The 121896-nt window shown below is 39.9% G+C and overlaps 7 protein-coding genes across 8 annotated transcripts; 4 read left to right on the top strand and 3 right to left on the bottom strand.

The window, feature by feature from the left end:
- The first annotated feature begins 802 nt into the window (after positions 1-802).
- LOC138613139 (Fanconi anemia group A protein-like) lies at positions 803-22757 on the top strand. Its single transcript, XM_069686742.1, has 42 exons — positions 803-863; positions 1313-1425; positions 1725-1821; positions 1928-2079; positions 4205-4300; positions 4491-4564; positions 5478-5587; positions 5938-6048; positions 6239-6302; positions 7309-7421; positions 7605-7681; positions 8152-8293; positions 8383-8516; positions 9728-9838; positions 10072-10167; positions 10304-10366; positions 10972-11054; positions 11178-11238; positions 11335-11384; positions 11894-11964; positions 13431-13529; positions 14162-14295; positions 14423-14493; positions 14661-14760; positions 14884-15071; positions 15196-15292; positions 15407-15610; positions 15736-15809; positions 15889-16016; positions 16919-16998; positions 17241-17416; positions 17520-17625; positions 17764-17823; positions 17945-18049; positions 18337-18452; positions 18645-18804; positions 19885-19947; positions 20900-20993; positions 21148-21223; positions 21927-22077; positions 22177-22275; positions 22369-22757. Exons 1-42 carry the CDS (start codon positions 803-805, stop codon positions 22465-22467), a joined length of 4359 nt encoding a protein of 1452 aa, XP_069542843.1. The 3' UTR covers positions 22468-22757.
- Positions 22758-24077: 1320 nt separating this feature from the next.
- znf276 (zinc finger protein 276) lies at positions 24078-30240 on the bottom strand. The gene is made up of 12 exons (XM_069686992.1): positions 30151-30240; positions 28745-29052; positions 27174-27489; positions 27041-27087; positions 26541-26954; positions 26184-26265; positions 25936-26019; positions 25717-25836; positions 25551-25626; positions 25289-25406; positions 24597-24696; positions 24078-24396 (listed from the first exon to the last, which is right to left on the bottom strand). Exons 2-12 carry the CDS (start codon positions 28995-28997, stop codon positions 24123-24125), a joined length of 1884 nt encoding a protein of 627 aa, XP_069543093.1. The 5' UTR covers positions 28998-29052; positions 30151-30240; the 3' UTR covers positions 24078-24122.
- Positions 30241-37227: 6987 nt separating this feature from the next.
- Positions 37228-38251, top strand: LOC138613503 (C-C motif chemokine 22-like). Its single transcript, XM_069687193.1, is given in 4 exon segments — positions 37228-37413; positions 37416-37500; positions 37587-37710; positions 37918-38251. Coding segments are annotated over 4 exon segments (378 nt in total). The 5' UTR covers positions 37228-37353; the 3' UTR covers positions 38027-38251.
- A 1033-nt stretch (positions 38252-39284) lies between these two features.
- vps9d1 (VPS9 domain containing 1) lies at positions 39285-70906 on the top strand. The gene is made up of 17 exons (XM_069687231.1): positions 39285-39441; positions 41710-41782; positions 42892-43086; positions 43248-43413; positions 45003-45114; positions 48439-48501; positions 49022-49074; positions 49718-49805; positions 49878-49963; positions 51062-51210; positions 52334-52696; positions 52792-52921; positions 54802-55007; positions 56895-56979; positions 61904-62008; positions 66046-66162; positions 69098-70906. The coding sequence occupies exons 1-16, from the start codon at positions 39349-39351 to the stop codon at positions 66155-66157; spliced, it is 2079 nt and encodes a 692-aa protein (XP_069543332.1). The 5' UTR covers positions 39285-39348; the 3' UTR covers positions 66158-66162; positions 69098-70906.
- A 5578-nt stretch (positions 70907-76484) lies between these two features.
- On the bottom strand, positions 76485-85168 carry LOC138612800 (peroxisomal trans-2-enoyl-CoA reductase). The gene is made up of 6 exons (XM_069686249.1): positions 85027-85168; positions 83161-83268; positions 81337-81476; positions 81031-81127; positions 79520-79644; positions 76485-78145 (listed from the first exon to the last, which is right to left on the bottom strand). Exons 1-6 carry the CDS (start codon positions 85109-85111, stop codon positions 77969-77971), a joined length of 732 nt encoding a protein of 243 aa, XP_069542350.1. The 5' UTR covers positions 85112-85168; the 3' UTR covers positions 76485-77968.
- An 833-nt stretch (positions 85169-86001) lies between these two features.
- spata2l (spermatogenesis associated 2-like) lies at positions 86002-91614 on the top strand. Of its 2 annotated transcripts, none has more exons than XM_069686246.1 (4): positions 86002-86105; positions 88387-88753; positions 88847-89140; positions 89250-91614. In XM_069686246.1, the coding sequence occupies exons 2-4, from the start codon at positions 88391-88393 to the stop codon at positions 90237-90239; spliced, it is 1647 nt and encodes a 548-aa protein (XP_069542347.1). In that variant the 5' UTR covers positions 86002-86105; positions 88387-88390; the 3' UTR covers positions 90240-91614. The 2 variants fall into 2 exon arrangements, with proteins under 2 accessions (XP_069542347.1, XP_069542346.1); XM_069686245.1 differs by lacking the exon at positions 86002-86105 and adding an exon at positions 86459-86517.
- Positions 90834-93711, bottom strand: pdf (peptide deformylase, mitochondrial). Its single transcript, XM_069686248.1, has 3 exons — positions 93415-93711; positions 92384-93044; positions 90834-92135 (listed from the first exon to the last, which is right to left on the bottom strand). Exons 2-3 carry the CDS (start codon positions 93009-93011, stop codon positions 91978-91980), a joined length of 786 nt encoding a protein of 261 aa, XP_069542349.1. The 5' UTR covers positions 93012-93044; positions 93415-93711; the 3' UTR covers positions 90834-91977.
- Between the last annotated feature and the right edge of the window lie 28185 nt (positions 93712-121896).

The following is a 121896-nucleotide window of genomic DNA, read 5'->3' as shown; positions in this document are numbered from 1 at the left end:
GATAAAAGACAACTTTTGATTATTGATGATTTTTAAGTTCACTGGGAACATTTCAGGCATACAACATCTCCAAAGCTCAGAAGCTGAGTGTACAAAATCTTTTCAGTTATTTGACATATAAGGGAATAGTACATAGCGGAAGAATATATTTAAAGAATGTATCGTTGTGATTATTCATGTGCTCCAACGACTAAAGGCTAACTTCACGAATAAAGGTTGTGCGAGCATCAAAGACTTGTAAATGACTGCTGCATACTAACAGTCAGTCAATGCTGATGGTAAACACCTGAAGGCGAAGATCCTGTGTGCTAACAAAAGGAGAGAAAGACAGATGCCCTTTCCAACATACCCGTTTATCCTGCTTGTCTGAGGAAATTGATCTGCTACTTATTTCCATGACTAACTCTGTTAAGTTAATGTTGTGTCACAAAGGCATAGATGCATGGGTTTTTATGTTACACAGTTATCCAAGACAGAAACTGATCATCTGCATTTGAAGTTTTTAAACAAGCATCTACAAAAACCCCAACTGACGAGGCCTTTAAAACTCCGTGATACTTTCTGTTTGTCCCACAACCTAATGGCCTATTTTGATTGGCTGCAGACGGTCCAATCAGAAAGAAGAGCGCGAGGGGAAACATGGAGGATGAACTGAGCCAAAACAGTGCTGCTCTTGGCTGAAAAAATGCGAATGCAGTGATTAACACAATATATTTAAAAGAGAAACGTAAAAGTTTTAATTGAAATAGTCTAAAACGTCGCATTTTTCCTGAAGCGTTTTCAAACATTCAAACGAAGCGAAATGTCACTGACTGCAACGTGTGACTCGGTCTCTCAGAAAAGGACTCTGTCGAGCCTTATCGGTGAGTTGACAGCCGAGTTTAAGTTATTGAGATGAAGCATGAATAGTCTTAGATAATGATTGCCTCCAGCATTCACTCCAATAATAGACTCAAGAGAAAAGAGGCACACCCAATGTCCTTGTATATGGCACTACGATTATGTTCGTATTGTCTGCAGACAGTCTACAGTCTGACTGACGTTTGTAGCGTAACTGATGGATTGTGACGTATAATTAACTATGTCCGGCCATTAATGAAGATATGATTACCAACTTTACCAAGCTGCAGTAGTGTGATGTGAAACTTTAAAGAGAGACATTTCTGTTAACGCGTCTTTTCAATTAAAGTAAGAAGTATTTGTATCATGGTTTAAGTTGGACATTATTTTTATTTATATTTATATTTTACAATAATGTCACTGCAGCTTTGTCCATATGAATGACAAATGTTTTCCTTCTTTGTATTCCCAGCTGGTCGTGTGGTGAAGAGGCCGAAGCAGGATGATGGTCAGCGGCTGCAGGAGGCAGCAATCCAGCTGTTGGAGCAGCAACAGAGCCTCAGCAGTCTGCTCAGGGAGGTCGGGGTGAGTGAGTGCACAAAGCACAAACAATGAACCATGATAATAGTAATAATAATAATAGTTATATTTTATACTACTCTGTGGCTCTAAATAAAAAGGAAATGTGTAATGCTATAGTAGAAAGAATGGATGTATGCAGCTCTTATGGCCATTTTACAGCATGTAAACTATGAGATTAAGTGAAACAGGTATGAGGACCAGTAGAATGGCTTCCAAAGAAATCTGCCTCACATTCAGATTTACTCAGGAGTTGTAGTATGTTATTAATTAATCTTTACTTTATCTTTTAATATTGTTTGTAGAATCCAGATCTGTGCAACATTTTACAATCTCAGAATGGAAAGCAGAGACAGGAAGAGTCAGAAGGCACCTCAGCTGCCATCACAGGTTCACTGCTGGGTAAGTGTTTGATACGATGTCTCAACCGTACATCATGACATCATGTTACTTTGACTTGGAAGTACGTGCTAATTACTACAGCACTCATTGTGTGTGCTATGTACAGTGAGTGAGCTGAGGCGTAAGGCCTCGCAGCTGGGTGTCCCGGTGGCGGTGCTGTCAGTGAAGATGGTGCTGGAGAGGCTGATGGAGATCACTGGAAACGAGGAAGTGAAAGAGGAGGACAAGAGGAGAGAGCTGCTCTGTTCCTCTCAGCGAGTGAGTATCTGAAAGGTTGATTTTGTGATATATTTCTTTGTGGCAATGCCCTCATGCAAATGTAAAAATAACTCACAAGAAACAAGTCATTTATTAAGTACATTGTGTTAATTGATTTAGGTTGTCCAGGGTAATCTCTACAACTGGATATGCGCATATAAAACAAGATTACAGTCCATGTGGAGAGCAAAATAGGTGAGACACATTGGCCGAAATGAAGTCCTGGAACCCATCGGCTGTCATCAAACATCAGTTAAGCTTTTTTAAAATCTGATAAAAACAGATAAGAGTGCAGATAACAAGCCGATCCTATATGTCGTCTCTCAAGTTCAACTCCATTTTCAAGCTGTTGTCAAATGACAGCTGATGTATTCTGAAAAAGTTGCAGTTGTCATAGTTGGACTATAAACAAGTTTGCTTGTATCACAAGTCTTCTTTTGAATTAGGCACTATCTATTCTCCCACGATGTAATAAACTAAGGAGATAGAGAAGTTGTGGCTTGTGAAGTGACTGCCTCAGAAAGGGAGAAACAAAAAGTATTACAATGTTACAATTTCATTTAGCAGACGCTTTTGTTCAAAGCTACGTACATCTGAGAGTTAAGACAACACAAACAACGATCAAGACAGGAGGGAACAAAGTCAGTAAGTGCCAACAAACAGCTTCAAGTGCAACCGGACACTGGTGCCGCAGGAAGTGCGCAGGGCGTTTTTTTTTGTTTTATGATCATCAACAAGGTCAATATAGTCATCATCATCATCATGAATATCATAATCAACATCAGCAACTTCCTTAATGTCATCATCATCAATAGCATCAACATACTGCTCTCGCTCTATGTTCTTGCCTGTCTTCTCTAATGCAGTGTGATTTTATGTTGTCATGTTTTTAACAATTAACGCTGCTTGTCTGCTTATGCCATGTCTTTTGTAATGTGACCTTATGTGTCATGTTTTAACTGCTAGTGCTGACTGTCTGTTTAATATTGTCCTGTATTTATTGTTGTTTATAAGTCCCACTTGACTCACATGATGCTGCCTTACTCTCCCGAGCTTTTTTAGCCTGTTCAACTTTACCTCAGGCCGATGGACAGCAGTTGAAAAAATAGCCTTTTGGCTAACACTGGCACTTTTACAATGATGTTGATTAATGTGCATTGTTCCTGAGAATAAACAAATAAATACAAATAAAAAATATAATTAAGTGCAGAGGTGTTCATGAAAGAGCTGGGTCTTTAGCTTCTTAAAGGTGAAAAGGGACTCTGCAGACCGAATGGAGCTTGGTAACTCGTTCCACCACCGGGGGCTACTGAGGAGAAGAGTCTAGTTAGCGACTTTGGCCCTGTTGTGATGGGAGAACCAGGCGCCTTTCATTGGCAGAGCGTAGTAGGCGGGAGGGAGTGTAGGCCTGGATGAGGACGTTCACGTGGGCAGGAGCCGTTTTGTTGCTGTTTGTAAGCGAGCAACAGGCTTCGAATTTGATGAGACTGGCAACTGAGAGCCAGTGGAGGGATATATAAAACAAATATATAGTCATATAATAGTATTGAATGAATTACAGATCAATTACTACCCACCATGTACCTGGACGGAATAACAATGATTTCAAAACTTTATTATCTCATCCCACTGGGTGTTACCTCAAAATTTCGACTAATTTGAAGATTCATGAGCTTTTTATATTTCTTCTGATCAGAACTTGAGCTCTGTGGACTCCATTATAAGATAAATGGCTAATATAAATATAGATTTTTACAACGAAAGTGACATGGTTGTTAGTATAAAGTTTCATTTACACCTTTAGTATACTATCCATTGTGTTATTTACTGTGTGTGCTCCTTTGTTGCCATGGTAGTGTCAAACGCACAGTGAGGTAGCGTTTCTGCTTCTGCTTCTCTACTGTTAGAACAGTCCTGCCTGCTGATAGCAGTTGCTGCCCCACATCTGTGCAGCAGATCTGTTGGCAGTTTGTTTCGTCTGTGGTTTAACATTGTTGAACTACAGTTATGCTGCACAAGTCTCCACCCTTAGCTTGTCTTTCATTACTGCGGGATTCTAGTTCACACACACTGCATGTCAAATATAAAATCCCCTCACTATAAGTATAAATTCTGTCCTCTCCAGACCCAGCTGTGTGTCCTGCTGGAGGCCTGTAAAGAACTGCTGTCACAGGGAGCCCTCTGCCCCAAACTCCTCTGGCAGGAGTACAGAAGAGCTCAGGTGTTTACTTCTCATATTTTTTTAATTCTGATGCTTATGAGTCAATGGAAAAACACAGTGGAAAATTATTTTGAAATATGAAGGAGAGTTTTCACATGCTGTTTTTATTTCTTTACTGATCTAAACTGCCTCAGTAAGAAGCTTGGCTTTCTCACATAGTAATGACATATTTAATGGTGTGTTTTTGCAGAGGCTTCCGAACCTGGAGGTGGTATACCAACTTCATGTTTACAACGTCTTTACTCTGAAGTTCATTCTAGAGAGGTAAGAAATAGTTTTCCATGTTAGCAGTAGTTTTGGGCAAATTGTGTTTGTTTCTCTTGTTGGGCATCCAGTTCAGTCAGCTGCTGTGAAGCTAGTATAGAGCACATATGGATGAATATCATGCGGCTGTTAAATGTGTGAGATAACCAAACAAAAGAGACCATATCACCACTTCAGAGTAGTTTTTCTTCTGCAAACACTTAATAAGCAGGATTTCATTTTACTAGACACAGAATATATAGTTGTGAAATTTAAACAGATCTACAGACTTTATGTTGAAAGTTAGATAATGCTCAAATTATTGCTTTTTCACAAATTTTCAAAAATCTCTAAGTGGGAAGGTTCACAAATAAAATTTGATTCAAGCATGTAATATTTAATAAGTTAATAAGTTCCTAATTATTATTAGAATATATATCACATGATCAAATATAAGCTCACTTCCTGGTTTTCTAATTGAAATGTGGGAAGCTGCAAAAAAGGAGAGAAAAATTGAAGAAAAAATTAAGAATAACTTTGTGGTTAATTAAAGGATAAGAAAACAAAAGAAAACAAAGTACTTGAATGGCTTATTAATATCATTCAATACAACAAATTAAGAACTTTTCTGAACTCGCAACAAAAGACACACTCACACTTGACTGTTTTGTTTAGGGATACTTGAGAGGGTTATTGAAAAAAACATTGGCATCTGCAAAATTGTTGTATTAAACATCGGTATTGGCCCTGATTTTGTTGTTACAGCGCCCCTCTGTGGACGTAATAAGAGTCCGTAAATTGTACACTGAGTTCAGTTCACAGATCAAATGTAAACGCACAACAAAGAAGGACATGATAAAAGAAAAGCATGGGTCCCGCTTGAACTTTAACCTTTCACTCAGTTCTGCCCTCTTGTTTCTATTTCTCCTTTCAGTGATGAAGGAGTGAGGCTGTGGTTGGGGTCCCAGTTGAAGTCTCTGTGCAGCTGTACACTTCCTCAGGAAGAAGAGGAGACCAGACAGGTTCAACAGAAAGTTTTGTCGAGTAAGGACACAGTTCACTGTTGCTTGACTAGTTGTACTTCATGGAAACGTGTGCTCAATCATTTATCAAGAAGTGGTCTATTACAAAACTGTTTATGTACTAGACCCGACACACAGCTGCTTTAGATTTGGTAGACCTGATCCTGATCAAAATGAGAATAGGAGTGATTACGGATCCATCTCAGATTGAGCCTTTAGGAGGTGAAGGATCCATTTGATACTGTTCAACCAATTCAGTTCACATCAAACCTTTGTTTTCCTACAAAAGCCAGACGTCAACTAATACACTACATTTACTATATTGTTGCTGCTTCTATGGCTGCTTCCGACCAAAGATCTTCTGTATTTCAGCTGTGGTTGGAGTCTTGGTGGGAACTGCCTTTGAGCAGACTAATGATGCAGCGGCTGCAGACCGGAGGACCTCCCTGCTCTGCTGCTCTGTGCTGGACGACATGCTCTTCTGTGAGTCTACGTGGCCCTGTCCCACCAAGCCCGCCCTGTGTTCATGAAATATTTATGAAACCACTTTTATTCACACCTCAGGAACCTGAAAGCTATTTTCTACCTCCTTAACTTTAAGTATTATTTTAGTGCTTTCCTTTTTTTGTCTTGCTGTTTAACATTTCATTGTTTTTGTGTCTGTCCTCTCCAGGGCTTCTAGACACTGCTGGAGAGAGTCTGAATCTTCAGTCTGCAGGACCTGGACCTGAGCGATGGTTATTTGGTTTTTTAATTTATAAATCTTAATGTTGTGGAAGTCAAGGTCTCTGTCTTTAAAAAAAAGACCTGTGCACACTGACAGCACGAAACAGACATATTGCGATTTAAAGAGGCAACATTTGATTCTGTTTATTTCTAGGTTCATCTAAAACTTTTACTTCTAAAACTATTTTGTTGAAAGCTAGTTAGTATAAAGAACATTACTTTCCTGCTTTTTGGTCCCATCTTGAGTAAAAAAAAGACGATAAAACAGGAATGCTTCAGGGCGAGGCTCGTTGCGTTTGACATGTTGCAACAATTGCTATAAAGGAGGAGCAATATGTCTCTCTCTCTTCCAAATATGATCAGTGTGGTTAAAACAAAACCAAGATCATGTCTGTCAAAATGACAGACCCAAGGCTTCTAAACTAAAGGTGTCTCTTACCAGGTTCTCTGTGCAGGCTTGTTGCCAGTCTGCTACTCTCACCAGCACCAGAGCACTTTAGTCCAACAGGACGGCAGCTGACTGAATGATGATTTTTTTTTCTTTTTTCACACTGGAGTGTAAAAATTCCTGGTGCTTGTCTGGTCCTGAAATGCTGAAGCGGAGCACCTGGCACCTGCGATCAGACCGTGTTTGCTTAAATCAATATAACACTTACTGTAACTACCTGCAGGCTTCACACTGAGTCACAGCCACCTGTCTCTGTCAGCAGCAGTAACGTGTTCATTTCAAAATGTAGGTAGTCGAATAAAGATGCCACTCATACAGAAACTCTGTGCACGAGTCTCACATATATAAATATAAAGCACTGGCTGTGGAAATAATTGAAGACTCTGTGGTCACAGCATGAAAGTAAATGATGCTCTTCCTACAAAAATACATTTTTATCCCTAAAATTTTATACAAAGGTTTCAACATTTTTGGATTCTAGATTATGTATTTTATCTAATGTAAACAGCACTGAGAGCATGTATGATATAAACGTCTCTGTTTCCTCCTCTGTCCTGTGTTTTGTGCAGGATTCAGATATTTGATGCTTCAATGTGTGGCGTGTCAGCATCAGTGGATTCCCTGCAGCGTTTCTTCACACACTCCCTCACACACACTCTGACCTACAAGCCTCGACTAACAGGTAAAAGACAAGTTATACGCTACTTAAAACACTAATCTACTACACTAATATGTAAGAACTTAAACTGGGGTCAGACATTTCTAGTTTGGGAAAACTTATAAATAAGTATCCTTATATACAATACATGTTTCCTTTCTATTGATAATGTGTATAAAGTGTAATAACTGTAACATTTGTCCTCAGTGTCTGATGCCATCACTCAGCAGAATGAGTGGACCTTTGCAAAAGTCAGCCGGTTGTTGACCTCTCTTTTCCGTAAGGTAAATATGTCTTATAGTCAAATTTCCAAAGATTAAAATGACTTTTTACATTCTTAAGACGGTTTATGCACCTTGGAACCCAAAAGTCAAAGATCAAGGGTCAAGAAACTTTTGTACGTCTCCCTTTTGTTTTAATGAGAGCTTGCACTTGAGCTGGTTTTGTTTGTTTGTGCAAAACCCAATGATGTGTTAACCAAGCACGATCTGACCAAATTACCCAAATTTATATAACCCAAAATAAAGACATTTATCATGTGGTTTTGAATCACCTAATGTGTCGGGTGTATCGCTTCAGCCAATAACAAAGTTGTACAAGTATTGATTTATCTGTAATGATGTTCTTAGCAGCAACAACTAGCTTGTCGTCAGTCTGACAGGCAGCTGCTGTGTTCTGATTCTTGTTTGTTTAGATCACACTTAATATTTGGTCTCCTGTAAACATCTGTATTGATGCTGTTTTTCCCTAACAGTTGGCTGTGATCTTCAGTGTGGAGCAGTTGTTGAGTCGCCTGCAGCAGGTTTTGGAAACCCACGAGGTTAACTGGAAACACGTCCTGTGCTTCCTGTCCACTCTGCTGGTTTATAACCCCTGTGCCCAGTCTAGCTTGAGAGGTACTCACATGTACATGTTTTATTGGATCAATTGTCCCAGGTATAAATCCAAACTCTCCTAACAGGCTTGTCATATCTGCCTCTGTCAGAGCTGCTGTCCAGACTGCTGACCGCTGCATTTGAAGGCTACGACTTGGAGAACATGATAACTGCCTTCCTTTTGGCCCGACAGGGAGCGCTGGAGGGGCCCGGCATATTCTCCTCCTACAGCGACTGGTTCAAGGTTTACTACTGTCTTTTAAACACCAGCTAATAGTTTGCCGATATGTTTGGATTATTGCTGCTGAAATTAAAGGATTATTCAGGTTTTTAAACCTAAATCCTATTTTTACATATTTTGGGATCTAAAGGACTTTATAGGTACAGGGGGAAATGCGACTTATCAAAGTATGCCCACTGAAAGTGATTTTTGCCACTAACGGGGTCGCATTGTAATTCTTAGTACTTGACCACATTACAGAAAGGATCCCTGCAGAGAGATACTTTTTTTTAAAGAGTAAGATGCCTTTTTGAAAACAGAAACAGCCTTTACATCGCTCTCCTTTAAGATTGGTAGTAGAGTAGATTGGTTAATCACACAATCAACCATTACAGGCTGGTTCTTGGCTGTGGGTTAAAGCAATCTACTGGAGCAATTTTTCTACCTATTAGTCATAGACCAAAAGAAAAAGTCAAATACAGGGGCCAATGTTTTTAATCACCTTGGTGAAAAAGATGAATCATTGCCTAGACCTGTGGTTCTCTACTGCCTCAGGACCCACCACCACCCCTACATGACAAACTAAGAAATATGTAATTTTTCAACCACTCAAATTTCTTCAGTAAAAAATGGTGCAGTTTTGACCTGAGACGAAACAAAACATCACAACATGTCAACATCACAGAACACAACAGTATAATAGTCAACCAATATGACCAGCGTGTGGCAGGGTAGTATAAGAGGAAAATATTCCCTCTTCAAATCATTCAATTTACAGCCTTTTTTCAACACAAATAAACTGAAAAGTGCAACATAAATGCAACTACTGTCGGGCTCATCAAGTTTCAAGAATGTAAATGTAACTGTATGCTGGGATTACACAATCAGTGGATACATGGAGTGTGAATTAGATACAATACAATGCACACAAAAAAAACACTTCTTCTCCAGGCCTTCTTGTGGACACCCTGTGTAAGGTTGAATAACTGTGCACTTTAATAATAATGATTCTGCATCATTTACTCTGTGTCAGAGGTGAGCGGCACTGGCTGCCATTTGACGTAGTTAATTTTTGAAGACAATTTCAATAGATCACGATCCCTACATATATTTTCTTATTTCTGTTGTTGCAGTGTTTTCTTGTCACAAATGACGCTCCAGAGATCTGAGTGCTTCTTGTTGCTCCATAAGTTAATTGTTTTTACTGCTAGCATGATGCTTTTCTACCTTTTCAGATGTCATTCGGTGGAGGCAGTGGCCATCATGCAGTCAGTAAGAAATCTCTGGTGTTTCTGCTGAAGTTCCTTTCAGACTTGGTGCCCTTTGAGCCCCCACAGTACCTCAAGGTGACTCTCTGCATTTGTATCAGACACATTTTACACAATTTTACAGGTTTTAAAGATAAGCCTTTAATAGTCACTAAATGAAAATTAGAAACTTAAGTAGAAAAAAGAGACAGGATTCAGAAGTAGGCATGTTGAAATGTCGATGATTATATAAAAAACTGCACCAAAAGTGTTATGAAGTTATAATCAGCAGCTGTGATTTCTAACACCTTCCTGTCACACTCACCGGATAGATTCACATCCTTCACCCTCCATATGTACCTGTGAAACACCGCAGCCTACTGATGGAGTACGTCTCCCTGGCGAAGACCAGACTGGCCGACCTCAAGGTAAGAGCAGGTTAAAAGGTCCTACATGAAGGCATATATCCTCAATCCATTATTCCTACATCATTACTGCATGCTGTATTTATTATCATTTTTCATATTGAAACAGTAAACCTGGGAATGTCTTGTACCCATGCAGGAATCAGTGGAGGAGATGGGTTTATATGAAGATGTTTCTGGTGCAGGTGAAGCGTCAGTGCAGGTAACAGTGACACCCAGTGGTTTATTTGTGTTATGACACCTTTTGAACATTTGTTAGTGCTTCATCATTTCTAGTTTATGCATGTACAAATCAGCTGTGGGCGTCCTTGCAAGTAGAAGAAGAAGATATCATATTTTATTAATGGGGTAGTTCAGTTTTTCCACTCAGTTATTATTTTATACAAATTAAATACACACATGCTCAAACAGGACCTTTACACACACATCAATTAATGAACGATTTGTCAGAGTGAGGGTGGCGCAACATAGTCGAGATAGAAGAGAGAGGGAGCTCTGCTAAAGGTAATCGTGGTAATGCCCAGGAGGTGTTCGGGTACCATCCAGCTGCCAGTGTGCACTCCATACTGACTGATCCATGCTGACTAGAACAGGCCAACCTTTTTCCCAAGCCAAGTCTACAGCTACTGCCACTATCTTTACATTTTTCTGTTCTGGCTCCAATAGTGTTCCTGAAGTTGCAACACCACTAAAGGTTTTAATTAAGCAAAATGGGAAAAATGTTTTTACTCGAACAAACCCACTGTATGTTTTAGACACTATAATTAACAGTATAACAGTATGATGTTTGTGTGTTTGCTGCTTCAGTGCCCGGCTGCCCAGGATGTAGAGAAGGCAGTGTCTCTGTTTGAGAGCACCGGAAAAATCTCTGCCACGGTCATGGAGGCCAGGTAATAATTCAGCAGCAGATTTCAGAGTACATCAAAGTATATCAGGGTCCTTTTAAAAATCAAAAAATTCAAATTTAACGACCAGCTAAAGGACAGATTATTGACCCCTCTGTCCTCTCACAGTATTTTCCGTAGGCCTTATTTCCTGACAAGATTCCTCCCTGCGCTGCTGACACCGAGAGTGGTGAGACACTTTTCTATAATACTTAATTTGATGCACACATTCTCAGCTGTTGATCTTCACAATACATGCAGAAGTTCACCTTTCTTTCACTTCCAGCTTCCGGTGAAAGCTGACGCTCGGATGAGCTTCATAGAAGCTCTGAAAAAGTGAGTTATTATCAGAAGGTTAAAGTGTTACCAAGTCTCTTTACATCATATGTATAGAAACAAGTTCTAAATACTGTATTTAAAGTAATCATCTCGAAGATTTTCATTTAAGACACTATCTATCGCCGAATGAGGTAACACAATGGTGATTGAGCCTATGGCCCACTGATGAAAGCCTTTGCATTTGCAGTATATAGTATTTTTATGGACAGGGTGTCTGTGGCGACATTCATGGCAAAAATCACAAGCAGCACACAGAAGCGATGAAAATCAAGAGTTGCAACCATAACAAAGGGAGCCAACCGTAGACCTCTGGTTAAATTGGGACGTATGCGCCCTTAAATTCTTTTTATCGCCCTTTAAATGTATTTACATTCCAATTTTGGTTGTGGGTGTGGGTCTGATAAGATCAGATTGTAAATGTTACACTTAACCAATAAAATAGTAACGTATGATTAACTTAATATTTTTACTCTTATGTGTTTTTAATGTTTCTTCTCTGTGTTCAGAGCAGATAAGATCCCTGCTCCACAGTATGCATCTTATGTGGAGGCGTGCCAGAAACAGAGGCAGCAGGACAGTGAGTATTTCTTTTAACTTACACACAGGATAACCATCATATATTTATTTTTGTTGTTGTTTCTTTTTCAAGTACACACTTTCCTCTAATTGTATAACTGGTGAATCAAACACATGCAAAACAGTACATTTGAAACATTTATTTATTGAATGTTTATTTGTATAAGGACAAGTATGAAGCATGTAAACCGCTGCCATGCACTGCAGCTTTCGTAGCCTAAGCTGTTTTTGCTATGCCAGTCCCTATATGAGCACACAAACAAATACCTGAAACGATCTGTTTTATATCGGCCTGGCTGTAGTAAAGAAGGTACTGAAAATATGAAAATGAATGACAGGTTCATCTGAATTAACCCAGAGTGGCACAGCACGCTAATATTATACTGTATATGGCTGCATTGAGAGGCCTGCTAATCTGCGATGTGCAATAACAAAAAAATCTCATCTGCTTTCTTTAACATATGTATCACTCACTTTAAATGTTTGCCCTGGAAAATGTAAACAAAGGCAACATGGAGTTAATCGCTTCGTCTGACACCTATCTCCCGCCAGCAGTTCCAGGCATTAAAAATTACTATATAGAAATAATATATAAATAACCAGCAAAAAACTCCTCACAGGGGCTTTAATGTGTCAGTGAGAAAATTCAAGGTGCAAAAAAAATGAAATGAAAGATGGTTGAATTTAGCTTCTTTAGATTCAGGCTCCTGGTATTGTTAAATTGTTATGAAGATATTTAATAGTTATGGGTACATTTATTATTTATAAATTATTATTATTTATCACTAACCAATGACCGTATATGTAGATGGACGACGCTTCTCCATCTGCTCTCATTGTACAAAATTGAAGCAAAAATAGCCCCTGTGATAGGCGCTGCCATCTTGTGATGTGACGTCATTTGGAGCCAGAGTCTGCGCAGTAGAGATCAGTGAGTTGTGCTGCAGTAGCCACTTCCACTAACCAAAACACACACTTAACTTTAAAAAATGGTTGATGTTGGCGTATTTAACCAGTGAAAAACTCCTCACAGGAGCTGTAATGGTGTGAGATAAACAACAACAAATACTGAGGCTTGAATATTAGCTATAAATTAGTCTTTCTTCTGTTGACCTTTGTGTTTGTAACGCCTCTTTCTTTTTACCGCATGGTCTTTGTCAACCACATTTTTACTGTGTATATGGCCATTTGTCCGAAAAGTCAAAACTAACAATATATCAAACATGATCAAAGTGCCACTGATGCACCATGGGGATGTGGTAAATGCAAGCAAAAGAAGTCTGTTGTACATTCAAATCTGTGCGTTTCTTGTGGTTTATATTCCCAAAAAACAAGCAAGCAAACAAAGAACAAAGACATCATGGCTGCTGCTGCCTATCTTGCACTGGTAGAAAACCATACCAACATATTGAGTCACAGATTTGTTGCATTTCAACTGTTTTGTGTTCTGACATGTTTTGTTTTCAGATAGTGCGGTTTGTTTGGACTCTCATGATGATCCTCTGGAGGTCCTGAAGATTCAGCTGCAGGAGTTCACACAGCTGGTAGTTAAAGGAGATGATGGAGGTAGGCAGATATCAAGACAGTAGATACAAACAACACACACACTCACATGCTTGATATTCTGTCGTCAGGGAAGACATTTCATGATTTGATGTTGATGACACTCAACATCGCACGGGTTAGGGTTACTATTTATATCAGCGAGGTGTGGTCGTGCGTCATCCTGTCCTAAAGGCCTGCAGTAACTTTATAGGCCAGCAGATGTCACTGTTTTTGCTGAACTTGATTGTAAACTTATTACAAATACATAAGAACGCCCAAAGCTTTATAAGTCTTCACCCTGCCAATACTTCTGGAGACCAAAAACAGCTAAAAGAAAATCTGAGACACAGACACAACCTCCATTGAATGATAATGCTGCACAATTACAGCTGCATGTGTATTTAAGCTAATTTTTGGTCAAAGTTCACCATAGATGTGAGCAAAGAGAGTGTTTCCTATGTCTAGTTGTTGGTGCTCTTGAAGATTACGCCGGCTATTTACATACAGCGGATCAAACTAATCTGTGGAAGTTTTGTATCTTCAGTTTCTTCTACAGTCTGTTCAGTCATGTAGCACATCTACAGAAACCTCAGAAAAAGCAACTCTGCATTGCAACACCTTTTCCACACTTCATGTTCTTCATTTATCCTCAGAGATATCCGCTCAGCTGTCCAGGATCTCGCACACTCTGAGTGTCATCTTTCCTGGCCGTCCCGATGAGTCGATCGAGCAGACGGTCATTGATCTTCACATAAACACTCCTCTGTCTCCTGAGCTCCACGTTAAAGTATGCACTGATGGAATTAGCTGTCTTAGGTTTCTTATGTTATACTGCCTGTTTTACTATTTTATTTGTCTCTAAGTTCATCAGTTATAATGTGCATTCTTTATGAGTCTGTCCCTCACATCTTCAGGTCGTGAACAAGCTCCTGAGAAACTTCTGCCAGTGCATGTTAAACACTTCAAGAGCAAAGCCTCCGAATAAGTGAGTCCACAGCTGTACATAACTAAGCTTCCCTGTCTTTAGCTACTGTAGGTTATATGGTAGATACCCAGTGCCCAGGTTTGTGCACAAGTCTGTGAACATGATACAGATTCAGTGTGTGTCATGAGATCACCTCTGTCTTTTTGCTGATACTCTTCTCTCTGTAGACAGAGCCTGTGGGCCTCCAGGTTTGTCAGCGTGCTGCTCAGTAACTCGCAGCTCCTCTCCAGCCTCTTACACAGACTCTGGGACCTATTTCATAACCAGGTACACCTGTCTTTCAACTGGTATCTGTAACGCTCTCTGTTTCATCCCTGGATTGCTTTTGTTATAATTTTCAGACTTCAAACAGCTACACAATCTTACCAGCTTTTCTCTTCTGTCAAAAAGGGGTCGTCGCTGAGCGCAGCACACTTACTCGGTCTAGCAGCACTAGTGGTTCATCTGCACGCCTCCATGTCCCACAGTCCTCTGGTTCAGCTGGTCCCGCCCATCCTGCCTAAGCCAGTACCTGTTGGAGAAGCTCTGAGCTCTGCGCTGGTCTGCAGCACACACGCTAACATGCTCTTCTGTGTCAGGTGAGGTTACAAACCACTCATTACATACAATGTCTGTTAAATTTATGTCATGAAGTTGGACTGCCTTGTGTTGGCATCAGGCCTGGTTGCTACATTGACTCACAGTCTTCTTGTTGCTGTCCAGGTTGTGTGTTGCAGCTGTGTGTTATGGGATCTGCAGAGGAGACGCGCTGCCTCAGCAAGAACAGCAGGAATACATCCCCAACAGCCTCTATAAGAAGGTATCTTCATATATTACTGTATATTAGGGGTGTAAAAAATATTCACTTGAGTTTCCCAATATCAATATCGGCCAGTCATATGTAAACTTTACATATAACTGTGTTTCTTTTTAGCTTCTGTACCTCATCCCAAGACTTTTGCCTGAAGTCAGAGGAACACCCATCACTGCTGGAGCTCCAGTGAGTGAGCACCGGGAGGAGGACCTGCTCGGCCTGTGGAGCAGTGCCACAACCACCAACAGCACCTGGAGGAAGACTGCCTGGCAGCTGTGGAGGCACCCTGCTTTCTGTCAGCTAGAACACATACCAAAGTATCAGGTAGATGCAGTTGCAAGTGCAGAAAATTATGTTTAGTTAACAATCGAGACAAATCAGTAGCTTTGTTACCTTCATTAGTATGTTGAATGAAACACATTGATGGATTGATCTTATTGTTTCTCAAGTTGTTGTTCTCAGAGTGGCTGGCAAACGAGCTCCAAGTACAAAGAAGTGAAGACGCTCTGTCAGACCCAGAACGGTGAGGCAGAAATCACACTTTCATGTTTCATGTCATTAGACAGACTTCAAACGATAACTCTTTGTGTTTGTGTATAAAGTCAGGAATACCAGCAGTGGGTCTGCTTGGAGCACTACCTGCCCCGTCCGGAGGAGCAGGGAGGCTGTGGAGGAGACATGAAGAACCTCTGCTCTCATCTGCTAAATGCCATCATGGACCAGCAGCACTTTAGGTGGGTGTATATGTTCATGAAAAAAACTGAATGTGATATATAATTAGTTCTCGAATTGCACATAAATAAATGACATTAAGTTGTAATAGATTTCTTTCTGTGGTGAAGCTGAATGCAGATTGTTTTTTATACAAGTCTAAGTGTCAAAGAAACCCTCCAAAAAGGAAACAACAACAACAAAAAGCTTTTTTGTAGAGAGGTCAGATTGAAAGACACCTAACGCATATGAAGCATACTGTTAAGTTTACAAGGTGAACTTTACAGTGATCATCAGGTTACTTAAAAAGTCTGCTCAAGTCAAAGTGCATTGGCTCAATCTCAAACTGAGAATTCTGGTGTTTCTAAATTAGGCATTTAAGCCCTGTAGGCCCTACTGGACTTAAATGCCTAATAGACAATGTTTTGGAAGTCCTCCAGCAGATGACTCCAGTATGCAGGCATGAAACAGGCTGCAATGCCTGCAACATAATCTTTGGGGGAAAATGTGCCCAAAGTATGTCCACTAAATGGTAACTTAAGCTTTTTCTAGTCTTCCGGTCACTCATAGCGTTTTTACACTACATGTTATTCAGTCTTTCACACACACAATCATGCACTGATGGCAGAGGCTGTTATGCAAAGTGCCAGTCTGCCCACCAGGATCTAAAAAAACACATTCACACTCACTCTGATGGCTATGCCCTCAGCAGCTCAGATCCATAAAAATACAAAAACTCATTTATCGACGCAGCAGTACACAAGCAACTCCTGAGTCCGGTGACTGTGAAGAGAGCGATGTGAAAGCTCTGTCTGGTTTAAATAAAAGCATTTTAACTATAGTAAGGAAATAAAAAAGCTTTAGCTTTATCTGTAGTGAAAGACTTCACTTCATAACTTCGTTATGCATTTTTTGTCCACAGCAACCAGAGCCAGGAAAAACTAGATCACAGAGTGTCAGAAACAGGAACCTGTCTGCCAGACATCCTGTCTAGATTACAGGTGTGTTACACTGCATATGTACTGTGTGTGTGTGTGTGTGTGTGTGTGTGTGTGTGTGTGTGTGTGTGTGTGTGTGTGTGTGTGTGTGTGTGTGTGTGTGTGTGTGTGTGTGTGTGTGTGTGTGTGTGTGTGTGTGACTTCATTTCGGCTAACACAAGTAAATACTGTGATGTTGTGGTCTTAAACGTGTGTGTGTGTGTGTGTGTGTGTGTGTGTGTGTGTGTGTGTGTGTGTGTGTGTAGGAGCTTGTCTATGAGATGGAAGTTACCGACCTCTCTGGCAGTCGTAGAGGAAGAGCTGATGTGTGTGACTTCCTGTTTGAGTTGGTGGGTCAGAGATGTTCCTCCCCAGGAACCTCCGCTTCACTGAGCGTCAGCACCAAGCTCGGTCTGCAACAAACACTGAACACATGGAACAGGTACACACACACACACACACATACATATATGTACATATATATCATGCAGATCATCTCTATCATTTATTGTATAGGCCCTGAAAACTGTCTGTGTTTGTTGCAGAGTGCTGCTGGCTCTTCCAGCTGTGTTAGTGGTTCAAGTAAAGACTGAAGGAGGGAGGACGACTCTGGACTGTAACAAGCTGATAGAACATGTCAACCAGCATCAGGTGTGCTGCTGATGTTTTTATCAATGTGGATTTTAAAACATTCAACCCCAATTCTGATCAGCTTTGCAAACATTGTGTGTGAGAAATATCTTTTTTAGAACAATTTAGAGTGCTCACATTCTTCTGTTCATGCCACAGAGGCAGGTTTGTTCTCCAGCCGGCTTGCTGTCCTTCCATCTGACATCACACCTCCTGAGAGTGAGAATCTCTTTATCAAATCCAAACATAGATCAAATCATAGATGCACTTCTTGCAAAAAGATTTGTTTTCTCTATGGAAAAATCAAAGAGTGAGTGTCCTGTCTGTGTTTCTTCTACAGGGTGTGTTATGTGCCAGTGTACGCTGTGAACACTCAAGGGAGGAAGTCAACAAAGTCTGGTCCCGGATCAGTCTACACTGTCCTCTGCTCCTGGTCTCCGCAGTGGTACTGTTTGTTCTTCATACCAATACTGAACTCATTTCCTGTCCTACAGTCCTACGAACAGTGTCCAATTTACATGTTTGTTGTGAAAAAGGTAAATCTAAAATAAGTAAAAAGATGTAACTAGTAAAATTAAAGGTCATTTTAGGGATGTACGACATATTGTCCAATAAAGGTTTTAAATGTATATATTGGCATTAGCCCCAAAAGGACATTTCTCCAGATATGACAAGCTGATAAGAGTAGGAAATTCATGATACAGTACTAATACAGACTTTGTGTGTGTGTAGCACTGGTGGGATCGTCTGTCTCCAGTGCTGTTGTCCTCTTGGCGTCGTCTGTATGATGGAGAGCCTTTCCCTGAGCAGCTGCAGCTCCTCACTCACTGTCACAAATGGGCCTCCAGGTACCAAACCTCATTCTTACAATTCATCATTTCTGAAACAGGCATCAAACTCATTCATGCCACAGTTAAAACCAGTTACTGTGAGTGTAAGGGATATAAAGAACTGGCAAATTGCTTCCTGTGTCAACTCTTTGTGGTGTTTTTAATCAGTTGGTTCCCTTAACATGATTTATAATTGTGTGTGGTGTTCAGTTTCGAGACGGGCCTGTCCTTGTCACCAGTACCTCAAGCTGCAGCTCTTCTGCTGGCTGCCAGCCTGCGCTGTGTTTGGCGAGGCTGTGGTAGTGACATGCAGGGCTTCAGTGCTGCTCTGAATACACTGCGATCACAGAGGGGCACACAGAACCAACAGGTGAGAATAAAGAACCACGTCTCCACCTAAAGTCGGCTAAAACAAACCACTGTGTGTTTATTTTAAAAGTTGCAGTTGGTATAAGGCTAACAAAAGGAACATTGTTTAATTCATACAGGTAATCGCACCCACTTATGGTGGTGTAGTGATCTCATAGCGATCTCTCATCAATACTACATCTTTACCGCAATAGACAGATACTATTGGCTCACTTCTCACACACCTGAACACAACACACCTGTATTCATCTCTATTCCATAAACAGTAGTAAATAAAAAAAATAAAAAAAAACATGATAATGATAATCAGTGGTGAATTAATTAAATGAATTCACTACAGTACAGTGCTTGACTCCATGCTACTGTCTACCTTTACTCCACCACCTTTAGCTGTAAACTTTGGTTAATTTATAAAAGGAACATTTTTGCACACAAAATATATGAAGAGATGTTTTTTTTTCTAAATAACTTCTAAACTACTCAATAGTACATACAAGTACAATTTCAGCATTTAGTTGATTTGATTGATTGATAGAAAATTAATTGACAACTATATTTATAGTCACTTAAGTCAGTGAGCATTTAAGCAAACTTTTTATGGTTCCAGCTTCTCAGCTGTAGGTTTGCTGCTTTCCCTTTAAATATATATATTAATATATATATCAATGTATGTTCAATAATTCAGAGGACGCCTGTTTAGATTATTGGTTAGAGAAAACAAGCCGAGTGAAGGTTTCAATTTGGGATCTGACTTTGTCTGTCAACCAAAAGACTCATTAGTGCTTCTGTTGTCTAAAGAATTGCACATTTCAGAGGAGTATATTGTTTTTCCAAACAATAATGTTTTCTTGTATTTGAACTTGCACACCATTTTATGTCTCAACATTTAATGTCTAAGGTTCTCAGTTTTACTTGCCTGATCTTGTTCTTTGTAGTTATTGTTTGACAATTGCTTGCAGAAATTAATTGCCAACAACTTTGTCACTGTTATTGTTTTGCAACATGATTTAATAAACGTTTCCACCTTTATGTTTTCCACTTTTCATGTATTTACCTGCCGCTGTGTTATTTGTTCTTCCAGGTGCTGGTTTTTCTGTTTTTCCTGTGTGTGAACGACTATCTGTCAGCCCTCCTGTATCCTCAGGTAACTGACTCAGATGATATCCTCCAACAGGTTATGTTCAGGTTTACCTTAGATGTAGTAAAAGAATTGGAATAGAGAAGTCCGTCTTTAAGTAATAAGCAGCATGTGCACTCACATATGACCTTTTTGGTTATGCAGCACTCCTTTGTTGCACACAGGCCATGTAGAGAACTACAGTTGTTTAGAATAACTACATAGCACAGGAAGGAGCACAAGTTTGGCAACATTTAATATCAAAGTAATTGAGATTTAGGAATTGAAGCGTATGCCACTGCACTTTTATTTCTCTCTTAATCAGAGTGTTAGTAATGTCCTTGTTTTTGAAGGAATAGCTTGAATCTGTAAAATGTGCTTGTTAGCTTTCTTGCTTATAGTTGAATGAGAAGTCACTCTCACATCTGTCTTATACATGTAAAGTCCTAACAAACAGGGACGGTTAGCTTCGCTATGCTATACATGCTCATTTGCGATATTTGAAGGTGCTTGTCCTGGCTGTTCCTTTTGGACATAGTCTAGTTATTTGCTTCGTCTGTTTCCAGTTTTTATGCTTCGCTAACAAGACTTATATTTAGTGCCCTGGCATGAGGAGTGGTATCACTCTTCTCAACAAAGTGAAAAAGCATATTTTCCAAAACATTGAACTATTATGGTACATTCATTTAAGCAATTCACACTTCTTTTAGTTCTTTTAGTTTTAGTGTCAAACAGAACACATAAACAATATGACCAAGCCCAAGACATGTGTTTTGGCAGCTGTAAAATGATGATCCGTTGAGGGTTTTTTGAGAGTGGAAGAAGAATAAAGACGGTAATAAAAGTGTGTTCTCCTGCTTCATTGGCCTCAGAATCTTCTGTATGGCACTGTATCCTTTAAACACACTCTTTTTCAGCTGATTCTACTCCAGCATGAGGGAGTCTCTGTGTAATGATCTGTCTGTGATTATTTCTGCAGGAGAAGAGCCCTCAGAGAGCCAGGACTTTATGCACAGATCTTCTGCGTGTGTTGGTGGACTCTGCAGACTGGCTGCTCATCTTCAAATTAAACAGTAATTCCACCTCTAATGCTCAAAACTCAGCTGGTTTTATACATCAGTCTTTTTGCCTTGTAGTAATTATTTGGATATGTTAGTGGCACTGTCATGTCTTGCGTATATGTTTGCATTATCAAATCATTCGGCTAAATTGTTTTCCCAGCTCCAGATCAAGGTGTTTACCAATTGGTTACCATGGTGACATCAGATGAGTTTAGCCGATTGATGCCTTGGGCCTTCTACAGGTTTGTTTGTTTTTAAGAACTTTATATTTCCACCTATAGAGTCACTTTGGATACTGCCTGTCGTTAAACTCACAAGGTCATCTGTGAGCCAATAGACTTTCAAAAACCAAAACGAACAATAGGAATAGGAAATTATGAAAGTGCCTGATGTTTGCAAAAAAACACAAAGGAATTGAACTGGATGAAATAATTTATAACTAGAAAGTGCAAAGTAGACCTACATATGTATGTGATTCAGTCCTTAAAATAGTCCTTTGTACATTTGTATTGCAGTTACACAGTGTATTTATGGAGTTCCTGTCTAGACCTTTTTATGTATATTTTTGGAGTCGACTGAAAAAAAGTTACATGCTCTTCTCTTCTTTTCTCTTCTCTTCCCTTTTCGTCATGAAATCATGCAGAACACAGGAGTTATTGTGTGTTACCTAAGTATTGCATCAGATACTAAATAACCTTTTAAAAAACTGTCACACAAACAAGGAGATCATTTCCATAATGTTAATACACTTACACTTAGAATAACTTTTAATAGATGTACTTTGATCGGGCGCTTTTGCCCCCAATCATTATATTGTAGCCATCGCAGCAGTGTCAAGGCTGATGGTTGAGGCGATCTACTGATGCAAATTCCTATATGTTTTGAACCTTCTAGTCAAGGTTAAAAATAACTGTACATTTTCTTAAATGTGTCTGTGTGTTTTAGCCTGCTGCTCCAGCAGAGTGCTGAGCTGCAACAGAGAGCTGTGTGCTGTCCAGGGTTCCTCCATACTGCCGTCCTCTGCTACATCAGTCTGCTGCAGCTTTTCCTGGAAGGAAACACACTCACAACAAACACTGAACCCTCTGATCATCAGGTGACTGAGCCCCAGATGCTGGTTAATATCAGTGCATTGATGTTGTCAATTATACCTGTGACATTATTCTGAAATAAAATCTATTGATTTATTTGTCAGGTGGAGCCCTCTCAGATTCTGAGGCAGGCCAAGCAGTTTGTCCTGAGAGTGATCTCACAGACGTCTGGGACTGGTCTGTCCTCCAGCCAGCTCAGACAGGTAACCAACACACGCACACATCGTACACATCTGTATTGTGCCTCCTGATAAGGTTTTCTATTAACAACACCTCACTAAAACTCTTCTGTCCAGCTGGAGTCTCTGTGTGCAGACCTGGACCCAGAGGTGGCAGCAGCCCTCTCTGTGCAGCTCGAGCCTCACAGCCACAGCCCAGAGATGGACTTTCTCTGAAGAGCTGCGGACTGATGTTCTTTATCTGTTCTAATGTTGTTAAACTTTACACCAAAGAGAAGCATGTTCCTGTTGTTATACCTGCAAACGGTTCAGATTTAACAGGTAAAGTGTAAAAAACTGTTGATACCCAGCTTTGTAAAAAACTTCTACATTTTATTTACATAATGCACAGAGGACTTTATTACACACATGTACATCTGAAGCCCTTTTTGCTGTTTACAACACAGAGATTTACTCTTAAAAAGAGAACTTAGCATTGTAATAACTTAATAAAAAAACAGTGACTAATAAAACTGGACTGAATGTTCTTGGAGATTATTCTGCACTGCGAGGAGGTAACACAGCACATAGAAGGTCATTCCATTATTACAATATTGCTTTAAAGGACCGACATGAATGTAGTTTCTGCTGCTGGTTGCTACTTTGTTATTCAGCTAACTGAAAATAGTGTTACTATCCATTTAGTCCACAGGCAGTTTAAATTAATCTTTACATCAGGTCTGTAACAGAGGCACCTGAAGTGGTTGTCTTTTCAAGTCTTTCATGAAATCAATCCATTTCTATTCTTTGTATAGTTGCCATGTTTTTTTTTTCAGAAATAGCGAAGGAGCCCAAAGAGCACGAGGTTGTAAGAGACATGTTTGTAAATGTAACATGTGAAGGAAGGTTTCCTGCTAACCTAAAAACAAGCAAGCTTTTGGAATGAAAAGAGAATTCTTAAAATACATTAAAAGGTGAAATCTGGTTGTTTTTAACCTGGGCCCTACTTACCGTCATGTTTTTGGGTCTATATAGCTCATAGGTACAAAATGTTTTAAAATGGTGCAGTAGATTTCCTCAACTGGCAGCCACGGAGAAGCCTTTAATATTTGCGACATATTTCTTGGGGGCAAATGTGCTGGATCAAGAAAGTCCACTAAAAGCCCTTGTTTTTGCCCCTAAAAGTCTAACAGTACTGAAATGATCTCTACAAAGATTGACCTTTTTGTTTGAGTAAGATGCTTTCTTTTAAAGTAAAAGCAGCCACAGCTCCCTTTCTAGCCACCAGACTCCATTGACAAAACAGTAATTTTACGTTTTAGAACACAGGAGTTACTGGTCTTCTGCTGCCTTGGTCAGTAAGTTTGTTTGTGTTATTGTGCGACTTTGGTGTTGTAAATGGTTAGTTCAGATCCAACAAACACAACACAACACAATAAAAAAAAACATACTAACTGAAAAAAGGCAGACCAGCAACTCCCATGTTGTAGATATAATGGCTGTTTTTGGCTTCGAAAAAGGATCTTACTATTTAACCAAAAGGTAATTTTGATCCCAAAATGTATTTAAAAATGATTTAAAAATACCAGATTAACCTTTAAGTCCATTATCGAATTATCAGAGTGGTTAATATCCCCTTATTGAAAATATAGGTTGAAACAAACTTGAAGATGAAGTTTGACTTTGACATTAAGACGCAAGCAGAGCTAAAATTGCTACTTTAATAGAGAACTGAGCCAGGTCTATATTGGCCGGTGGGGCTAAAAGCCCAACAGCAGGTCCCATTTCAGTCCATGAGTTGAATTTAAAAGATGGAAACTATCGTACAGGTCGTCAGAACTGGTCCCTCTCCCACAGTTTATGCAGCAGATCTGGATGGCGACTCTCTAGCGTCATCTGTCTTGATCTTGCTGAACCACCTCCCCAGTCAGAGTGATGGTGTGCAGGTCGGAGTAGAGCGGCTGCTGCTGCTGGCTGCTGCCCCTCTGAGTCTCGGCCTGTGTCAGCGGGTGGACCATAGACATGTGTACGTTGAGGTTGTGGGCCTTCTCGAAGCGTTTTCCACACATCAGACAGGCAAACTCCAGGTCAGCCTCCGCCTTGTGTTTGGTCATGTGGTATTTTAGTGACGCACGCTGGCGACACTGGAAGCCACAAACCTCACATCTAGAGGGGGAAAATCATAAGCCCAACAGCATTTATTGTGAGTCTCCTGTCTTTGCTTGATTTAAAAACTTAAGAACTCATTTTTATTTCTGAATAAATGAAGTGCAGTGTCAAAATCTTCATTTTATACCAAGCTCTTTATACTGCTGCTCATTGGCTACAGAAGCTTTAAATCATCACATTACATCATCAGTACTCACTGGAGTGGCTTGGCCCCCGAGTGTCTCATCTGATGAACAGAAAGGTGTTTCCTCTGTTTGAAGGTTTGGCCGCACTGGTCACAAATGTAGTTCCTCTCCTCTGGAAACACAGATGAAAGACTGGGCCAAATTATACAGCTCCTAAAACTAACAGAGCCGATACAGGGGTTACAATACAATACAATGCAATATATTGTGATTTTTTTTTACAGGTATTTTGGCAAGAATTATTAAGAAATAAATGTATTATGAAAACATCCCCATATGCATTAAAACTGAATTTAAAAAGTCCCTGTAACCTCCAACATCATAGCTGTAATTTTTGGGCACTCTGAGCAAAGGAATTAACATTTCTTTAAGCCTATTATAATTTTAAAAAATGTATTTCTTACATGTAAACGAGTAAATACTCAATCATTATCAAAAAACAAAAAATTGCTATAATCAATTGTATTAATATTTTTTCTTACCCCCCTAAAAACTTAAGCCTATCTCACGGAACTGATGATATAGTCTGTCTTACATTGCACACAAAATTGAAGACCAATTTTAGGCTTCTACGATTCAAATTATAGTAGACACACAGGGATCACCTATATGATCAGTGAAGCCAAGACAAATCTTTGCGGTACAGGCCCTGGGTATAAAAAACGCATGTTTAAAACAGACAAAAGTCTGTGTGTTGAGCTCACCTGTGTGTATAAGCTTGACATGTCGCTGCAGGTAACGGTCGATCATGAAAACCTTGTTGCAGCCTGGATGAGGGCAGGGTCGCTCCCTCATCTCCTCATGATGCTCCTTTATGTGCTTCTACAAACCAAATGGATGACAAAACAAGTCATGTATAAAGCTCAAGGCAGAGCATCAGCAAAGGAAGGAAGTCTGGCATAGGAATGGACCTGCACTATGTGCAAAGCTTGGTTTATTTGAAACGGCGTCAGAGTGAATTCTAACCTTCAAACCATCAGGAGCTCTGTAGACAGCTGTACAGCCCTGATAAGGACACTTGTAGATGTTGGGCAGCTCCTCTCTAAGAATAAAAACACAATAGTATATGTAGTTATATTTTAGTTAATGCACAAATGTATAATATCCAACAACCTCAAATATCCATACGTACCCTTTAGGTTTGAACTTGTTCTTCCAGCCAGGTTTGGGTCCTGGTTTCTTTTTGATTTTGGGCTCCTCCAAGACTTTTGGGCTTCTTTTTCTCTTGCTGGGGAGGGTCACCCTGCGAGGTCTGGGAGGGGGAGAAGACGGTTGTCAGAAATCCTTTTCACTCAACCTCTGCTGATTTGGAAGAAACAGCAACTTTTTGCTAAAGAATATCTGCACCTACCTTTTGTCTGTGTATGGATCGAACAACTCATCCTCTGATAACCCTCTTCTTGTGCTCTCCTCGAGCTCATCCTCTGAGATCACCCTGGACACACACACACAGTTACAGATCTACATATTATGGCCTTTTATCTCCATCTATCTCTTTAAAGGCAGAGACACACTTAAAAAAATACAGGCGATGAGGTTTTCTGGCACAAATTGGTGTTGCTACAACAGGAAGAGAGACAGATAAGACGTGTAACCCACCTGTCAGACAGATCACTGTCAGCAGCTCTATCCTCCAGCGGGCCCGGGGTAGGATACAGCGGCCCCACTGTACCTGCAAAATCTAATAGAGGGAAACCACAACTGTGAGAGTCAAGGATTCATATAGACAAACAGTTACAAACATGCATAGTGATAAGCTCCTAATCATCCTAGGTTTGTCTTCTGCATCATATGTTCTGTAAAAAATTCACATATTGGGGCCTATTTGCCCTGACACTACATTTCAAGAATACAATACTAGACCAAAAGGATCTTAAAACACCAACGCAGATCATCTTCAAGGAGAAAAGAGCAGTACTTGCTGCCTCACACCCTCTGGGGATCTCTGAGTCTCACCTTCAGTGTTGCTGGTCCAGTCAGCGAGCATCGAGCTCTGAGTCTGTGCGGGGACTGCATACAAACTGTGTTGAGCCAGACTGTCCACTGGGATCCTCCCATTCCTGCTGGCTTGTTCCTCGTTATCTTCCTCCTCCTGTACCTGATTCTCTTCCTCTGACATCACTCCATCAGTCCCTAAAGCTTCAGCGCTAAAGTTCAGCGTGTACCCTGGGTTGTTAGAGGTTGTGCACTGAGTGTCCATGATGTATCTGTGACCATCAACGCAACCCCACACAGCTTTCACGGAGCCCCAGCACTGCCCCTCCAGCACCTCCTTCAGGTCGGGGCAGAAGTGGCAGCCCTCTCCGTGTTGGTGAGCCCAGGACACCAGACTGTGGAGGCACTTTGGGTCTGAACTAAAGGACGGTGGTGCTGAAAGAAAGCAGCAGAATTTACAACTAGAGTAATGCAACAACTTATGTTTCAGCTAAGCAAAAGAAAAATTAATATTTTTTTACTTGTTGAGACGTGGTTCACTGAAGACTCTGGACACTTTGCATTCTTCCTAGAAAAGAAAGACAGTTGCTTGTAATTGTTGATAATAAAAAAAAAACCTACAATGAACACACACCTATTCAAAGGTACACTCACTGGCTTTTCAGATCCTCTTTCCCAACCGGCGGGAGGTTGACTCGCTGCAGAAACCTGATCAGGATGCTGTGGCACTTGTAGAACTTGGCGTGGCATTTCTTGCAGATAAACTCTGATAACCGGGGGTCGCGGTCCAACTGGACACCGACCAATCGCTGGAAGTCTGTGTGGAATAAAAGGGGCGACTGAGCCGTGGAGTCTGACTCATCGTCAACAATATCAATGGAGTCCTGAGGCCACTTGTTGAAGGCGTGCCGCAGGCTGCGTGGAGAGAACTTCCCGTGGCAGAGCCGACAGATAGCAGCTGGCAGTCGACCTGCTGGGAGAAACAACAGGTCAGTGCTTTTCCTTAAATTGACATTTTGACAGGTCAACATCTTATTTATGACTTATTAAAATGTTAGTTTAGGATATCTGTAAAACAATTTTGTTATTAAATATAAACAAGTCAAGTCAAGGTTATTTTGTATTTCAGATATCAAAGATTAATTATCGATATGTCCGATAAGTCAACAAACCATTTTATTTAAGTAACCCAAATATACCATATTCACTTTGGATATGTACAAACATCATCGAAGGATATGTACAATCAACAATTCAATTAGCAGAAATTCCTTTCTTGATATCTAAAATTTTATTCTGATCCCTTATAAAAGGAATGAAATGAATAATTTTCACCAGCTAATTATATTGCATTGCAAATATCTGCAATGAAAGCTTAGATATCTAAAATTAAATTCCAAATAGTTCTTATTCCAAGCCAACAGATCAATAATTTAATTTGTCAGAATTTAATTTTAGATATCTAGAATTCCGTTTATGATTTCTGCACATAAGGACAATTTTAGATATCTTAATCAAGTGAGAATTGAGTTGCAGATATTATTTATTACAACTGCAAATATCAAAGTTACATTATGCATATGTCAGCTTGGAATAATAGCACATCAAAATGGAATTATAGACATCTGCAACTTAGTTCAGGTTAAAGTTTACTAGCTAAAGTAAAGTTACAAAAAAACTGGAATGAATATTTCTAGAAAGACATTTTTATAGGTTATCAATAATTATCATTTTGACTAGCGAGAAATGCTATATAATTATTAGACCAAATAATATTATGGATATGTTGGGTTGGAAAGCAGAAGAATATTCAAAAAGCAATTGATGTTATCTACAACTGTTATTACCAATACCTAGCTTATTAAAAGGTAAAAGGGTTTCCCAGAAGTCATGACCCAAAACTGGCAACTGGAGGCTATTTCTGATGCGTGTGATGTGAGTTATTTTATCTTATTTGAATCTTTTAGTATTACAAAAATGGTATCTACTGTAGTTATTCTGTTTAGTGAAGTTTTTTTATTTTGCTATATGACACACTGAAGGCTGCATGTTTGTATAGAAGGTGTTGAGATTTGAATTGAGCACGAACAGAATTAATCTGTGGAAGGAGGAGGAAACTGTAGCAAATGCAACCACAAAATGACTTAATGATTTAATGAGGTTTGGTGTGATGCTGTATATCCTTACAAGAAAAGAAACAGTAGGGCTGATACGGAGCCACTCACCTGAGGTTCTGGACTTGCTCTCTGGATGTGTGTGTGTGTCGTCAGCTGTTGTCACACTGAGGTCTGAGTTAGCAGTGTGGTCTAGTGCAGTTTTATCATCGTTCAAACTATCCTTGCTTACAGGAACAGACTTTCGAGGTCTCCCTCTGTTTCCGGACGGCTTTTTGTCCTCATTCACATTCACTGTCATCTGTGTCCCGCTGGTCTCTCCTGAAGTCTCTGATGACCTTGGACGTCTGCTTTTCTTCTTCATTGTTTATTCTTAACTTGGACTTGGTCCCGAAGATGGAGCCCTGCTGCCTGTGCCACTGTAAAGATTTATAATGTTAGTTCTAATATGTTACTCCTAATATTATCTATATTTACTAGGCAAGTTATCTTTTTATCTTAAAACTGTTGTTCATGTTTTGTTGGTTATTATTTCTAAAAATATTTTTATTTACTTTTGTTAGATTAAGCTCACTTGCTAATTATAAATTATAAATTAATTAATTAACCAATGCAGGAGGTATTATGAGTTTCTGTTGCTTACCATGAACAAATGATCAAGTCATTTTGACTTCATGTAATTGGTTCATCTGTAGCAGATCACCACCTAAGGAATTTAATCAATAGTTTGTTCATAAATTAATTAATACGGGATTAAATTACTGCTATTACAGTTACATACAACTTTGTTCCAAAACTGTTTCCCCAAGCTCTCTCAGAGCAGAACAGTACCTGTTTCAAAACAAATATGAAGCTATGTTTTCTGGTTGTCAGATACATGAATGTAGGTTATATTATAAACTATACAAAGTATAGTATCGTGCATATACTGCAATGGAGCTGAAATCATGTATGAAGTAAATATTAATTAACATTTTTGAGCTCATGATCTATTAAGTGTCATGTACTCAATAACTCATAGTGACTTGATAATTTATTACTGGTTAGCAACAGAAATGTATAGCATCCTGCATTATTCTATGCATTTATTTATCATGAGCCATGCATTGGTTAAGTATTATTTAAATATATTATTAGCCTTAGTTTCATGAACAGTGCAGTGCGTAACAAAGACAAACAATTGGTTGCTGGAGTAACAGTCAAAAACCTTGCAGAGTTATGTCCTATTCAAAGCCCATTAAATAAGCTAAATATCACCACATTAACGTTGTCCTCCATATTTACACATATTAAACCCTGATTTCTGTTTATTTCTGGTAAAACCAACAGACAGAAACGTCTGACATATCGTAATTTCAACATAGCGACATTTTTCAGTTATCCAGCAGGTGTTGATTCCAACCAACAAGCTAACGTTAGCTTGTTAGCCTGAGTGAGAATGCAACGTTTGCTAGCTAATGTGTCCAGATGTGTTAATGCATTATGACATTAAACATTATGACTAATGCGTTGCCTACCGTGAGTGAATATAAGTCCTAGCACTTGAAGCACATTTTGTTTCTGACATAAACTGTTTTCAGGAGCCAGGAAGACAGCTTTGTGGGTTCAACAACGCTCCTCCCAGATGTAAACATTAGAACCCGGAAGTGTTAACAAGAAGAAATCCAGGAGAAAATATGATATAGCGCCATCTTCCGTGCATAGAAAATAACTTTTATTGAATTAAGCATCTTTTGATGCAACTACCAAAACAGTTTATGTTATTAATTGTAATCTAATCAATACACAATGGACTGTGCACTGTGGAAATACAATACAATGAAATATAATAATTATAATTATCAAATTTTGTGATTAGAAAGAACAATGTTAATCCCCTGCATGATGACAAATTCTGATCCTCTCTCTCTCTCTCACACACACACACACACACACACACACACACACACACACACACACAAAATGAATATTTTTTTGCCTCTATAGTGTACTTCTCTATTCATGACAACACAGGGGATACATTTTAATATAATTAATTTGTATAAATTATATGATGATGATTAAGTTATGGATACATCGGGTTGTGGTCACGTTGAGTGACAGGTGGGACCTGCCAGTTGTCTGCTCGTTGTGTTGTAGGTTGTACTTTTCTTGCTTACAATCATAATACAACAATGAAAGTATCACTTTTTTGATACTTTTTGTTGCTAATACTTATCGGACCATAATAACATGAAGACTTTTAGAATCAAGTATTTTTTACACTTATACTTTTACACTGACTTATTTTTCTCACTTGTACAAGAGACTTTGAAGGAGGCCCAGTGTATAATGTCTGATCTTCGTCATCCTGTGTCTAAAGAGTTCATGTTGCCTGCCTCTGGCTGCAGAAACAGTTAGAACCCTGGTAATGTTATCACATTATCACTATGGATTGCGTTTATTGTTTATTAAGATATCTTTGAAGATCACTCTTTTTGACTCAGGACTAGCACAATGCTGCTTCATACCCACAGTAACGTGTAGGTAGAAAACAACAACGAATTTTTATTCTATTTTATGATGGCCTTTCTGATACACATGACATTGTTAATTGAACTGTATTGCCTTTAAGCCTGAGCTGTTGACCCGTCCTTCTGCTTTAACCAGCGGCATAACTACCATGGATGCAGGTAATGCAACTACACGCACCCCTGCGGCAGAGGAGGGCCCGGAACCGGATGGACGTTACATCTGATAGTGATATTGTGAGATTGAGCAAGCAGCTGGTAAGCAGCGCATAGGCATAGGCATAGTCTGATGATCTATGCATTAATCATGATTTATTCTCTTGTCGTGATGAAAAAAAAACGTGAGGACAGTACCGCTGAGCTTTCAAGTGATGTCTGAGATGCTGAAGTTGTAAACACACAGAAACAGGTATATTAACATTCATGATGTATGTTTACGACATTCTTTCTTCTTCAATTTTATTCAAACAAAATTTTATGTAAGAATGAGGCCGTTATTGTAACTGAGCAATCTGTATATAAAAGTGGAGGAGAGGCATAGGAGAGGCATGTCGCAAATTGACGAGCAGGCAGAACATCATGATGCATTGTGACTGACAGGGCCCGTTTTTAGCCACTGGTGTTAGCCCAGCTCTCAATGCTGTACAGAATAATACAATTTATTACAGTCTCTCTTTTGGAAGATTTTACTCAATCCCAAATCACCAACCAGCTGAAACCAACAAACTACAAACAGAAACTAATCTCGTATAGACCAATGGTAAACAGACTGTTTCACCATTCAAAGTTAAGACTACAGCTAAGAGACAATTAGCAATATAGGCAGAAAACAGAGATACAATTAACAAGCTCACTTTTGTTTCATTTAAATCTGATGTATAAAAAAGGAATGGTGTGGGTTTTCAACAAGTTATGCACTGTACTGTTCCTTAACAGGAAGCATTGACTCATTATTGTCCAAAGATAGTCACCAGACGGTAGTGTTCTCACCCACTGTATTAAAGGGTCCATTTCTCTCTTTTTTTTCCTTTCAGTCAAAATCCTTTCCATTACATTACAAACAGGATGGCCTGTGTTTTTTCATCATTTCTTTGTAATTGCTTTTATATATATATATATATTATATATACTGTTATATATATGTATGTATATATATATTTATATATACTGTTTGTAGGAGCCATGTAAGTCTTTCTTTTTGTTCCCTCTCTCCCTCACCACTGTTGGAATTCATGCCGCATGGGTAAGGGTAGAAATGAATGAATGAATTCACCGGCTCACCTGTTTGTCAGTAGGGAGAGGGGCTGAGTGGGGAGGATGCATTTTTGTTGACCACCTTAATGACCGTATTTTTTGATATTATGAGCTGTAATTCCAGTTTGCTGTTTTTACTCTTTTTGTTTAATAAATAATTAAAAGGATTTTGGACTCAAGCTGGATCATTGCGCGTCAAACAGATCACTCTCACACTCCTTCACTTAGCCTCTTGCGGTCTTTGGAGTCAAGTAGATCGCAACACTGTTGATAAACAGTATTTTACTTGGATACCAGACTTTCTTTACATTCTCACTCATAACGTCAAGATATAGGACCTTAACATCAGTAGGAACCCAACAAATTTGGGGTGCATGAATGTCAAGTGCTCAACAGTAAACCTCATTCCACCTGTGATATTTCAATGTTAACCCATTTCACTTGTATGTATCCAGTATTATTCCCTTTCTGCTTCTGAAAACTTTGTTATAGTTTGGAGATCATTTTGTAGCTGTTCAGTTTTATACACTTTAGTAAGAATATCTATCACTGCATCGCCCTCCTCAGATCATTGTGAATTCATCTTTTCTTCATTGTAATCTCTAATTTGTAAGACAATTTGTTAAAATTCCTTCTAAACCTTTGATTTATTTCCTTTTTAGTTGTTAGAATTGACTTCTTAAAGTTGTGGAATAGCTTTGAAATTTACAGGCAGAATTGTTAACTATCAGATGGACTGCTGTGAATTTTGGTTCAGCCATTTGGGGTCCTTGAAGGATGAACTGTGGTGACTTTGGCCTTAGCTGCACTTTTTGTTTAATTCTTATTAGCAATCGAGAAGATGATGACCACAATAAACATTACACCTGGTTACTATCAGCATGTTAGCTTGGTGATGTAGCACATTTTAAGCACCTGTTTATGTAAGACGTTTGTCCATTGCAGTCTGTTCGTCCTGTTTGGTAGCAGATCCAAACCAAACAGTGATGCCATATAGAGCATAGCTCCGCCTACCTTCTCTGGCAGACCAACCACTGCTGGGTAATGGAAAATGCGTCACTAACTGGCAGCTGCTTGTGTTTTTTTTCCACGAAAGTCACACCAGACACCCAGTCTGTAATACTGCAAATGCAAAGGCTTTCATCAGTGGGCCATATAGGCTCAATCACCATTGTGTTACCTCATTCGGCAATAGATAGTGATTTAACAGACATTTATTTAAATGAAAATCTTTGAGATTATATCTTTAAGGTTTCTTATGAGATATGTTCTAATTCAATAAAGACAAATCCAAACTACATTCTCGGCTTGGTGCGAGTGTGTCTGAAAAAAGCCCATTGGCTTCCCTCCCTCGATAATTTAGTGTTGCTTCCATGAGTTAAGTTAAAAAAAGAAGTACATGAGGTGCTATTGTAATTTTCTCATATAAAATCTCAGTTACCAGGTAGAAAATTCTGGTCCTTTTACCACTCTGTGACACTGACTCTTTATGATCTTTATGCATTGTGTTTATCCTTGGGAACTAAGGTTGAACAACAGATCAGTAAAAAGTTCAATGCATTACATTGGCAGCCTATGGATGGATATTTGCAAATCAACCAGAGATTCTAATCATGAGGAACTTTACGTGGTCACAAAATGCATGTAAATAGGTCACAGATGCTCGGCTGAGCCTATGTTTGTGCACGATTCTGAAAACAGCTGATAAGATCTTGGGAAACCTTTCGCTGTCTCCATCACTTCAGTCTTCACCACACTTCACACATTTACATGCAGGGGAGAACTGACTCATGGTAAACTAGTGATGTAGCTTTCTGTGGAGGAGAAACAAAAGGGGTTTTCTTTTGATTCCAAAAATACTCAAGCAAAATAGACATTGCAAACAAAAACGCCAACTAAAAAGTGAGAAATGACACCTTCACAGCCACATAAAAACATATCAACCCAAACACAGACAGTATACTGTTATCATTTTTGGCGCGTGGAAACTTAACACTTACACATAAAATAACTAATTGAAAGGTATTTTAACTGTAAGAGTAAAGATAATCAAAGCATTAAGTTAAACTCTTTGCAAGACATTAAAACAATTGTAAGACATTATGAGATATACATTTATTCGCTTCCAACTTACGTGAGCACACTAACACCACGTTCTTATTTGTAAATATAGCAGCTACTTAGCATAGCTTATCAGAAAGACACTAATCCATCTGACAGTTTCTTAAATTAGATTCTTTATTGTCCTTTCCAGGAAATGTGTTGCCACAATCTGTACGGTGCCTCTTGGATACATAGATTACATAGATACCACGTATATAACATAACGATATGACATATACACCTAACAGCACTTTCAATCCCTTCAGTTACCAGGTGGTATTATGATGCTATGGTGGAGGGAACAAAGCTCCTGCCATAGCGTGCCCTTTTATGGCCAGAGTCCTGTATCTGTGACCTGAAGGAAGCAGTGTGAAGGATGAACTGAGGGGGTGTCATGTGCAATGATATGTGCTCTGTGTGTGATGGCTTTACCAGGAACCTTAACTTCCTCTTAAATCTACAAATAGACGAGTTGACTCTTGGGTATTTTTAGGGTTACACACATACAATGTGTTATTTAATGAGCTTCAGACGGGCTAATGAGATTATTTATCTAATTCTAAGTATCTATCTAATTTATCTCTAATGGCCTCTTGAGGCTAAGAGTCAATCCCCAAAGAGTCCCATGTAAAAATGTCTCTATAGCAGAAATATAAATGTTAACAGCCTGCCAAAAAACGTTTCTTGTAGAAAACTGTATATGGGAGTGAATTTTTACATCACTCAACTGTTTGGATTATATTAAGGCTTAGAGCAGAGCTATTCAACTTCAACAGCAAGTGGGCCACATAGGATAATCACAAGGATTTGCAGGCCACACAGAAAATTTTGTCAATAAATGGCTTCAAATAGCTCCTGCATTTACAGTATAATGTTTATAGATTTCAATAATATTGGAATTAACTAGTCATGCAATATTCCTTTTTGATTTATATATACATAAACAATAAATATCTTGGTTTATTACTTGTTAGGGCAGACAAAGAAGATAAATTGTTTTCCAAAATTAACTTTTGGTCCATTTAGAGACGTTATAAAGCTGCCTGTTTGCTAAAAGTTGGCTCATGTGACTTTTTCTGTAAAAAAACTAAAATGGGTCGGCAAAAATACTTGGCAGCCGTTAAAGTGCTAATCTCAAAGATCTCAGTTTTTTCTCTTTGGCAGCACCCATGGCAATAAACGATACTTGCGGGAGCACACTTCCCAGATATCCAGACAGTGTTGCATGTGTGATGTCCACGGTTGGCTCCAGTTGTAACCTGTTGATTTTCCTCACTCACGGTCGCTTTCCTTTTTAAACGATTGCCTTCATCTGAGCGTTTTTTCTTTGTTTGTTCAGCCGTAGTAGATTACTGTTAACTCGCAACACTTGCAGAGAGCGGAAAAGCAGCCGCTTAGCTCCGCCTACCCTCTCTGGCAGACCAACCACTGCTGGGTGATGGAAACACGTCACTAACTGGGCGCTGCTTGTGATTTTTTCCCGTGAATGTCGCCACAGACACCCAGTCCATAATAATACTATATACTGCAAATGCAAAGACTTTCATCAGTGGGCCATAGGCTCAATCACCATTGTGTTACCTCATTCGGCAATAGATAGTGACTTAACAGACATTTATTTTAATTGAAAATATTTGAGATAGTTACTTTAATATACCTGGGTGGACCATCTGGGTTAAGACTGAATGGGAAACACTGGATGCTCATCATCTTAGTTATATTTATCATATTACAGACACCAGCTGGATGTGTAGGCGGCTTCTTGCAGGCCAGAGAAAAATTAAAAAGGACCGAATCTGGCCCGCGGGCCAGAAGTCGCATAGACCTCTCTTAGAGTTTTGTATGATAAAGGCTGTGGCTGATTCAGGTGTGACAGGTGGGTGCTGCTTGTTGTTCCCGCCGCTATTTCAGTTACTGATGTTGGTGGTGTCTTACTAACAGTGTCCTAGAAGCTAAAAAATCCATCCATCCATTATCTATACCGCTTATCCTGTTCAGGGTCACGGAGGGGCTGGAGCCTATTTTATCTGTCATTGGGCAGGAGGCGGGGTTACAACTGGCAGTCAATGAAGCTTAAAAAAATGTAAAAATATTTTATCTTTATGTTTGCACTAAGTAGCAGGTATCTGTGTCTGAGCTGACGCTATCTGGCTTGTTATCCTGTTCAGTGTTTGTCATAAACTGATGTAATATTGGCGGCTCATGCATGAGATTGTTGTTTGGCTCTCCCTTTAGAAAAGACAACAGGCCGTAGTGGTCAGAAGACAGCTTGCTCTCCCAGGTGAGATGTGTGGGAGCAGACGGCGAGTTCGTTATGTTCAACAAGCCCTTTCATAGTCTAATGATTAAACAACTCCTGTCACATTAAATCCTTTCCATAAAGTGTCTTAAAATAAGTTTTTATAAGATTGTTCGCTTTGAATTTAGACTTATTTTATGACAAAACCTAGAACAAAGTGTCCATTACAGCTGAATCAATGAACAAAAACACCTGAGTATCATCTGCTGAAAATGTAATATTGTCTGTACTATTACAAACATATAATGTATGTGAAGAACTTTAACATTCTCTAACACTCATGATAAACTTTCCACAGACTCAAAATGAGATGCAGATCTGATAAGGACTGAACATGACTCTTCTGCTTTCAGTGGTGAGTGAGGTGATTTTAGCAATTGCAAGAAAACTAGTTCTGCCTTCATCGTAACTTCCTTCCTCAGCACTAGTAGACACCTGTAGACTTTTTGCAGTGGAAAGCTTAGGGGGGGAAATTCTGCTCTGCGATGTCTCATATTGGACTAATTTGGAAAAAGCTGACATCACTTCCACAAAGGACCCTGGATTTATAAAGGATGCCGTTTTCAGAGTGGATCACAGCAAAGAAAGAAGAAGAAGAACATCATCATCATCATATCATCCTTTCGCTGATACCATCATGAAGACTCTTTGTTTCTCTCTGGGGCTGCTGCTCATCGTCTGCTGTTGCGATGGCGCCATACGTGAGTGATCTCTTTTTGTGCCTCATCATTTTCAGTTTGTCACAGACATGCTTGTATTGACTTGATCCATTTTTCTGTCCCCACAGCTAATGCTCTGCGCAACATAACACCTAGAAACTGCTGCTTCAACTTTTACAAGGGCAGTTTACCATTAAATGTTGTGTCTGACATAATCAAGACCCACAGCTCCTGTCAATACAAGGCTTTCATGTAAGTTTGAGCTCTGTTGTTTTGTCTCATAATGCTTAATGAAGAAATAGAAAGTTGGATGGCTTGTGTTTAAGTTTTATTCTTAGAAAGCATTTATTCCTCTTTATACTGAGCTACATGTGAGATTATACTGCAGTTAAAGCAATGCAGTCCAAAAAATTATGTTTCTATTACAAGTGTTGATTTTATTTATCATCTGTTTCGCAGCGTTCGGACTATCAGAGGAAATAAGATCTGCTACAGTCAGACTTTTCCGTGGGCTAAGAATGTCTTCAATAAGCTCCACAAGACTGAGGACAGCATCCAGTCATCCTGAAGATGATATTTAATACTGTCATCAATCAATGCCTGGATTTGCAGGCCTGGAATGTGAAAATATTTTAAACAACATTTTGTATTTTTTTTTTAATTGTATAGATTTATTGAGCTGTATTACTGGCTATGCACATTTTCTAAGTATAGAAAGTATTGTTAAGACAACAAATTTACATATATGAGATGTTTATATGGGTCATCTCATGCATTATGTTGACAATTACAAAATGACAATAAAAAAAATATCTAACATCACCATCCTTGTCCGTTGAAATTCTTTTCCTTTCTGTCACCTAAATTCATGTCCGTGCGTAATGATCGTCCTATCTGTGTTATGAGATGACATACAGTTAATGCATTGACCACTTATGGTACTATAATATTTGCTTTAATAATTACTGTCACCGTCATGCGTTGTCATTTCCGTCAAGAAAAACAGAGGGTTGAGGTGGGTGTTGCGCTTCATTGCACAGTAATGCTACTATGAGATTTACATACTAGAACTGAAAACTGACTGTAGATGATGTGTACTGTAGTTTTGTGTTAGTGTAGACCGCTCTGACTCATCCTGAGGACGGCTGTTTTGTTACAGTTACATTTCTATTTACCTGTGTGTTTGCACTTTAAAGCTTCATGCTTCATGCTGACCATCTCCTCTCCTTTCACTAAAACAAACATAACACACAAGGAGGTTTATAGCTGGAAACATCAGAAACCAGGTAAAAGGTTTTAAACATTACACATTTTTATGATAACACTCAAAACATGTATACTTTCTTTTCCATGAGAGAGTTTCCACTTATTTTTTTTAAGTTCAAGCAACTTAAAAAGTTTCATCCAATGCATTCTTTTTATCATCAATTTACCAAGAAGCTAACTTGCTTCCTGATAGATTTGCTCCCCGAATGGCACTTGAAAAAGAGCATATAACATCAACATAATGCAGCTAGGGAAACAGAAAGAGTTTTAAAACATGGAAGAAAAGCAGAAATTATTTGGAAAAATATGTATAAATTGTGCTAGCCTACACAAGTTTTGAGAAACTTAAAATATTTTGGACCCCAGACTGGTTCGAAGAAAACTGATTGCTTCTGATGTAAGAGGTGAGAGATAAATATTAATTTATCTGAATACTTGGAAAATAAAGAATGAAAATATAAAACAAATTGGAAAACGTAGATACTTCATTGTCTTGACTCTGCCGGCCCTGACCAGTAGGAGGCAGTATAACACATTTAAAAGTCAGCCAGCACTGACTGACCACGAAGAAGAAAAAAGACAGGCAGAAAAGCAAAAGAAGAAGAAAAGACGATCTGACTAACCATGGCTACTGTTGACAGTGGGGTGAAGCCCCTTCAAAATGCCATGAAAATGGCCAAAGTTGCAATACAGCTGGATGGAGGGAACAAACATAAGGTAGGGTCACACACCGCTTGTCTGTAACGATGACACGAAGGTTTTAAGCCCACAGGAAACTGACTGTGGTGATGTAAACAGACGGAAGGGGGCGGGAGCTGTCAGAGGGTTAGCTAGTTTGTTTACCTGTCACTTCAGGATGTCCTATTTAATGGTCGGTCCGTAAACACACCTACTGTGATCAGCGACACGTCAATAAAAGGCTGGACACTCAATATGAACTTTATATTGTATTTGACATTAAAATTGTATTTGACTTAGGCCTAATACATTTTTATTCACTTGCTACTGACTATTCTTGTAGTTAGTATCGTAATTTAAATGGTACACTTAAGTTAGTTTGCATTCCAAAAGCACCTGCGCCGTGCTACATTTTTTTAATCCTGTCTAAGCAATAACACAAACTATAGCCTACTTTTGCATCAGACTGTCATAATAGTGTTATAATACTGTTAAATTCGGCTTGTAAAACTCCATCACGCAATAAACGACTTGAAAAATTCGGCAAGGCAAGTTTTTTTATCACATTTCAGCAACAAGACACTTCAAAAGTGCTTTACACAAGACGACAAAAGCAAAAAAAACACGTTATAAAACAAGACATTAAAAAGCAAAGCGAAGATATAATATAAGCAGCGGGGGAAAAAAAGATAAAAGTTCAGGTCACTACAACAGTATATGCTTACTTTATCTTCCAAACCCTGAAAAGGTGCTCCCAGAACAACCTTATGTCCTCTAAGGGTTCCAAACCCTTGGAGTTGTTTCAGTCACACAATTTTTGTTTCTTAATCGCTGAATCCAAACAACTCTTTTGCTCTTTTGCCCAAGTCTTTCTCTTTAATTACAACTCGTAAGTTCAAATTTTTCCTTCATTTTTTAGAATTCCCAGAATTTATATGGGTCCCAGACCCTGGAGTCCCAGACTCCTAGTGTTGCATTATTTGACCTTTATATATTGAAGCTAAAATGGTTAAGTAATAGATTAAAATATAAGATCAATTAAAAGTAAATAAATATCAATTAAATTAAAATAAATGATTTACAAAATACAAAATAAAAGTTACAGTGCAGATATAAGTAATACAAATAGTTATTAGAATATATTTATTAAAATAATTTAATAAAAAGCAGCTGTGAAAAGGTGAGTCTTCAGCCTTGATGTAAAAGAAGTGAGTGTTTCAGTGGACCTGCAATTTTCTGGGAGTTCCAAATATTCGGAGCATAAAAACAGAACACTGCTTCTCCATGTTTGGTTCTGACTCTGGGGACAGAAAGCAGACCTGTCCCGGACAACCTGAGTGGTCGGGATGGTTCGTACTGTGTCAGTAGATCACAAATGTATTTTGGCCCTAGACCATTTAGCACTTTGTAAACCAACACTGCATTACACAGCAGCTTTTTCCTAACAGTAACATTATACTACCATTACGCTGCACATTAACATGTAGTTATTTGCAGAGTTCGACCAATAGGCTACATCAACTAAGTACGAGTAGCCTTGTGACTTCTAGGGAAGGTTTAGATATTGTTTATTTATTAAAAAATATTACTATTAAGTCCTTAATCAACAAATGGAATCTCACAGAAACAGTAAAAGTAATCAACATACTAAAGCAAAGACTGTCCATTAGACCCACTTATCCTCTTATCTGTCCAAGGTTGTGAAGGGATGTAGCCTATCCCATTATAAGAGGCAGTGTACAGCCTGGACAGGTCACCAGTCTCTTATTGAGTTCAAGCAATGGCTTAGTTTAAAAAAAAAGTCAGCTCTCCTTGGGCAAGAAAAAAAAAAGCTAAGCCATGACTGGTATGTGAAGATAATGAGTAATCAGTACATTTTGCTTTGGTGTTGAATCAATTCGTAAAATGTGGGAAATGATTGTTAGAATGGCCAGATATAATCATCACAGTTTGCAACAAGCACAAAATAACACAACACAGTAAATGGTTATAGAGAAATTTTGAATTACATAATACTATCATACTGATAAAGTCGGGTGCTGTGTGGTTTATGTTTTTTCTTTTTGCTTATATGTCGAAAAGTCACATAACATTACCCAGGACTATGTCTCGATTGATAAATATTTTGTATGCAAATATCTGCTTGTTCTCTATTTCTGATTTCCCCCTTTGGTTGTTAAGAAAACATTTATTCTATTTTTAGAACTAGACTTGTCACTATGTTTTTATTGGATTATGGTTATTTTGTTTACTGTATACTATAATGATGATTATAATTAAAAGATATTAATTGTGTCGTTTCTGCAGGAAGCTTACTGTGAATACCTCCGGACTATCAACTACATCTCACATGCACTCTTGGAGGAGGCAGGGACACAAAGTAAGATCTGAGTCTTGAAATGTTCAAGTGATGATAAACTGAACTTTATAACATCTCTCACCTGTGAAAAATGCTTGCTGTTGTTGCCCCTCTTCTCTGTGACTCTAAGGCGCAGCTGCAAAATCTTTTGTTGTTCTGGCAGCAGCGCCGTCATTTGACAGCAGCTTTTGCATAGTGCATCCCAGTATATGTAGGTACTGCTGGCACAGCTGATCAGGAAAACACATTTTCTTGTTAAATATATGGTGGAAAAATAGTGTAAATGTCCATTTAGAATGCATTAAGAATCCTCAGCCCTCTACCAACCTCTAGTGCTAACTAATGGGAGCTACAACATGATGAGAAATCAAACAGGCTTCTATATTTTTATTTCCACCTTTGAGTCATGTGAAATGATCACTGGATCTCAATCTGCTAAATCACAGTATTGTCTTTGATTAAGTTAAATTGATTTTCCTCAAGTAGCTCAAAGTGTTTGAGGTACTGTGACTTGATAACACATGATAACACTGCTTACCGTGTCAATTTAACCTACATTTACAAAGAAATCAATGTTATTGAGTTTTACTTGTTACTAAATAATTGCTTAATGTTTTTAAAGTCAAATCAGTGTAAATCTATGTTTGAACAGAGAGGAAATGTGCAGGATTAGGAAGGATAACTAAATATTTAATTTCCCTTATTTACATAGTAATCACAATAAATATGATTTCTAGATAGGAAGTAAATCAATCACTGTTAGCTAATCAGACAGACCTAATATGACAGTCCTTCCATTTTATCCTCTATGGAGATTGTAATGTCCAGTTTTTGTATGTAGACATTTTGATATACTGTTACGATATGTTCAAAGTATTTAGCAAGTGGTGCTGTTAAAACATGACCAGAATAAAACCTCTGAGATGTGAACATGTGGCGGTCACAGTGTAGTTAATCGTTCTTAACAGAGCTGAACTAATCAGCTTAAATACAGCAGTTGATTGTTTAAGCTAAATTGAATCAGATATGTGATGACCTTATAGTGGACCTGCTTTAGATAATCATGCAGGAGTTTCTTTTAAAAACGCTGCTCATGCCTCTGTGTCTTCTTTTCTCTGTCCCGGCCTCAGAGGAGAGCGAGATGGTGGTGGTGGAGGTGGAGCGGATGTTGAGACTGGCTGAGCAATGTTTGGAGCGAGCCAAGTCATTTATAGGGAAGAGCGCGGATCCCCCTGACCTGTCTGACTCCGTCTCTACTTCTTATTTCTGTCCGGCTGACCTATCAGATCCCTGTCAGACTGCTGCCACCGCTCCTGTAAACACTGGTGAATACATCCTCCTCAATCAGAGACATCTCATTTAATCACTGCTAACCTGGAGCCTGCCCCAGGGGTCACAAATCAAAACTAACCAATGTAAAGCCACATGGTTCTGTCCTGTAAGCCAATCACCTTTTCTTGTCTCTGTTTCACCTTTGCTCTTACAGTCCCTCCATGTGATTCTCCCGTTGACGCAGGACGAAAAGCAACCAGCCCTACAAAGACAGGTCACCGCAGGGTTATGTCAGATGGTGGAGGGGAACTCTCCCCTTTTCTGCCTCCGGAAATCTTCCAGCGATTACAAACGGTGGAGTCACAGGATACAAGCAAGAAGTAAGGGGCCAGTTTTTATCAGGACAGCAAATATTGCTCCATTTAATGACAGATATCCTCTGAAGTGGACAACACAGCTCGGATAACAGAGATTTCTAAGAACCAGCTTCTTATAGTTTCCAGTTAGATCAAAATGTTTTCATCTGAACCAGGTCAAACAAAGTCTTCCTCTTTCATGTCTTCAATGCAGTTATCTAAATTTTAGACATGTGGTTGCAAATACAATTTAAAGGATTGACTCCTCAACTCAAGTTCCCAGTGATTTAAAAAGGTTTAAAAAAGTTCCCTCTCACTCAGTGCTCTTTGTGTCTATGGATAATATTTATCAGTCCTAAGAGAATAATGACAAATATTTACTCAAAAAAAAAGTCCCAGAATCTTGTTGACGCTTACATAAACTTTTCTTTAAATTCTTTATTTTGAGACAGCCGGTTACGTTACAAAACATGCATCAGGACATAAAACCAGTTTATTTCCTTTGCCTTCCTCAGATTTTTCCAAAATGTAAGAACTTAATTAGCGTAAAATTTAGCGAATAAGACGCACTTTTAATACATTTTTTTCCATCAAAAAGTGGGCTGCTTCCTTGACCAGGATGGCCAATATAGCAGTATAAAAGGCAGAGAGAGGCATGTTATTGTGTAACGGTATTTTACTCAGACGATGGTGATATGATAAAAGCTTTCGTCACGGACATGCGCGGTCATAATCGCCAGTGCAGCCGCCATCCTCACTACAATTAACGTTGCCGTAGGCTGAGCTCAACTACCGTACCGGTAGCTGGCAGAATTACAAACTCAACATAGCGAAACCAGATGTTAGGCTGTAATTTATGTGTGTTTTGAATGTGTTTCAAATGAAAAGAAATAACTTGCATACATGTTTTTATTAATAAATAGATGTAGATTGTATAGATGTAGAAAACCTCTGGGGATTATACGGTAATTGTGGGAGAATGAAAGTGTACCATAATTAAAAAGTGTGTTTTCTAAAATATATCGATATTACATGTTTAAGTGTATATTTGAGCAAATTTCAGCCGTATGGGCCTCACATATTTGACCTATGTGGTCCACAATTTGATTTAACGAACAATCCTTTTTGAAGAGGCAAAGAAATCATTCTAAATGTTCTTCACAATATAAAAAACGTATGTGGAGTATGTTTCTAAGAATTGTTGCAGGGGCAGGTCACTCTAGTTGCTTGTTATACTTCTTGTTTGTTTTAGTTGCCCTAAAGGGTCTCATCACTGAACACACCCTAAATATATGCCAGTGATTGGCTTGTTGAGATCTACACATTCGGCAGCAAAATTGGCTTTTTAATTAAGAGGAATCCCATCATACTTGCGAGTTCATGCATTTCTGCCTGAATTTACACGAATCCATCCAGCCTTCACTTGCTATTGAAAAATTACCCTCTCTCTCCCATTTTTCTTTTATGTTTTCTGTAGTTATTTGATTTATTTTTGCTCTTATGAGCCTTCATGAGAATGTCAGCCATGTTCATTTTAAAGATTTCATTGTGTCTCAACTGCTATAGTGATGACTGTTGTGTCATGCTGACAAGTGTGTGTGTTTGCGATCCAGGGAGTTGACACCCATTGAAGAAGCATCACGTTTGAACCAGAAGTTGAAAGCCAACTATGAAGCTCGTCTCGCACGGCTCACACCTGGCCAGGCCTATCAGAAGACATCTTTGGTACGTGTGTTTGCACACATTATTGTTTTGACACTGGAACAGTGGACAAACTAGAAACTAGAAACAAGAAACTAGACTCTCTAAACTGGAGTCCCTTTCCACCTTTAAGGGTAAAACGCTTAAGACCCAGCTCTTTCATGAACATCTCTGGACTTAATCATATTGATGATATTGGTGATGATGACATTGAGGATGTTGTTGATGTTGATTACGATATTCATAATGACGATGATGACTATATTGACCTTGCTGATTTTGCTGATGATTATTATAAAAACAAAAAAGATAGCAATAAAAAACAAAACAAAACAAAACAAAAAATAACGCCCTGTGCACTGCCTGTCTGCACCTGTGTCCGATCGCACTTGAAGCTGTTTGTTGGCACTTACTGACTTCGTTCCCTACTGTCTTGATTGTTGCTTGTGTTGTATTAAATCTCAGATGTACATCACTTTGGACAAAAGCATCTGCTAAATGAAATGGTAACATTGTAACACTGTAACAAACTAAAAGATGAGTTAATTACACAATGTTTTATGTACAGTACCATGTACAAGTTTGTTTTTGCTTACTCCTTTATGTTTCTCTCAGGCATAACCTTCTCCTATCTCTGTCCTCACCTGAAAAACAAATAAGCTAAGTGCAAACACTAAGTCATTTTATGGGTCCTGTGCTGTGCACAGTACGCCCAAACCTCCCACCTGAGATGCAAGTAGAGGAGGCAAGGAAGAGACATGATGCGAGAGGAGTCGAAATAAGATGCATTTAACAAAAATTGAGAAGTTAGAAAAACCCTCAGTCCAAGTCGGTGAAAAATAAGTCGGTGAAAAATAAGACATTTTATCGAAAACATTTTCGTTTGAAAACCTTTTCTAAATTTCCAAACTAAAATTGAGAGAGCAAGCACTGTACTCTTATTTATATGTTTTTCAATTACAGAAGAAATTTGTAAGTGTATTGTATTATTTCCAGGTGTGTATTTTGCTTTTGGGTTGAAATGAGACTTTGCTTTATTTGCCCATGTACTTCCTGGTTAATATTAGGGATAATGTTTATTTGAAAAAGGGTCAGACAAAGAAAGACTGTTTGATCCCAGGCTCCTCCAGCTCTGTATGTCAAGTGTCCTTTTGCAATATACTTAACCGCAAAATGGCACTTAATTAGTTTGATGAATGAATAAGTGTGTGGAAGGGTGATGCTGACGCATAGTTTAACCCACCTTGACTGGTGAGAAGACTAAAAACAAGCAGACTAGAAACATAAAAGTCTTGTACGGTCTTTGGGATGTTAAATTCTCACTTGGAAAGGGAGTACAAGTGAGAAAGCGAGGGTTGGTGCATCTGTAATTCACAGATTACACAAGATGGAGAAAGGGAAATTATATAAAAGTAGGCGTGAGAGAGTAAATTAAGTGAGATGTACCCTCTTTGGATAGTGTTTTTGTAGAATTAACTTGTCCTTGTGTCTGTTTTTTGGAGGAAATCAGATATAAGCCATTGTAAATCCAGATAATAAGTTTTGCCCATTGGAATAGCAACAGCTTGTGTGGTTTTATTTTGAGTTTCGGGTACTTCCGGGCTTGTATCGCCGTTAGCTTGCTCGACCTTGACGTTATGTCCGTTGGAATTGTAGAGGGTTTTGAACAGGTTAAGCGACATCTTTTATGCTTTTATTTTGAATTTCGCATGGTACTTCCGGTATGGTATCTCCGTTAGCTTGCCGCAGCTTGATGTAGTTGAGTACCTGAGTCAAGGGGGAGTGGGTTGTTTGGATATCGCTCTACAGCTTGGGTTATTTAGGGCTACTACGTCTCAGTTAAAAAGTAAAACTTTCTCCAGTCCTCGTACTTATCTCTCTAATAAAAACTGTCTCCAGACAGGAGAAAATATGGTAAGCGGGCGACATTAAATTTGATATCTAACGTTTAACATTTTCTTAATTTCATCGATCAATAAGCTAACTTATTTCATCCCGATATCAACTCTTATGTGCTGTTAGAGTTCATTTTTGACTCATGTACTCATTATTCAGATACGGAAAATGTTTCGGCGTCAGGAGCTCCGTGCTTACTGGAGAAAACTGAAGGAGTTTTTAAAGGTAAAGCTTTATTAGCTTGCTAATTAACGTTACGTCACTTTTAAACAGTTCACAAATTCAAATGTAGTCTTTTCCAGTTTTTACTCTGCTGAGCAGTAAACGCCAGGACCCGTCCTTCATCATTGATTGTATGCTCTTATATAAATAATATTACTTGTCAAGACTTCTCCAGAGTTTGGATTAATGTCTGTTTTAGATCGTTGTGTGGTCACCAAGGAGTGAACAGTATGCTGACTGCAAGTTTGGAAACGTCTTTGGTGATGCAAACTACTCTAGATACCATTATGGACTTAATACTGTCTCTTGGTCGTTGTTGTAATGGTTGTTACGGAATTGGAAGACTTTTGGTCTTCTGTTGTGCACCTATCCTTGTTCTAGTGCAGGTTGTAACAGGGTGGTAGGTTCCTTTTCAGTAAGTGAAAGTCTAATACCTGTATGTTCAAACCTGTGCCCTGTTTTAACTTATTTTTGTATTTAATTTAAAAAACTGCAAGTGCTCCAGTAGATTACTTCAGACGGTAGTCTCAAAACTGTCTGTAATATATAATAATAATAGATATTATTTATTTAATTTATGTATATGCTTCTTGTATGTCCACTACAAGTGCTTGTTTTTGCCACTGACAGACTCAGGTTGTTAGTCTAAGTGTCTGACAACATTACAGAAAGCATCCCTACATAGATAGACCCTATTTGAAGAGATTAAGAGACCCTTTTCTTTGAATCCAAAAACAGCAGTCACAAAGCCACCAGACGACAAAAACATTTAACCTCGTTGAATCCAGGAACTGCTGCTCTACTGCTGCCTTACTGGGTTAGTATGCATGTGTCATGGGCGTAGTTTAATGGACTACTTTTGCCCTAAGGATAATGTTGCAGCCAGCACAACCATCTTGTGGCTGATGGCTGAGGTAAACTACTGGAGCAATTGCAACATTTTTTGAACCAATAGGTAATTTAGACCCCAAAATATTGGTTGGTTCGGGACTTATTAGCTTCACATTTCTAACTTTATTTTTTAACCTCAGAATGTTCGTGGTAACGGCCTGACGTCTTGTTTCTCCTGGTAATATCTAAAATCAGCCTTAAGTTAATTTCCACCTTCCTGTTTGACTAAGTGAATTGTATTTTTCCTCTACAGATACAATCGCTTTACGTTGTATTCTTCCTTGCCCACATTTGATTTCATGAATGTAAGTTAATTTCCTCTCCTCTTTTCCAATGCAGACGCTCTCTCTCCAGCGGCAGATGATGGAGAACCTCATCATAGCCAAAGCCAGACAGGATGCTGTATCCTTGTGTTGCCAGCTTGTGTTCTGTTTTCACTGTTATATAGAGATGTCCGTCTTTTTTGCACAAGGCTAGCTTCATTTTTAGCTTGACCCAGCTTTCCAAATCCCTTGATTAGGAGAGTAGAGCTTTGTGTGCAATGAATAGATGCCAAAAATGATGCTCAGAACTGTAACTTTGAGGCTCTCTGAATCACCTTTGTTAAACAGTCCTGCTGAATCCAACAGGGGCACTGTGGCTCTACAGCCTGCTTTTAAAGGAGCGTATACAATTTTTTACATATCCCTATATCCATGTAAATACCTTTGACCATTGTAAATATTTATATCACAGAATATGACAGAATCTAATCTAATTGTCCAAACTTAACAAATTTTTAATGAAATGTTCACGTTAGCTGCTTTCTCATGTCCTTTAAAAGCCAGAGATAAGATGATCTTCATTTAAAGTCAAAGACATCATCACTACCAGCTGTTCCATGTGATTCAAAAAGTTTCCTTAATGTTTGTTGAAACATTAGCTCCAGCGTAAGATGGAGGAGAGAAGACTAAGATTGCAGGAAGAGGCAAACAGGTACACCATGATTCTCTACAAAAACACTCAATTGGGTTAAAACTTTGTTCTGTTTTTAGCTGCTGCCTTCTTTCTTTAACCACCTAAAAATAGATGTGTGCTGTTTAGCTCCCTTTGAACAGAAATCCAGCTCTTACTTTGCCGCTAACACATCAATCCAAGCTGAAATGAGGCCTGCTTAGCTGACATGTATATTTAAAACAAATGCTTTAAACTGTACATGCAGATTTTAAAAGGAATTATTATACTTATTTTCTTCTATTTAGTTTACTTATTGGTAAATGTAGCCTCTTTCAGGTTAGGTCCTACCAGCATCTTCTAAACTTTGAGCTGAATTGACGTGCCCATGTCCTCTTTGTGCTCCAAAGGGCATTTTTAAGGCTCAGTTAAGAAACTGGTATTATCTATTGGTGTTGTTATGTAAGCTTATAGCACTTAGTTAATTCTTTGAAAGGATTTCATTTCTTTTTGGAGATCATTTAGAGCCAACCAGTTATCAAAACTCTTTCTGTCACTCTGCCTATTTTACACAGGATTCCTACAAAAGCACAGAGAGAGGGAAAAGTCAGTTTGAACTTATTTCTATCTACTGGGGTAGACAAAATATCAGTAACTGTTTCTGCCTGTGTTTTTGTCATTACAGGAGATTTGCAGCGCCTGGTGCAATGACTGCAGAGGAGCAAGAGCAACGTATTCTCTATACCAATGTACTGGAATATGAGCAAGACCATGTAAGTATATGAATACATTAACTAGTAAATATGTTTCCAAATAAGTTATAAATACATATTTGTCTCTTTTAGGACTGGCCCAAACTGTGGAAAGCCAACATGAGGAAGAATCCAAACGATGTCACACTAGTGTCAGGTCTAGTCTCCTACCTGCTCAGGTAACTGACTTCAACGTGAGCAGCTAAGGTGATAGTTCTGCTCTAGGCTACACATCGACCTTTTCTTATTCAAGCAATGTTTTAAATCGAAAAACTATCTCCATCCAAAAGAGCATTTAAGTTTCAGAACTAATCTTCACCCATACTAAAAGGGCTCAAAACACATATCATATGATCATTAGCGTACACTGGACATACATGGGCTGGTGTTAATCCATCCGTGGCTGATAACACTGCACAACATGGGAATCGCTGCAACAATCGTTTGCTTCCTGCACTTGTAGAAAATAGGAAGTAGTAGGATTATAAAAGGCAGATTTTAACTGTAAAACAGCAGCAATCAATCAAGGAAGCGCATGTGGTAATTGAACCCATGTTATGCAATTGCACCATCAAAACAGAGCAGATATCAGCATGTGTGTGCTTTTTTAAATTAGCTTTAGGTTTATGAGGGCAGTCCAAAAACACTGGAGAACACTAATGCACTAAGAAAAAACAATCAGGTCCAATTTGTAACAAATTAGTCGCCAATTAGTCTTCTACAAAGACAAAATGATAATGGGTTAAGGTTACCCAATTGTATTATTTGCAATCATCAACTGAGTTGTCCCAGAAACCAGACTAAAACCTCAGGTTACTCACTTACTTACACTTTAACATTCACCAATTTTTTTATTTTGAAACTAACCTGAATTGAATCTTTTGTTGTACCATTTGTTCAAAAGGTCGACTCAGGTTTGCTTGTATTGCATCAGTCCTGTCAATACATGATGGTGTGTTCCCCATTTGTTGTCTCTAGAGATAGGCCCAGTATTACTCAGGATTGTTACTATACAACTTAAGTCTAGTTTTTATATAACAAAGACAGAGAGATAATGAGTTTTGTATACTTACAAATGGATGTTACACACTGCAGTTTCCTTCTGGAGTGAAGTGTATATTTTATGTATATTTGAAGTGTATATACTAAAGATTCCAGTTGACATGTTCACTTATTTATCCACAGGATGCTGTCAAATACCTGTCATCGCACTATTATAATTGTATCATTCAGTATTATCAGATCAGATTAGAATTGACTTACATTTGTGTTCTCAGCCGCTCTGATCACCCAGTGGTGAAGCTGCTGAGGAAACACCAGTACCGGGTTTACAACAGGCTCTACCCCATCGTCAGCAAAGGCCTGCCCCAGAGTCCGAGCCTGCAGCTGAGGCCTTCTCGCAGCACTCACAACTTACTTCATCCAGGTGGGCCTGAGTTGGGTATTTGTGAGGCGGGTTGACCAGGAAATTAACTGGGATTACTTTTATCTTGTTGTTTTTGTCTGTTCTGTCTATTTTTTGTTTTGTGAGAGCTAGCTTGATCCTTAATTGAGTATGAGAATCAAAGTGGTGTCAATGAAAGCCAGCCAGTACATCAGCAACCTAAATATAATAACTGCATTGACTAAGTGGGAAACAGTATTGATAAATCTCTGTCCCTCATTTTTGTAAAAAATAATGATATAAGTGGGTGTATAGCATATCAAATTCAGCTCTATGAAAGCCTTTATATGAAATATGATATTAAGTGGGCCGTAGTTCCTTCCCTGCTTTTTCCCAAAGTCGCCTATCATTCATGCAGTAGTTATCCTGGAACCAGCAGGTCAGGTCATTAACTTCCTTAAGTTAAGCCTTTTCATTTTTCATTATTGTCTAAGAAAAAAAGCTGTGTAGTCGGCAAGCTTGATGACGTTGTTGAACTCCAAAGTGGCCACACAGTCATGTGTGTACAGGGAGAACAGCAAGGGCCTGAAAACGCAGCCCTGTGGTGCTCCAGTGTTAAGGATGAGGCTGGAAGATCGTATCCACCTACCCTTTCCACCTGGTGTCAGCCCGTCAGGAAGTCAAGGATCCACATGACATTAAACGGTTTACATTCAGGTCTGTGAGCTTTGTGAAGGGGACTGTGACACTGACCCGGTGGCAGCATTACAGGCATAAAAGATAACCACATAGAAATAATAAATTTACTTCCTGATTCTTGTTTGCTTTTGTAGGTCATTTAGACACATCAGTATTAGTTTCATTACCAGTTAAAAACTCCACACAGTAGGTTGAAGACGCATCAGCACTTGACATTTTGGGTGGGAACTTGTTTGGGAACCATAAATGACTAAAACTTTGATGTTGAGACACTTGTAAACACTGTAACAACTTGTGCACTGTAAACATTAAAACTTTGACATGCTGGTGGTGCTAAATAAGAAGCCCAGAATCACTAAAGTAATTGGAATGGGATGGGAAATGTCATGGCAATCACCATCACTAATGGATGCCAAATTAGCATTAACAAATTGTTTTTTAATTAAAAATGTTATTGTTCATTCAGAGACACAGAGGAAGCCAGCCAAGACTGTGGGCAGGAGCGTTGTTGGCCAGAGCTTAAGCACTGGCTCTTCCCCCTCACTCTCTCACGACCTCCACACCAACTATGACGAGGAGGAAGGGGAGGAGCCTCACACTCTGGTGACAGTGGACCGGGAGAACTCATTTGAAGATCTGGAACAGTTCCTGACCCATTTGGACTGGGCCGCGCCCCCTGGCAGTACAGATGACACTGGCTCAGAGTTAGAGCTGACCAGTGATCCCTCTATGCAGTCTGAGCAGGAGGAGGGAAACATCCAGGAGCTGGAGATGAGAGCGCTGACAGAACACCTGAAGGCTGTTGTTAAAGACATTCACATTGCAATTGGTAAGCTTCACGATAGAGGATGGATGTGTGTGTGTGTTTGCATGCTTACAAAGTGATTGGATATTGACTGTAAGGAGTGTTTCTTTATGTTTCAGATCAGCTACTGTCACTATGTTTGCTGTCATTTGAGTGCCTAAACACCGCCAACTCTAAAGACCTGTGTCTCGCGAGCATAGAGGAAGCCTTCTTCACCCCCCTGTGGAGTGCCCTGCTGGCCCTTTTCAGGTAGTACAGCCTAAATTCTTTAACAGTTAAAGTTTCCTAGGACTTTGAAAAAGCAGATATGAAGTGCTTCTGTTAGATGAAGAGCTTGATTGGCTCATGAAGTTATTTACTGCTGTAAAAGCACTGTTTATTATTGATCAATGGCGATGTACCTTTTCCCTTATTTTCTGACACCTTTTTTGTGCAATGTTTACAGGCAGGTGATACACAGACTCTTCATCCCCTAGCGATCAGTTTGCTGTGTACTCTATTTTAAAGGGTGCTCTTGTTATTGAATCAAGCCTCAAAAGAGTTAAACTAATTAAACTAACCTTTGCTCTAACCAAAGAGATTTTTTTGTCTCTATCAATTTATACACTTAGATTTTTTGCTCACTGTTAACATTACTGCTGCCTGTATTCTTATATTAATGGGGTAGGCATATAGATTATTGTTTAAGCTTAAACCAAACATTACCAAGTATTTTAAGTGCCTATTTGTTTGTTCAAGCAGTAAACTATTTCATACTTTGAAATCGCGACCATTTCACCAAACGAAACCAAACTAATAAAACAACATTTATACAAATACATTTTATTTTGGATCCAGAGAGTACACTGTGTTCCATACGTCTTCTGACACAAACATATGGATTGGCCCTTTTTAGAAGTAAGAAACTGATCAGTCTATGTGGGTTGTGTTCAAATATATTAAAAGTTTGTTAGTTGTTATTTATTCAGACTTTTATAAATTGCATCACTAAAATAGGCACAGTAAAACTGGAGGAGGTCAGAAGGGGTTCAGCCATTTACTACTGTTAAAGTTTATTATTATGCCGCATTTAAAGTAAATATTTTGGCCTGACAGGTACGCTGAAAAGACAGTGTGTGTGTGGGTCTCCGTCTCTCAGTGACCAGCATGTGGCAGTGCTGCTCTTAGTATGTCACACTCTTCCCAGCCTCCGTTGCTAGTGTAATTCACATTGCACTTAAATAGTTTTCAGTGTTAGCAGTTGTGTTGCAAAGTTAATGGTATGATTATTACTGATACCTAAATGTCCGTGTACCTTTTTCATGTTATTGTGGAAGATGTTGCAATGCCATCTGCAAATGTTTTTCTGCTATTTTTCATATCCATTTATGTAAGGCGATTGCTTCGTTTGAGCGTTTAGACATATACCAATAATAGTTACTAGAACTGATTTGACTTGTGAGGTGGTTTTGTTTTGTCTCAGCTGGAAGTGGCCTATCTCAAGTTGAATTGATGGCAAATAAAGTCACATCAGGGATAATGACAGACTGAGTGTAATCCAGTGTAGTTAAAAAACACTCAATGTTATTTAAATAGTTGCAGATTGGTGAAAAGAGCCATTTATCTTTCCTCTAGTTCTTTAGGCCAGAATCGTGTTTTTAAGATGTATCGCAGTTCCATACACGTCTCCCACTCAGCTTTGTGCCTCTGTTTGAGATGCTGGAGTAATTAAGCTGTGCTGCTGCTCTCAGCTGCCTCTGACTTTAAACAAACTGTTCAGCGCACAATGGTTCACTCAAGGTCAAATGGTGCAAAATGTAACCACTGTGGAAAACCTCCACACCGTTATTAGCGCTACAGCATGCCCCCATGTTTATAAGTGTCTAAAGATTCAGTAGCTCTCTAAATTACTATGGCATGTGGGAGCTGAGGCAAGCATTGGTGTTGCCCATTTTGCCCAAATTTAACTGAAAATGTATTTTTACCTTGTTTTAAACTAATAAATTCAAATTGATTGTTTAAAGATGTATTGCTGAGCAGAAACATAACTGGGGAAACCAGTAACAGAAGGAGAATAAAATGTATCAAGAACACTGACTGACAAACATGTGAAAAAACATTTCTGGTGTGCCTCTGTCTTTGTTTCTCAGGAAGGTCCACAGGGAAAGGGAGCAGGCCTTTGAGACAAGTATGAAGCTGTACGGGGATGCCTCACCTGCAGATGTTGGTGTTCCCTTGAAACTATTCCCTCAAGATCCCGGCACACTGCAGGGTTCCTACCCCTACGAGTCTGCTGTTCAGGAGCTCAAGCTTCTCATTACAGACGGCTGTCCACAAAGGAAGTTAGAATGTATTGGTGAGTCAAGTTGTGTGTTTTTCTTTTTCTTTAGGGTACTTGCAGGTCATTAAAGTGGAGGTAAAATAAAAAATGTCATTTTAATCCTTTTAGATCACATCCCTGGAAATATTGTGCATCTATTTGACAATATAGGCCAAAAAAAATATAGAAAATCAATTTCTTCGTATTCTTATATCAAAATCTGATCATTTTTTCTTCCAGTAAATTCCACGCGTGCTTACGTAAGTTAGCACCAAACAATTTAAACCAATCAAGAACGCTCGGTCAGTTAGCTAGCTACTGCGCTGTGGAGAACGTCTGTCTACGCCCACTTCTCAGCGATCAAATCAAATCCCTTTAATTATATGTCCCGCCTGCACGTCCTGTTTCACTCGGAAATACGTCACGATATGGAAGCTAGATACTCTCGAAATGCCGTTTCTGCTCGACTTTAAAAGTAAGTAAATTTGGTGTCCTCAAGAAAAGGACTTATTGAAACGCTTTATTTCACATAAGTTTGTGCGTTATAAAATGTTTTAGGATCTAATTGCAGGCCATCAGGAGACATTACACTTTTAAAAACTAAAAGTGTGATTATTCCAACTGTGGATTGTTTACCCAGGAGGCTGTTCACTCCTTTATGTTGAGTTTCTGTCAAGTGGCCAAGCGTCAATTGCAGCAAAAAATAATTACTAAAGTTGATGTTAATGATAAATGCTTTTGCCATCATATTTCCATACTACATAACGTACATGTCGGTTGCAGCGTTTGAGCACTCAGTCTAGGAGTTATGGTTTATAAGAAGCCTAGCTAAAAGACTTACCTGTAGCTCAGCGCAGAGTCCTGCTCTTAGGTTTCATATTAGTCAAACTAGCTACAGTCCTTTACAATTTGTATACACTTATACAAAATCTTAAAAGTTGAAGCATAGTAGTTTGTTTGAAAAATAACCTCTGATAATCCTGTCTGTTTTCTTCTGTTTGTTTCTTCTTCTTCTTTTTGCAGCATTGCTTTGTTGCAGACTTGTAGAGCTCTCTTTCTGTATCTGTTTAAAGTGATCAGCCACAACTTTAAAGACACCTACCTTATATGGTGTAGGACTCCCTCATACCCTCGTAACAGCTCTGACCCCTTTGAGGCATGGACTCCACTGAGTCCACTGAAGGAAAGTATCCTGTTGTATCTGGCCCCAAGACAATAGCAGCAGATCCACTTAAGCCCTGTTAGTTGCGCCGCGGGGCCTCCATGAATCGGAATTGTTGTTCCAGCTCATCCCACAAATTCTCGATTAGATTGAGGTAAGGGGAATTGGGAGGCCAAGTCAACAACTTGAACCTCTGGTCATGTTCCTCAAACCTTTCCTGTGGCAGGGCATGTTATCATGCAGAAAGAGGCAACTGAAATACCTTTCTGTCATAGCCAGCATTTACAATTTCATTTGAACAAACGGCTAGCCTGGTGTTGTCATCGACAGAAGCACTAACTTTCTCAACACTCCGGACTCTTCAGATCTCCTCAGATTTTCAAGATTAAAGTTTCATCACTAGATACAGTCCTAAAATGATTTATATTAATTTTTTCATTCATTATATGAGTCCTATATACTTATGTGCAAAACAAGTACCCATGCCATCCCCTATTACTTACCACTGCACACTGAAAGTCCTGTTGTTGAGATGCTCTGACCGTTTCATATAGCCAAAAATGTGGTCAAAAAAACATCAAAGTCGCTCGGATACTCACACTTGCCTACTTTTCTTACTTTCTATAGTTCTATACTACTTGTAACCAGAGGAGTAATTTTATTCTCTTCATCAATCGGTGGTTTTAATGTTGTGGCTGATAAGTGTGTATTGATGGTGGTCCAAGGCATGGTTAATATTTATTGATCCTGCTTTCTTACAGTAAGGACGTTACGGCTGATCTGTGCCTGCGCGGAGGATTACAGGTGTCTTCATGAGGTGGACTCTACACCCAAAACTGCTGCCATGTGAGTAAATAATCAGCTGCAACAACTGCATACCCCACTTTATACTGGGATTTTTACTGCAAATCTGATGCCTCTTAACATTAAAAATAAATCACTTTAGGGCTAGGCAATATGGCTAAAAAATCAGAACACAATATAGTTTGATAATTATGTCTGTTTGAGGAGTATCCTGGTAATATAAAAGGCCTCAAAGGGCTCATTAGTTAGTCTGTGAAATATAGTTTATAAACATGTGCTAAAGTTGTCTATCACGTATGTGTCAATCCAATATTTTTTAGGTTGTGTTCTATTAGTTTAACATAGTTTAACAAGTTTAACATACTATTAAATGTCAAGATAATTTAAACCGGTCAAGATCACTGTTTCTCCAATGCCCTTTGTGAGCTAACAACATTAGCCCAGCATGTGCTGAGGATTTCATTAGTGTTCATCGTTAAAAAGGTTTTTATCTGAAGCCAAATCATTTGCAGAGGTTTCTTCCAAAACAAAACCATCAAACTTGGTTATTAAAACCAGTAAAGATACAAAACAAAGCAGTTTCGGGTTAAAAAACATCTTCTCTCCAAAGCTTTTCTACAGACACACAATGTCCTAATGTTATTATGGTGATAGCAAGAGTTCACTTTCATCATCTCTTTCGTGCCCCTCTGTTCCACTTGTTTTTTTCTTCATTTATAGCTCAAAACAATGCTTTGCAGAGGGAAGTGGATGTGTACTCCAGCGGGCACTTAACATGGAATGCAAGCTAAAAACTGCAGACTTGCTGTTGTCGCTTTTTCTGATGTGTGTGATAGGCTATTTGATCCATTCAGAGTGAGCAAAAAGTTTATCGTTGCTATTAATTCTATGGTGAACCCCCAATTAGTATAATTTTATCGCCCAGCCCTAATTATACTTGAAAATAAGAGCACTCTCCCCATATATTCTTTTGATGCTTTTGATAGAGAGTGAAAGACTGTCCTAACGTCCAGTAGAAAAGCCCAAACATCATTTAAGGACTCTCTGCTGTGGTAGCAGCCCTGTCAGGTCTCATCAGTCCTCAGATGAGCCTGGCTCAGCAGGGGCTCCCCTAGGTCTATTGCCCCCTGTTGAGTGCCTCTTCCTGGCTCGGCCTGAAAGTGGGTCGTTCTGTCTGGTTTTGGAACAAACCCAGGGTCCAACAAGAGGCTTCGGGAAGAGATGAAAAGAGATTGAGGTTTGTGGAATCCGTGATGATGCACAGAGAGTCAGACAAAAGCTCAGTGGGTTGTTGTAGCACCCATAATTGAGAACATGAAGTGCACTGTGGACCCAATTTAAATTGTTCTGTGTTGACAAGGTTTGACTGAAGCACAAATACATGGATGTTTAGGAAGCTGTTTATCTTCTCGTTGTGGCTTCACATTATTAACTGAGCCCCGTTCCAACAGAGAAAGCAGTGATGCGCTTATAATCAAACTTGTCACTCCCTAGTGTAACTCCCATCTGTAAGTTAATGGACTGAGAATATTTTGCATCAATATTGTACAAGCAGCGACTGAGACTTCAAGTGAATACAGTCAACAATCTCAGAGCCAATTTTTTTCCCCATGGTGTGTGGGGATCTCAGTCCTGTAATAGGAGCTTTTCCAAGGTTGTTTGGAGAGCCGGTCTTGGGTAAAGGCTTTTTAATAGGGCTTAAACAGTCAACATGAAGAACCCTTGGATATACATTTTTATGGATTTTTATTTGTGCATATTCACATCATTAATGCTTGTTAGAATCTTCTGTTAAGTGTGTAGTGCAACCCACTAACATCCAGTATAAGGGGGGAAATGGCCTGAAAATCATGTCCCTTTCTCTGAAGACTAATTTGTTATACTGTCTGTTTTTAGTTCTTGTTTCTTCTTCTCTTTTTGTTAGATCCACTAATGTATTTTTTTTAATGGCGGTGACTGTCCCCTGCTCCATATCTGTCTCTTTGTATTGATGTGTGTGTGTAGTGATCAGAGATGGCAGAGTGGAGGATTTGACCAGGCACAGCACATTTCAAAGCTTTTCCCAAAAAGTTTTGATGTTGAAGGATTTTCTGTGTACTTTCCGTATGCTAAATAAACAACGTGCTAACAAAATGTAGTTCCAACAAATCCAAACTGAATCATTCAGTGAGGAAATGTTTGGTTACCTGGAAACAGGAGAAACATGGCCATTGTTTAGATTATAGACCAACAATACAATCCTATGTGACATCTCAGTATATAATCTGTTATCATGTTTGCAGTTTGGCCCAAATATAAAATATTATGAATCAAAACCAGCATGTCAGAGGAACAAATGTTTGTCAAAGTCAAACCCTGGCACTACTAGCTGAACTTTTGTCTCTAAAGTTGATACACTCTCCTTGAGGAGAGTTAATGTGTACTGTGTATTTTCCTGCCTTTAATCTGTCAGTGTTAACATTTTTTCCACCCTGATTGCAGCTCTGTCCAGGCCCATGTGTGACTGCTTTTCTAAAGTCTAAAAACAGGTCTTTCCAGGCCTTTTCTTGCGTGTGTCTGTGACACAAAGTGTTTTTCATTAAGGCTTGACTCAGATCAATCTTTATAAACAGATGAGATTGTACATGAAAACAGAGGTGAAGGACAAGATTTAGGTGTTGGAAATCTTTCTGGTTTCCGTTTGTTGTCCAAGTAGAAATGTCCATCGGCGCCTCTGTAGGCATTGAAAATGTTACGTATGGAGAGTACAAGAGGCAGAATGTATCAAGTGTAATGCAGTCATGTACCCCCGGTAATGTTGATAGTTGTGAGGGCACTGGCGATCATGGCACCGCATGTCTGTGATGAAGCTTTAGCTAGATTAAAGCGCCATCGCACCACCTACATTTTAGATGAAAAAAAAACGTATTAAAAGTGCTGCTTTCCTTCACAGTCATATGTATCACTCACTTTAAATTTTTGCCCTAGAAAATGTAAACAAAGACAGCTGACACCTACCCCCCACCAGCAGTTTTGTGCATTTAAAACTTGGGCTGTAAACAATACATCGGATGCCCCCCAAAATTGGCTGTTGCTCCCAGATACTGTATCATTGGAAGGGGATTTATAGAAGAGCCAGAGCAAATATTTTCACCCTACATGGTCTAATCAGATAAACATTGGTATCAGCATAGAGCTCCAAAAAGACTTAAGAGACCGCTCCAAATTTTCCTTAAATCAGCATTTCCCTATAAATGTCACGGCAAGCCGAATCCAGATGTGAACCCCATTGAAAACCCCCTGAATGTGATCAAGAGGAAGATGGAGGTCACAAGCCATCGAACAAAGCCAAGCTAAAGTGGCATAACGTCACCCAACAGCAATGTGAAAGACTGGTGGAGGGCATGCCAAGATGCGTGAAAGCTGTATTTAAACACCAGGTTATTCCACCAAATATAGATTTATGAACTCTTGCAAAGGTAAAACATTAGTCTTCTGTTGTTTAAACATCAACTTTTTTTTTTCTTTTTCTTTTTTTTGCATCTTTTTGTTATTTTAACCAGTCATCATTTTCTGCAAATAGAAGAGCAAATGAGACTGGTAGAAATAATTCAAAAATGGGTTCACCATGTAGCAGAGCGCTCTCTGACTTCATAGTTTCCAATACTGTCAGCACTTTCTGCAGCACATGTAGCAGAACATCGACGCTGAACAGATGGTTGTCAGCACTAGAAGTGTCTGACAATGTGTTGTAAAGCTATCTAGTCTGTATTAAAGTGATTTGTGATAGAAAGCAGAAACTATCTATTTTGATTTCAGCTCAAAAATGTACTTTAAATTGCCACCATATTGGTAATCTTTTTACTTAAAAATCTGTGGCCGATCAGCCTAAAAACTGCCATATTGGGTGAGCTCTAATCATAACGAATCAAGATGTTCTGATGACAGACAAGCTCATTCGCTCTCAGCTGGAATTAATGCATTTTATATTTAGGTTGCATATTTAACTCTCCTCATTGTTTTCGGACTCTATTCTTTCTTCCCACTTTCACTTTCCCCTCACACAGTATCTAATGTCCAATCTCACACAATCAGACACACTTTATTGTACTTGCTGCCCTCCTTAATTCACTCAACAGCATTTCCATTTTCCTCAGTTCTTTGTCCTTGACCAACTGGGAGCTCATTTGTTCTCTCGTGTGCTTTTGTCCACATTCCTTTCTTTTCTCTTTTCTATTGTGCTGCTAAATTGGTCACCTCTCATCCCTCGTATCCTGTTAATTAAGAATTGTTTCCTCTCTGACCATTTATGCTGTTTTTTACTTGTTTAACTCCCCACGTGAGTGAAAGCATTGCTTAACCAACAATAAAGCATCTTTTCTCTCTGAAATCCGCATTTGTGCATGTGGGAAGAGTGCATTGTATCCTTGGAATGCAGAGACACCAGTTTCCGTGTGAGAGGATCGATGTGTGTGTTTACAGTAGTGAACTCAGGAGATTATAATTCAGGCTTGCAATTGTGCATGTGAGGTCCAGCTCTCAGTGGTTACATGAGCCTGTCCAAATCTTCCAGAACCTGCAAGGGCAGGATATCCAGTTGCATGTGGCTGGGTCAGTCACGGGCCAGCTACCTACCTTCTCACGCAAACTAGCAAGTAAGCAGTTAGCCCTGCGTGTGAGTCCTGATAAACAAATGGTCACTGTCTGCACACAGGGAGAATGCTATCAGACTGTCATCATCTCCCAGGCTGCAATTTGTCCTCCCAACAGATCTCAGGGAGAGGGAAAAAAAGCGTTATCATTTCCCTCCCTGAACACGTATCCCATTAAGAGCTACATTTGATTTAGTTTCCATTCAGTCCCCTGGAGAGCACATGCCATAGCACTCTGTATATGTCACTGTATTTTTTCCTTTCTTTTCTATTTGTTTACTTCAGTTTTTCCTCTTACTTGATCTCACTGCCTTCTTCCTCCTCTCGTCTGACAGCGGTGCGGACGACCTGTTGCCAATCCTGTCTTTCGTGGCTCTGCGATGCCAGTGTCCTCAGCTGGTGTCTGAATGTGCTGCTTTGGAAGAGTTCATTCATGAAGGGTGAGTCACCATGATGGAAAAAGCTCAATAACCAGCTCCTTTGTTTGCACCAAAAATATAAAAAATATGTCTTGAGTTTAGTCATAGCGTAGAAGGAATGTTTTTCTGCACAATAGCCTTCCCCAATGTTAAAGAAGTTTACAAAAGCATGCCTAAAGTCAAACTGATACAAGTTCCAGCCAGCTTGCACAGTACTCAACACAGCAACTACTTTGATTCATTACAAGGTTTCAGAACTTCTTGTAGCACGGTCACGAAAGAAAAAGACGATTGATATTAATAAGGTTTTACCTGGTTAAATGTAGGATATTAATATATATTGCCAGAAACCTGGCAGTGTATCACACTGGTCATCACGGTCTATCTATTTCTTTATATCTGTCTTTATCACCTAATAAAAGTATCCGTCTGTCTGTATGCCTATCACTTTCTATATCTGTCTCTCTATATCTACGCATCTATGCGTATTTATCTCCATATCTATCTTTATTTTTCTATGTCTTTATATCTACATTAAACACTTTCTCTATCTCTATCCCTGCATCTTCCCCTCTCTTATCTTTATCTTCTTCATTATATCTATATTTCTTGAAATCTATCACTATCCCTCTGTATCTATAGAAAGCTACTATCCCTATTCATCTATCTATCTCTATATGTCTGCTGACCTCTTTATATCTATTTCTAATCAATAATAACTTCATCTAATACTTTCTCTCTCTATCTGCTCTCATGTCTATGTCTCTGTCTTTTCTCATCTCTATCCCTCTAGATCTATCTTCATCTCCACATCTCTAAATCTATCTATATATCCTCCTCTCTAATTCTATCTATATCACTCTATATCTATATATTATTCTCATCCTCTCTATATCTGTATTTCTATATGTATGTATCTCTCTTCAATATCTATATCTTTTTGTGTATCACTATGTATCTCTTTCTCTCTGTATCTGTCTCTACACATCCATCCTTCCATCCATCCATCCATCCATCCATTCTCTATACCACTTATCCTATCTATACACTCTACACATGTCTCTATTAAGATGTATTTATGTGTAATATTATTATTATTATTACTGTTTTGCAAAGTTAGAGAAGCTAAGGAGCCAGATTTGTCTCAGGCATGGGTGGAGACCAAAGCAGAACCAAAAGCAGAGTGAATTTGAACTTCATCATCACATTCAGCAGTTGGCCAGAAATATGACTTGAATCCTGCTGTTGGTGAATATTTAAATATCAATAGGGTCATAGCTCATAGGGTTGGGCTTTTTAACAATGCCATCATTAAACTAGGACAGGAGAGCTTGAGTGCTACACTCTTGCGTTTTACCTGAGTCACATTTAATGCCTTTGGTCTTTATATGTGATGTGAAAACATCAGATTTCCACAGTCAGAGAAAGAAAAGTGTGCGTTCTGTTTACATTCAGTCATAACATCCCAACACATCGTCACATGTAGGTTAGCTGACTCATGACAGTCATCACCAAAGCAAAGGACAGACTGTTGTTGCTCTGTCCTGCCTCTCACAGTACTCTGTGTTTCTGTTATCCCTCCATCACAGTTTGAAGTTTACAGCCCATCATGCTGACGTCCTACAATGCTCTAGGACCAACAATGCAAACAAAACCATTTGTCCATTACAGTGTTTCACTCTGGACATCGTCGTATGCCAATTTGGTAGACATCCCTCAGACCTAGTTGCTTGTGTGTCACATCAATTTCATAGGGTAATAATATTCTGTTTACAGCTTTAAATACCAGTTCCATTAGAAAACCTTTAACCACACACTAAGGTTAAATACAAGCAAATGCCAAGAACGGAAGTCAAGTAAGAGAGTTTAAGAGGGCTGGTGGTTTTGGGTTTAGATCCTTGGTGTCATCGCGTGTGAGTTCAGACCACACCCGAGAGGTCTACTCCTGGCAATAAAAACAGCGGGTTGTAAAAGCCGGCTGGTTAGATTGGCAGTGGCCGAGGAATGTCAGGAGATTTGGGATTTGGTTTTTCTTCTCTTAAAAAAATCCCACTTGATGTTTATTTAGTTCAGTGGGATGGAAGGGTTCAAGTGCAGGGAACCAAAAGCTGTGACTGAGGGAGCCAAGAGGCTTTAACATGATTGGCCGGGTCAGCTGTCGGTCACTGTTTTGGGGATTTTATGACTGACTCTGTAATGTCATGGCTACAGTTTACACTCAAACCAATCAAGGTTTAAAAAGTGACTTAAGGCGGTAAAATTTTACTTTGACATTATAATAAAAGATGGTGAGACTTAATGAGGTCTAACATTCCTCATTCCTCATTTTCCTCTGATCTTCATTCTTCTGTATCAAATTAAAAACACTTCAAATAAAAGCGCTTTTTTCTTTCCCTCCATTTTCTTTCTTTCTTTCATTAAATTTTATTTGTATCATTCAATACAGTCAACAGCGATGGACCAGCTGTTGTCATGTTGTCATACCTGTACGTGTTTCCAGAAAAATGTTGACAATATATAAAATACAATGTTTATTTTTACAGCTGATTTTGATATTGTTGTAGTCTGTTGATGAAAATGTTTACTCGTTTAAGGCATATTTAGGTCAATTATTCATCAGTAGAGAATGGATAATTAGTTTGTCTCTTTTCTTCAACATCAACAACCACTATTGATGACAAATTCATTTTTGTGCATTTTTAGTTTTTCCATCATTTTAGCATTTTAGGGTTTCAGCTATCACCGTTTTCCACGTGTACAGTTACCATTGTTACCACTTTAGCAAAAAGGTTTCTTGTTATCTTGTAAATGTTTTGTTGGTTAGCTTACCTTATTGATACAATTTGGCTGGTTGACCTGTTTGTATTGTTTTCACCAGCTGTTTTGTTGCCACTTCTTGCTCAATTTTAGTAGCATAATAGATCAATCAAGCCCTTAAATCTGTGACTTGTAAATCAAGAACTTGTGCATATTAGCACTGGCAGTGATCAACTTATGATGAAGACATCTTATTGGGCAAAAGAGAGTTCTGTTATACCAGTATACTGTACTGATTTTTAAATAAGACTCCCCATAAGCATTAGAATACGTGCATTTTTTCCCTTTTTTTGTTTCAACAGGCATTTTTATTCCAAAAACAAAGAAACACCAAACAAGTTCACTATGCAGAGGAATAAAGGGGAAGTAAAACCGTAATAAAAGAGCCAGGACTGTATCACTAGACACAAACATGTATTAAAAACACATGTTTTTGTTTGTTTGTCACATTGCTCAACCTCCTTCAGGAAAAAACAAGAATATTGTTTTTTTATTCCAAAACTGACGTATGGGAATGATAAAATTTGTCAACATTTCATTGATAAGTAAAGGAACTGTGTTGCATGGTATTGTAATCATTTACCCATTCTATATTTCCCCCCGTTATTGGTGGGTGTTGATTTGTTGACAACAATGAGAACACATTCCTTCTTGCTTTTCATTTTCCATCTTGTGTTTAATGGTTGCTTCCTGAGGTTTGCACTAGCATTTTTGTGTACTAAACTTCAGCTTGAACATTCAGGTATTGTGCCAAGCCAACACTACGTTTTATTCACAATTTCCAGACCACAATCCAGAGATAAGCATCTTATCTGTTTTCCCAATCACTCGCTCTCTGTGTCCGTCCGTGCAGTGTAACGTCCTGGCCACAGTCGGTCTCGTGTCTTGCTCTCGTTAGTTAAAGGTCAGCCAAAGTTGACTTGTTCTCCAGCCGTCTTCTGTCTCTTGTCTCTGAACAAGCCTCTTTCCTCATCACTTTTTCCTCTCACAGCCCTCCATCCATCCCCACATGCCCAAATATGCTCACCCTTTAGAATTGTATTAAAATTTTGAAAGATACATTTACTAGGTTACCAGAAATGATTGGTCCTTTAGTCACTATAGGAAAATGCTGGTGTCGTCATTTCAGTTCTGTCAGAATGAACTAGTTTCTATTTGTGTCCCTATTTGACCTCTTACAATGTTCTCTATGCTTATCTCTTTGACTAACGGATGTCTTGTTCACTTGCTTCTTTTTTCAGCTATTTAATAGGAGAGGAAGGCTACTGTCTGACCTCCATGCAGAGTGCCTTGGCCTACGTAGAGTCTTTGCACACAGGAGGAACTCACCTTCCTGCCGACAAGCTCATTTGAAAAAGGTAAAGGAAAGTCCATACTTGAGTCTCTGATGGACAATTTTTGACTTGTGTGTAAGTAAAATGGTTATTTTATGGGTTTATTGTAAAAAAAAAAAAAAAAACAAAGAAAAAAATATGAGGGTAAAAAAATAACTTGTCTGTAATCCTGCAATCATTTGCTGATGTTTGCTGTAACTACCTACTAAGGTGTGTCGTCTGATGTCAGCTTTAAAACGTAAAAATCCCTTGAACAATGATAAGTGATCAAAATGAACATCATCTGTAGTTTACTAGTGTACTACTTACTACCGGAGTTTAAGGAGGCACCTCAAACTGCAGTGGAGTCTTCTGATCTCACACTGAGGGTTGTTCCAAAGCCGAGGGGCCATAACCAAGAACAAACGGTCACCCTTGGTTTTTCAGTCTGGTCTGTGGAACAACTAAAAAGTTCTGATCAGCTGATCTCAGGGGCCTGGCTGGGCTGTAGGGGGTTAAAAGTTATTTTATGTAATCGAAAGCCAGACCTTTTATGGCCTTATAGGTAATTAGTAACATTTTTAAAAGTATTCTAAATGTAATAGGCAACCAGTGTAGTGCTGCTAAAATTGGAGTGATATGACAGAACCTGAGTGGGAATTTAAACAGGTAAAAAGGGAGTTACAGTAGTCCAGGCCTGAAGATATAAAAGCATGTATGACTTTCTCTGTATCATTAAAATTGAGCATGTGTCTGATTTTTGTGATGTTTCTTAATTGATAAAAACAGGCTTGAATAATATTTTTGGTATGCTGCTCAAATGATAAGTGGCATCAAATGTTACCCCAAGATTCTTTGCCACAGACTTTACACTGACGGCCAGTGAACCAAGGAAAGACTGTATCTGAAGTTTGTGATGCCATGGACCAAAGATCAAAACCTCTGTTTTATTGCTGTTGAATTGTAGGAAGTTGGCTGCCATCCAGTCCTCGACATTGGATGAACAGGAATGCAGTGTGGTTAAACCCTTCAGTTCATGTGGTTTAAATGAGAGGTATAACTGTGTATCACCAGCGTAGCAGTGATGCCTTTTATTTTGCTGACATATCTGGAGGGGCAGATTTCCCTTCGCTTTTAATCTCACGCACACTCTCTCACGTTGCTCTCAGTGTGATTTTGTGCAGGTGATATACACACAATATGTAAGCTGGGGGGCAGTTGTTGCTCAAAAAAATCATTAGCGCACAGAAGCAGCCTGAGTGTGAGGAAAGGGCTGAAGCTGGAGCACAGGAAATCTGTGCTAGTAACAAAATATCTGAATTCATGCATGCAGTGTGAGCACAAGCAGAGCTAATCTAATTAAAAGCAGGAATTTTTATCAGTTTGAGTGCAGGGATTTTAGGAAAAGAATTTTAAAGTCTGAACGTGACATGCTCGAAAATGGATATACCAGAGTCTTAAATTAAGATTGAAAAATCATCTCATAAGTCTCCACATTAAGGAACATGTGCCCGCCTATGTAGGTACCTCTTACTATTTGATTAATCTGCCCTTTAATCAATACTTTAAAAGCAATGATCACACCATCAGTACGATGCTTTTAAACTGTCTATAAATAAAAAGATTGTTGTGGTATTATTGGGAAGTAGAGTAGGCAATCTGCCGTAACATCTGGGCACGACAGACCGTCTCAAAGCTCTACAAAGAAAGACAGGAGGAAAGAGAAACAGGAAGGAAGGAACAGGTGCAGAGCGTAAGAGAGGGAGAGGATTAGATGAGGTTATATTGGGTTGATGGGAAGAGGCCAATTGAGATGTGGTCTTGGTCCTGGTACTCTGCTGGATAGGCTAAGAAATCACTGTGCCATTGACTTTATGCCATTGACCAGCAAAAACCTTGATCAATCGTTTCTGGTGCCTCAAAATAGCACTGTGCCAGTAATGCTCCTGACCACACCTCATTGTAAAAACACACCCATGGGCGCACAAATGGGCACAAGTTAATATTCTGCTCAAACCATGTGGGCATGGGGCATGAAAATGACATCTGCATTGGTCGGAAACGAGCAATTTCAGTTGTGCTGCGCCGTGCACTGTTTTGCGCTGCTTTGTGCTGGGTGTAAAATAGGGCTCCTAATGTCTTTGGTCAGATTAACATGCTGAGATTAATATATCCTTGTATTAGCTTGCATGTACTCCTGACTGAGGTCTGCTACACTTCTGCATCACACATTGAAATGTTTGAGAGAGTGCACTCCAGTGTCATAACTTTGGAGTTGTGTGTTTATCAATGAGCAGTTTTTACAAATTTGAGGCATATCTATGAATAGTTTAAGAGGATGCTGATGTTTAGCCACAGATTCAAACGCTTGTTTCGTAAACTAAACTGACATAGAGGATAGTAAATGAATATATTTAGGTTTAGACATATCTGCTCTCTTTTTATAATGACTTGACACGCTGACCCGTGTCTCAGTTTGTTCAAAGATCAGGTTTAACAAACAGTGAACTGACTGAAATGTGAAGCAACGGTCCCTCTGAGCAGGTTTAGGAGAGATGTGGTGAGGGAGAGGGAGAGAGGGAAGGAGTGAAGTAGACTGAGACTGATGCATTACAATGAGGGATGAGTGTGTCTCTAAAAGGCTCTTCTGGCCCTCAAGGTGATGTTTGTACACTGCTTCTCTGCGAGACGGGGCCTAATGACACTACATGTTAGAAAATGTTTCACTCTCAGCTGGCATCCTCCAAAACTCCCAGTGACACAATGACTTCACTACAGGCAAATATTATAATATTGCATAATAATATTTAATTCTGCAGACTGCTGTGCTCCCGAGAGCCGCTTAACTGCTGAACTGAGAAGAGGAAGCATTCTGATTATTATCCCCTTCAAATCTAGTAAAGAGTTAAGTTAAATGGTTTTGGTCGCTTCATGTGATTCTAAAAGCACAGGAATTAATATATCCTATTTTGTTTTGTAGGCACTGCAGTCACGAGACGGTTCATCCTGCATCCCCCCTGCGCTACTGAGAAACACAGCTTTACCTGCAGCTCCCTGCAAGTTGTGCAGATGCATGTTATCTAACACTCAGACACTCTATATATTTAACAGAAGGACTTCCTGTTGCTTTGAGAGAGGGCGAAACCAGTACCTATGAGTGGTTTCTAGCAGACCCTGCATGGGTCATGCATGACTGGACTTCACTGGGACTTCCTAAGGATGTGTTTTCAAACAGAATAGCAATGCTGCATTTACTAGCACTGGATTGTTAAAGGGATTACTGTGTGTTCAACTGTGTGATGTTGGAGGGAACCATTGGAAGTGATTCCATTGATTATGAATGCTTATAGAGAATAACCTGCAATATATTTTCCCTTGTGTTCAACATTTATATTTAAATGTACCTTGTTTCTTTATTTTTATCTACAAAAACATGAAAACTCTTTAATTAGACACATGTGTGTATGTGTGTTCCTGTTTATATGTTTTAAGATGAATTAATTAATGACATTAATGTATGCACTTTGGATGATGGAGCGTTAAGGGTCGAAGCCCCACTGGCTGATTGCTTTGACTCCAGACAGTAGATCTATTTGTAGGCTGACTTGCCTGCCAGGCTGAGACTGTGTTTGTCAGACATCATATAACTGGAATAACTGCTGTGGGCTCAAAAGTCCAGCTTGTAGCATCTGTCAATGTGTTCGCATGTTACAGCATGCTGGTTAACATTTTAGTTATGCTAATTTACTGTATGCTAGTACTTACTGTGTGGAGTCATACTGTTGCACTTTGTTGGTCCACTTAATATCAACAAGGTGAGCTAAAGTTTAACCATTTTTAAAGCCTATTTTTAAGTTTTCTCTGAGCTGTATGGTTCCAAAGGGATCTTAACATGTTTATTTGATTTCACTGGAAAGAGTTGTTGACTGATATTTGAAACTTTAATTATTTTCTATCAAGCAGTTTGGTTTTAAAAACATGCAGACACCTGAGTCTTTGTTTACCTTAAAGCGTCTGATGTTTTTGTGTTTAGTTTCTCTAAACCATGTTTACCTGAGTGACCATTTTCTTAAGCAATGTGTTGTTTTAAGCCTTAAATATGTGTTCATCCCATCCAGGCAGTCATTGATAACATAATTTACCCCCGTGTTCAGATCAACTCACAAATAACTGAAGCTTTGTGTTAATCCCTGTCTGTGTATAGGTTGTGATGTGACAGCAGTAATGCAACTGAAACCTCAAAATGAATTAAGTGTGCCACTTTGGTGCATTTTTGTGCTGGCATTTAACTGATTAAAATTATACTTCTGTATGGGCTAAAATATGCAAAGGTTTAGTTTTAGTTTTAATATGCACCTACAGCAGATTGCCTCCAGTGTCATTTACAGACTGAAACTACACTTTTTTAAATGTACTTTTTATTTTGTTTGTTTTCTAGCTTGAATTTGCTTCTTTTTTTTTTCAATGGGTCCAAAAGATGTGAAAAGATGTCAAGAGAACTGTTGAATTTGTAACTACTACCCACGTTTTGTGACATTAAAACCAAAAACATTACTTTTTATGTAATAAATGATTTTGTTATTTTGCTAAAAACAGCAGGATGCTGATATTTTACAAAGTGGATAAAGCCACTACATTTTTGTAAAATTATTGTTCATTGTGTTTTGCTTTTGAAAACTGAATGTAAATGTTATTTCAATATTAAACTCTTTTACTGTGACAGGTCAGAAATGTTAGAATAAGAAGGCTGAATGTGATGAGAGATGGGTCAATAAAGAGAACAGAGACATGTTTCAATTATTTAATATGATTGTTTTGGTCTGATTGTCGTCTGATCTAAGTCTGGGGTCTATATCGAATGGAAAGTTCAACATACTTGTAGGGCTTGTAGTTCCTGCAGGGATGTTTGCCACTCAAACTGAAGTGTAGATACTTCATGGGCTTCACTGAAGGGAGTTCTTGAGGGAGACATTTGATCTGCAGTACATGTTGTTCATCAGAATCAATTTGCAGCCCTCAGGCTAAATTTCATGTAAGCAATATTTTAAAAATGGTAACTTCAATAAGCGGACAGGTAAGAACCAGATTATTTTACCTGTGCGTGCAGGAGAAGAACCAATGTGTTGTGCAACGAAAGACATTAGGGGGTGAAAGTATAATTTGTATAGAAGCACTCAAACTAAAACAGAGTAAGGATGTCTTTTGGCCTTCTTTGTGCAAATGCTTATCACATTTTATAAATCTTGTGGATCTAGAGAAACCTACTGCTGCATCCCTCCATGTAGCATGGATCTTACTAAATCAAAGGATCGAAGAGTCGAACTTAATATAACATCAATCATCAATTCAAAATTAGTTCAATGAAAAAAAATTTTTTATTTAAATAACCTGCATTAAATTCAGATTTAAATATAATTTCATTATTAGAGGATGATCAGTTTGTTACTAGTCTAATTAGCCTATTAATTAGGGAATTGTCAAAAATAAATTATTAAAACAACAACCTTCTTCTCACCCTAGATTAAGAATGTGCATTAACACATTTAAAGTTCAAGCTTTGTAATATGCATTAATGGGGTGTGGAAATGGAGGGGAAGAGACCGGTCAAGTCCACCGGCAGTCTAAGGCTATAGCAGCATAACTAGGGCTGGTCCAAGACTGAGCCAGCCCTAACTATAAGTTTTAAGTCTACTCTTAAGGAGAGAGGGCGTCTGAGAGGACAAATTGAAACAAATCAGAAGTTATAAATGTTACTATGGATCTGTGAGACGATGGAGGATGATCTTCACTACCCTTGTTAGCGAGAACTCTAAGACATTCAAGTTTAAAGGCCCGAGCTGGGGTTTGACCCCACTTTTATAGTGCAGACAGTCCAGCCTTTGGGGTTTATAGACTTGATTTGGTTTATATAAGGTCTTAAGAGTAGTAACAATTGTTCTTTGGTCTCACGGATTTGTAGAAATGAAAAAACTAAAAGTTTACTGAGAGAAAAGTATAAATTCTGAATGTGGGACCAGCTTTCTTTTCCTCCAAATGTAGGGCAGGACAAACTAGTTTTAAATAACACAAAAAGAAAACCGTCCCTCTTGACTCCCAATACTAACAGGAGCTGATGTGACAGGTTTTTTTATTCAGCTGTCAGTTGTTAGGATGTCTGTTTGGGGATGGTGTCTGAATGACTCAAGAGGCTGTGATGGCTACATGGATAAAAAGCAGCAGAGGAAAAAACAACATGCCACTATGAATCAGTCAGCACACCACCAGAAGCCACAGCACCACCCAGCATGTCACCCTCCTCTTACCCTTGTTCTCTTGCTCCTTCTCTTCATGAATGTTCTTTTTCCTTCTCATTGTGTGTCCTTTTTGTCACTTTCCAGTTCACTTAGCTCGTCGCCCCAACATTAACTGAACCGCAGTTTAAGAGTTCCTTGGGTCCATTGCAGGTCATGTCATCACAGCATTACCAGTTTCATATAAGTTTCAAAACAGTTTCAAACATTAACCTTTCTCCTCTGTTCATGCCTCCAGAGATCGGCACTAATTCATGACCGTCATCCCTCTCCCTTCTTTCCCTTCCCCATTGTGTCTTCATCATCCCCAGGGTCATAGTCTTGTCAGAGCCTCTGTCACTCTCCTAGCTTCTGTAGCATTAGCGCTATTTTCTGTGGTCAAGCTCCATCAATATTGCCTGCTGACTTCCCCCCACAGTTCCGGGCTGACAGCTCCGAACTACCAACTGTCCGAACACAACAAACACCAATACTCATCGTGCTCTCAGAGCTCTCATAGCGGGGCTGTAAGCTAATAGTACCGCTAGCTGCACGGCTAACTGAGATGCGTAGCTAAAGGAAGCTACATTTCCTTTTTTTCACCAGAAACCATTTCTCCATAAAATATGATTCAGAACCACTCTGCTCAGGTGGCGTATATTGTTATGTATTCTGTTGATCAATTACTTTTGAATGTGTTTCTGGGTTTGTGAGTTTTTTGAGTTTGCATCATGTATGTATTAGCAGTGTGTTTGCTGTTTAGGCATGTTTTTTTCATTTGCAGCACTTCTCTGTGTTGACAGACAACACTTACTACTTTTCAATCCACATGAACAAAAACCTAAAAATTGTCAGCAAAGATAACTGATAAAGCAACAGCACTTATCTGCAGTATGCATTTGGACTTGCCACAGTAGGAAAAGCACAGGTGTTACGGAGAAAATAAATGAACTGCTCTATTCAAGTGTGGCGGTCTAGGCCTAAAACTAATGTGTAGGCCGCAAGCATATCAGAATTGCACACCTCACATAACAGTCAAGACAGCTGTCTTCAGTTCGAGGTTGATGCCCGATAAAACCAAACAATGTCCCCCAATAACTTCACACTTTCAAGCTGCATTTTTTTAAAGATTATTTTTTGGCTTTTGCCTTTATTAGATAGGATGGCTGATGGACAGGAAATAAGGGGAGGAGAAAGTGGGGGGTGACACTCACCAAATGAAATGAAGCTGCAATCAGTGTGTCGAGGACTGGAGCCTCGGTACATGGAGCGCCTGTTCTACCAACTGAGCTAAACCAGCGCCTCAAGCTGCATCTTAACCATTAAGTTGTTACTTGAGTTTTCTGTGTGACATGCTGGCATACATCTGTGTTTACAAGTTTGTTTTGCAGCAGTTTCAGTGACTGTGTGTCCTGTTAGTGGGGAGGGACACACCCTGGTGGAGATAGCGTGACTTGAGAGTTCTGACTCTGTGTTTCCCTGACCTCAAAGCTGGCTGCTGATATGACACAAGCCTCTGGAGTACGGAGGCCTATTTCAATAATTTCCAAAGCAACAAGCAGGCAGCAGTAATAAAGCAGATACTGTATACACACATATGGGTAATCCTCCTTTTGTCCACTCTTTTTACAAAGCTAGACTCTGATTGAGCCTTCAGACAAGGGAAAGATCATATCTCACTATGTACCGCGCACACACACACACACACACATACACACACACACACTCTCTCTCTCTCTCTCTCACTCTCTCTCTCTCTCTTCCGCCTGCGTAGCTGCCCTGCCTCTCTAACCAAACTACCGTCTGTCAGTCAGCCTGCGGTGTCGCCTGGCAAGTCAATATGTGGTGTGTTGGTTTTTAAGAAAGTGAGCACTTTAACACAGCTTTGGTGAGGTCCCTCTGCACTCTCACGAAAGGCGCAGCTCTACACTGCCAAGATCGCAACTTGTTTTTCATTCTTGTTAAACATTTTAATCCCGCTCGTCTCGGCCACTCCAGTTTTTAATCAAAAGCAGAGGAGCCATTTGACACCCACCTCTTAACTTTTGAGAGCTCTTCCTCCCTCGTTGCTGTCATCTCTGCACTCTCATCAGGCACAGGCCAGGACCAAACCATCAGCAGATGACTCCATCTGTTTTCACCAACAGTGTATTAAGTAACTTTCCAAAATAAATATATTTGCTCTGAGCTATGTCTGTGCAACTACCCCTGTTTACCTAGCTTCATGAAAGCCCTACTGCTGCATACAGCTACTTTTATCCTGCTGATCCTGCTATGCTATAATAAAATTTGGGATCCAGCCAAAGGGAATTGCACATTCCTGTTTGTTTCACCCCGAGGATTGAGTGTCAGCATGTTTTATTTGGTCCTAGACTAAACCTAACAATGCGTCACTCCCATCTTTAATAAGACTTAAGAGTGTACATGCCAGTGGCTCAGAGAAGCTGTACTAAGCTCAGCGTGGCTTTGAGCTAAGCTAGCTGCTAATGTCTGCAACATGCTCACAATGACTAATCTAACTAATGTTTGGCATCTATTATATTTATCATGTCACCATCTTGGTGCTAACATTTGGCGATAATAAGAGCTAAACTCATGTAGTCCTACTGCTAAGGTTCATAGGAAGGACATTGGTTTAGCTGGTGCTGATAAACTTAAGTCTTTTACGCATGTAATTTTGACTTTTTGTAACAGAAAGTCAGAAGATTACCAAAACAATCGAATGAACATGAATATTAGTACCAGATTTCATGACAAGCCATCATATAATTGCAAAGACAGTTCATATAAGAACAAAGATGTTAGCGCTAAGAGAAAGCGCTAGCAAAAAAATGTTAGCCTCATGGTGTCGCTAATAGAAGACATTTCATTAAAATTCTGAAATTGTAGCCCTATCGCGGCACTAATAGAAGATATTTCACGAAATAACAAAAATGTTAATGTTAAAAGAAGACATTGCACTTAAATAATAAAATTGTTGACATTGGCACTTAAAAAATACATTTCACAACAAGCTAAATAGTTGAACACATGGTGGCGCTAATAGAAAAGTCAGAGGCTTGCCAACATGAGAAGGATACATCATCAAGGAACTATGAATGTTAGCACAAGATTGACAGTTTTTTTAGCTGACATTGCTGACATGTTTCAATTTGTTAAAATTTTGACCAGCTTTTGGTGCTACGTAAATTAACTCGAACATTATTGTCATAGTAATTTATCTTCTGGACACTGAATATCTGTACCAAATGTCATGGATATCAAACGGATAGTTGTTAACTCACATAATTAATAATATTTTTTGCTGCCTCTCTGTTTCTACATCAAAACTAATTTGTGCCCCGGTTTCTCTCATTAAATCTCTTCAGCCACATTTCCTCTCTGACTGATCCTGGTCTATTGAGTCTCGTTTAGAGGCCCCTCGTTCCCTCTTAAACAAAAGCCAGTTTTCTTTTCCTATTAGACTGAGAAGAGTCATCGTTAGAGGGTGAAAATGGTTGTTTGTGTGGGTGTGTTTGACCATTTCTGTCTTTCTTAGGGGAAGAGAAAGGGGGGGAGAAAGCAAAAGGGGATGAAGAGGAAGAGATAGTGGGGCCCAATGGGTTCTCCTTTGCTGTCTAATTATTTTATGGCCTCATTGAGCCGTCAGCCAACAAGTTCAAACAAAAAATGTGACCGCCCCCCACCTACTACTATTATCTTTTATATCCAATCCCAGCCGCCCCTGTCCCTATAGACTGATAAAGCATGTATGCATTAATAAGACAGTAAACGAGACAACAATGCCCCCTCTGATAATGCAGTCTGCTGTGACCTCCAAACTTCTGTTCACTTTATCTAAAGGAGGTGCTGCCCTAAATAACAGGTTGCATGTAAAGGGGCCTATACGGGGTCGGCGGCATACTGGTGCTTGTGAACGGGACAAAGAGTCACGCTATGGGGATATACATGTGTTAAACCCGCCCCGCCATCCTATTTGATCTGTATTATATGCATTCATTCTGTGCTCTCCCCATGGAGACAACTAACCGCTTCCTTTATACCGATAGAAAGACACATTTCCAGGCGAATACCACAATGAACACTCAGGATCCAAAATGTAGGACAAATCTTGTTTATTAGAATTTGAAGCAAAATGCTGCATTTTTAAGTTTTAATTTATAAACTATTCAATGCTTTACATAGAGGCTAAAATGGACAAGGCCATGATGCAACCTTAGTGTGCATCCAACTGGATCAGGTCTAGGCCTAAATACATTTCTCTCCTTTGTTCGTTTCAGGGTGACAGTTCTGTTCTTTTACATCAAATCATTTCACTTAAGGTAAATTCATGTTAAAACCAAAGTCACTTTTTCCGTGGTGCGATTACGTACGGGTCAATGCAAAAACACAAATCTGCACCGGTCACAGTAAGTCATGCTGAAGACGCAAATTTGTGTTGTTTGTTGGTATTTGTGTGATGCTGTTTTGCAAAAGCATATCAGTGTGATTCTCTTGGTGTCCTTAGGTGGCACCAGAAATGGCCAATCCAAACTCCAAACCCTAACCCTTCAAACAACAAGCATGATGTCAGGTCCTTATCATCTCACGTCTAGAGTGCTTCAAGTCCACTATATCCCCAGTTTTTTTTGTAGAACTTTTCTATCGAACATGACCCAAAAAAGAGAAGTCTCCAACATTTAGATTCCCTACTAGCCACATCCAGTCAGGTAAGTGTAAGAGTAGTACCCTGTGGAGTTGTCTTGTACTCAAAGCTGCGTTTACATTCAATTTTTTCTTGACACCTAACACAAGTTCTTTCACCATTTAACGTTTGCAAAGTCCATTTTTGTCAAATTTAGCATGATTTTTCTAGCTCACTAACTATTTTCTTCAGAAGTTACGCCACCCGCTGTCGCTATGTGGAATAGCACACTTTTACACATCCTTGTGTGAACTTATTTGTTTGCTAATACAGAACAAACTCAAAACCGTGTTGAAACCGGTCAGCGTTTATTTCTTTGATATTGATTGTTTTTTTTTGATGCCCTGATTCAATAGAGGCATTTTCAACTAAATCCTTGGCTCAGTGCGAATGTGCCTGAAGAAAGCCGCCCAGTGGCTTCCCTCCCTCGACAGTTAACTTTTTAGGCTTCAAGAGCACCTGGCATTCACCTGGAGTTTAACTGAACTGAACTTGTTACAGAGAGCACCCAGTATCCCTCTTTTTTCTGCTCTGTCTAACTGCATTGCCTTAAGAGCTTTAGTCTTAAACTAAGTACATATATTTAGCAAATTTACCAGATTTTTTTTACAGACATGCCACAACATTTCGTGCATAGGAAATAGTTGATAACTCAATCTGAGAAAAGGAAGCCGATTATAAACAGTACACGTTGATGTATCAACGTGTACTGTTTATAATCGGCTTCCTTTTCAGCAGAAAAGGTGTACATGGATGGGGTTCATAGTTCTTGGAGAAGAAAACAAATGAACCAAAGACGATATAAATGTTTTTTGAAGAGTTCAGTGAAAGTAGGAGCAGAAGAAGTGTAGATGTGTCCCCGTAACAATACAGTAGGACTAGAGATTCCCCTAAAGGTCTAAAGGTTCCTCTCCAGAAGGACAGTTTTTAGGTCTGCAGGGCAGTTGATGGTGAAGACGCTGTGGGAGGTGTTTGGTCTTTCCACAAGGGCGGCCACAGCTTCGCCCAGGTCCACGTGGTTCAAGTAACCAGGTGCCATGCGCTCTGGAGGGGCGACTCCAGCGTTAATCTTCACCTGCCAGGAGAAATCAAGACAGGGACGACAAGAAGAGGTGAGTTACATTAGAGAAAAGCAGGAAAGCCAATGACATGAGGGATGTAAATGAGAGATGAGGTTAGGGAAGAAGAAAATGGTTCCATATCACTGCCTCTCTTTTGTCTGTCAGAAGTTTCCAGTTTGTCTCTGCCCAGAAAATATTTCAAGCCTGTTGTTTGGTCCAGAGAGCTTTACCAGATCAAAGCACTGAAGCAGATAGGATAGGTTTGTACGTAAACTCACAGCCTTTGAACTGTTCATTTAGTTCTCCAGCACAGTGCGAGATTATAAAAGAAATCCTTCAATTTGTGGAGAAATCAAAAAGGGAGAAACATTCTCACGAGTCTTTCGTCAACAAAATTACAACATGAAACATAAGACGGTGAAGCTAACCGTTCATAAACAAACAGAGAAAAGCCGTATTTAAAGTACACTCAATCATAAAAGTTACATTCTTTTGAAACTGTAAACAGTAATCATGTTACTGTCTTCTGCTTTTATGAGAACAATGAAATTAAAGTCTGCTGTGTTGTTACTGACGTGATCTCCAGCAGTGGAGACTACGCTCTGAGCTGCAACTCTAATACCAATGTAACCCATCATTAAGCTCTGTTCAGGCATCTGAAATGCAACACAATCTGCACCAAGTTATTTCCTTCACCCAACAATAGTTACCCAAACTTTTGCAGTTGGCATGTTTGTTTGTTGCTCAGCTAAGTTAGTAACCAGGTAAGTGATATGAGGGTTACAGAAAGTAGTTCAGCTGCATCTTGCAAAGGTAATTATTATGTTATTTATTCCAAACTGTACTCGAAAGATTACCTCATCTAAATAAGACTTTATTGCATCCATGCTGAACACTACACGCTGTTTTCTTTTTTTTTTTTAACATACTCAGGGTTATTAACGACCCACAAAACTGTATTTTTGGAATCTGTGAATTCATATAGAATTGTGTGAAATAAGACTTACAGATAATTTTTTACCAATCCTAAAACCCCTCAAAAAGTCCCCAAGCACCACTGGCCTGTTTGAGTCAATGCAAAAACATGTCATTTTAGTCAATAAATTCAACAATCAACAAGTCAATTTACAGTCAACAATAAATTTCAACTTAAGTCTTATTTTCATACTTACTGCATTATTCCAATTCTCACAAAGTTACAGCATCATATTTTGTCCAACCAGTGGGCATATGTTGTTGGACAATCAGTTTAGTTCTGTCATTTTCCCTAGATCACAGAACTAACTTTTGTTAGCAATAGCCATAGCTAATGAAATAAGATTGAAGTTACAAAAACCTGAATTATACTTTAATTTAAGTCTTTCTATGCTATCCAGTTTGAGTCTCACCTGGTTGAGCTTGCAGGACACATCAGGGTACTCCTCTCGTAGTACCTGGCAGAAGGCCAGAGTGCTGGCCGCTCCGACTGTCAGGAAGCCTGTACCAGGCATGAGCAGCTTCTCACCTGCTCCTCCTGCACAGAGCAGCAGAGGACAAGACACTGAAGAAAACTGAAAGCATATACCTGAGCCTGGTCCGACTTAATATATAAAGCCGAAAGTCTGCTGTGGTGGCGTGTGGGCAATGAATTGGGTCAAACAATCACAGGGTATGCATCAAGGAGACAGAATCAATCAAATCAATCAATCAAATTTTATTTGTAGCGCCAAATCATAACCAAAAAGAGCAGGTCTAGACCGTACTCTTTGTTATGTTATTTAAAGACAAGATTGAGACCGGTACAGGATCAAAGTTGTTGTAGGTTACATTTGCTTGAACATACAATCTTTATTCTAAACAACAAAACAACTTGAATTTAACTAGTTTAGTAAGTTAAAGCCCAAATGATCAATGGTTTATAGTAATGGTGGGTCAAGTGACTTTGAAAGGAGTCACCGGTAGTGTTCAACCCACAGAGGATTGTAACCAGACTCTGCCCATAGGCTCTACTAAACAGTTTGGACTCTTTCAGCTTATTGTTTTGATTTTCAGACCCACAAATTTACTTTTTCAATTCAGTCTCCCTGCTTTCATGAATCTTGTTTGTATTTCCCCCACATATGTTTGGTTCTACGTGATGTTGTAGTGCACACTCTGTGACTGTCACAGCAAAGCTGTTTCTGTTTAGCCAGGAGACTCTGTGGTGCATCCCCTGTCAAACAAAGATATAATGTTTCAGTATTATTTTAGCCCAAACCATCTGGCGTCCAAACCAAAGTGTGACTGTTTCACAAAACAGAACGACACAGTCACAGTGCGATTAGGTTTAGGCACTAAGAGATAAGACAGTAATCTTAAGTGTTGGACATAATCTGGTCCATCTAAATAATGTTTTTGATATGGTCAATTTAAGAATTAATCAACAGTCAGGCAAAAGTCCTTTTTAAATCTGCAGGACGTCTGTTACAAGAGGCATAAAAAGGTGTGTCTATGTAAAAAATCCCAAAACAGAAGAGACAACCAAATGTAAGCCGAAGAGGATACCCATCAGTGTTTAGGTCCCTGTCCCTGGGTGAAACAGCATGTTTGTTTTCAGTCAAGTAGCTCTGTAAAACTCACCGTACAATGCTGTACAAATGTTTGAACAATCAGGTGGCCGAAACACAACTCATTGCCGCTTTGATTTTTGCAACAATTTCATTCACAAGTTCTCCACATAGATGTTTTAAGGTATGTCAAAATATGGTGGTTGTTTTTCTCACCTGAGCTGGCCAAAAAGATAATCCCTCACTTTACAACAGCCTTTGTTCTTGGCTTCTCTTTGTAGAAAATTTTTGATAAGCAGATGAGAGCTTCCAACACTAGAGAACTTAAATGTGACTGTTTATGTGATATATGAATAGTTGTCAGAAGGAGTCACCTGTTATGAAGGTGTAGGTGCAGCTGGAGTCGTCCCTCACCAAAGGAAAGAAGGCCTTCCATGACACAAATGTGCTGAAAAGTAAAGTCTCAATGACCTGGAGAGATGACGAGAGATGAATTATTACTGTTACTACAACTCTGTTACTACAACTCAGTACATGAGTTGTATTAACGGTAATTGTTTACTGCACCCAGTATAAAAAATACCTAAAATTTCACCCATTTAACAATTAAGTTAAACATTTTAATAAAACCTCTGGCAGTGTCAAGTATAATCTAACTGTTGATTTATATGTGTGCTCACCCACTGTAGGTCTTTGACAGACTGGGTGTGTGGGGGTCCTCCCTGCCACCAACTGAAGCCCAGGGAGGAGACGATGTCTGTCACCCTGCCAACTGCCTTCAGCAGGGCCTGCTTCGCCTCCTCTGCTCCCTCCTCTGACCCTGGAATAGAGAGAAGAATTAAGAAACGTCAAGGCTTTTAGACGCTGGTCAGGCTGAGAATGTCTTGATGCCCTGTGTGTGTGTGTGTGTGTGTGTGTTTATTTGTGTAGCATTTGCCAGCTGGAGCAAAACTATATGCATGTATGTACTGTATAAAAAATAAGCCCTTTCTACCAAATAGGCTGTCTGTATCTTTGCCAGCTAGCAACAAACCTGATCCCAGTCTTAAGCATTTGGCCTGCTATCCTTTGCTTCCGTCCCAGTCAGTTAGCATCGTGCCTGCTAATCACCAGCCTGATTTCTGGCCAGCTTAATTTCAGCCTGCTTCTCAGCCAGCTCTATAGTCAGGCCCAGCTTTGCAGGACTTCAGGTCTTCCTGTCCTAATGCGGGTAGTCCACTACCTACTTGTCCTGATCTGGCTGGCCCCCTACTCACCTGTTCCTGTCCTTTGAGGCATCTACCACCAGTTTGAGGAGCCACCCTATGTTTACTGTCTCACATGATGTCACCAGCAATTTTCAGCTGCACAGCTCCGCAAAGCCTCTGCTAAGAGATTCCACTGACCAGTGCAAGAGCAGTCTGGGGCCCTGACCGGCACAAGTTTCAACACCCAATCCTGACCCTCAGTTGGCTGTCCCTTTCGATGCCCAGCCTGAACTCTCTGACCATCGGTTGACTCCCTGTCCTGGGCTGCAGATGTCTCCTGTTTCTTTGTTGCAGTGGTCCCCTGTTCCAGCGAAGCTACTGTGCTGCAGTGGTCCTCCGCTCCTCAATTCAGTAGTTTCCTGCAGCCTGCTCTGACCCTTAGCTGTTGATTGCAGGTCCTGCCTCTGTCTCCAGCTTTCAGAGCGGTCTCACCTATGTCCCCTCCCTCCGGGGTGGTGCGGACTACATAGTTGGCCTCAAGGGCCATCCTACCTCTGTCGCCAGCCTTCAGAGTGGTTCTGACTAGCTGTCAAGCCTGCCTGCATGACGTCTCCTGCTCTGCCTCTACTCTGCCCGCAGGCTGTCCATCCGATATTCCCAGCTCTGATCTTCAGATCCCTTGCCATTTGACTCCCTCCTTCTACCCTGCTCTGTGTTCCTGAAAAAAAAACATTTGGGATGTCTGGAGTTCTGCTACAGGGCTGTGTTTAACCATTTTTATTTTTCATTTTATTTATTTTTTTGCGCACATGCAGAACAGACAGCGAGTGGACAGTATATGTGCTGAATCTGAGGGTGAAGTTAATTGGATTAGAATTCCACACCCCAAATTTAATACAGCTCTGAGAGCAAACGGGGGTCAGACCGGGGCATACCATTACACTCATACATGTGTGGAGCCCAACTCAACTCACCAGTCAACAAGCCATCATTCTATGGGGTGTCAGTGTTGTGTCTTTTTTAAGTGGAAATAAAGTTAGTAGATCATAAAATAATATCATTAACAAAACAAAGTACTTATTTTACAGAATGGGTTTATTGTGTTCTCGTTTTGCTCCTCCTCTGTGTCTCGCTCTCCTTTTCTCTTGCCAGGCAACTTTTAGTTTCAGACACTTTCCATTCCAAATAGTTTTTGAATTTAATACAAAGGCAATACTGTATTTACTGTATGTCAAGGCTAAAGCTGTGTGGTTAACTGAGCACTATTTCTGACAGACAGCTATCTATGTGAATGGGAGGATATGAAAGTTGACTCACCCACATTCCCCACTATAGTGGTGAGGTTATCCTTTGTGTTGGGAGAGACGAATGATCGGAGTCTCTCCAGTCGGCTGCTTTCCCTGGAGATCACTGCGACTTTGAAACCTACACACACACACACACACACACACACACACACACACACATACACACACACACACGAGGTAATACATTAATCTATAGCGCAGACAGAGAAAAACAGCACTTTGAACACAGATACATTAGGACTAATCCCTCTCACATGAAAACAAACATTGAGTAATAGGCCTACATTGTTATAATCTGTTTATCAAGGTCATCAGAGGCATAAATATGACGAGCAGCAGATGGTAACTTTCTGCTCAGTTCAAACAGCAAAGCTATGGACATGCAATGTGTACTCATCACGGTGTCCTGTCTCCTTCACTGGTTCATGCAGAGAGCAGAGCACAACAAATAACCCAAATAGATTTCAGCTTTGGGCCTGAATCAGGCTCTGAACAGGGATACAAATGGTCCCAAAACTGGCATTACTGTCAAACCATTTACAACGTTATAAAATATAAGGTTATCATGAAAGTAAAAAGACTGTAGACATGTGACAGTGTATGGGAGTTTGTTAATCATACCCCTAGCAGGAAAATCACAACTATCATAAAACCAAATGTTTCCATTCATCATCAACATTAATATAATTTCGTCCACCTTAACAAACACAAACTATTTCAAGTAAATGGTCACAGATTTTTATCAAACAAATGGCGAAATTTTGCAATTTTGGGGACTACTTTCAGCAGTGGATTCATGCTCAAATGGTGTTCGAGTGACTTTCAATGGAAGGACGATGTATGAATTGATTCAAAATAACTAATGAATGGTAATGAATGAACATTTTCTTCATGTGTTTTAATAATCTTTGGACAACAATGGAGCTATTAGACATAAAATCACAACACATATTTACATCGTGGTATGCAAAAGTTTTGCTTTTTGATTTGTCATAAGCAACCTTTTTATTTTTCATGAATGTAATTTTAACAATCTTTTAGCTGGATAAAACACGTATTGCATTCTGTAGAGCCTCATCCTCATACTGAAGGACATTCGATCAAAGTTTTTTTATGACTCAACCATCTCGACATCATTGCAAATGAGGGAAACCTCTATGATTTTCAAGGTTGAAATAAAGGTTTGAATGAATGAATGAATGTAAATTAGAACATAAGTGATGCATTATACCGAATTGTAATAGTTATTTCTGTGTTATGACATGATGTATGTATGTATTATTATTATTATTAACTTTTATTTTTGGAAACGTAATAGAAATTCAAATTAAACCTTTATAAGTCTGTTCCCTCGAAATCTATTTTTTTGCAACAGTAGCCTACTCAAACGGTGATCTTTGATTTCACGCCTCCAATGAATTTGGCAGAAAAGCGTTGCGTTGTGGAGGACTGACAGATCACTGTAAGCGCTGCCAACAACAAGATGTGCTCTGAATGTTTTCTGACTTACCTTCAGGATAAAAAAAAATCGCATGCACACAAAACAAAAGCAAAAGATTATTGCAATTCAGTAAAAAATCACTGCAAAAAGAATTATATTTACTATTAAAACAAACGCTACACTCATAAATCGTCTACTCTCAAGTTTATCATGATAGAAATCGCTTGCGTAAACCCCGCAAGCCCAAACCTGTGCGTAAAACTGTTTAGAAATCCTAATAGTTAGACATCCTTAATATCGTAATTATCAGTTGTCAAAAAATGCTAGAGCTCCATCTGCCTCAGAGAGTTTATATTGAGAATATTTCATCTAAACCTTTTCAAAGCAGAAAAGAAAGTGTTTCTCAAATGTCCAAACGGCCCCTGGTCAGCTTACCTTTGTCCAGAAGTGCTTTTACTACTCCAGAGCCCACAGTCCCCGCTCCTCCCAGAGCTAACACAACCCTGTCCGAGTTTGACATGCTGGCTAAACTGCACAGGCGTGCTGGAGGATGGAGGATGCTAATCTGTCTTAAAGTGAGGTTGCAGACTTGTGCTGAGCATCACGACCAACCAAGGATGCTTTAAACTAAACTCAGGGGGCACAGTTCCGCCCCTCTACCAGTGTCAGTGAAGCCACGCCCGTAGGTCAAAGAAATGGGCTATATTTGTGTGTGTGAGTGTGTTTGTGTAAGTTACCCGCTGATTTAAACTGACGATAAGGACAAGGCACTCGGTTCATGGTTAGGCGTTCACATAAAAGATGAAATTGCTGCCATCTAGTGGATGATACGCTTTTTACAACATCAGAATAGGCTTAATTGGCCAAGTGTGTTTAGACCGTACTGTCAATTGGTTTAGGATTACAATTTTCTTTCGCGTTTTTTCTCATTGTACAGACACAGAAATGTGGGCAAAGCGGAACAAAGTCACACATCAACATTTAACTATTGTGAAAATACAAGTAGGTCAGGTAAAAAAAAAAGGCAACCATAAACAACATAAAAAGTCTGTAAATCAATCATCATCAAATCATTTTTGTAAGTTGGTTGAAAAAGCCTAAATATTAATGACAATGTATCGTACATGTCAATGTACGATACATGTTAAATATGAATATTTAAAGTTATACATGTGATATGTACAGTGGGTGTTTACTGTTAAGTTGTTAGAGGACTCCTCAGACAATTAGTCGTTTTCACCATTTTATGTAGTTTATTTATTTAATCATTATGTAGTTTTGATCCTGCATTAATTAGTTTAAAATAATGTCTACACTGCAGAACTCTTCTTCCCCGGCCCGCCCTGATAGTCATACCAAGCACACCCGTGTCTGAATTTGGGAAAATCCGTGCCACGTGACAATGTTTACTTTACCTGGACAATAAAGCAGCTAACAGCCGCATGGCGACGAATGTGTGGCTGCAAATGTTTGACAGGTTTCATTGATAAGCTCTGATTAAGTGGCAGACACAGGTAAGTTTGTGTTGTCTCTGATGTGTCAACCAAAGCTTATATTTTGATCAAGGCTGTGGGCTAACATTAGCTTAGCTGCAGCACTAGTCACTTTCTCTTGCATTGAGATGTCAGTTATAATTCTAGTCATTTAATGTTGCCTTGCGTGTCAAGAAAACATCATACCCCCCTAAACCCAAAGCACAACGTTTTCCGAATCAACAGGAGTCACTCTTTAACTCGGCGTTTCTCCAAAACCACAAAAAACTCTTCTAATTCAGGAAATTGAACTTTTCTGAAGAAATGCAGTTTTACTTCCTGGATCTTTCTCCATATGTAAACACTCAACACTGGTTCAGTTTTTCAGTGGAGTCTTCGTTGATTGGTGGAGTCAGTGCAAACCGGGCGGCTCTCGCTGTTTGAGTAGTATTTTGTGAGTTATTTTTATTTTAAAATGAAAATGTTTGAAAGATTGGTATTAAGAATTAGTTACAGATAACATAACAAAACAACCTGATCTGTGTAGAAACGGGTTGATAAATAGACTTAAGTTGATGCTAACGTCTAACTTTCTTAGCTGAAAAACGATGGTTGTTTTTTCTCTGAATACTGTCATAGGTTGAGGGCCAGTGTTAGTAAAACTGTCAGCTAACGTAATGTTGGTTAACACTTTTGGTTACTCATTACCAAAAACATATAAGTGTTAAATTTCTGTTTTTCTTTTACTTAGGCCGAAGTGTCACAAGTTTCACTTTCGCTTGTATGATTACTCTCGAAACAAATCATAGCTAATGTTTTCTGTAATATTTAATGCAGCTAACTTTGGTGATATTGAATTTGCCCAGTGGCCATAGTTCCCTTATTTACTGAAAGCCATGTAACATTATCATGTGTATTTTTGATGAAGCCTTGTCTTTGTTCATAAAGTTTCACCAGACAACAGAACAAAAACATGGAGAACCTTAAAGAACACATACATAGTTATAACATGGTGATGAAGGGCACTAGCTGATGAGGCAAAGGATAGGTAGTTAAATAAATTAATTTTGAAAAAACAGTTAAACAACAGTGACAGTGAGATTAAGTGATTCAGTGTTAGTGTAATTACACTTGTTTTGGACTATGTTTTCTTGAATATATTTGTCCTTAAAGTAGGGATGCACGATATTATCAGGACATTATTGCTATAGATTATGGCTTGAAAATGACATATCGGCATCAGCTGATATGTCATTTTTCTGCTGATATTTTCCGCCGATAAAACAACGCTTTAAGTATGCCTAAATGCTCGTTGATTCCCTAAAAAAAGAAAAGAAAATGTTACATACAAATAAATATGGCATTTTGTACATAATCTAATTTTAAGTAGTTTTCTTAGTAGTTTCTTCCCAGTGAATTTGTACATTTAAAAAAAACACTGTATTGTGTTATTTCTACATCTGCCCACGGCCCACTACAATAAGATTAGGCATGATATCAATTCCACTACTGGGGAGACATGTGCCTAATATATCGGTATCGAAATCGCCAAAAAGGTTTGGAAAGAAACGGGCATATCAGATATCAGCAAAAAAATCTAATATTGTGCATGCCTACCTTAAAGCACTGAAAGTTCTTCTGCTTACTTCTAGTGTTTTAGTAAAAATAACTACCTGGCCGATAACTTTTAGGCAGATATGAGTCTGTTAGATGTATCAGTATTGGAATTTATTTTCCAATATGCATCAACATTCAATGGAGAAAGAAAGAGTTGTGTTTTGTAATATTTTGTCAATGAAGTCTGGTGGTGGCTTTGAAGAGAGCAATGTAAAAAGTGTTTCTGGTTTAATAAAATATCTTACTCCTAGGTATCACAGGTATTTCTCTGTATTGATCCTTTCTAGGGCTGGGTGATATATCACGATATAGGATTTTTCATATCTCGATTAACGATATATATCGTAGCATGTTTTCTTTAGTTGTTTTCATTTTCATATTGTTTTGACGATATACATTGTGCAGCTCTAATCCTTTCAGTAATGTAGTCAGACACTTAGAATAACAATGTGAGACTGTCAGTTGCAAAACACAAGCACTTTTATTGGATGTACTTTCATTGGGCACATTTGCACTGAAAGATAACATTGCAGCCATTCCTGCCTGTTTTTTCTATCCGTGTAATTCCCTTCAAGATAGAAAACTGGACAATAAAAAACAAAACAGTTAAATCATGAATTACATCAGTGTTGTTTCAATTCTGTTCACGACAAGAACAGGTGCCATAGTTGCATCCTTTATTTAGATCTTTTTGTCTCCCTCTCAGCTGAATGAAAGACATGAGCATCTCCAGGCAGGCCAAAGATCTAGTGACTGCCTATGATCACAGTTTGGAACGGCAAATTGTGGGACGGGGCTCGAACCTGGCATGTAGAGATGAGGAGCTGTGCAAGCATGTGGAGGGGCCGCTGAGGGACGGAGATGCTCAGGAGACACACTGCCTGGGTGTTGATCCACTGACGGTGATGGAGGAGTCGCTCACAGCGGTAGCTACAACAGCAAGAGCTGCCAGCACAGGACGGGTCAAAGCCAGAGGAGGGCTGCAGGGCCTGGAGAGAGCTTTTGAGGTCCTGGAACAAGCAGCTCTAAACCTGTACCTGTGTCCCTGGAGGGAGGAGTACAAAGTGATCAAGGTTGGAGAAAAAGCAGTTAAATTTCATATTACATGGTATTGGTGAAACCTGACATTTGTACATCGTTCCCTTTTTTTCTCCTTTGTGTCCCAGATGTACTCCGGTATGTTCACCCACTTCATCAAACCGGTGCTGTCGATGCCACAGATTGAGAATCTGTTCGGCCTGCTGGGATACCTGCCAGGCTCGTCTCGGCATGAGCAGCTTCGCCTGCAGCCAGCCAGAGTCAGTCATGCCCCTCTGGACGACCTCCTGTGCCTGTCCTGTGCCTTCTTCCTGGCCCGCTGTGAGTGTCGCCTCCTCCTGACTGCTCTGGGAGAGCATGTTGGAGAGGTGCAGTGGGAGCTGAGTGTGGTGAGGGAGAGGCAGGCAGGAAACAGCCTGCAGGTAGGTCTGTCTGACTGACAACAAGATCAAAATGAGCTCACGGAACCTTTGAAGATCTCTGCTAACCTTAGGTATTTGTTGAGGATTAATTCTGAATACATTTCAACAGGTTGCCCTGGACAACACCAAGAAGCTGCTGAATGTTGACCAGCAGCTTATGGAGCAGGCTGATGCAGATGTGGAGGTGGATCTGTACACAGATGTGCAGGCGAATGGGCGGCAGAGGAGGGCATTGGTCAATGAGGATGAGAGTCCCCGATCTTTAGCCTGGGTGAATCAAAGCAGCCCATCCCCCTCTGCCATCAAAACGCAAAGCAATGGAATGACATCCTTGCCCCCATCTTCCTCCTCCATGTCCACCAGAGAGCAGCTCTGCGTCTCCACACTCAACTGCCAGCTGACAACGTCACCCACCGAGTCTGACACCACCAGAAGCTCCTCAACCCGTGCGAGGCAGCGCAGACGCCACGGTGAAGACTCACAATCTCAGAGTCTGCAGGCAGAAGTCTGCAGGAGTGAAGCTGCAGATGATCACCAGTGCAGCTGTCTGCAGAATCCTCATATGTGTGTTAAGCTCTGTAAAGATTGCATCAGCGTCCATGATATCACCTGTGCCTCACTGCAGCTTTGCATCAAAGAGAACCACCGTGTGATATTCCCTGACAATCCGACAGAAGTGATGAAAGAATTGAGAGCAGTGCCATCGCGGGCTGGAAGCCTCAGAGTGAGTGCATCACCGACTCTCACCAGCAGCAGCAGCAGCGCGGCAATGACCTCCTTAGCTCTGCACGATGAGCCGAAATCAATAAGTGCACCGATCAGCTACCACGACTGCTGCGACCTGGCCCACCCGGACCCTCAGGTCCTGTGTCACAGCTGCAGCGTCTTTCATGCTGGATCCTGCAGAGGGATACGATTCTGCGAAGATCAAGATCATGACATCATACCGCTGGGAGTGTGCTCCTGTGGGAAGGAATCTTCCAGAAACCCCCTGGTTCTGTGCAGATATTGTGGGAAAGAGTATTGTAGAGAGTGTTGGTACAGAAATCCTCTTGAATGTGCCTGTGGCCAAACGTTTGACCAGTCATCCTCTGTGTGATTGTACTGGGAAATTGTTGCACTAATTTGGCACAATTAGCTAAATCACAGTGCCTTAAATGAAGTACAATAAATCAGAAATTCAAATGTGGCCTTGACACAGCGCAGAGATGCATTCTTAAGTGTACCGAAATGTTTCCACACTGATCCTTTCCATAAAACTTGCATTACTCTTACTTGTTATTCTGTCTTACAGTGTTTTCTCTAAGTGGCCATATTTCCCATTATTAAGATTTTTGAACTGTTGTGTATCCTTGAGGAATGTGTGCTTACACTTTGTGCTCTTGTGTCACTTTATTGTAATTTTGCGCACAAAAAAGTCTGTTTTCATCTGTATTTGTTGACTGACACAGACAGGAGTAAAAAGGGTCTATGTGCCACTTCTCTGTGTGAATGTGTTTTAATACAGGAGCAAATTACTTCAGTTGCTGGATTATTTGTTGATGGACATTGAAATTGCTAACCTTTAGAGGACCATGACACCAGACAATTCTGCTCCCAAAAATGACAAGCAATTATCAAAATTGAAGTTTTTTTGTTCAGACAAAAAAAGGACTTTTGGACAAGAGAGCTAGGGAGTGGTATTGATGTGATATATATGAAGATCTTGTGTTGAAAATCTATCTCGTCAAAAAATTCCTTCTGTGTGGTGACAAGCTCTTTAATAGGTTAACAAGGTGATCTCTACATATACGGTCAGTCTTTCTCCCAAAACTTGAAAATCACCTGATGTGGAGCAGCATGTTCTTCTACTCAGCCAAACTTGCAACTAACTTTATTTTAGTAAAAGAAAAAAATGTTAATACACAAGCAAACATTGGTCATGGAAATGCAGAAATGTGTGAAGGTGATGGCGCCTGCTACTGATCCTTTTCAGAACATGTCACCCCGACTTTTCTGTCATAACATATAATCAATGTTTTTCACGAGCACCCAGTCTTTGCACTGACAGCGACATGACTTAATTGTCCTTAAAGTAAGTAATGGAGCTCCACAAACACCTTCTCCCTAAATTTGCTGATAGAAACACAGTTTTACAGTTAAGACTCACTCATTTCATCATGAATGTCTCTTTATTCATCAGACATTAATCTCAGATCCACAGCATAGGGCTTGCTTGGTTTGCCTTTTAAAGTGATCTTTAAATGAATCTTGGGCAACACATGTCAAATGTCTGGCCAATCAAGCCTTTCGAATTTTACTGAAAAACAATGACATATTTTGGAGGTTTCTGTCTTGCAGTTCTGACAATCACAAAGACACTTTCAGTATGGTGATGGATTTTAAGTTTAAGCTGTTCACAATGATCCTAAAACCTAGTGCTTATTCAATGCATCACTTTCTGCAGACACATATATATGAATAAAGAATTGGTAAGAAAGAGATAAAATGTTTTTGGTGTTTGAAGATTGCTGGTTTTCATTTACAGACACAGTAACACAGATAAATTACATTTGAGAAGTCCTAAGTTGTATGCAGGAAAACAGTCCATACGGAGACCAAAATGGGGTGGGCGCATTGTACAGAATCTGTCTTTTATTAATCCATATAAACAGATATCTGCGTTTGAGTGCGTATAAACATCTGGCTGAGACATCGTTCCAAACCTCCACTTCCATTCTTGCGTCTCAAGTGGTGAGCCGGACTGTAAACAATGCCCAGCTGAAGGAAGGGGATCCATGATTAAACCATTGCACATCAGTTCTACGTCAGTATTTGCGTTCTGTCCTGAGGATCTTCTACTCATTATACTCCTGCCATTTGATGTTGATGAAGGTTTTGCTGTCCATGCGGTCAATGTACAGGACTCCATCCAGGTGGTCCATCTCATGTTGGATGATACGAGCTGACCAGCCACTGGCCTGCCACGTGATAGCTTCCCCTTTCTCATTCAGACCTGCAGCGTGAACATGCAGACAGACAAGAAAAATGTATAGAAAAGTAATTGTCCTGTCATGTGCCCACTAAGAGACAAAGAAATTAACTGTCCATCTGAATCTGGGTGTAATAACGTCATCCTCATTAACACTTTCTATATTCTTTAATAAAATGCAAAGGTACAGACATGAAACTGTGCAAAAAGTGGCCCCACATTTTAAGAACTGTTGTATATTAAATACAGGAGTAAATTATTAACATGCGTACCAGACACTTCCACAGACAGGTAGCGTGGAACTGTGGCAGAGAAGCCCGAGATGCTCTCGCAGGCCTCCTGAAAGAGCGCAGTCTGTCCATCCAGGACTCTCAGCTGGGGGTTGACAAAGATCCTCAGGGGCTGGGCGGAAAGTCCACGGGCCTCTCTCGATGCAGGCGAACTCTCTTCCAACATCTTTTCAGGATATTCCAGAGCCAGGATGCGGAGCGGCACCCCAACCTGAGGCGCACTCAGTCCAACACACTCCATTTTCCGCATCACTTTCACCAGAGTCTTGATGACCTCTTGGATCTCAGGGCCAGTAATAGCTGCAGGGTCGACAGCAGCTGCATGTGAACGCAGCACTGGGTCGCCTACCTGGCACACATGTCCGTAAGGAGGACTGGGAGGGGGTTTGATCTTGTGTTTCAAGTACTGAAGATATGAGCGCACCTTGACGCTGCTGGAGTAAGAGTGACTGCAGGGTGCAAGCGGGAAGGGAGAGACATATGGAAGAGAAGAAGAAGTTCCTGGTGGTAAACTCATGGCCCCACCACTGCAGCGAGCGGCTTTGGATGCACAAAGTCTGAACCCCATCCGGGAGAGTTGGAGCAAAGACACACCTGATTTTGTGTTCATGGTGGAGCTGGTAAGTCACACAGTGCTGTTATCCTGTAAAATAGGGATATATAGTAAATGTAAGTTCTAATCCAAGTGAAATGAAGACCAAAAGCCACATTTAGAGACTTTATGAGATCACTGCTTTGATAACAAGGACTTATTTTTATTCAGGCCCAATCTTGTCTTTAAGCATGAAACACTATATGTTTCATGTGTATATATTTTCAAAGCCAATGTGTGTGGAATTGCAAAGTAATTTTAGAAAGTCTAAAAGTACTCAGATGGCATAAGCTTTCACTTTCAGTGCCTTCTACCACCACTAGAGGGCACTATACTCCAAACATTCAACTGGAGACTTAATGGGGCGCTTCCACTCAATATAATGTGATAAAAACTAGCAACTGCTCATCATTGAACCTACCTTTGTCGATGAACACAGTTAACACGTAAAATGTTTTGGTTTTGGCGTTGTGTGGCCTCCTTTCATCAAACTAAGGTGAGCAGTACGCCAAACACCGCCGACTGGGTACTCAGGTATAACGAATCAAACGCGCCCGTTTAACATTACTACAAAGCTAAGTCTTTGCTGTACGTTAGCTATATTTCAAAAAAGCGACTAAGGCAAATAAATAAGCTCAGTATTTGTACAATTCAGGACGCTGCATATCGTTACCTTACACTAAATTCACAGCTGTCTGAAAGAGTTACATATTCAGGATAGAAGGTGAAAACGGGGTATGTCATGTCAACGGCTCTGTTGAACTACTTCCTTGTCAACAACGTCATGCGGCACAGTAAGCTTCACAATAAAAGTCCACATGCTTTCCCGCATTGTAATCTGAGAGCACAGTTCATATAAAACTTTTATTTTGATAGCGACAACTGAGTTTGGCAAGGAAGTAATTTGCAACATTTTCTAAACGAAACGACCCGCGAACAGTCTTACAACAAAGGGGTGTTCACCACTTCGAATCCTCAACTTGCCGGTACATGTCCGGCAGGTTGGGTGGGTGTGAGTGGTCGTATCACATTTATAAATGGCAGTTGAAAAGGTGCAGCAGGCTGATAGCCGGACATCGGCGCTTTCTACCTTCAAAAACCCGGCGGAGCTGAGGGCTGTGTGATCACTGAGCACCGGATGGAAGAGCTTCAGCCAGTTAACAAATGTTTACAGAGCTTCTCAAAGTTACCGCTGTGGATCATAGAGTATGTTTGGGCTCACAGGATGATGGATATACAACAAGGTAGGTTTGTTATTATTATTATTTTAAGATTTTTAGTTGGAATTGCCTCGAAAACCTTTCCGATGTGTCTGTATATTTACACTATAAGTTGTGAACTTTGTTAAATAAGTTGGGGTATTTTTGCATAGTGATGTAGATCACACAGCGCACTCCTTTATAAACATCTTATTCATGTTAACATATAGTTTAAGAGTTTTCTTGCATTTTGCAGAAAGTGATGAAAAGTAACATTTTAAATACAGGACCCTAACTTTTAGAGGTGTGTTTTCACATTGTTAGTGTAGTAAATCCCTATTTTGCATGCTTGAAGTAGAATGGTGGAAATTAACATCATTAAATTTAACTTTGAGGTACTTATTTGTGTCTTATTTGTTTTCTGGTGCTTTTTACTTACACTCCAGAGTATTAACATTTATATGACGGTTATAATTGCTCATTATTAAACTTTACACACTAAGAATTTATATTCAGATGGTAGCAGTTTATACAGTACATTATGATGCACTGCTATACATCAAACTACCTTACAGTACCTAATTTTATTAAAATGTAAATTAACACATAAACATTCTGCATATGTGTTAAAGCTCCTTCTGATTCTGATTACTCTATATGACCTACAAAAGCAAACCAGACCATCAGCGACGAGATTGATTATTTCTATGTAGTTATTTTTAATGCCTGAAACTGCTGGTGGGGGTCAGGTGTCAGACAAAGCGGCACGCTGCCTTTGTTTACATTTTCCACGCCAAAATGTAAAGTGATACATTTGACTGTTAAAGAAAGCAGGATGAGATTTTTTGTTAAACACCACCACTTAAGCATGTACAGGACAAAATCAGCAAAGACGGTGCGGCTTTGTCCACAGGGGGGCGGCAAAATCAACACAAACCGAAAGTTCCTCACTGGAGTTTTAAACAGTTTTCTTGCATTTTGCAGAAAGTGATGAGAAGTAACATTTTAAATACAGGACCCTAACTTGTAAAGGTGTGATTTTACATTGTTAGTATAGTAAATCTCTATTTTACATTATAAGTAGCATGGTGGAAAGTAACAAGGCACCATTAATCAAAAACTGTACTTAAGTTCAATTTTGAGGTACTTCTATTTGTAGACTTCTGTTTTCTGCTACTTTGTACTTACACTCCAGAGCATTTAAGAGTGAAACTATATCTACATGGTAATTATTACATTTTTCATTCATGTACATACAAGTGATATCAGCAGTTTATATGCTACATTATGTTACAGTCCATTACAGTTAATAATTTGATTAAAATTTATATTAAAACATTAACATTCTGCATACAAGTTAAAACATAAATGATTACAATCCAATAATATATAACATGCAGGACCTTTTACCTTAAACACAGTATATTTACACTGTGGTATTACTTCTTTAACTTAAGTAAGATCCGAGATTGTACCACCACTGGTGAAGTGCTTTCAAACTGTTAATTACAAGACCCTATAATTCCTGCACTGTAACTTATATTTCAGATTAAACACATCTTTTAGCCCAGTTACTGCAAACCATAGTAGATCAAGCTTTTGAAATATATTAGCAAAGAAAGTAAAATCAGAGGAGAATGTGACATGCTTTATGTTGATTTTTCACAGTTGTGGACTCGTTCAATTGGCCAGAAATCGACTCCCAGCCTCTGAGCCTTGAAGATTCAGGGAGGCTGCGTGTTGCCTCTGCCCAGGTGTATTTCATTGTGAAGAACAGGGACATGGAGAAGTATGAGAGGGTGATGAGCTTTCTGGACGCCACTTACAGACTTCTGCCCAGACTGGTGTCTCCCATCAAACACATGAAGATCATGTTCGGCCTCAAGACCATGGTAAAGGAACGACTAGTTGGAGTATTCATAGATTGTTGTTAGTTTCTCATCTGTTCCAGCTGTACAGTTTCTTGCTTTCTGTTTCAACCCCTCCCCCTTGGTTATTGTCTCTTAATTCAGGTCATCATGCAAATGCTGAGGGACAGCGGAGGAATGGTCGACACTGTGTTTAAAATCAACCACTTGTTCCCGAGTAAACTACCTCAGTACCAAGATCAATGTGTAAGTGTCTGACTTTGGAACTACAGAATCTGTTCTGTCGGGTGTTAGAAAATATCCGTATACTTCTTTATCGCAATATTATGTTGTAATACAGTATCAGTTCTCAAAAACACTGAATGGGTTTTTTATTTAATAGTTTACCTGTAAAGTTTAAATTGTTTTCCTGAAGTTGGCAAATTATAATCTGTGTATCTGCTCAGATTACACAAAAAGTAGTTATGTGATGTTGGATGTAACAGGGACTGTGATAAATGCACATGTCCCACTGTTGTAAATGCATAAAAAAACACTCTTTAACCCAGATTATATGCTAATGGATGTGTATGCTTTATACTTTGACAGTTTTCCTAACATGAGATAAAATGAAAATATATTGTCTGGCTTACAGCATCACAACATATCAAATTATATTGAATCATTACCTTTGTATAGCGGTTCGTATCATATCGGCTGTTTTTTAAATCTTTGAAACAGTTGATTTTAGTTTAGTTTAAGGCTAACGAAAATTACACAGAATCTAAAGCTCCCTCAACTTTCCAGAGTATTTTAGGGTTTTACTGTCTGCAACTTTACTTCAGGGGTTCATTCTCTTAACTCTCATCAACTTAAGTGACAAAAGCAGCTGTTGTTAGTTTGACTTTTTTTTGATAAACCCTCAGCACACAACCTGGACAGTCTCATGTCTGCATGTTTAGAATAAAGCTTGATGTTTTTAGCATAGTTAAACAAAACCAGCAGCAATTCCCCTCAATATAATAGTTGAATAAACACTGTAAAAACAGTTATTCATTGTAACTAAAAGTTGATTCATAAGTAAGACGGCATTAAATGAATTGGCTGCATAGTGCAGTGATTTGTGCTGTTCCCTCACAGCTAGAAGGTCTCCGCTTCGAATCCCATTTAGCCATGAATGAAATTGAAAGACTGTGTTGACAAAACAACTAAATTGGTATCTAAATTGTAAATACATGTTGAGTTAACTAAAGGATTACAAGTATAGATACATTTGACTTGGAAAGTTTATTTGTTTTGAATGAATAACCATTTATCTGAACTTATCTTCTTAAATTTAGTCCACTTAAAATTTAAGGCAGCCCAAACACTAACTTTTATTTTAAAGTGCAGTAAATAAATTAGTTTGCAAAAGTTTGATATTTCCCCACAGAATTTCATTGAGTTTAAAAACTGAGCTAAAATGAGACACAACTGGGACACCATAATAACTGGGACACCATAATCTGCTGGATTTCATATCAACTGTCCGAGGTGATGAATGATTATTGTTTGAAGTTAGTGCTGTGTTGTAGCAGTCCGTCCATCCATCTGAAAGACAGTTCAACCTCATATCAAAAGCAGCCACACAAGCCACAAGTTAATTTTATATTATATTAAATGTTATCTAATACAGTTGAGTATGACACGACCTTGCTATGCCTAACTAATATTAATATATAAATCAATCTTTTTTTTTTGTGCAGAGCCAAAAACAAATCTTCTTAATGCGGAAAAACCATCTGGACTTCAAGGTTTTCGCGCAAGCCCTCGCTATGGACAAGGACAAACTTGAAGACTATGTGAAGGTAAGTTAACTTCACGTAACGTGTCTTTTATTGGTCATTATTGTACATTGTCTTTATTCGAATTTTAAAAATAAAAAACATTTCATCAAAAAAAAGAGGAGTAACTGACAGTGTAGAAAAAAGGAAGAAAGAAAGGATAAAAGTTGAGAGAGACTTGTCGCACAAAGAGCTACACTTTTTCCATCAACAGTCAGAACATATGACCCCTTTTCCACTTCTCCCTCTCCCGTGCATGAGGGCTGTTGTGTGATGAATGAGTACACAACGCCGTTCTCTCCCTCAGCACCTGATTGTGAGTCATTTTATATCCAGCAGAGGGCACTACACATCCACATGTAAAACCCAAACCCTTATCTGTCCCGGCTTACACTTAACTGAGATTGTACATTCAATGATTACATGTGACCTAAATCTGATTGCTTTATTGTTGACTTTGTAGGTAAATGTACCAGAATGCACGTACTCTGCTGTTTGAGGGCGCTGGGGTGGAATTTGGCATAGACTGTTTCCTAGAACCTCTGGCACATCGGTATTAAAGTTCACAGTAAACACACGAAAGAAAAGTAACATTGTGTACAAAAAAACACTTTTTTATTTATCCTGTGCAGTCAATGAAACAAGCTCTGACTGCAACGCAGGTTATGTTTCATGACATTGACCTACTTTTTAGTTTTTGCAATTTATTATTAAACCCAAATTAAACTGTGTGCAAAATAAAAAAGATATCATGTTGGACTGTTTGAAGGTGGCATGTTAAGTGTTTCCTGTCTTTCAGAATCAGATGGAGGAGCAGTACGGTGAACGCTACGCCCAAAAGGTGGAGGACAGGCTGCTGCACTACCTGCACAGGTTGGAGGCTGTGTTGCCAGGAGATACCTACATCGATAAGGTGTGTTTAATTGGAAATTGAATGAAAACTTTGCCTTGTTGAGGCCTATCTTGTATTTTACACAACTGCTGTGAATGTGATGTTCTCAGTACATGGTACTCCGACTTTCCATTCAGTGTGAAAGGCTTACATGCTGTCATAATGTTGTTCTGCTTTATTCCAGGTGTGAAAAGGGTATGGGTTATAAGATATGTTGTTTTAATGTTAAAGGTGTCCCTTCAGATTTCCACTACCCGTTGTGTTTTTAGTTGCTGACTAATTTAGAGGAAGTTCAATGATAATGATTTTTCAGATTATCTACGTTTACACGATTTGCAAACCTGGAATACAACAGAAAAACACATTAACAGCACTCACACCCTGTTTGTGACGTCAGGAAAAAATGGCCGCTGTGTGAAAATAAGATAAGATAGTACTTTATGGAATGTCAAATGGTCAATAAAGAGTCCCTAATACAAAAGCCACTGGGAACCAAAATCAACAGCCTTCTAACTATGCAATGTAGCATCTAAAGTAACATTATTTTCAATCCAGATTCTAATTACAGACATTTAATTTAACTAATATTGGGTTTGAATCAGGCATACTTGAGCATGGATAGATATTTATCCAATCCAATCCAATCATAGCAAAAGTCAAACTGCAGCTATTCAGATGTTTGTACCCAGCATTAAGTTGTACGCAGGCCAAGTATCGACGGCTGCGGTTATTTATTGAAGGTTCGGGCACTAAGTGTCACTGCAAGAGTTTATTAGGGGGCATTGATTAACTGCTTCTGCAACCTGTCGTCTGTGAGAGGAAAGTACATCTCATTTCTTTAAAAACAAATTTTTTAAATTCATCTCCTGGTTTCCTTTCATCTCTACATGCATCCCCAGAGGAAAGATATGAGTGAGGGCAATGTGGATGCAGTCTAAGAGACTTGGGATGAACCAATAGTGTGTATAATTCTCAACGCTCGTTCATCACATTACTCCCTACAGCCACTAGTGGTCGGATACATGAGTAGAGCATGAATGACCATAAAATAAAATAACAAAATAAAATAAAAATATCTTATCTTAAAAATTAAAACACTTAAATTGTCAAATTTTTTATTCCTTCCTTTTTGTATATACAACTGTGTAAACTAGATACTGAAGAAAGACAGTCCTGTGACGGAGGAGGAGAAGCTGCTGTTGGAAGTTGTTACCTCTGACTCTGCGACAATAACGACAACTCTAAAGAAACTGCTGCACTGTGGTAAGAAACACCTCACAACACAGATGATACACAATGTAATACAAATATTTCAATTTCACGACTTCATATGTGTATGCAGAACAAGAGGATATTATTTTGCTGTTAAAATAGCCCAAAAAATACAGTATGTTGAACATAAATCATGGAAGCAATGTAACGACTTGAAAACATCTGGTACTGTTACCTGCCATGAAAACACCTTTCAAACAGGTAAGTGAAATATAAAGTGCTCAGCTGACAACTGACAAATAATGTACAAAATTACAATAGATAGACAAAGACAAAGACAAACATTTAAAATCAGGGATGAAATAAAATAAATAATTTTTAGATATGACCATAAAACATCCCAATCAAAAGACATGAAAGCTTTCCACAGAATCAGCATTTTAATATTTTATTATATCCAGTGTCACAGTAATAAAACAGAACAACTTTGTCAGACTAATGAGTGGAAGTTAGAAAAAAGGATCAAAGCCATCAGACGTGGCTAATGCAGCCTCCTGTTGTTAGCCTCAAGCAGTGTTGGGAAGCTTGCTACAGAGCTCAAGGAAGCTTACTTCTTTTTATCTCAGCACCCCTACATAGTTTTCATTTACAAACTCGTAGAACAACTTCACTCTGGCAGTTTTTCAGAGCTTTTTTCTAGTTTTATCCCCGAAAGTCTACAATTCAAATCACAAGGGAAGACCCTGACAAATATGATAGCCTGAAAGAAATTCTGAGTTGGGTAGATTCACATCAAAACAGACTGCGTAAAAAGGTGGACGACATGACAGCTCCCTAAAAGTGAAGCCATAACATTTCGAGCACCCCCTGCTGACTGGCTGCACTATAGGTCATAAAGCCCACCTCCTCCATGTTAACAGATGGGACATGAGTCAAACTATAAAATCAAAATGTAATTAGATTACAGTTAGTTATTATCATACTGATTTACGTCCAAGTGTTTATTTTTCAGACATGTTTACTTTTAATTAGTTATTTGATACTGTCAAAAGGATGATTGACAGCTCTGTTGACAAATACGGCTCCTGCAGCCGATCAGTTCAGGATTAGCAGACGTAGACGTAAGTAAAACAATCACTACAGTCCATATCTGTGAACATCTGCTAATGCTAAAAATGACGTCACCAGCGCAAGATGGCAGCGGCCGCCATGGGCTGTATTTTGGCTCCAATTACACGAGTACATGGAGACTTGTCGTCCATCATTATAAACAGTCATTGCATCAAAAAAACAAAAACACACACAATACATGTAAACACGCTTTGATGTGTACGTTCAGTGTAATAATTGTGTCTGTACAGTGTGTGTCCTGAGTTACACTTTTGCACCAATGGCAACGAAAGATTGCATTTGGTCAATATTGCATTTATTCTTCTGATTATTTATCTTGTTAATCAAAATGCACTGCCTTTCTTTTCCTATTAGATGTTACTTCCTGTCATCCAGACCGCGTTTGTCCATCACCACAACATGAAAAGATCGGAAAAGGAAGCTCTCAACTCGCAAACTCTGCTCTGTATGGCAGCTCTTCAAGGACTCCTCTCAAGTCAGTGGAAACCAAAAGTCTAAATGGAGGAGACAAGGCTGACCAGGGCGTGTCCAAGGACAGCTGGCATCTATTGGACAATGATTCAGACGTTAGGAGACATCACCAAACAGAGGAAGAGAGCAGTGACAAAGACAAGGCGGGACTCAGTCAGAGAGGAAGTGAACATGTTCAGAAAGCCGCCTCCTCTCCTCAGTTCTGCTCCAAACACCAGCGATGGGTGAGGAGCATCCTGCAGGGCTGTCCTGACGAGTGCTCAGAGGAGTTGCAAGCTCAGGCCAATGTTTCTTCATCTCCCCCGATGTTTCAGTCTTCCTCATCCGGCTCTTCATCAGAGGACCTCACCCCCTCTGACCTCGTCCCATTACACAGCGACCAGCAACATCCACCTTCACAGACGTCCACCCATCTTCACACAGCAACCCAGGCACTGGAACAAACTGAAGAAAAGCAGGGTCCTGGATCGCCTCTATCACCAAGTGATACCTCTCCAACAGAACCCACTTCTTCCAGAGTGCTCCTGACACCAGTGGTCAGATTGATAGACATCGCCTCAGTCAGAGGGTTCTTCCCTGCCTTTGAACCCCAACAAGCATCTCCAAATCACAATCAACAGGCAGCTTCAGCCTCCAGTCCTCAGGCAGTAACCTCAGAGAACGATGCTGTACGTCAGGGGTCGACAAAAGACTCTACGGTCAACCAAGCAGAAACCAAAGCTCGAGATGCATCTACTTCTACTGAGTCCAAACCACCAACTGAACAGCGTCCTTTTGAACTTTCAAGGAAGTTCAGAGTGGCTTGTAGCACTGAAATTCATTCGAATTCACAGTTTCTGGGCAGAATCAGTCACGACCCTTCAGCCCAAACTACCTTTGAGAACAGTTGTCCACTCCTGCCTGAAGTATTCAGTTTCTCTGGGCCTCCTTTACAATCTGCTTCTACCTCCACTTCACAATCAGGGAATCTAAACTCGTTCTGCACTGCTAACCAAATCCCTTTATCGACTGAATCATCTCGACAAGTCGTCCCTCAAACCTCTGTGCCATGTTTTACAGTCGTCTCCTCTACCTCCAACACTAATTGCCTCTCAGTCAGCAGAGTCCAAAGAGCCCAGCTGAGGATATCACTGAGCAGTCAGGCTGTGCTGCTGCAGTCCAAGCTGCTGCAGCCCTTTGTCAGTCTCGTCAGGCTGAGCACGCAGGAGTGTCACCGAGTGACCAAGAGGAGATCCTCAGCCAGGCACGTGGAGCCTGCGCCGCAAGGAAGCAACAGTGAAAACAATAATGACAGGAGGATGGAGGAGGGAGACGATGCAGATTCTTCGTTTGATGTGAACCTTCTGTACTCCAGCTTCTATTCGAGCAGTGAAGGCGAGGACTCACTTGATTGTGACCCTGATTACAAACCTCATATTAAGAAAAAAAGGCTGCTTCTAGAGTATGAGGCTGCAAGGAGCATGAATCACACATGAGAGTGTTTTAATATTTATTTATATTGTAGACTATGGTGCGATACTTGATTTTTGAGACCGGTACTTTTACTGATATATACTGGAGTGTATTGTATTTGAGTCCAGATTACACTATGACACAGCCAAACTGAAATATATGCTAAGAAATTGAGATACTAATATGTACATTTTAGTTACAGCTGCACTAATAAATATTTTTGTAGCACACAAAAGGTCAAATGACTGTGTGTAATCAGATTGTTTTAGCATCTTTTAGCTAAAAATATATCTTCTTTATTCAATCTGACCTCTGACAACCACAATCAACCTCATGTCCAGCCACAGCAGGCGATTGCTTTAATTGAAAAGACACTAAATGCTACATGCTCAAAAGTAGACAGACAATATTAGCATGAAGCCCGTAGATGAAGCAAATTAATGCTAATGCTCATCTGTGTCTGTTGGATGTGTTAGCAGGTGAAATATTGCTAGCCAGACAGTCGTGTGAAGTTTACAAAGCCATGACAGGCTATGACAAACACGAGGAATTTCTGTTGTTGAGCTTTTTGCAGACGACTTGCACTGCTAATACTGCTATAAAAGACGTTTAAATGACCTACAAACCCTGAGATCTCTGGGGGTGTTGTGACTGCACTATTGAACAAATTTTTTTTTAATGTAAACATTTTTAAGCTGCTTTATAAATGTAGCTGTTACATAACCTTGTGAATTTAGGAGTGAAATTCAAGTGTTGCGATTGGACAGCACACAATAAGAAAGCTCTGATGCACGTCTGTTTGTATTTATTACTGTAGCATTTCATGTAGCAGGTCAATGTGGAATGTGTGGAGATTTGTGGGCGAATCAATGACAATTAGAATAAAAACCCAGTGGGGTTCTGGACAAAGCCATGTCTTCTGTTTTATGTCGGGCAGTCAGTCCAACACTTTGGTCTGGGCTGAAACAACTGTCGGATGGATTGTCATGAAATTTTAGACACTCATGGTGCCCAGAGGATACATCTTAAGGTGGACTTACAGTATCTTTGAGCCGGCGGCCACAATATCATGTGTAAGTAAAAGTTTAACTTGTTTTAGAATTGCTCCCGTAGATCGCCTCCACCCACAGCTAATGGCTGCTATGTTTTCCCTGCATGCGAATGCACACAATCAAAGTACATCCACTAAATGTGCTTGTTTTCGCCACTGACAAGGCTCACACAGCATTAGGGAAAGGGTACCTACAGACATAGAGACAATTATTTTAAGGGTTGAAATGTTTTTTGAGACAAGACACAGCTTTAACAACGTTCTCTTCAAGGCCACCAGACTGCATTGACAAAAACAGTCATTTAAAATGGCACGGGGCGCTGGATTAGCTCAGTTGGTAGAGCAGGTGCCTCATACAGATGCTACAGTCCTTGATGCACTGATCACAGGTTTGACTCCCGGGCTGCCAATCATGTAGTGCATTTCATCCCCCACTTTTCCTCCCCACATTTCCTGTCTCTCTCCAGCTGTCCTATTGAATATACAGAAAGGTGTTAATCTGCTGTTGGCACAACTGCTTGCCGCACCTCCTCCAGTGCCCAATGGTCAGCTGGCTGCAGGGTCATGAGCCAGGTACCAACAATCAACAACGTTTCGCTCCATTACACCCGGAACATCTCCTGGTGGCGGATGTCTCCCTGCCACTCCCTGCAGCAACTCCTTCTGCTACATGTTGCCCCAACACTTGTCCCACCTCCTCAACCACAGCCAGAATTTGCTCCTTTCAGCCTCTTCTGCCAAGTCTTTGGGGGCCTTCAGCTGGTTTGCTCTGGTTACACCCATGTCCCTCATGAGGCAAACAGCTGATGTACTGACAAAGCCGTGACATCCCACTTCGACCAGATGATGGTTCTCCAGCCCGCCTCCTTGCATTGGCAGCAAGGTCCAATTCTTCAGCCTCTTCCTCTCCGAGGCAGCCTCGATCCCCACTTCTCATGGGACAGTCAGCTCAATGAGGAGCAGGATCTTGATGTTGCTGCATCACATCACTATGTCTGAGCGGAGGCTCGTGCTGGTGATCTCCCTCGGGAACTGGAGCTTTCTGCGGCTTTTAGTTTTTTTTAGGGTACAATTTCCAGGTGTAGAGCTGCTACTAACACCAGGACACGATTTCTTTCCATGTTTTTTTTGTAAAATTTCCTCGATAGAAAGCAAATATTAAGCATACAGAGCGATTTAAGCCTCCTGTCGTGTTCGGGTCAAATCTGACCGATTCACAACTTTCATCAATCATAAATATTGTGTTTTATACGGTGGCCCTGAGAGCTCAACGCACAGCAACTTAAGAAAACATCTTCATCAATTTGACAACACATGCGCAGCATTTAGAAAACGAGCAGCAAATAGTAAAATTCAGCAAATAGAAAAACGCTGGAAATACAAAAATGCAGCAAATAGAAAATTCTTAATTTGCTTGTGTTTTGTGTATTAGCATGTGTTTTCTTAAGTTGCTGTGCGTTGAGCTCTCAGGGCCACCATAGTTTTACATTTGATTGCCTCAAGGTCTTATGAAATCCCCCACACTAGGCATTTGAACATATAAAATTGCTAATCACAACTTTCATTGATATTTCAGTGGTTTATTCAACTTTGTAACACCAGTGGTGTTCTCGGTATGTCCATCCATCAGATGGAAAACATCCCCATTCACACCCACACGTGACCCAACAATTGGACCGATTTTTTAAACCAGATGAAGAGGAGATTGAAGTTGAGCCAGAGATGGAATAACTTTTCAATATCTATTCTTTGTATATTTACTGCAGTTATTCATCTGAAACACTAGTCTGAGACATTGTTTACAGCTTAAAAAGGTGTTCGGTGATGATGAATGGTTTTTGTGTTAATGTAAGAGCAGTTAAAACAGACTGGTCAAATTTGATCGGAAACACCAAAGTAAGGGGGACAAACAAACACGTTAGGAGGGTTAAAACATACTTAACAGTCACTAGCAAGGGAAAAGGAAGTGCCGACAGACAACTTTAGTAGCTACGCCAGTTACAACCGAACTGAAATTGAGGTCGTGGGCGCTAGGCAATGTGTCAACTAATAGCAAAAAATGCCATCAGTGGACACAGGCCCTAATCCTACAAATACCCAAGTGTTAAAATGTTCATTTGTAGTTTTATGGGAAAGTTACTAGTCCTGGCCAAGAAACTGTCAGATGCCATAGTTAGCCATACTTCTTGTCTTTATGAGAAGCTAAGCTAAGTGGCTGCTATATTTGTAAAATAAGAATATGCTCTTAATCTGCTCACCTAAGTTGGAAGCAATTAAACGTGTATCCCATAATGTCTTACAACTGTTTATACATAATTTAATAATAATAATTATGTATAAATCTTTGACTATTTTTACTCTTATAGTTAAAGTACCGTTGTATCAGTACTTATGTGTTATAAGTGTTATTTTTCTACTGGGCTACAGAACAAAATGATAGCAGAATACTGTATGTGTTGGGGCGGATACGTTTTAAGATAAAGTGGTTGAAAAGGTCACATTTCTCACTTTAGAGTAGATCACTTTTTAGTTTGCCTTTTTGTTTATAATGTCAAAGTTTTGCTTGTGTATTTTTGGTGTAAATATATTGTGTATTTAAAAATACAAACCACCAAAAACCCCTTTTGTTTCTGTCCCCTCCACAGTAAGCATCACTAGTTTACCATGAGCCAGTTCTCCCCTTCATGTAAATCAGTGTGGTGAAGTGATGGAGACAGGGAGATGTTCACAAGCTCTTATCAGCTGTTTTCAGAATCGTGATCAAACATGTGTTTGAGAAAAACGTATTTGTCGTGTATTTTGATTTTCTAGTTTGACCCATGTCCCATCTGTTAACATGGAGGAGGCGGGCTTTATGACCTTTACTGCTGGCCAAAGTGATTCACCAACTGACCGACCAACATTTCCATCTCTATAGCCATACTGCTAGCAGGGCTAACAACATGTAGCTAAAGTGTCATATAGAATGCTGCAGTGTATGACCTCATACTGTCTGGAGTTCCGTAGAACACTTGTGATGACTGACATGTTCCATCAGCAGTTAAAGAACTCTTCACTCTGAGAAGATCATTTGGCACAAACCTGCTGAAGAGATCACATCTCAGTAAACTCACAGACAGAAGTTCAGTCAACCAACAGATATACGAATACGGAAGTAAGAGAATAACCGACAAAGATGTCTTCCAGACAAAACAGTGTCCTCTTTACTCAAATGGAGCTTGTAAGATTTATACAACTGACCCCTGAGGAAAGATGGAACCATGCCAGGAGAGTAATGTATGGTGAGCTGAGAGGCGTGGAGATGGAGCACAGAGAAAGAGTTGCTTGTGAGACCAAGGAGAAGCTCAAGAAGGAGAGGGAGGAGAGAGAAAAAGTGGAAGACGGTCTGAGAAGACAGAGAGAAGAACATCTGGAGGAGAGGAGGCTGCAGGAGGCCAAACAAAGAGAGGAGGAGGAGAAGAAGGCCAAAGAGCTACAGGCACTGCAGAAAGCAGAACAAGACCAGCTGAAGCAAGAGAGGCTTCACTGGAAAAAGGTGATGCAGGTGGAGGAGGAGCCTGTACAAAGGCCCGGGTACACCATCTGGGCTCCGAAAGAAGAGAAGCAGAAGAGGCAAGCTGAGGCTGAGCTCTGTTGTCTGCCAAAAGTGGGAGTCAAAGCCAGCCCTGATCGCCTGACCTCTGACCTGAAGAACTGGGTTGGCGTGCAGGAAACAAAACGAGAGCCTGTCAAAGAGAAGCCTGACCCAAACAGCTCCACCTACCTCCTCTTTACTGCCAGAGAAGTCCCAAAGACTGAAGGTATATATCATATATGCATCATATTCCTTTATCCTGCTTATTTATACTGAACATATTGAGCCCTCAAGACTGATTCAGTGCTGAACTCTTTGGGGCTTCATATTAATAATTCCTGTACGTCAAACTGAAACTTTTATCTTCTCTTGTCTTCAGAAAAACCACAAACACCCAAACCCAGCGGGTCTCTGCAGTGGCTGCCAGACATACTGAAGGTCGGGTACTGGATGGACAAATACCGGGACCATAGAGAGAAAAAAGAGGAGAAGAGAAAGCTCAAGACTGAGGAGCAGTACGACCGATGGACCTCCTTCAAGGCGAGACAAGCCAGCCATGCTTCCCGGCAGAACGACTGTTACACTGGAGGATTTGCTGCCAACAGAAACAGCATCCTCAAATCTATGTTTTAATGTTCTTCTTTACTTTGTTTCTATGTTGTCTCGTGATTCAGAATAATAAAAATGTGTTGCAGTAAAACATACTGATTAACGTTTTGCATAAACAGGTGTTTTTAGATCTAGATTTCTTCAGATACTTACAAATTAGAAATCACTATAAAAAAACAGCTAAATCCAGAATGATCTGAGGAGGGCGATGCATTGATAGATATTTTGACTTAAGTGTATAAACAGAGCAGCTGGATTAAATTATTTCCAACTATAGTATAACCATATATAGTGAAATGGGTAAAAAACTTAACATAGAAATATCGCAGGAGGATCGGGGTTTAATCTGGACACAACATTCAAACATGAGCTCCAAGAAGTGAAGAAAATATGGACCAAAAAAATGTATTTAATTTTTGAACTTGCATCCCCAGGTTAAAAGTCGCCAATCTCAGGCACAACAACAGCGCCAATCACTCCCGTTGGGAGTATATGTTTTGCTCTGAGAAAGATTTGAGGATATGGAATTCCTACTGATTTTAAGGATCTGTATCTTGGTGTTATGAGGGAGGATGCGATTATTAAAAGACTGGTGTCTATGTAAAATACTGTTCATTGACAGTGAAAAAGCAATGCAAGAAATGGTAAAAAAGAACAAAAAAAAACAGACCCTCCCCTTCTTATTGTAATGGAAGAGATGACTTCAGAGATGTAGACTTGAGACTTGGTGACTTGGACTTGAGTCGACTCGAGTCACTGTTTTGATGACTTTGCATCTTGACAATAGATAAATGACTTGAGACTCGACTTGACTTGAGGCACAATGACTCGGATGACTTGAGTGTGTTCATAAGTTTGAATGTTAGCTGTTAAATATAAGATGATAAAATTCAATGTTGTCAAGTTTCACCATTTACGACACTAAAGTTCTCAATATGTTTGGATTATGTTGATGCCATTACAATCGCGTCACGGTTTATGGTTGAGGCAATTTACTGAAACAACTGCAAAACAGTTTGAACCTCCAAATCACAGCAAAACACGTTAAACATCAGTGAAATATTTACTAGATGGATAGATATGTGTTTTGAAAATGATGAATGGACTGTTGTGATCTTTGCTATGGTTATTTAACAGACTGTGTTCAGACCAACTTTAGCTATTGATGAAATAACATGGCCAGCAGGTGCTAACACAGAGAGGCTGCATAAAAGTTCAACCTGTCTCAAATTCTGCTGCTCTGAAATGTGAAGGTAAAGCTCTGTATTGGCCACTCACAAGCCCTGTCACATGCTGCTCCTCTGTTCCTTCTTACAGTCAGATTCCCAACTCTCAAAAACCTGAACAAATCATTGTTATTCTCTACCTGTCCAGCAGATGCCCATAGATGTGTTTGAGAAAAATGTATTTGTTGTGTATTTTGATTTTCTAGTTTGACCCATGTCCCATCTGTTAACATGGAGGAGGCAGGCTTTATGACCTTTACTGCAGGCCAAAGTGATTCACCAACTGACCGACCAACATTTCCATCTCTATAGCCATGCTGCTAGCAGGGCTAACAACATGTAGCTAAAGTGTCATATAGAATGCTGCAGTGTATGACCTCATACTGTCTGGAGTTCCGTAGAACACTTGTGATGACTGACATGTTCCATCAGCAGTTAAAGAACTCTTCACTCTGAGAAGATCATTTGGCACAAACCTGCTGAAGAGATCACATCTCAGTAAACTCACAGACAGAAGTTCAGTCAACCAACAGATATACGAATACAGAAGTAAGAGAATAACCAACAAAGATGTCTTCCAGACAAAACAGTGTCCTCTTTACTCAAATGGAGCTTGTAAGATTTATACAACTGACCCCTGAGGAAAGATGGAACCATGCCAGGAGAGTAATGTATGGTGAGCTGAGAGGCGTGGAGATGGAGCACAGAGAAAGTGTCGCTTGTGAGACCAAGGAGAAGCTCAAGAAGGAGAGGGAGGAGAGAGAAAAAGTGGAAGACGGTCTGAGAAGACAGAGAGAAGAACATCTGGAGGAGAGGAGGCTGCAGGAGGCCGAACAAAGAGAGGAGGAGGAGAAGAAGGCCAAAGAGCTACAGGCACTGCAGAAAGCAGAACAAGACCAGCTGAAGCAAGAGAGGCTTCACTGGAAAAAGGTGATGCAGGTGGAGGAGGAGCCTGTACAAAGGCCCGGGTACACCATCTGGGCGCCGAAAGAGGAGCAGCAGAAGAGGCAAGCCGAGGCTGAGCTCTGTCGTCTTCCAAAAGTGGGAGTCAAAGCCAGCCCTGATCGCCTGACCTCTGACCTGAAGAACTGGGTTGGCGTGCAGGAAACAAAACGAGAGCCTGTCAAAGAGAAGCCTGACCCAAACAGCTCCACCTACCTCCTCTTTACTGCCAGAGAAGTCCCAAAGACTAAAGGTATATATCATATATGCATCATATTCCTTTATCCTGCTTATTTATACTGAACATATTGAGCCCTCAAGACTGATTCAGTGCCGAACTCTTTGGGGCTTCATATTAATAATTCCTGTACGTCAAACTGAAACTTTTATCTTCTCTTGTCTTCAGAAAAACCACAAACACCCAAACCCAGCGGGTCTCTGCAGTGGCTGCCAGACATGCTGAAGGTCGGGTACTGGATGGACAAATACCGGGACCATAGAGAGAAAAAAGAGGAGAAGAGAAAGCTCAAGGCTGAGGAGCAGTACGACCGATGGACCTCCTTCAAGGCGAGACAAGCCAGCCATGCTTCCCGGCAGAACGACTGTTACACTGGAGGATTTGCTGCCAACAGAAACAGCATCCTCAAATCTATGTTTTAATGTTCTTCTTTACTTTGTTTCTATGTTGTCTCGTGATTCAGAATAATAAAAATGTGTTGCAGTAAAACATACTGATTAACGTTTTACATAAACAGGTGTTTTTAGATTTAGATTTCTCCAGATACTTACAAATTAGAAATCACTATAAAAAAACAGCTTAATCCAGAATGATCTGAGGAGGGCGATGCAGTGATAGATATTTTGACTGAAGTGTATAAACAGAGCAGCTGGATTAAATTATTTCCAACTATAGTATAACCATATATAGTGAAATGGGTAAAAAACTTAACATAGAAATATCGCAGGAGGATTGAGGTTTAATCTGGAGCACACAACATTCAAACATGAGCTCCAAGAAGTGAAGAAAATATGGACCGAAAAATTTATTTATTTTTTGAACTTGCATCCCCAGGTTAAAAGTCGCCAATCTCAGGCACAACAACAGCGCCAGTCACTCCCGTTGGGACTATATGTTTTGATGTGAGAAAGATTTGAGGATATGGAATTCCTACTGATTTTAAGGATCTGTATCTTGGTGTTATGAGGGAGGATGCGATTATAAAAAGACTGGTGTGATGTAAAATACTGTTCATTGACAGTGAAAAAGCAATGCAAGAAATGGTAAAAAAGAACAAAAAAAAACAGACCCTCCTCTTCTTAATGTCATGGAAGAGATGACTTCAGAGATGTAGACTTTAGACTTGGTGACTTGGACTTGAGTCGACTCGAGTCACTGTTTTGATGACTTTGCATCTTGACAATAGATAAATGACTTGAGACTCGACTTGACTTGAGGCACGATGACTCGGATGACTTGAGTGTGTTCATAAGTTTGAATGTTAGCTGTTGAATATAAGATGATAAAATTCAATTTATTTTTAATGTAAACATTTTTATGATGCTTTAGAAATGTAGCTGTTACATAACCTTGTGAATTTAGGAGTGAATTTCAGGTGTTGCGATTGGACAGCACACGATAAGAAAGCTCTGATGCACGTCTGTTTGTATTTATTACTGTAGCATTTCATGTAGCAGGTCAGTGTTTGAGTGTTTTGTAACCAAAAAAGTTTATCCGTGGAGATATGTGGGCGATTCAATGACAATTAGAATAAAAAGCCAGTGGGGTTCTGGACAAAGCCATGTCTTCTGTTTTTTGTCAGGCAGTCAGTCCAACACTTTGGTCTGGACTGAAACAACTGTTGGATGGATTGTCATGAAATTTCAGACACTCATGGTGCCCAGAGGACAAATCTTAAGGTGGACTTAGAGTATTTTTGTGCCGGGTTGAAATGTTTTTTGAAACAAGACACAGCTTTAACAACGTTCTCTTCAAGGCCACCAGACTGCATTGACAAAAACAGTCATTTAAAATGGCATGGGGCGCTGGATTAGCTCAGTTGGTAGAGCAGGTGCCTCATACAGAGGCTATAGTCCTTGACGCACTGATCACAGGTTCGACTCCCGGGCTGCCAATCATGTAGTGCATGTCATCCCACACTTTTCCTCCCCACATTTCCTCATGAGGCAAACAGCTGATGTACTGACAAAGCCGCAACATCCCACTTCGACCAGATGATGGTTCTCCAGCCCGCCTCCTTGCATTCGGCAGCAAGGTCCAAATACTTCAACCTCTTCCTCTCAGAGGCGGCCTCGATCCCCACTTCTCATGGGACAGTCAGCTCGATGAGGAGCATGATCTTGATGCTGCTGGACCACATTATTATGTCTGAGCGGAGGCTCGTGCTGGTGATCTCCCTCAGGAACTGGAGCTTTCTGCCGAGGTCGAGCCTCATGCTGCAGTCCTGGGTGGCGAGGACTGCCCTCGGTGGGGTTCTTGGTGAGACACCTGCGTCACCCTGGCCTTCTTTGACGAACTGGATGCGATGGATCGCTGGTGGAGGATGACCTCTTTTCATGTCCTGCTCTGAAAGTTGCTCTAAATTGAGGTCGTGGGCGCTTGGCAATGTGTCAACTAATAGCAAAAAATGCCATCAGTGGACACAGGCCCTAATCCTACAAATACCCAATTGTTAAAACATCAATTTGTAGTTTTAAGGGAAAGTTACTAGTCCTGGCCAAGAAACTGTCAGATGCCATAGTTAGCCAGAACTTCTTGTCTTTATGAGAAGCTAAGCTAAGTGGCTGCTATATTTGTCAAATAAGAATGTGCTCTTAATCTGCTCACCTAAGTTGGAAGCAAATAAACGTACATCCCATAATGTCTTACAATTGGTTATAAATAATTTAATTTATACTCTAATAGTTCAAGTACCGTTGTATCAATACTTATGTATTAGAAGTGTTATTTTTCTACTGGCCTACAGAACAAAATGATAACAGTATAATGTATGTGTTGGGGCGGATACGTTTTAAGATAAAGTGGTTGAAAAGGTCACATTTCTCACTTTAGAGTAGATCACTTTTTAGTTTGCCTTTTTGTTTGTAATGTCAAAGTTTTGCTTGTGTATTTTTGGTGTAAATATATTGTGTATTTCAAAATACAAACCACCAAAAACCCCTTTTGTTTCTGTCCCCTCCACAGTAAGCATCACTAGTTTACCATGAGCCAGTTCTCCCCTTCATGTAAATCAGTGTGGTGAAGTGATGGAGACAGGGAGATGTTCACAAGATCTTATCAGCTGTTTTCAGAATCGTGATCAAACATGTGTTTGAGAAAAACGTATTTGTCGTGTATTTTGATTTTCTAGTTTGACCCATGTCCCATCTGTTAACATGGAGGAGGCGGGCTTTATGACCTTTACTGCAGGCCAAAGTGATTCACCAACTGACGGACCAACATTTCCATCTCTATAGCCATACTGCTAGCAGGGCTAACAACATGTAGCTAAAGTGTCATATAGAATGCTGCAGTGTATGACCTCATACTGTCTGGAGTTCCGTAGAACACTTGTGATGACTGACATGTTCCATCAGCAGTTAAAGAACTCTTCACTCTGAGAAGATCATTTGGCACAAACCTGCTGAAGAGATCACATCTCAGTAAACTCTCAGACAGAAGTTCAGTCAACCAACAGATACACGAATACAGAAGTAAGAGAATAACCAACAAAGATGTCTTCCAGACAAAACAGTGTCCTCTTCACTCAAATGGAGCTTGTAAGATTTATACAACTGACCCCTGAGGAAAGATGGAACCATGCCAGGAGAGTAATGTATGGTGAGCTGAGAGGCGTGGAGATGGAGCACAGAGAAAGAGTCGCTTGTGAGACCAAGGAGAAGCTCAAGAAGGAGAGGGAGGAGAGAGAAAAAGTGGAAGACGGTCTGAGAAGACAGAGAGAAGAACATCTGGAGGAGAGGAGGCTGCAGGAGGCCGAACAAAGAGAGGAGGAGGAGAAGAAGGCCAAAGAGCTACAGGCACTGCAGAAAGCAGAACAAGACCAGCTGAAGCAAGAGAGGCTTCACTGGAAAAAGGTGATGCAGGTGGAGGAGGAGCCTGTACAAAGGCCCAGGTACACCATCAGGGCTCCGAAAGAGGAGAAGCAGAAGAGGCAAGCCGAGGCTGAGCTCTGTCGTCTGCCAAAAGTGGGAGTCAAAGCCAGCCCTGATCACCTGACCTCTGACCTGAAGAGCTGGGTTGGCGTGCAGAAAACAAAAAGAGAGCCTGTCAAAGAGAAGCCTGACCCAAACAGCTCCACCTACCTCCTCTTTACTGCCAGAGAAGTCCCAAAGACTAAAGGTATATATCATATATGCATCATATTCCTTTATCCTGCTTATTTATACTGAACATATTGAGCCCTCAAGACTGATTCAGTGCTGAACTCTTTGGGGCTTCATATTAATAATTCCTGTACGTCAAACTGAAACTTTTATCTTCTCTTGTCTTCAGAAAAACCACAAACACCCAAACCCAGCGAGTCTCTGCAGTGGCTGCCAGACATACTGAAGGTCGGGTACTGGATGGACAAATACCGGGACCATAGAGAGAAAAAAGAGGAGAAGAGAAAGCTCAAGGCTGAGGAGCAGTCCGACCGATGGACCTCCTTCAAGGCGAGACAAGCCAGCCATGCTTCCCGGCAGAACGACTGTTACACTGGAGGATTTGCTGCCAACAGAAACAGCATCCTCAAATCTATGTTTTAATGTTGTTCTTTACTTTGTTTCTATGTTGTCTCGTGATTCAGAATAATAAAAATGTGTTGCAGTAAAACATACTGATTAACGTTTTACATAAACAGGTGTTTTTAGATCTAGATTTCTCCAGATACTTACAAATTAGAAATCACTTTAAAAAAAAACAGCTAAATCCAGAATGATCTGAGGAGGGCGATGCAGTGATAGATATTTTGACTGAAGTGTATAAACAGAGCAGCTGGATTAAATTATTTCCAACTATAGTATAACCATATATAGTGAAATGGGTAAAAAACTTAACATAGAAATATCGCAGGAGGATTGAGGTTTAATCTGGAGCACACAACATTCAAACATGAGCTCCAAGAAGTGAAGAAAATATGGACCAAAAAAATTTATTTATTTTTTGAACTTGCATCCCCAGGTTAAAAGTCGCCAATCTCAGGCACAACAACAGCGCCAATCACTCCCGTTGGGAGTATATGTTTTGCTCTGAGAAAGATTTGAGGATATGGAATTCCTACTGATTTTAAGGATCTGTATCTTGGTGTTATGAGGGAGGATGCGATTATTAAAAGACTGGTGTCTATGTAAAATACTGTTCATTGACAGTGAAAAAGCAATGCAAGCAATGGTAAAAAAGAACAAAAAAAAACAGACCCTCCTCTTCTTAATGTAATGGAAGAGATGACTTCAGAGATGTAGACTTGAGACTTGGTGACTTGGACTTGAGTCGACTCGAGTCACTGTTTTGATGACTTTGCATCTTGACAAAAGATAAATGACTTGAGACTCGACTTGACTTGAGGCACGATGACTCGGCTGACTTGAGTGTGTTCATAAGTTTGAATGTTAGCTGTTGAATATAAGATAATAAAATTCAATTTATTTTTAATGTAAACATTTTTATGCTGCTTTAGAAATGTAGCTGTTACATAACCTTGTGAATTTAGGAGTGAATTTCAGGTGTTGCGATTGGACAGCACACAATAAGAAAGCTCTGATGCACGTCTGTTTGTATTTATTACTGTAGCATTTCATGTAGCAGGTCAGTGTTTGAGTGTTTTGTAACCAAAAAAAGTTTATCCGTGGAGATATGTGGGCGATTCAATGACAATTAGAATAAAAACCCAGTGGGGTTCTGGACAAAGCCATGTCTTCTGTTTTTTGTCAGGCAGTCAGTCCAACACTTTGGTCTGGACTGAAACAACTGTTGGATGGATTGTCATGAAATTTCAGACACTCATGGTGCCCAGAGGATAAATCTTAAGGTGGACTTAGAGTATTTTTGTGCCGGGTCGAAATGTTTTTTGAAACAAGACACAGCTTTAACAACGTTCTCTTCAAGGCCACCAGACTGCATTGACAAAAACATTCATTTAAAATGGTACGGGGCGCTGGATTAGCTCAGTTGGTAGACCAGGTGCCTCATACAGAGGCTATAGTCCTTGACGCACTGATCACAGGTTCGACTCCCGGGCTGCCAATCATGTAGTGCATGTCATCCCACACTTTTCCTCCCCACATTTCCTCATGAGGCAAACAGCTGATGTACTGACAAAGCCGCAACATCCCACTTCAACCAGATGATGGTTCTCCAGCCCGCCTCCTTGCATTCGGCAGCAAGGTCCAAATACTTCAACCTCTTCCTCTCAGAGGTGGCCTCGATCCCCACTTCTCATGGGACAGTCAGCTCGATGAGGAGCATGATCTTGATTCTGCTGGACCACATTATTATGTCTGAGCGGAGGCTCATGCTGGTGATCTCCCTCAGGAACTGGAGCTTTCTGCCGAGGTCGAGCCTCATGCTGCAGTCCTGGGTGGCGAGGACTGCCCTCGGTGGGGTTCTTGGTGAGACACCTGCGTCACCCTGGCCTTCTTTGACGAACTGGATGCGATGGATCGCTGGTGGAGGATGACCTCTTTTCATGTCCTGCTCTGAAAGTTGCTCTAAATTGAGGTCGTGGGCGCTTGGCAATGTGTCAACTAATAGCAAAAAATGCCATCGGTGGACACAGGCCCTAATCCTACAAATACCCAATTGTTAAAACATCAATTTGTAGTTTTAAGGGAAAGTTACTAGTCCTGGCCAAGAAACTGTCAGATGCCATAGTTAGCCATACTTCTTGTCTTTATGAGAAGCTAAGCTAAGTGGCTGCTATATTTGTCTAATAAGAATGTGTTATTAATCTATTCACCTAAATTGGAAGCTGTTACATTCCCCTGAATGGGCTAGGGGATGAGGGGAGTAACAATAAATTAGAACCCAGGAAAAAGAAGGGATGAACAAAGTATAGGCAAAGTTGAAGGGATTTATTAACTACTAAAGCAAAAAGGAAACACAAAGCGAGCTTCTACTAAACAATCGAGAAGCTGTTCTATAAGGCAAATCACACATAGCATAATCCAAAACCTGCAAATAACAATAAACACTAAGGCCTTGAAGAAACGCCCTCTTTCCACTGAAAGAATAACCCGAACACGCAGAGGTCTGTCACACACAAAGCTGAATGGCCCACTGGCTCTGGCTGTCTCCTCTCTGCTGCTCTTTATACTCTCTCCTGATTGCTGGAGTGGTAACAGGCGAGCCTGATCACCTGCTGCAGCAAGTGGAGATCAGCACCTGAGGCGCACAGGAGAGAGACACACACAGAAAACACAACACAAAACTACGGCACGTAACACCTCCCCCCATAAGAACAAACTTATAAAAGTTTGTTATAAATGGGAAACATACCCCAGAAAAGTGCGATTCAATTAACACCAGTTCACCCACCACCATGAAATGTTTCAGTGACATTACTCACCAAAAAGCCATTGCTAAACACACCACATAGTGGAAGCAACAGTACTAATCCCACTACCAACCTGGAACGCATATCACAGGACAGCATCAAACAGAGTGGGGCAAGAATGAAGCTTAACAAGTATATTTGCTTACTGACTTTAAAGAAGGTTGTGCAAAAGTGATGCCACACTTGACAGACACCAAGAGCTGAACAACTTGCCATCCAGTTGACCAACAGAAGGCACTGACAAAACATCAAACATGGATCATACACATACCAAGGTGGACGACACCTCACAGGGGACAGCCGACGTTTTTGTCTGCTTCCTCTGGACCTCTTCCTTTGTTTTGGGATGACTGGGGTTGAACACGTGGTTGGGGAAGAAACACTTTTCAGGCCACTGACCTCCCCTTGGGCCAGTGGAAGAGACACTATAGGAGCAGCCACTTGCAGCTCCATCACACCTTCAGGCTCACCTGAAGTGCAGTTCACGAGGTCATCTGCAGGGGATGACCTTTCCACTACAGTTCCACCAGGAGACACTTTATGAAGGCCCACACCTCTGACTGATTTTGAGGCTGCCTGCTGCTTACGCTGCAATGCTTTGCAATCAGCAATGATGTGGCCAGGCTTGTGACAATAGAAACACTTTCTTCGTAACTTTTGACATGAAGCGGACAACACTCTGGAGCATGTGACACCACTTTTGCCACCATTGCTACAGTTGAAATTGCAAGACAAAGAATCACGCTTTACAGAGACAATTCTATGAGTAAGTGCAAACTCATCTGCTAGAGTAGCAGCCTGCTGCAGGGTAGTTACCCTCTGTTCATTCAGGTAATCCACTACATGTTCAGGCAAACAGTTCTTAAAATCTTCAAGCAGAATTAGCTCACGCACTGAGGCTATGTCCTTGCATTCAGGGAAGAACACCACCTATCAAACAGGATCCCTTTCTTCCAGGCAAAAACACTGAAAGACTGGCTAGATGTTTTTGTAAGGCCCCTGAACCTCTGCCTATAGGCTTCAGGCACTAATTCATAAGCCTGCAAAATATCACCTTTAACCTTTTCATAGTTAATACTGTCTTCCAAAGAAAGAGAGGAGTACACCTCCTGAGCCTTACCACATAGTCTAAATTGCAACATTATAGACCACACATCTGTAGGCCACTGCAGAGCAGTTGCAATGCGCTCAAATATTACAAAGAAGGACTCTACCTGAGACTCCTGGAACACAGGTACAAGAGGAATATTCTTGCAAACATCAAACACGGGCACTGGATTTAAAGATGAGCACCCAGCCATGAGAACTTCTGTCATAGTGCCACTACTAGGAAACACAAAATACTACCAATAGCCCAAAGCTAGCAATGCCTAACCAGCTAACAACTCTAACAGGTAAGAGTGATGCTGGATGCAACAAACACAAAACCCACAGGCAATATACTAACCTTCAAACAACAAATTACACAAACCTTCCTCAGATCCTGCCTAACAAACTTTGCCTACCTATCTTCTGGGGCTTGCTGGGCTCGAGGCAACTTGAAAGGCTGCTATCAGTGGCCGAAACCCTGAAATGCCTACCCCCACCAGGGAATTGTATCCCCACCCAGGATTCACCCCGAAAATAAAAAAGGCAAAATAACAAATGAGTGCCCGAAGGAAAGACTGACACAGCCCAGCTGGACACCCCTAACTTAACTGAGGAAGCAGTTAAACACTTAACTTGAAGGTTAGCCAACATGCATCCAAACAACAACACTTACCCTAATAACCACCGGAGATAATTTCAATACACACACAAAAAAAAATACTTGCCTATACAAAATTCTCCAGCTCCTTTCAGATCCCGGACAAGCCCCCAATTGTTACGTTCCCCTGAATGGGCTAGGGGATGAGGGGAGTAACAATAAATTAGAACCCAGGAAAAAGAATGGATGAACAAAGTATAGGCAAAGTTGAAGGGATTTATTAACTACTAAAGCAAAAAGGAAACACAAAGCGAGCTTCTACTAAACAAAAGAAAAGCTGTTCTATAAGGCAAATCACACATAGCATAATCCAAAACCTGCAAATAACAATAAACACTAAGGCCTTGAAGAAACGCCCGCTTTCCACTGAAAGAATAACCCGAACACGCAGAGGTCTGTCACACACAAAGCCAAATGGCCCACTGGCTCTGGCTGTCTCCTCTCTGCTGCTCTTTATACTCTCTCCTGATTGCTGGAGTGGTAACAGGTGAGCCTGATCACCTGCTGCAGCAAGTGGAGATCAGCACCTGAGGAGCACAGGAGAGAGACACACACAGATAACACAACACAAAACTACGGCACGTAACGGAAGCGAATAAACGCGTATCCCATAATGTCTTACAATTTTTTATACATAATTTAATAATAATAATTATATCTAAATCTTAAATCTTTGTCTATTTTTACTCTTATAGTTAAAGTACCATTGTATCAGTACGTATGTGTTATAAGTGTGTTTTTTCTACTGGGCTACAGAACAAAATGATAACAGTATACTGTATGTGTTGGGGCGGATACGTTTTAAGATTAAGTGGTTGAAAAGGTCACATTTCTCACTTTAGAGTAGATCACTTTTTAGTTTGCCTTTTTGTTTGTAATGTCAAAGTTTTGCTTGTGTATTTTTGGTGTAAATATATTGTGTATTTAAAAATACAAACCACCAAAAACCCCTTTTGTTTCTGTCCCCTCCACAGTAAGCATCACAAGTTTACCATGAGCCAGTTCTCCCCTTCATGTAAATCAGTGTGGTGAAGTGATGGAGACAGGGAGATGTTCACAAGCTCTTATCAGCTGTTTTCAGAATCATGATCAAACATGTGTTTGAGAAAAACGTATTTGTCGTGTATTTTGATTTTCTAGTTTGACCCATGTCCCATCTGTTAACATGGAGGAGGCGGGCTTTATGACCTTTACTGCTGGCCAAAGTGATTCACCAACTGACGGACCAACATTTCCATCTCTATAGCCATACTGCTAGCAGGGCTAACAACATGTAGCTAAAGTGTCATATAGAATGCTGCAGTGTATGACCTCATACTGTCTGGAGTTCCGTAGAACACTTGTGATGACTGACATGTTCCATCAGCAGTTAAAGAACTCTTCACTCTGAGAAGATCATTTGGCACAAACCTGCTGAAGAGATCACATCTCAGTAAACTCACAGACAGAAGTTCAGTCAACCAACAGATACACGAATACAGAAGTAAGAGAATAACCAACAAAGACGTCTTCCAGACAAAACAGTGTCCTCTTTACTCAAATGGAGCTTGTAAGATTTATACAACTGACCCCTGAGGAAAGATGGAACCATGCCAGGAGAGTAATGTATGGTGAGCTGAGAGGCGTGGAGATGGAGCACAGAGAAAGAGTCGCTTGTGAGACCAAGGAGAAGCTCAAGAAGGAGAGGGAGGAGAGAGAAAAAGTGGAAGACGGTCTGAGAAGACAGAGAGAAGAACATCTGGAGGAGAGGAGGCTGCAGGAGGCCGAACAAAGAGAGGAGGAGGAGAAGAAGGCCAAAGAGCTACAGGCACTGCAGAAAGCAGAACAAGACCAGCTGAAGCAAGAGAGGCTTTACTGGAAAAAGGTGATGCAGGTGGAGGAGGAGCCTGTACAAAGGCCCAGGTACACCATCAGGGCTCTGAAAGAGGAGCAGCAGAAGAAGCAAGCGGAGGCTGAGCTCTGTCGTCTGCCAAAAGTGGGAGTCAAAGCCAGCCCTGATCGCCTGACCTCTGACCTGAAGAACTGGGTTGGCGTGCAGAAAACAAAAAGAGAGCCTGTCAAACAGAAGCCTGACCCAAACAGCTCCATCTACCTCCTCTTTACTGCCAGAGAAGTCCCAAAGACTAAAGGTATATATCATATATGCATCATATTCCTTTATCCTGTTTATTTATACT

The sequence above is a fragment of the Semicossyphus pulcher genome, unplaced genomic scaffold (genome assembly GCF_022749685.1).
Source record: "Semicossyphus pulcher isolate SPU_LCO1_2020_fin unplaced genomic scaffold, fSemPul1.0.p SCAF_8, whole genome shotgun sequence".
NCBI lineage: Eukaryota > Metazoa > Chordata > Actinopteri > Labriformes > Labridae > Semicossyphus > Semicossyphus pulcher.
Note: the sequence above shows the minus strand (reverse complement) of the source record. Positions and strands in the feature narration are given on the sequence as shown.

What these genes read in the sequence shown, in the direction of transcription:
- LOC138613139 (XM_069686742.1), top strand. Translation starts at nt 803, where the DNA reads ATGTCACTGACTGCAACGTGTGACTCGGTCTCTCAGAAAAGGACTCTG. An exon ending in GCTGGACGACATGCTCTTCT is followed by an intron (nt 6,049 to 6,238) that starts GTGAGTCTACGT and finishes TGTCCTCTCCAG; the next exon opens with GGCTTCTAGACACTGCTGGA. An exon ending in AACATGTCAACCAGCATCAG is followed by an intron (nt 17,626 to 17,763) that starts GTGTGCTGCTGA and finishes TTCATGCCACAG; the next exon opens with AGGCAGGTTTGTTCTCCAGC.
- znf276 (XM_069686992.1), bottom strand. Translation starts at nt 28,997, where the DNA reads ATGAAGAAGAAAAGCAGACGTCCAAGGTCATCAGAGACTTCAGGAGAG. An exon ending in GATCCATACACAGACAAAAG is followed by an intron (nt 25,837 to 25,935) that starts GTAGGTGCAGAT and finishes TCCCCCTCCCAG; the next exon opens with ACCTCGCAGGGTGACCCTCC. An exon ending in TGTCAAGCTTATACACACAG is followed by an intron (nt 24,697 to 25,288) that starts GTGAGCTCAACA and finishes CTGTGTTTCCAG; the next exon opens with AGGAGAGGAACTACATTTGT.
- vps9d1 (XM_069687231.1), top strand. Translation starts at nt 39,349, where the DNA reads ATGGCTACTGTTGACAGTGGGGTGAAGCCCCTTCAAAATGCCATGAAA. An exon ending in TTGCAGGAAGAGGCAAACAG is followed by an intron (nt 49,075 to 49,717) that starts GTACACCATGAT and finishes TTGTCATTACAG; the next exon opens with GAGATTTGCAGCGCCTGGTG. An exon ending in ACACCCAAAACTGCTGCCAT is followed by an intron (nt 56,980 to 61,903) that starts GTGAGTAAATAA and finishes CTCGTCTGACAG; the next exon opens with CGGTGCGGACGACCTGTTGC.
- LOC138612800 (XM_069686249.1), bottom strand. Translation starts at nt 85,111, where the DNA reads ATGTCAAACTCGGACAGGGTTGTGTTAGCTCTGGGAGGAGCGGGGACT. An exon ending in CTGTCAAAGACCTACAGTGG is followed by an intron (nt 81,128 to 81,336) that starts GTGAGCACACAT and finishes TCATCTCTCCAG; the next exon opens with GTCATTGAGACTTTACTTTT. An exon ending in TGTCCTGCAAGCTCAACCAG is followed by an intron (nt 78,146 to 79,519) that starts GTGAGACTCAAA and finishes TTCTCCTGGCAG; the next exon opens with GTGAAGATTAACGCTGGAGT.
- spata2l (XM_069686246.1), top strand. Translation starts at nt 88,391, where the DNA reads ATGAAAGACATGAGCATCTCCAGGCAGGCCAAAGATCTAGTGACTGCC. An exon ending in AGGAGTACAAAGTGATCAAG is followed by an intron (nt 88,754 to 88,846) that starts GTTGGAGAAAAA and finishes TTTGTGTCCCAG; the next exon opens with ATGTACTCCGGTATGTTCAC. An exon ending in AGGCAGGAAACAGCCTGCAG is followed by an intron (nt 89,141 to 89,249) that starts GTAGGTCTGTCT and finishes ACATTTCAACAG; the next exon opens with GTTGCCCTGGACAACACCAA.
- pdf (XM_069686248.1), bottom strand. Translation starts at nt 93,011, where the DNA reads ATGAACACAAAATCAGGTGTGTCTTTGCTCCAACTCTCCCGGATGGGG. An exon ending in CCTGTCTGTGGAAGTGTCTG is followed by an intron (nt 92,136 to 92,383) that starts GTACGCATGTTA and finishes TTCACGCTGCAG; the next exon opens with GTCTGAATGAGAAAGGGGAA.